Here is a 144,179-nt window from a genome sequence, read left to right as displayed (position 1 = left end):
GCATATTCAATTTTTAACATTACCAAGTCAATGCAAGTAAACCTATATTTAATACTCTATTTATTGTCTACAGGGTCACTTTTACAGAACTTGTCATCCTTTACTAAAATATATTGTTCACTGGCCATATATCTCTTCTTGTTTTTAGTAGCCATATATAAAGTCCAAAAATCCTTCTCCACATTTTGATTAGCAAAAACAGGATATAAGGAGAACAAATTATTTCTAGGAACTCCTGAGAATGATTTAACTAAGAAATTGTTACAAATTCCATCGGACAACAAAAGGAAAAACAATGGCTGCATATCTACCTAATTGTTGCAATGTCTGGGTTGGCAATTCCTAATGATTAAATCCTTATAAGAAAGATAGTTGAGCTGTCCATACCTAAGGTGTATATGATGTAATGAGTGAGCCTTAAAAAGCTGGTAAATAATTTAAAAGTAATTTTAAATGCTACAAGTTTTACAGCACTATTGAAAGATCTGCTATTTTATTACTAAAATGTCTGAATTTCTGTAGAAAGCAGACACAATGTCTTTATTAGTGGAGAAGACATGAAAACAAAACAATCCTTTCTCAGTAATTTAGAGAAAATATTAAAAGGTAATACATGAAATTACCACAGTTAAAAAGTATCACTATAGAAATGAATCACCAACATATTGTCTAGTATTTTCACCTTTAATACCTATCTACACTTCTTCCACGTACGGTGTTTGGAGCCATTCACCCTTCACAGTTGTTCTAATTATATCTATCAAATATGATGCATGTTTAATTGGATTTTAATAGGACTGTAGCTCCTTGTTTAGCAGCAAGTTTAACAGGAGAGTAATTTATTGCTGATAAGGTTTGGGGTCTTCCATTCCTCCTACTAAATAAGAACTAGAAAAGCATTTGAAAACCAGTGTCTTGGGGAAGTTCCTGTTCTGAAAGCAAATCCCTATAAATCAAAGTGGGTGATTATTCTGTTCGTGTTCTGAATCAGTTGAGAACAGATATTAAAATGTTTAATAGCCCTGCCTATGAAAAATGTTGCTTAAAAAAGTACTGCCTAAAATTTTCTTCCAGTTAATTAGATACTGGGTGCACAATTTTCAGGATAATATCACTTGCATAACAACAGGTATATTTCCTGCTTGTAGAAAGTATAAGCCAATAAAAATTAATTCTGTGAAAATACGAACAATCCAGCTGACCAAAAGTTGTAGTATTCGTTACAAGAAATAGCGATGACATGTAAAGAAAGTGTAGAATTTTTAAAGAGTGGTTACAAGGCAGTTGAGTCCATTACTATATGAAGACTTTTTCCTTTTTTTCTCATTATGTTCTGTTCTGGGGGTTCATAGATATTACTTTTGATAAGAACATATTAAAAGGCATGTAACTATATAAATGCTGCATGATGTTTTAATGTGGTTGAAATTTAATCATCATCTCTGCTCAGACATCTATCTCAAGTGATTTGGATAGGTCCATTTTGATAGTGAGGACAGAATAAGTAGGTGTTAATCATACATTGTCAAACAGTCCTCTGATTATGTGAATGATAATTTGAGGTATATTTGGAAAAGCAGAGACACTACAGGGAACAGTGGGTAACATGGGTTCAGTAATAATGTGCCTTTAACATTAGCAAATAAATATGGCTTCTTTATGATGTACTAATCAGGAATCATCCTTGTCATCCTTTTAAAATTCAGGATAATGGAAGGTACCCAACATTAAGGCATATTTATGTGAGTTGATGTAATGTTTGAAAATTTCACTTAAATAATATAAACATTATATTTGTGTATTTGTTCTGAACATCTTTTTGCTCAAACATTTATTTTAAAAATATTGAAAAGCCACTTAAAATCCTTAATCCTTACTTATTGACTTTCTATGCTTAATTGTGTGGAGGAGAGGAACAATAGCAAATTCAGTCATGAAAACAAAATTCATTATATGGGTGGTAAGTATAAGCAAACTAAAAAACAAATATTCTCTTAAAAAATTCAATTAAAATATTCAAGATTACATTTTCTAAAAGTCTAGATAATAAAAGATTAGTATCAGTACATCTTTGCCCAGTTAGATTTTAATTAAAGGCCTGAGAATGGACTTTCTATATATGTAATCTGCCTACACTATTGCTTCTTGACATTAGCCATGATTCTGAAGCCAGCAAAGCAGGAATATTTGACATTCATCTTTTCTTGTGGTTTCTACATCTAGGTAATGGCATGAACTAATTTGAGTGACCTTGTGTAGCAAGAGTGTAAAGCTAGTAGTTACATAGTAGGATGCAAAAGGGAATAAATGACCCCTGACCTTAATTAGGCCGGATACTTCTTGCAGAGGTAGATATATACATAAAACATAACTCTACGAAAGAGTATGAAAATGTCAGTTGAATTCAGATTTACTTTTAAGCCCTGCGGGAAACTGATTTCTAGCCAACTTCCATATTCTTAATATTTACACCGAAAAATTTTCACTGTGCTACCAGTCACTTTCAGGCATTCATAAAGTCTCTACCCTCCCAACACTTCTAATGGAAACTATCTTTCCCCATTGTTCACCAAGCTATCTGGAACTCACAAGTTCTGTGGAAGTGTGTGATGTGGTCGACATAAACATAACATTTTCAATAAGGAGCTCTGGATTTCTGTCTGTGGCACTGCCAATGACTAGATGTGTGTTTTTGACTAAATTACTCACTATTTATAAGACTCACTATCCATGTCTCTACTATGTGAATTATTATAATGGCACCTACCTCAATGTTGTCGTATTAAAGGAGGCAAAGCAACTAAGGCACTTCACACACTACGTAGTTCAGAGTAAGAGCCCAGATTTTGGCTTGTTGGTGGTGCTAATATAGTCACATATCTAAAAACCTTTGCCTTAAACTCAATTTGGGAAAAATAACACCCTTAAATCTGCATTTTAAATGTGGAATTTCTTAGACCTATTAATGCTCAAGTGTTGATTTCACCTGAAGCTGCCATGGCTTTATTAGAAAGCAATGGCAAGAATACACTGTTGAAGTGCTTTTTCTTCTTTGTGATTATGGTAAACATAGAGTGAAAGGACAATAGTACAAATGGGTTTATTTAGGATTACGGCTGTATACACCGTATTCCAGCACAGTAATATAATTTTAGTGTAATTTTTGTTAATTATTGATGAGAAACAAAGGACATTAGCTTTTTAAAAATTTTCAGATTGATATGAGGGGGTTATATTGTTTTCATTTCTAAAGTAAAGTTGAAGTTGTAGTTAAGCCCTTCATCCAGGGGGTGTGCTGAACACATTCACATTATGGCGACTAGGTGAGATTCCGCTAATCACTTTTCTTCTTTCCCCTCTCCCCCCTCGTTGCTCCTACCCTTCTTCTCCTCTTCCCCTTGCTAGACTAAACTTGTGTTTTTCTTTTGGTGTGGGCCTGTAGTTGTTTATTATTATTTTCATACTAATATTGAGTACACTGGATATTTTTCCCCCATTCTTATGATACTTTACTAAGAAGTATGTGTTTCAACTCCATCCAGGTAAACACAAAAGATGTAAAGTCTCCATCTTTTTTTACGGCTGAGTAGTACTCCATGGTACATATTCACCACAGTTTCTTAATCCATTCATTGGTTGATGGGCATTTAGGATAAACCCACATCTTGGTGATCTTGCAATCCCGGTACTAGCTTTTCATTTTTGATTTTCCTAATTCATGTATCAAATTTATATGAAAAACAGCAATATTTAACACAGCTCCAAAAGTAATACCACTTATTTTGTGGGGTGTTTTCTTGGGAATGATTTCTTAGATATGACCCCCCAAAGCACAAATAACAACAACAAAAAAAAATGAACAAGTAGTTGCATTTTTATATTATAACATGTAAATTTTTTTTCATTTACCCCATAAATATACTCACATAAAAATAACATAAACAATACTAAAATAAATATATAAAAGCTTCAGCATAGCTAAGGAAATAAGAGAATGAAAAGTCCATCTATAGTATAGGAGAAAAATATTTTCAAAACGTATATCTGATAAGGGGTTAATTTTCAAATTTTACAAGGAACACCTACAACTCAAAAACAAACACAGAACAAATAACCAGATTTAAAATTGGGCAAAAGGCCTAAATAGACATTTCTCCAAACAAGACATAAAAAATTGCCAATAGTTCTACAAAAAGATATTTAACACCTCCAATCAAGGAAATACATATCAAAACCACAATAAGATATCACCACATGCCTGTTACAAGGACTATTAATAAAAATAAACACATGTACAAAAGAAAACAGGTATTGCTAGGAAGTGGAGAAATTGGAAACTATTTACTTTTGGTGGGGATACAAAATGGTGTAGCAACTCGGAATACAGTCTGGAAGTTCCTTAAAAAAGTAAAATAGAACTACCATATAATCCAGCAATCCTACTTCTGACATATCCAAAATGGCTAAAATAAGAATCTCAAAGAGATATTCATACTTCAATGTTCATTGTAGCATTATTCACATAGCCACGATATGGAAACAACCTAAATGCCTATCAATGGATAAAAGGATACAGAAAATGTAGAATATACATCCACTGAATACTATTCAGCCTTAGAAAAAGAAGGAAATCCTACTATAAGTGACAACATGAGTGAATCTGGAGGACATTATGCTGAGTAGAAGCATTTAGTCACAGAAGGACAAGTACTGCATGATTCTACATCCACGAGATTTCTAAAATAGCCCAACTCCTGGAAGCACAGAGGAAAATGGTGATTGCTAGGGTTTGTAGGAAGGGAGAAATGGGAATTGTTGCTCACTGGTTATAAAGTTTCAGTTATGCAGATTAATACATTCTAGAGAGCAGCGGTACAATCCAGTGCCCACAGTTAACAACATTGTATTGTGCACCTAAAGTTTTTGTTAAGAGGGTAGATCTCAGGTAAAGTGTTCTTACCACAGAATAAAAACAAAAAAGGCCACAAAGGCATACAATGAAACTTTTGGAGGTGATGCCTATGGTTAGTATCTTAAACGTTGTGATGGTTTCATCAGTGCATGCTTATGACCAAGCTCATCAAATTGGACACATTACATATGCACAGTGTTATGCATAAATTATACATCAGTAAAGCTTTTAATTAAAAATTAAGTTAATTAAAATATATATAATTGGGTACTTAAACTTAGGGATTGTGAGGGTGTGCGCTGAAATCAAACATCTTGAGTTTAAAATTCATTCACCACCACTCACTCACCATATAATCTGGAGAAAGATGACAACCTTTCTGTACCTCAGTTCAACTGTTTTTAAAATAGTGATATTGATATTATATCATTCATTTTTGGCTTATAAAATAGTGGGTTTCTGAAGCATTTAGCATGGTGCTTAGCACATTCTAAATGCCATTTATATGTGTATATATACACATGTATATATACACGTATGTATATACGTGTGCATTATATATATATTAATCTAATGCTCAGATGGGAGGAGTTGCAGCACCTCTTATACATCCAAATGCAAATGGAGAGTGGACAGTCAGATTTGGGATCTGGAACTCAGAAAAAAACATCTGGAAGGGAAGTGTGAAATTAGGAAACATTATGTACAGATTGATAGTACCTGGAGTGAATATAGATTACCAAAGAGATTTACAGTAATAAGAATGTCTAAGATTAAGTCCTGAGGAATACTAACACTGAATATCTGGTTAGAGTAGAATAAGGAAAACTAAAAACACTAAAAAGGAATGTTGTATATTCAAAACCATAGGAATAAATTTCAGAAAAGGAGTCTGTGAACACATGTGTTGAGTTCTGCTAAGAGGAAACACTGAATGTGTTTACAATGTTCATCTGGAAAAATTCAGGTCTAGTGCCACTTCACCTTTACCTAGCACTTGTCTGTACTGAAAGAGAAAAGTGTCTGGAAGAAATTTAAAAACAAACAAGAATAAAGAAGAAGGAAAAGATGGAGAAGGATAAGGAAAAGCAGAAGGAGAAAATGTAATTCTACCAAATTTTGTTTAGAAATTTCATTTCTCATAGTTTCATATTTTCTTTGTGTTCTTTTCTTTATTAAATCATAACTGTGTACATTAATGCTTTTATGGGCCACGATGTGTGACATCTCCTCTTCATCTCTCAGTCTTCCAGCTGCTGTCTCCCACATGTTCTCAACTAATGTGCTGATTCTTTTTTACTAAGGAAACAGGAGCAAGCAGAAGATGAGCTGTTCAGCCTCCCAGTTCTTTCTCTCTTGCCTGTCTGCAGGACTACTCACAACTTTCTCTTTTCTGCTGGTTACCAAGGAGACATGTCCTTCTCTTGTCTGATGCCAACCCCTAAAGTTTTAAACTGAATCTTATTTCATCAAAGAACACTATTAAGACTAAGCACCCTCAGTCCCTCAACATCTCCCCTCTCTTTTGGGCTCTCTGATCCGTGTACCATGTCCTTTCGTGTACCAATGTGCAAATGAATCTTCCCTTTGAAAATCATTATCCCCCTTGGACCCCAACCTGCCTTTATTCACCTCACCATTTTGTTCTTCTCCTTAGTGCAAAACATGTTTAAAGATTCTTATTTCTGCTATGTCCACGTGCCCAAACTCCCATTTTATCTTTTTTTTGAATGTAAATGTAGAAGGTTGAATTCATCCTCTTCCCCAATTTGTGGCACACTGTCAGCCCTGATCTCTACAAAGATCCATTCATATTTCTTCTGTATCTCCCCTAGTCACCCATTACCCACCCCTTCCCTTAGCAACCACTTGTAATTGAAATTAATCTAACAACTTGCATGTACTTTTAGTCTATGTATGTGGTATGTTTATGGACCACATCATGTTTCTCACTGTTTTCATCTAAATTGCTTTTGCTTTATCCAGGCTTTATTTTAGTTGAAATTGTTATGTAGAATTCCACAGTGCTTTTTCTTTCTTTTTTTCTTTTTAAGGGGTCTTTCCTCCTCCTCCTCCTCCTCTTCTTCTTCTTTTTGTTTAACTTTTCTTTTAACATTTCTTTACTATTAACTTTTCCTTTATTTTTTCCTTCCCTTCCCTTCCCTTCCCTTCCCTTCCCTTTCCTTTCCTTTCTGTTTCCCTTTTTTTCTCCTCCCTTCCTTTCCCTTCCCTTCTCTTCCCTTTCCTTTTCTTTCTTTTCCTTTCCTTTCCTTTCCTCTTTCCTTTCCTTTCATTTTTTTTTTCTCTTCTTAAAATTACAGATAAAATGTCACCATGTTGCCAGGCTGGATTCAAATTCCTGGGCTCACGTTATCCTCCCCCCTTGGCCTCCCAAGCATTTTCTATCATATTAGTTATCCATGTGCCCCAGTGATGTACATCTACCTTCTCCTCAGCTTCCAGATTGTCTTCATATGTAAATGTGCTGAGAACTGTATATTCATATCCCTTCTTTTATGAACCCACGTGAGAATGTCCCTGTTCTGTGCCCAGGAGGTTTATTGGAAGAAAAGTCTTTATAAGTAACCAATCAAAAAAACCTGTGAACTCACTTACTACCACACACCTATTTGCACACACACACGTGCATACAAAATATAAGGACTGCAATCACTCGGGCAGCACATATGGAAATAGTGCATACTGACAGATTTCCCTTCAAAATGATTACTAGTCTATATTTCAAACACTAGTGCAGGAGAGCTTCTATGTTCCCACACTTGTGTTATTTTATGATTGTATTATTTAAAGTGTCTTGTGTCTGTGGATGTTCTCCTATTTTAATACTACAGTTTATTCACCTCATTTCTCTTAGACTTGACCAATATTTTATGAGTCTGAAATATATCTTTGCTATATTAAAATTTTCTCTGTCTTTGATTTTTTTTCTTTTTTATTTTGTCCCTTTTGCATTCTTCAACGGTGCTTTTATTCTCAACACTTCACTGACACTGTTGTGATGGGATCATTAGCAGCCACCTTCATATCAAATCCAAGAGCCAATATTTATACTTATAGCTGTGCATGGCATGATTTCCTATACTCACTTTTTTGAGGCACTTTCTTCACTTAATATTGAGTACATTTTCCTCACCCAGCTGTACGCAGATCCCACCATGCTCCTCAGTCTCTCCTTCTGTTCCTCTTCCTTTGCTTTGTATCTAAAGATCGGAATGTCCCTAATTCTTTCCCTTGGCCCAGGCATCTTTGTCATTTATACCCCCTCTCTTTATGATTTTATCCTGTCTCATGGCTTCACATTCCATCTACAGACTGACAATTTTCAAGTTTATATCACAGGGTCACACCTTTAACCTGAGCACTGGGTTAATACACCACAGTGACTTTCTGGTATTTTTACCTGGATAGCTAACATTTATTTTTAACTTAACAAGGCCACCCCAGGACAATTTATTCAACCCCACTCTTGCCAGACCAGCTTTGCTTAGTCTCCCATTTCTATTCCTAGTTTTATTATGAACATAGTTTCTTTGGCCAAAATTTTGAAAGATGTGCTTTGCTGTTGTCTTTCTTACAGACTGAGCTTGCTATTATTTCAGGGTCTTTATATATAATGTTTTTATTTCATTGTTCAAAACAAACTCCTTGAGCCTCATTGTTTTTCATCACATGAATCTCCATTTAAATACTACATTTTTAGAGAGCCCTTCCCTGAAAGGAGCATCTGAAAAAGCTCACCTCTCAATTATTCTCTGAATAGTTAAGCAATCTTATTTTTATTTATTTATTTATCTTTGCAGTTTTTGACCAGGGCCAGGTTTGAACCCACCACTTCCAGTATATGGATCTAACACCCTACTCTTTTGAGCCATAGGCACAGCCCAGTAACCTTATTTTTTTATAACATCTTTACCAGTAAAAGTTAAATTTCTTCACTTATTTATTTATTTTCTATATCCACCATTAAAATAAAATAAACATAATTATTATGAAGGCTTTTAGGGGGGTTGTAATGTGATGCTCTTGATTTATTACCTGTGGAAATACATGTACATCAGGGCGTATGTATATATTTGTTGAAGTGCTACTGTGTGAAGATAGGTGGAAAATGTCAAGGACCAAGGAGAGCTGAATATGTGCTAATGCAACGGAAATAAAGAGAGAATTTACATACTGAAGAGGGAGTGTTTTCTGTTGTGTGTGGAACTGCCTGCTGCAGCTGCAGGTTCAATGTCCCCAGGGGAGTGTGGACGGGACGACATAGGAAGGGCATGTAGGACATGAGCAAGCCTACTAGTTGTTTATGATTCAGTGCCTGATAATGAAAGGCAAAAATTTGAAGATCATAAAGAATGAAGGATATGGGTGGTGCCTGTGGCTCAAGGAGTAGGGCGCCGGTCCCATATGCCGGAGGTGGTGGGTTCAAACCCAGCCCTGGCCAAAAAAAAAAAAAAAAAAAGAATGAAGGATAATAATTTATATAATAAATATAAACATGTATGTGTGCATATACAAAGTCTGACAATTAAGTTCATGAGGTCATCCTAGAAAAAAATGCTACATACCTCATTGCCGAATATCACCACAGTTGCCTTCAAAGTACTCGCCTTGGGAGTACAATGCTAGTGCCTAGTTCACCCTTTAAAGCAATTTTGGAACTCTTTTTGAATTGCCTTCAGAGCTGCTGTCTTATTATCCCTTATGTTCCGAATGTCATTGAAATGTCTTCCTTTCAATACTTCTTTTATCTGTGGGTTAATACAAGTCATTGTGAGCCAAGTCATTACAACCCCCCTAAAAGCCTTCATAATAATTATGTTTATTTTATTTTAATGGTGGATATAGAAAATAAATAAATAAGTGAAGAAATTTAACTTTTACTGGTAAAGATGTTATAAAAAAATAAGCCATATCAGGTGAGTAGGGAGTGTGTTTCTGTGTTTATTTATTGGCTAAAACCTCCTTCACAGACAGTGCTGTGTGAGCTGGTGCATTGTCGTGATACAAGAGCTACATCTGTGTCAAGCTAAGAATTGCAGCCTGGATTTTACTAACGGTTGCTCTGTCCATGTTATTTGCTCTGCTATGCTCCTCACAGTCAGCTGAGATTTTGATGTGCAATCTAACATTTTTTTGCTGTTTTGTCAGCTCTACTTGTTACTGGCCTCCCTGACCTCTCTTCATCAGTGAAGCTTTCTCGTCCCTCAGAAAATCATTAAATCCATTTGTACACTGTGGTTTTCTTCATGGCATTACCCCCATAAACTTGGACTAGCATGTCCCTGATTTCACTAACACTTGCCAAGTTGAACAAGAAATTTAATGTTTCTTCATTGTTCTAATTTAAGCCCTGATGTTCTCATGATGGCATACAAAAATATACAACAAAAATGATGAATGCCGCTCAGCAAGACACCACTACAGGTCAACAGGGACATAGGTGTGAGACACTGATACCAAAGTTATGAAATGTTACTGAGTTGTTTATACAGGGCTGCCAAGCAATGTAAGGGCACAGTGGCAGGCTCACGAACTTAATTGTCACACCTTATATACTATATATTAGGTATTTGTTTAGATGTAAGATCTTTAAAATCTGCGTTATAGTGTGAAGACTTTTATGTTAAATTTTGTATTGTAAACAACTGCAAATGGTCTGTTTTATTTCAGCTTAGGAAGCAAAATAATATGAAAAAGTAATATATGGAGTTCAGAGTCATAGCTTTTTATGGATTCCGGCTGCCCTGACAACTGCTTTCTAACAATACTGTGGCTTATTTATTAACCTTTGCCATCCAGTGTTCCAAATCTGAGTAAGTGGGGATAAGGATGGCAACATTGGATCTGAGATTGATTGTAATGGTATGTATAAATGTTAATTCTTCCTTCCTTACCAATGCTTTACTCTGAATTCTTCTTTTTAAATTATGGAATATGGCTGCATATTCTAAATATAATATCACTGAAAAATAATTATCTAGATATACACTTGGTAGTGTTTTTAAAGGACTTAAAGGGTTTTAGGAATGCATGCCTCAGTTATTATTATTATTGTTATTATTATTATTTTGTTTTGCAGTTTTTGGCCGGGATATATGGGGCCGGCACCCTACTCCTTTGAGCCACAGGTACCACCCCATGCCTCAGGGATTTTTAAGAAATTTATTCAGTAACAAAGCCAGATGCTATTTTAAGATGGTACCTTCATTTCATGCAATAGTGATTATTGTTCTGTCAAGTATGCTTGCTGTCTTATTTGAATCTCCTTTTTTCTTAAAGGATTCTATATAAAGAAAATAAATTAAGCAAAGTATATTTGTTGTGTAGATAGAATTAGTAATATTAATGTCAATGACAAATACGAACATCTTTGTATTTTTTGATAATAGTTTGTTTAAAATATGCATCACACTGTTCAGATGCTACTTTAATAATTTATAAATAATGGTAAGTGGTGTCTTGGGGTAAATTACACACGTGTCTGATTCAAATTAAAGTCCTCAAAATGGAGGCTTTGGAACTTTCCATTTTAGTGTGTCTCAGCAAAGCAGTTAAGTATCTAGGTGACTTTAGGTTCAAATGCATGGTTTTCTATACCAGTTTCAATAATTAGTAACTTGATTTTGAACAGGCTATCAAACTTTCTGAATCTCCAATTTCCTCATCTTTAAAATATAATAATAAGCACACTTATTTCATGTGAGAACAAAGAACATTACTGTATATGAAGTCTGTAAACAGTGAGCACTTAATAATTATTCAATATCATCACTTTTTTTTTACTATATTATTTCATTAACAACTCAGACTTAACTCTCCCTGAAACATGGACAGAAAGCAACTCTTTTTAATGAGTCAGCTATGTAAAATTCCCTTGCAAATCAAAGTCTTTACACTTAGCAATTTGTTTTCATTCTGTTATATGGCTGTTTCCTCCATGGGCCTGGACTCCTTCAGCACTATGATTTGTTTCTTATTGGGGTTCTGAAGTGTCCAGGATATTGCTTGATATAGATCATCTTACATTCCATATTGACTAAATACATTTCATGACTCATTTTTTTTTTTTTTCTCTTTTTGAAACAGAGTCTCAAGCTGTTGCCCTGGGTGGAGTGCTGTGGTGTCATAGCTCACAGCAACCTCCAACTCTTGGGTTCAAGTGATCCTCTTGCTTCAGTTTTTCTATTTTTTGTAGAGACAGGGTATCGCTCTTGCTCAGGCTGGTCTCAAACCTGTGAGCTCAAGCAAACCACCCCAGAGTGCTAGGATTACAGGTGTGAGCCACCGTACTTGGATGACTCATTTTATATAACATGACATTATCAGAGAAAACTCATTAATATTATATGAAAAACTGCTTTTTAGGGCAGCAATTTAAATAATTTTCCTATTTAATAAGAATACAGTTTCATATAGATGTGTATAGTAAATTCATGCATGGTCTATAGCATATTAGGAAGCAAGTGAATACTTGGGTAATTTAAATACCCCATATCATATCGCATAACATGTACCTATTGACTCTTTGGAGTCAAGTCAATCAAAAAATGTATAAGAATAAATCTCAGTCACCCTTTAACACTTCATCAGAGTGATTGGATCATATAGAAACTTAATATCTCTCCCGCATTTTCTAAAACTGAGCTTATCTCCTTTGTAGCAGAGCCATAGTATATTATTCTTCAAGGATTTTTTTTTTCCCAGCATGATGCATGGTTAATTTCATTTTGAAAATTGATTAGACTACCTGATTGATTGCAGCAATTGCTTTTCTTGTCTTGAGCAAGGAGATAACATTTGTAATTCTTATTAAAAGTTGATTAGTATTTAATACTGTTTGTCTTGTTGAATGTTGCATAATAAATTTAAAGATCAAAACCTGCATGACCAATTACTAAATATAAATACAAAGTAAATCGTATCTTCAAGTGGTATTAAAAATTCAAAGGCATAATCTTCAATGTTAAAACAAACCTGAAAAAAAACTTCATTAAAGCAGGAAGTCTGTGGTGCTAAAGAAGGTGTATTGTCTTCATTGCTAGTGTGTTTATAATTTTAAACTAGGGTTGAATACAACCTGATTGGTCACTAATGCATTTAGAATTTGCATAACATGAAACTGTAAAGATATCTCACTTGTTTTATTTTCCTAAAAATTTAGATCCATGATGTAAGAACACCCTAAATTAAGATGTGTATGCCTTCTATACACAGGCTGAATCTATATACTCACACCCTTCTGATGCCTTGATGGAAATATTTAACAGCCTTTTGAAGTTGGTTCCTTAGTAAATGGAATCCAAACTGCTGAAACGGATTGTAGAAAATGCTATCTTCCTTGAAATAACAGGTACTTTTTCTACATGTTGAAAAGTTCTTAATAGAAATAAGATCTCGTTTGGCAGCTGAATGAAAGGGCTTCTGGATAGTGTGGCATGAAATATGGAGTGTTGTGGTAGTGTTATGTGACTCATGGCATTGCGATAGTATCTGTAAGCAGAGAGATGAGGGCATTATTTCCTCCTGCCAGGCTTAGTGGGTATTGCTTTATGACCACAGGGATCCCAAAACATTGCATACATTTAAATCTGATACAGAGGAAACAAAAAAAAACCCCAAATGACAGCAGACTACATTGGACTCTCCGTTCTGATTCAGTTTCATTCAGTGGCTGCCTAAACCACCCACCTTGAATCTCATGGCTCATGGTACATAAAGATTCTCACTCTGTTGACAGCAAACAATTGAGATTAGTGGAAGTGACACACACGTACGAAGGACTGCTGCGTAGGCAGGAAAAAAATGAACAAAAGGGAAGTGAAGTGACCTAGAGCAGATGAACATGACTTAATCAGCAATGGAAATCAATGAACTGAAAGGAAGTGGCAGGGAAATCAATGACGGAATAATGCACTGACCAATGAACTTTATCTCTTTTTGCATTTTTATCTGGCTGTAGCAACCTAAATATCTTAAGCATGTCTCTTTCAGATCATTTTAGCCTTTCTGTCTCAATTTCCATTCTCAGTCACCTCTGGCTCTCATTTTACAGTGCACCAGGCCCACTGCACAATCTAGAACATCCAAAAATGTTTCAAGTATGGGTCTGCTGCCCTTGTGGTAAAGCAACCTAGGATAAGACTTCATCGGAAAACCCAACTATCCACAACCCAGCAGAGTGCAGATTAATGTAAAAAGCTTAGACCTGGTCTTCAGGGGTGCAAGTCGGTCAGTTTCAACTTTGCCATTAAGTTGTTTTTCTATGTCAATTAAACTTTGAAACTTAATTATGATGAGGATTATATATAGATCTTGAAATAACCAGAACAGTCCAAGAATGTGCTTCCACTGTCTAATGTGGAGCAGTATACTGAAGTTTTTAAGTTATCCACCAGCAGTGGTGATATAAGCAAATGTCACCATTGAAGGAGGGGACGTCATTATTGTGCTGCTAGGACAGGTGAGGGGTGTGAAGTTAGTTGAGCATTTAATAGCAAGACCTGATTCTTAGCATGGGGAAATAATGAACAACTCATGGACAGGGAAGAGTGCACAGATTCCGCTAATGACCATGAGGTTAAATTCCGAAGGTCTGGAAGTTTTCTGCCTTCTACTCTGCGGCCTTCCACAATAACAATCACTCTGTGTTTTGCTTCTGAATACAAATCGCTTTTGCTCGCATTTCCCTGGATCCTTGTGAGACGACAGTAGGAAAAAATTCATAGTGAGTGTTTCAAAATGTTAAAATAAAATGCAAGATACTATTATGGGGAAAAAATAGCAACGATCTGCACAGAGTTAATAGGGAGAACAAACAGAGCTGTTACTTTTTGTCCCCAGCCTAAAAATAAAATAAAACAAATTAGTGGGCAGATCTAATACTATGTCTCATTTTGTGATTCTAGTTGAGTCGTTTTGTTTTATTAATAGTAGGAGTGATTTTCCTGACTGACAATGCTGAGACCATTGATTAAATATTTCAGCCTATGAGCATATCTGTTTGATCTCATTAAGCCTTCAGTCTGTTTTCTGGATTCTTTCTCCAATTATACTGACATAACTGGATGGTCTGGTGAGATACGTACCTCAAGCTTCTTTGTAACTCCCATGAAATCTAGCTAAATGGCTCATTTGAGAGTAAATGCTTAAAACGTTTTTTTTTTTTTTGTAATGTCATGAATGTAATACATAACTTATATTGTTTATCAACATAATGTATACAATTTAATATGTACATTAATATTTTAATCTCACTAAATCCTGTGAGTTGATTTTTTTACAGTTTTTTTTTTGTTGTTGTTGTTGTAGAGACAGAGTCTCACTATACTGCCCTTGGGTAGAGTGCCGTGGTGTCACACGGCTCACAGCAACCTCTAACTCTTGGGCTTACGCGATTCTCTTGCCTCAGCCTCCCAAGCAGCTGGGACTAGAGGGGCCCGCCACAACGCCTGGCTATTTTTGTTGCAGTTTGGCCGGGGCTGGGTTTGAACCCGCCACCCTCGGCATATGGGGCCGGCACCCTACTCACTGAGCCACAGGCGCTGCCCGATTTTTTTACAGTTTTATACTTAAGAAAGCCTGGATGCAGAGAAGTAAATTGTCCTGTTTTGAAAGGCTTCTAATTGGAAGAGCCCTGAGCCTTTTAGCTTCTCTCTAGATGTTTCTTGAGTTAGGGAAATCATAAATATAGAATTCCCCCAGGGAATAAATACTCCTTTTGGTGAGACTTTTCTGGGAGTCACTCCTTCTGAAGCTCAAGGAGCCTTTGTTCAGCCCGAGGGTGTTTCTTTAAAGAAGGGGACATCTCTTCTCACATTCTAGGTGGAGTTCATTTTCCCCCTATTTTCAGTTGTAGATGGGTTCTCTCAGAAGGAATTCTTGCAGAATTCAGTCTATTTTATTGATCTAATTTATTGGTTTTCAAACTTTTCAAACGGTTGTAGATTTTGCTCTTTCAATAGGAGAATATATATGTTTTTCCAAATACTATTTTACATGAATTTCCAAATTATAAAACTGTGGATACTCAATTTGAAGTGTTGGAGTGAAAGGTCAGGGATCCTAACTCTCCAAACCTTGGAACCTGGGACACTTTACCATTGCGTTCCAGCATTCTTCAAACTGCTCCCCTGTGACAATTAGAAGCTGATTAATTTGTATGTGAAATGTAATTACAGAAAAGTCAAAATTTTAACTTCCTTACGTAAACTGGAAAATGAAATGAGGACTGATTAGAAGTTCAAACTCAAGTCAGTTTTCTTTTAATAATACTTCTAATAATGGTTCTTATGTACTTTCATTAAATGCATTTTGCTTCTACTTATGGCATCATGTAGTATGTACACAGAGTAACAATTCTGGTTCCAGATATAGTTTAATTTAAACCTGCCACTTACTATATTTGTAACCTTGGAAAAGTCATTTAATCTGATTATCAAGGGTTTATTTATTTTTTAAATATGAAAGTGGTAAAACAATTCATTTGTAAAATACCCAGCATTGTTAGTGCCTACACATAGCCGGCACACATAGTAGTTGATCACATTTTTTCTCCTAATAAATGTGCAAGAAGATAGAATGATATTTAGAAAAATATAAATATTACTCTTAAAAAATAGTTCTCAGCTTTATTATAATAGCTTGGCAAAGTTGGCATTGATTTTTATTTTAATTCACAGAATCCTAATCATAGAACATGTAGCAGAAAAATAGTGTAAGCAAAAGCAGCGTGAAATTGTAGCCTTATGAAGATCTTAGGCAAGTGAGAAGAAAGAGCCATGAATCAAATAATTATACAAATAAAGGTAAAATTACAGTGGGACAGTACCGTAAGGACAATAGAGACTTCTTGAGGAAATGAGAGATCTAAAGAGTGAGTAGAAGTTAACTACTAAGATGAAAACCGATTGTAGGGGGAATGAGATGAATAAGACATGTTAAAGCAGGGGCAGAAGCAATAAAAATATACATTCCCAGATAACGAGCACCTGAGCAAGCATCTAGTCAGAACAAAATAACAAGCAACAAAATATCTCGGATGCCAGGAGATGGGAGCATCATAAAAGCAAGATGGTAGAAGCCGATAGGTTACGTGTAGGCTGTTGCCTTAGGAAAGCAAACAGTGAATTAGTTATTAGTGCCCTAGTATTTGAAAGATGTTTTCCTGTGGCTTAGTCTTAATGGGGACAAGTGTGTAAAAGATGGAAGGAAGCCTGTCGGATGGAACTAGAAGGCATATTTAATAAGGAGTCCCTGAGGGTAGAATGGTGATGATGCTAACCCAGGGCTGTTGACCAGAGTCAGAAAAGGTTACTGAAGAAAAGAACATCTCTGGGAGCAAGCACATCAGAGCCGGGAGCTGATAAATAGAAGGTCTTGGTTAATTGGAACTACATTTTTGGGAAATGAGATACGATTGGGCATAATTGCATGTATTCAATTTTGAATACTTTTCAAAACTGAGACAACTTACTACTTAGTTGATGATGTAATCCGGCTTGTAATAGGATTTGGCTATTCATTGGTTATGAGAATTAAAAAAAAAAAACAACATTATTTTTCTTACCTCTATTCTTCATAGCATATGAATATTATCACAAAGTGAAAATAATATTGGTTCATAGAAAACATTAAATAGGAGAAAGAAACAAGCAGATAGATAATGCTCTATGGTAGAAGACTGTCTTTAAAATATTAAAAGAATGAAGGACATTTATTTATATTGTAATCTTAGCTTTAAACAGTTGAGATTATTGATGCAAAATATGTATATATAAAAGAGACCAAAGAAAATATTAACAATAACTGTTTCTCATTGGTTGAAATACATACACAGAAATATTGATATATACACACAGAAATGTATATAATGTTTTTATCCATTTTATGACTTTCAACATTTTCTACAATTAAAAATAACAGGAAAGAATTAAGACTCTATATGGGGGCAAGACATGATTGCAAGAGGGACTTTATCTAACAATTGCCATCAGTGTAACCTGGCTTATTGTACCCTCAATGAATCCCCAACAATAAAAAAAAAAAAAAAAAGAAAATTGAGAAGTTTCAATTCCATCCTGGGCATGTGGTGGGATATCACCTAATTGCACATTGCAAGGGTGTATAACACACACCCACCATGAGGGGCTCTTTTACAACTGGAAATTTACCTGGAAGTGAAAACGACGTACTCTAAAAATTTGTACCCTTGTATTAATTTGAAATAAAAAAATAAAGTAATAAAAGAAAAAAAAAGAAAACATAATCTTTTAGGAGGATGGAACAAAGTTGATAAATCTGAAATTACTTTATTAAATTGATGCTTTTACTAAATATTAATTAGGTGACCAATAAAACCTAGACACACATTCATGAAAATTTCCAAATTTTCAAATTACTTCAAAGAAGCAAGGACTTTTATGGTGATGATAACAGAATTTTGCACTTTTAGCTCATTCACCCTGAAAATGTCTTTAAATATCTCTAAAATTGAATATCTGTTAAATTTAACAAAATCTAAAATGTGAACAAAGGAAATTGACTCTTCTGCATAGTGTTTTGTTGATCATCCCCTGTGTGAACACAACCCAGCATTTCCTAGGTCACCTTTTCACGTGGACATCTGCCATATAAAACATGAGAATCTCTCTGAGAATACCTGGGGCCCAGGTTTTTGCAAATAAGTTTAGTCCTGACATTTTGCTACCATACTTTTGCCAAAAACCTGTTTAAGATAACTACTACTACATAAAGCAATCTGAAAAATAAGCTATTATTTATTCTTTCCTCTATTTTATGTTCCTGGATAAATTAGATCCCAGGGTTTGGCTCAGTTTTCTACAGGCCTTCATTTATTGGGTTCATTGTAAGAACATGCTGACAGTGTTAGAGAATAACACTCCTGTTAGGCAGAATTTTGGTTTCCATGCTCTTCACTCTTTGATGTCATGCCTGGAGAAAGGTTAAGTTCCATGGCCAAAAGAACTTGCAAGTGGAATTAAAGTAAGTACCTGAATTAGAGGTGGGTGAGAGGTTTTCCCCACTGAGTCGCCTGCTGACAACATTGTGATATAGACAGTCCAGGGAGGGATGGGCACTACCCGCTCTGCAGTGAGGTGATGCAGAGTGTACACACCAGACCCTAGTACTGCCTGTGCATGTCCCAGCCACCAACAGAGGTGGAGGATAGCAACAAGCTGATGGGGACCTGGGTAAAGAAGCTGGGCAGGCTAGGGGCCAGGAAAGAAGAAGGTAAACAGGCAACTCACACCCTAACCAGGGAATTGGGATGTGGTGGGAGGGATACTGGGCAGGGGCTATGGCTCTGAGCTCCTAGTGCCTGTCACATTGCTCAATGGATCTTCACATATAAAACATGTACACAATTCAGATACAAAGTTAAATAAAATTACAACTATTTTAAAAATCGCACGTGATAGCCGGGCGTTGTGGCGGGTGCCTGTAGTCCCAGCTACTCGGGCGGCTGAGGCAAGAGAATCACATAAGCCCAAGAGCTGGAGGTTGCCGTGAGCCGTGTGACGCCATGGCACCCTACTGAGGGCAGTAAAGTGAGACTCTGTCTCTACAAAAAAAAAAAAAAAAATCGCACATGAACTTTATGGACACCCTGTATGAATTTATAGATGATGATTTTAGAGCATTAAATTCCAAGTTCAAGACCTTTCTTAGAGGGGGTGCCATGAAACTTCCCTGGTCACATGTTCAGGAAAATGACCCTGACAAAAAGAGCTTACTGGCCTTGGCACAATCACTTAACTCCTTTTCATTATTATAATATAAATGAAATAAACAGAAAATAAAATAATAATAAAAAATTGAAGGAGGGTTAAAAGCAGGTTGCAAACTGCATGTGTTCTAACAGCTAACTTTGTCTAGTGCTTAGTGTGTACCAAGATGTGGAAACAACCTAAATGCCCATCAAACCAGGAATGAATTAACAAACTGTGATATAGGTATGCCATGGAATACTCTTCTGCCATAAACCAGATTGTGACTTTACATCTTTTGTATTAACTTTGGATGGACCTGAAACACATTCTTCTCAGTAAAGTATCACAAGAATGAAAAAACAAACATCAAATGTACTCAATAATAATATGAACTCAGTAGATGATCTAATTCACATCCACATTGGAGAAAAACTCATTTCAATTCAAGTTGGGGAGAAACTTGAATGAGAGAGGGAAGGGGGAGGAGGGGACTTAGATGCTCCCACTTAATGGACACAATATAGTGTTGTACAGCACAACTTTTGGGTGCTGGACACAACCACAGAGGGACTCAAACTCAAATATTGTGACCTGGTTGTTTGTACCCTGAATTAAACTGAAAAAAAAATTTTTTTTTTTTTAAAGAATAAGGCAGCAATAAAAGATTGCACTCACATTTTCTTTTCACTTGGTTTAATGGATGCTCAGAAATAAATTTCAGTGATTCAAGTAGGTCTTTTATTTAATTTATTTGAAAAATTTGATGTAATTATCTGTTTCTATATAGAATTGAGTTGAAAATTTAAATGTCTCAAATCTTTTCTTTTTTTTTCTTCTTCCTTTTTTTATTGAAGGAAAAGAAGTTAGACAGCTAGTGCATTTTAAAAAATTTAAAAATGTACCCCTAATAAGATGTCACATTTTATTTTAAGGATCAATGATTACTTAGAGAATCCAGGCTGCATTTAAAAGAATGTAGATAGGCTCGGCGTCTGTTGCTCAGTGGTAAAGGTTCCAGACACATACACTGGGGCTGGCAGATTCGAACCTGGCCCAGGCCTGCTAAACTACAATGACAACTACAACCAAAAAATAGCCAGGCATTGTGGCAGGCACTTGTAGTCCAAGCTACTTGGGAGGTTGAAGCAAGAGAATTGCTTAAGCCCAAGAGTTTGAGGTTGCTGTGAGCTGTGATGCCATATCACTCTACCGAGGATGACATAATAAGACTCTGTCTCATAAAAAAAAAAAAAAAAAGAATATAGATAATGTGAAACCAAATAATCACCTTTTATAAAATGCTATTGGCCCCCTATTTCATGCTCTCTATGAATTTTCCATTTGACCTTGAATATAGATTCATGTTGCTTAAATTCTTTCATTTCAAGTTTACTATAAGGATTACATGAGAATAGCCTAAATTTGGAGATAGCCATCAACATAATGATGGCTTTCTCTTTTGGAATATAGGATTTGAAGGTCCTTCTAGACTATATGCATTGACAATACTTTCACAATCTACCATTCCATATCACAGGATCTGTAGGAATCTGTACCAGCTTTATGAAGACACTCATATATATGTATTCTCTAATTTAACATCAGCACTAGAAAAGAATGACTGGCATCTTATTGTGTTGCTGAAACTTTGCAATCAACATAGGCATGTATGAAATTTATTGTTTTTAAATGCCAGTTATCAAAGGAAATTATAATTAATTTTACAGATAGAAAATAAACTGTCTTTTTTGATTAAAAAGCTTTTATTTGATAATTAGTTTGTTGAGTACAAATATACCAACACACACACATAAACACACTCAAATTTATTTCAACTAAGTTTCAGTTACAAATTTAGAGAGAATGACAAGGCAAGATATAATATATTCATATACATCTTTGAGGATAGATACAGCCTATTCAATTTCTAATCTAAAGATATGTGAGTTGTCAATCCTATTCTATTTCCATGTAGTCATGAAACTTGGTCAAGTCACCGGAACTTTTATTTTGACTATATATTTTTTTCCTATAAAAAAGAGAGATTTGGACTAGATAAAGTGTAGAGTCCTTGGTAAATCTAAAAATTCTATAATGTATAAAATTCATTGTTTCAATCAACTCAGCCATTCTTCATTTCTTAATGCAAAGAATTGTTACTTGAAGCCAAAGTAAAAGAAATGTCCAGAGGATTTATTGCTCAACACCTTTGAAATAAATCTTAAATGAAGATTTATCATAATAATTTCTAAATAATCATTGTAGGGTTTATAAGGAAGGAAAATTAGGAAAGAAAATAACATATAGGGACACACGCTTTTACATTCCCAGTACCATCTGGCTATAGAAAAAGTCTAATCAGTGGGTGACACAGACAAACATGTATGTGTGAGCTCATGTGTGTGCATGTTGGGTGAATGAGAGAGACAAAGAAAGGAAATGAGAGAAGAAGCAATCTACTAAACATAACAATATAGTGTACATTTTTTATTGAGTTCTTACTATTTAGTTTTCAGATGCATAGTTGGTGTTAAGATTTAAATAACAGTTCACTCAGTTGAAAATGGAAATAAAATTATATGCATTCATATTACGGGCAAGTTGCTCCTCTTAGAGTAAAAGTCTTCTCATAACATGCATTCTGTCTATAAATTCTCATATTCATCTATGTATGATTTTTCTTTGCTATTGCTCCCTTTCTTTAATTTATATTTTACTTAGCAATAACCTGCTTGTTCATGTTTGATTATCTTCAACTACCTGACTAGTGTTCAAGTACCTGTTATATAGCCAGCAGAGCATAAAATTATTACAGGTTTTTGTCCTTTAATTGGCCAAAGCTGCAACACCTGTCATTTTTGCGGGAATCAAATTTCAGCTTCAAAACTAGTCTGGCACAGCCCCACTAGGACTTCTTCGGTTTAATCTACTTTCTCATCCTCCCTCTCTTTCACTCATCACCTTTCTTCCTTCAAATCTCCCTTTCTTCACAAAATTCCCTTTCACCTTATTGCACTCACTGCTGATTTCTTTCGGACTATTGATTCTGCAGAGTATGCTGGCTTACTACTGCAAGGTCATTCATAATTGCATCTAGAATTTTTTATCTCCTTCACCATCATTTTCCTTCTCCCTTAAAACTAAAATGCTCTGCCAAGGAGTCACATTGGCACCCCAGGAACTAGAATTTAACCATTGATAAGTGGTTCATTAAAAAGGGAGGTGACAATAGGAACCACATAGAACCAGTAAGGGAGTAACATATCTCGCATTGGCTGTGTGTGCTCATGTGTGTGGTGCTATGGGTTTTATTTGCTTATTAGCTTCTGAGGATTTTTTCTGGGTTACTCCTTCCGGAGTTAAATCTGCCCAGAGCTGAGATAGATAAAAAATAAAGGTAAGAAGGACATCACAGAGGCATCGATCTAAATTTTTTTTTCCATGCTTGATAAAACCCTTTTGGGGAATTATGATGTTAATATTATTTGTCTCCCCTTTTCTCCTATCAACCGGAAAGCCAGTTTCCCTTTCTGCTGTTATAGTACCATATCCTCTAGTCACGTTGACACTGAACTAACGAAAACAGCACTATGCCTTTTCTTTTGTCCCAATCTTTGATAAAATTCACCAATAAGCATACCTCTCGACAAGAAAATATCAGGAACAAGTTCTTTATTTCTGTTTTCTTTGAGAGTTCACAGCAGCAAGAGAAAAATTGTCTACACTATTGAGCAAAAGATATACAAAGTTTTAATGTACAAAGTTTTTTTAAACGTGTAGTGGATAAGGCTAAAGAAATACAAAGAAAGGTAATATGTAGTATCTCATTAATACAAATAGCTTCTCCACCCCAAATCTTGTTGGTATAACAGCTTCATTATTATTCACTTAATTAGATTTAATGTAATAGTCAAGGAAATTTATAATTCTGAGATACATTTACCGATTTATATATTATAAAATATTAATATAAAAGGAAAATAGAATATGTGAGATCCTTTTGGGAAAGGATGCTATACAATTTATTTGTAACAATGAAACTGGGGACACAGAAACCCATTCATAAAATTAACAAGTAAAAAAAACAAGAAGGAATTGATAGAGTAATGGTATATTAACTTCTTATGTATCAACGTCCCAAGTGAGAATAACTATAAAATAAAAAAAGCATCTGTTTTGAAGACATCAGAGGTACACCAAACATGGAACAGCTTGAGGCACAAGAATCATTAAGACAAGAGAAGAATATTGAAACAGATCCAAATTATTCAATGCTATTCCCTATAAAGCATTTACCATTTTGAAATACAAGCAGATAGTGGTGGCAAGAGCTGGTAAACAGATGTTAACTTCTCACAATTTCTTGGATCAGCAAGATACCATTTGGGGTTCTAGGTTACTAGGTCAGAGTTGATTAATATGTCAGCGTCAAGGAAAGAACTTATAAATGAGCTCAACAATTTGAAGATACTTTTTAAAGCCAAGGCATTTATTCATTTCTGAGTGGTACTGTAATGATAGACTTAACGCCAAAACAAAGTGATGACTAATAGGCTAGGAAGCAGATCAGGCTCAGAAATTTCACGGTACTGGGTAGAAAACGAACAAACAATAAAAGATGTGCTTCTGAGTCCACTGTGTATTGGTTGTCCCCATCAACATCACATGCATACATTATATACACACACATTGGCTCCTGTGATGCTGCAAAATAAGAGTAAAAACAAATTGGAATTCAACTAGCCTTCATGAAATGTCAAATACAATCTTGACCAATTCAATTCCAAAGTGAAATAAATTAATTTGTACCTATTAGAACAAGAAGGCATACCAGTAATATGTAAGAGACAAATAACTGTAGTTAAAGTCTCAACTTATTTATACTTTGTTTTCATTAAAAATGACCAGTATTTTTTTAATTATAGAAATGGCAAAAGATAAAAGAATCAAAAGGAAGATAACAAACAAGGAAACGATAAACTACAACTAGGAGGTAGTTACAGCTATCAGGGAAAAAAAGAGATGACAAAAGGGATATTTTCACTTTAAAAAGTTAAAAATGCAAAGTAACTATTAAATCGAAATTATAAAAATTAAGAATGTAATGACCCGTGTCCAGAAAACACTAGAAGACTTAACAGGGCATTAGGCACACAAAACAAGAGGATCGCTGAATCAGGAGAAGATATTGAGATAGAAAATATTCAACTATAGAGAATTATAAAATGGAAAATGGTGAAAGGTTTGATGAAAGTGTAAATTGGAGTCCCAGTGGAGCAAAGAAATTACAAGGCAGAAACACTTTTTAGAAGACACAATGGCCAAGAATTTTCTAAAGCTGAAGAGAGTTGAAAAACCCAAATTCAAGGGGCTCTTCAAACACTAGGTAGAAAAAGAAAGCCACTGCCAGGACCATCAGAGTAAAACTGAAACCAACGACAAAGAGAAAACCATAAAAACAGCATGAGAGGAGCAAAAAGACACATTACTTTCAAAAGAGCAAAAGTAATTCTTATATCAGAATTCACACCAAAAATGATGGAGGCCTGGAGATAAAATGACATTATCTTGGTGCTGACAGTCATTACCTAGCAGGCTAGAATTCTACATCAAATGAAATTAACCTTCAAGATTAAAGTGTATTAGAGAATTATTAGATGATATTTTAAGCAGATGGGAACTGAAAAGGATGTTTATTAAGATTTCTGGGAGAAAAATGTAAGCAAGAATATATACAAAAGATTTAAAAGAGAAGAAAATGATGATACATATATAAGGAAATGCAAATGAAGATTTGCTATATGATGATAGTGAAAATGAAGATATATGAAAATAGTGACTCGATATGAAAGGAGATAAAATAAAGTTGCTTCTTTCATCCTCAGATTGGTAAAGATGATTATTTTATGCAGGAACTAAATAAAGAAGAGGGAAAATTTATAATCTGTAGGATAAGAAATAAAAGTCAAAAGAAAAAATGTCAAAGTAGAGCTAGTAAAAAGAAAACCAGGAATGGTTTTTTAAAACCACACTTAAGCCAGAAATAGGAAAGTAAGGAGAGGGGAAAAGTACATAGAAATAGATAAGATATGCAGATTGGAGATTTTAAATAAAATCACTAATTATATCAAATACAAATTTTAAAGTAGTCTAGTTTAGGGGAAATTTTTATCAGTCTGTATTTGAAAAGAAAGTAAGTTTATGATGGTTAGAAATGAGATAACTTAAATATAAAAAAGAGCCCAGAGTGGTATTAAGTGCAGGCATAGTCCTAATTACTAGGCAGGCTAGAAAAGGAGGATTGCTTGAGCCCAGGAGTTCAAGTACAACCTGGGCAACATAGTGAAAGACTGTCATTAAATAATAAATGAAGAAGCTAGGCGCCTATAGCTCAGTGGCTAGGGTTCCAGCCACATACACCGGAGCTGGTGGGTTCAAATCCAGCCTGGGCCTGCCAAACAATGACAACTGCAACCCTAAAATAGCCTGGCGTTGTGGTGGACACATGTAGTCCTAGCTACTTGGGAGGAGGAGGCAAGAGAATCACTTAAGCCTAAGAGTTTGAAGTTGCTGTGAGCTGTGACGCCATGGCACTCTGCCCAGGTCAATAGCTTGAGACTCTATGTCAAAAAAAAAAAAAAATACACACACACACACACACACATACCACACACACACATATAAAAGAAGGAAATGATGGGAAAAAAACTGAAAGTAAAAAATGTGTAACAAATTGTATATTTCATAAACTAAAAACACCCTGTGAAAATATTATCAACATGAGATAAGTTAATTGTTAAGTCAAATCATTATAAGATATTATGCAGCGTATTTCATAAAGGCAAAATGACCATCTCACTGAGTATATAGAACAATGTTAAATTTGTGCACTTCTATAATCATAGCATGAAATATACAAAGCAAAGCTTTATACATTAGGGGCAAATAGAAATATCAATAACAATTATGAAATTTAACAAATTTTTCTTGGTAAAGGGAAAAGTATCAAAAAATCAATAAGAATACAGGATATTTGAAAAATAGAACTAAAAATTTTAATTGAATTTCTATTTAGGAACCACACACAAGCAAACAGAATGTGCTTTTTATGTTCATGTGGAGCATGTTTTCAAATGGACTGCGTTTGAGGGCCTAAAGTCAACCTCATCAAACTTCAAAGGATTAAAAGCATACAGAGAATTGTGTCTCTATATTCTTGAGATGACATGGAAAGTGGCAATTAAAAAAAATAAAAAAAATCCCTAATCATTAGAAAATTGAGCATAAACATAAATAATGCATGGGTCAAAAAATCAATCTGTCATTTATATATATTTTTAAATTTCAAATTAACACGAAGGTACAAAATTTAAGTTACATTATTTTCATTTCTATGGTAATGTTCAAGTTGTCATTGAGCCCTTCACCCAGGGGTCTGCTGAACCCCTCACATTGTGCACATCAGGTAAGATCTCACCAGTTGCCTTCCTCCTCTCCCTGACTCTCTCTCTCCTCCCCTGGCTATTTGTGTTTTATCATTCCTATAGGCATATGGTGGTTTATATATTGGTTTCATATTAGTATTGAGTACATTGAAATTTTTGTTTCCTTCTTGAGATACTTTATAAGAAGAAGATAATTCAACTTCATCCAGGTAAACATAAAAGACCTAAAGTGATTAATATTAGTAAAATAACACAATTTCAAATACATACAATACATCAAAACTATATTTTTACACAATTCTAAGACAAGGTAATTTTGTACTTGAAAATCAAGGTCTGTCACCTCATTAGATAATCAACTGATTTAAAAAAATCATCTGATCAGTTCACTAGAATCAAAACACTTGATTTATATAAACATTTATTAGAGATAGTGGTAGCAAACTGTGACTAGAATTCTGTACAAGGAATTCTACAAAATCATGAGAAAAAAATACATGGTGAACAAACCATTAAAGCTTCCTCCTTGAAATGGGAAAAAAAAAAAAAAGATGTTCTTATCACTCTCTAATACACACTGTACTAAAGTACTTGCAAGAAATTTAAAGCTACATCAATTACATATAATCACTCAACCTTTATGAACAGAAACAAAATGGGACCAGGTGAAAATTAATGATCTTTACTGAACTCATCAAAGAACTGGGGTCACAGGGCAAACAGCTAAACTCAAATTCAGATAAGACAGATACCTGAATAGAAACAAACTATTTATTTACCTGCACAAATACTACTGAATGCCGTGTAAACTAATAAAAATATTAATTCAGGATTTTATAAAACAAACCCATTCCAAATTTAAAAACATTGGTTAACAATTTTTTAAAAAGTAAAAAGATATATCACACAACACTAATCCAAAGAATAGGTGTAGTTATACTAATTTTAGGAAAAGTAAAATTTGGAAAAAAATATTATCAGAGATAAAGAGAGCCATTTCATTCTGAAAAAAAGGGGTCAGTTCCTCACAAAGACTTAACCGTCCTATGTAGCATGTAACAACAGAGCTTCAAAACATATGTGACAAAAAAATTGATAAATCTAAAAGAAGGAATAGATAAATCCACAGGTATAGTTGCAAACTGTAACATTTTTCTCAGTAATTGATAGAACAGGTGGGCAGAAAGTATCTCAGTAATTGATAGAATGAGTGGGTAGAAAGCTAATAAGAATGTACATGATCTGAATACCATTACCAATCCATTAGAGATAATTCACATTTTTAGAACACTCCACCCAAGGGCAGCTGAGATATGTATTTTTTAAGTGCTCAAAGAGCATTGCGCTAAAACTTTGATCTGTTCCCAGCAATATGCCCAATACTTTTTCAAGGATAGAATGTGTTATACAAAATAGTTTTCAACAAATTAATGTCCTCACTAGTCAGATAGGCAGAAAATCATTTAAAAGAATAGACATGGTAAAAGAGGTTATAAGAAATGAGTAATTTGCAATAATGGCTATTGAGAAATGTCATTATTTCTACTCACATATGATTTTTAAAAATGAAAGCTGTACTGGGCTCAGATTAACTTAGAAAGAAGATGCAATGGAGTTAAAGTTAGAGATGAGGGAGGTCAACTATTGGGAATCCAGAGAAGAAGTTATATTAATCAAAACTGTGTGTAGTCCTTGATTTTTTGCAACAAATTGGAAAATGAATAAAAAGCTCATACTTTGAGAAAATCAGACAAAAGTTTTTAATAAGAAAGTGGTGTGGGAAAGCAAGAATGAATAGAATCAGATGTAGCAGTTACAAGCTAGATGACTAGTAACCTAACAGAGGTATTAGGGGAGACAGAGGAGGCTTCAGGAAAAAATTTAAGGGTCAGATACTTGCATCAGCTATCCAGACAACATGAGTGTGTAGAGCTGTCTATAAATATTATAAGAACAGAGTCTTTTACTTCCATTTCAGGTCTAAAATGACATTTCAGAATGTGGGACTTCTGAAAAATGATTCACATACAATAATTATTCAGATTTAAGAGTTTTATTCAAATACTTTTAGTTTTCTCTTCCCCAGTCTTTTGTCATCTCAACAAACGTGTTTCGATAGTAGAATGATGTTTTCTCTGGTAGAAAACCTAAAGAGTAGAATTTTACAAAGAATAATAGCTATTTTTTTTTCATTTTATCAATAGAAATGATTGTATAAGTGAGTGGCTTGTTGTAATATTGAGCATAGCAAAAAAAGAGAAGTGACTTATTTATTCACTAAGGTTTTTTATCTTATAATTATTTGCTTTGATAAGCGATATCATTTATTTTTGGTGTTCAAGCAAACATTTTGAAATAAATTAGTAAGAAGAGTTCTTTATTTTCTCACAAAATCTTATGTTAGTATTAATTGTTACTTCAAAATCTCATTGTTAAATATTATAGAATTCTATGTCACAAAGGGGTTTAATTTAGGCATTAAAAAGAATGCTAAAATGTTTCTTCACTGCTAATTTCTATCAGTCTAGAATAAGGCTAAGCAATGAGGCATGATTCTATGCCCACTGGGTAATCTCTTGCTTCCCTTTTTGCTCCACAAAAAGATCTTTGGCTCCAAGGACATCAAACATTTACACATTTGCTCAATCCTGTAAGGCTTCACACAAAGTTTCAGAATTACTTTATGCACATGAGTACACAACCAGATCTCCTGGACTTCCATTTCTATTGAAGAGCTGTAAAAACTTTAAAGAACGCTGCTTTTATACTCCAACAAGAAAAGCCAGATGGATTAAAATACCGTTACCTTTCCTTGAAGCCATCAGAGAAGTGAGGGCACAAGTCAAATCCAAGGAGTGTCAGTCACACTGTATCACCTTTGGTAGAGCATTGGGGGAAGACAAAGTAGCCACCGTGTAAATGGATAAAAAAATTATCAAGTAAGTTTTCATTTACCTCAAAGGCCACCTATGGGATAGCATGTCATTCTGGAAGAGTTTGGCACTGCAGACCTAAGTGAGAATGATGCTCCCTTATTTGCTTTTTACAAACTTCCACTGGGTGATGAGAGAGAAAGGAGAGACATCAGAGGAGAAACCTCCCCGTGGAGCACATTCATAACATGACCCATGGTTAGGAGGCAGCACAGACACCACTCACTCACTCCTCAGGACCCTTCTTTGCAGTGAGCAGAAGCCCTAAGCCACAGAGGCAGAGACAGCACAAGTGCTCCCAATGCAACGGCAGAGACATTTTATGTTTAGGAGAAGGGCAGAATAAATAAAGCCGTATATTCCTGAAGGAGAAGTAGACAAAGCACGTTAGGCCCCAAATACCTTACTGCTGGTAAACGTAAGACTGACTTCACTATGCCGGGAGAAGGAAACACCTATCTTTGACCTAGGGCAAACAAAAGCAATGTCTGGCCATCCTCAGGAGGGGCACAAACACTGAGAAACATTGCATCATTTTGGCTGACATGCAATGGCCTTATCTGAGGCTGGACCAGAACAAGAAAAAACTCTAACCCTTATCATGAGACTAACAGAGAAATCTAAGGATGGGAAGGGACAAAAGTACAGGGTGAGGGTAGTCAGGACGCACAGAGGGAAAAAATGCTCAAAACTGATGGAAGAACTAACATAGAGAAAAACTCTCTGGCACCAGAATCCCTGTCCTCAGCATAAGGAAATAGTAGCCCATCTTCGAAGGAATTTGAAGATTGAGATCACTGACATGAACTATAATCAAAGTAAAAACAACACCCACACAAACCTCATCCCTTGCCCAGATGATTTCAATGCCCATTTAAACATCCTGAAAAGGGTATTCACTTAAAGATGTAAATACTATGTACCTCAGAATGTACTGTTTTATACCTGATGTCCAGAATGTAATAAAAAATTATGATAATATGGCAAGGCCCAGTGCCTCATGTCTGTAATCCTAACATTTTGCAAGGCCAAGGTGGGTGAGAGGATTGCTTGAACCCAGGAGCTTGAGAATAGTCTGTGCAGGAGCAGAAAATAGAAAAATAATCCAGGCATTGTGGTGTGTGCCTGTAATCCTGGCAACTGGGGAGGCTGAGGTAGAAGGATTGCTTGAACCCAGGAGTTTGAGGTTCCTGTGAGATAGGTTGACTCTTTTGGCTGGGGCAACAGAGTGAAACTGTTTCCAGAAAAAATTATGATAACATAATTTTTGAAAACCATGCAATAAAATTAGAGGGGAAAACCCTAACACATTGTCAAGAAACAAAGCAATTAAAAGAATCTGATTTAGAGATGAATCCTAACCAACTCCCTTAAAATATCTGTATTTAACATGATAAAGAAAACAAGCTAATATAAAGTAACAAACATAAAATAATGGGGATTTTTTTTTCTCCTTCTTATATATTTATTTATTTTTAGTGTTTTGAGACAGGGTCTCACTCTGTTACCCAGGCTGGAGTGCAGTAAGGACATGATCTCTTGCTGCAGCCTCAGACTCCTGAGCTCAGGGATCCTCCTGCCTCGGGCTCCCTGAGCAGCTGGGATTAGAGGTGTGCATCACAGAACAGGGCTAGTTTTTCTATTTTTTATTTTATTTTATTTCAGATTGATATGGGGGTACAAATGTTTAGGTTACATTGTTTTCATTTCTAAGGTAAAGTTCAAATTGTAGTTGAGCCCTTCACCCAGAGGGCGTGCTGAACAACCTCACGTGGTGCACATTAGTGAGATCCACCGATCATCCCCCTCCTCCCTCCTCTCTACCTCCTCTCCCCTCCTCCTTGCCAGACTGTGCGTGTGTTTTTCTTTCATGTGGACTTGTAGTTGTTTATATATTGGTTTCACATTAGTATTGAGTACATTTCAACTCCATACAGGTAGACACAAAGATGTAAAGTCTCCATCTTTTCTTTGCAGTTGAGTAGTACTCCACGGTGTACATATACCACCATTTGTTAGTCCATTCATGGCCTGATTGGTACTTGGGTTGATTCCATGACTTGGCAATCATGAATTGAGTGGCAATAAACATTCTAGTAGAAATGTGGAAAAATGATTTTTTTCTTTTTTTGGATAGATACTTAGTAATGAGATTGCAGAATCAAATGGAAGGTCCGCTTTTAGTTCTTTGAGAATTTTACTTTTTTTCATGGAGGTTGTATTAATTTGCACTCCCACCAGCAGTGCAAAAGTGTTTCCTTTGCTCCACATCCATGCCAGAATCTATAGATTTGGGACTTTGTGAAATGGGCTAATCTTACTAGAGTTAGGTGATATCTAAGAGTGTTTTTGATTTGCATTTCTCTGATGATTAGGGATGATGAGCATTTTTTCATCTGTTTGTGGACCATTCATCTGTCATCTTTAGAGAAGTTTCTGTTCAAGTCCCTTGCCCACTTACAAATGGGGTTGTTTGCTCTTTCTTGTTCATTAATTTGAGTTCTCTGTAGATTCCAGTTATCGACATATGGCATGCAAATACCTTCTCCCATTCTGAAGGCGGTCTATTTGCTTTAATAGTTGTACTTGTATAACTTGATGATGTCCCATTTATTTATTTTTGGTGTTGATGCAATTGACAGAGGGGTCTTCTTCATAAAGTCTTTCCCAGGACCATTTTATAAAGAGTTTTTCTACTTTCTTCTGGAATTTTTATTGTTTTGTGACTTAAATTTAAATCTTTTACCCAATGAGACTCTATATTTGTAAGTGGTCAGATGTGTGGGTCCAATTTCAACCTTCTACATGTGACTAACCTACTCTCCCAGCACCATTGTTAAATAGGAATTCTTTTCCCAAGTTTATGCTTTTGTTTGGTTTATCAAAGATAAGATGGTGATATGTGGCTGGGTTCAAAGAGATGAGGAATTTTAAGATAGGAATACAATAGAGTAAATATGATGACAGCTGAATGGTCAACAAATGAGAAAAAATGTTTCCTTGTCCCTAATTATCAGAGAAGTGTAAATCAAAACCACTCTTAGATATCACCTAACTCCAGTAAGATTAGCCCGCATCATAAAGACCCATATCTGTAAATGCTGGTATGGATGTGAAGAGAAAGGAACACTTTTGCACTGTTGGTGGGAGTGCAAGGATCAAGTAGAAGACTTGATATAGTCCTTTTCCCTTTACACAAAGGCCTCAAGGTTATTGGAGTTCTTTATGTTGGCGCAAGGGAGAGTCTTCGATGACCTAAAGGTTGAACCTATAGAACTTTCTATTACTTAGCTTTCACTGTATTCTAATAAACTAATTCACTCCAGATTTCAGGAGAGGGGACATAAATTCCCATTTACTACTCTGATGGGAGGAATAGGAAAGAACTTTCAGATATCTTTGATCTTCCATTATACTTTTCCCATTCTGTCTTCCACATGCGAACATTCATTGGTTAAAACTGACTAGGGCTTTGCTATTAATTTTAAATATTCAAGTGTAAGGTAACTTCAAAGGAGATATTAGTGTAAACTTTATTGGGATAAACAGAAAGATTAAGAAAGTAGCAGGAAATACCATTTTTATTGTCCTTTATCTATAATTTATACTTTAATGGAACAGAAAATAAACCGGGTTAAGAACCTATTGTACATATTACCTAGATAAAATTTTTAACTTATTTCCTGACATATAGCTTCAAGTTATTAAAGTCATACCATAATTTTTAATGTAGTTGTTATTTTTAGAATAAGAATTTATCTTAAAATGTATGCACTATGTTTTACTATTTTATTATTATTTTACTACTTTATAGCTAAGGGTTTTTACATTTAATCTTATGTTTTACCTTCTTTCATTATGTTAAAACAAATGGTAAAATTTAAATACAAATTCAAGCACAATTTCTTTCATTTCTTCTGTACAAAACTCCAGATACAACTGATTTTATTCTTCATTGGTTTAATTATCTAAATAGGCTTGTATTGTAGGGTGCCCTTATTGGAATGGAACATTATGAGGAATGTTTAAGTTATAAACAGTTGAAGCAGTTATATTAGATCTCCAAAAATAGGACTATCTATACTGTTTCATGCTTTTATATTTAAACTTTCTACCATTTATTGCCAATAAAGACAAAAAATGTTGAGAAGATAGAATGTGAGCCCATAAGCCAAATGTTGACAGGGATGTTATTTTTACTCTGATTCTATTTCTTTACTTAAATGTTTTCTCCCAAAAGTTAAGAAAAAGCATTGTGATTCATATTTATGACTGATTCTAAGTCTACAAAAATGAAATAACTTTGTCATTTTGTACAGATTTAGAAATTTAAAAAATTGAATAATTTTTCAAGCATGATATATAGAACATTTTGTTTGCTATTTTAAAATGTATTCTAACTTGACTAAGAATAGAAAAGAATTTGGAGAATTAACTTAATCACTTTAAATATTTTAATAAGAAATTCTGCATAATATTTCATTGCCATTTAAAGTTGTTGATTAATAATAGTATCCATTTATTAAACTTACACATGTATATGTTTTAATTTTGGCCTTTTTGATATAAGTTGCTCTGAAAACTCTATGTATAACTGGAATTATAATTGGTTCTACAAGTTCAATGTTATGCCTTTATAATCTCCCTTTTGGGTTCTTAGGAAAGTGATTATTTGTCTTTGGTCATTAAGTAAACTTGATCACTGCCATTTCAATAAATTGGTTCAGATGACATTACTGAAGTATTGGTTAGCAATTCACTGTTAAGCTAAGCTTAGAAACTCTCAGATGACATGTGTAGTGCTATTGAAACTGAGCAAAGATACAACTATTGAATAAAGAGGACTGCCAAAGAAGAAAAGAATGTTTTTGTTTGTTTGTTTGTGTTTTTGATTGATTTTTGTTTTGTTTTATTTTTAGTATGAAAGGTATCTTTCAGGAGAATGATGAATCAGACCTCAAAGCCATCTTCCAATTAGTGGAGATTTTGGACTTTTTAAGAAGGGGCTATGCACATTGGGCAGGTAATGGTTATTATTAATGGGAGGCTATGTACTTTGGGGCAGGTTGTGGGAATGATGAATCTTCACCTCAGGAAGTCTGCTTAGGGGCCTTCAGAATTTCAGCTCCTTCATTCCTTCCTTGCAGGCATTCTGCCATCTCTAGGAAACAACTCAGAAAGTGTAAGCAGTTAGTTTAAAGTTTTATTGTTCTGGTCATCATTCCCCATTAGCCTGAAAATCTAAAACATGAAGCAGAGAATTATAAGAAACCTAAAGAGGTTTTCAAATTTGTTCATAGAGCCAGTTACAGTATTACTTCAAGATCTTTACTAGTGATGGGATAGGATGCTAACCTGTAATTCATGTACTTTTACTATCTAAAATATGTCTGGGCACTTTGATGATAAACTATTTTCTAAAGTATGCATAATATGTGGGACGCTTACAGGTCATTGCACTGAAACATACTCTCAGCCTGTCCATAGCTATATTTGGGGGGGGCATTATTTTCACTTTTCAACTTCAGTTTATTTTAGAATCTTATGTAGCAATTTCTTGAACATATCTTGAAGGGTATTTTTGTCAGGAAAATCCTATCATCTTAAAAAAAATTCATAAGAAAGTATGGTCAAAAGGTTTAGGAAAGCGTTTAATATTAATAAATGAAAAGGTATATCCTGTGACTTCAGTTTAAATCATGAAGTGCAGTCTTTGTTAATTTCCTTTTATATTTGAATAAAATTATTAATTTTACATAGAAATTAGAAATTTTAATTACTAACACATTTAAGAGAAATAAAATGTAATTATTTTTTGCCCTACTGCACAAAGATTTGTTAAGCAAAAGACCTTGTTAATTTAAAAGCTATTACAAGTTATGATTAATCCTAATAGTCACAAACTTATTGAGAATAGATTGCTTAAACGTTTAATTAAAAGTTGAATAGTCATTAAGATTATATAACTTAGAAAGAAAAAGGTCTTGAGTTCATACTTTCTTTTCTAATTCAGTATTAAATTTAGTTAAACTATAATATCTTTTGGTGTACTGGTTTTGAACTAACAGTTTGAAAGATACTAATGTGATGTGCTTTTCTCTACTGTAATACTAAAACATAGCACATCAAAAATTAGCTTTATCTAAGTGGTAATATCATTGACATTTATGAACTCTGTTCTTAAAAAACAGCGATTGCCAAAGCATAACTCTATTCAAACTAGACACATTTCCTGATTCTTGATAGATTCTTAGGCATACTGTCCCTGGACAGATTAAAAGTGAAGAAGAAACAATTATATAGAGGGAAATTAGCCTACAATGAATACCAGAGTTTATGATACCATAGAATATTAAGAAATGATACAGTATCAGTAGAACTTTGACACAAACACAGGGAACTACGTCATTATATTATATTATTATTTTATGTTGTTTTTGATTATTTTACAGAGAAAAAAATAAATAGCTTTCTATTATGCTATGAAGTCTGAATTAAAAGTCAAACACAGAGGCAAGAATGGGACACACTTTTCACTTAATTCCTTTAATAAGGAGAATGGGTATGACAAGCTGTGTTGTCTTTCAGAAAATTTAAAATTAAGTTTGAAAGGTGGATTGCTTCTTTGACTACAGAAATGTATCAGAAATTTCTTTCTGAGATAGAAGTACAGTATACAAATTGTTCAAGAACCTTGAGATTATGAATAGTTTCCCGTTTAAAATACATAAACGTGGTCTACCAAAAGGAAAAGCAAACTTTATTTGTGACTTTGTAAACTTTCATTTATAAAATGAAAAATTACCTAATTATTCTTCTATTGTGCTATTAGGTATATACCTGCTGGATTTCCCCACTACTGACCTCAGACTCTTATTTTGATAAATTATATTAATTTTTAAAATCTCCACCTTCTTGAAACATTTAGACCTACGAAATCTGATGAAGTGAGTTAATGATAACATTTTTCCAAAATTAGGGTAGATATATTTATTTAACTATTTTCTCTATTATTTTTCCATATACCTAACAATATGGCATTTGTCAATTATTATTTTTTTAAGTAAAGCTCAACCCCCTTTTAAAAGGAAAATAATTCATGGTTATTTAATATTTCAGAGCTACAATATTCTTTTCTGGTGGAACAAATTATATTTTTTCCAATATTTTTCCAATATTTTCCAAATATTCCAAAATTATATTTTTTCCACCAGAAAAGAATATAATTATCAGAGGTGACTATCAAGATGAAATGAGATACAAATACATCACACAATGTTTGGATCCAAATCTTGGCTCAGTTTAGTCACCGGCTTATTGACTTAGAGCAGATTATATAACCTTTCTAACAGCCACCTTCTTCATCAGTAAAATGGTACCAAAATTCCTCTGCATTAATGAGATGATTACACGAGATGATATCTATAGGGCACTCAGGACCACTTCCTGTACTTATTCGATATGTATTTAATGTTTCTTGTTATTGCTTTTGTTGTGATTATATAAAGTGCCATGGAGTGGCTTCAGTAGGACATATCCCCAAATCCCCTGATTTCCGAATGCTAGGACCCTGCAAGTTAAAACATCACATACTCTTAGATATTCTTTTCCTCCTCACCATCATTAGCTTCACTATCATTTGCACCAGCATTTTCCTGAGCTGCTTTCATTTTTAAAAGCAGACAAATTAGATACAGGAGAGATTAAGGATTGAATACTTTCATGTGCATCTCAACTTTATATGTTCCTTATGACACATCCTGGAAAATGCAATCACTGATAATACTGAAAACATTCCCCAAACCTTAAGTTATATGCCACAATCTAATTTTAATTTTTGGTAGTCATACAAAGAAAGGCCCAATTCAAGATCTCTGAACTACTACAGTGCTTATTGGAGGTCTAATATTCCCATTTTATTCGGTATATCATACCAGCAAACCCATTTGCTTCCAAAAGGATTTTTCATTTTTAATTACGGGAATTTATTCCTAGAAGAAATTATCCTATGTCAAACAAAAAAAGATAAGATCTCCATTTCCTATCTTATACTCTGTTAAAAAAACAGAGAAGTTTATGAAATACATATTTGATAAATTGGAACTGAAACTTTACTTTTTTGACTTTCATTTCAGTGACCCTTATAACAAACTGCTTCGTTCATTATGATTATGTATATTGCTTTATCAAAAATTAGACTAGTATATTAGCAATGTTAGGGTAGAATTTGAAACTACCAGATAGTGTGAAATTTGAAGATAATATTTAGAAAACAAAATAATAAGCTATTTTGTATACATAAATAATACATGGAATGTGCGGCACCTGTGACTCAAGGAGTAGGGCGCTGGCCCCATATGCCAAGGGTAGCAGGTTTGAATCCAGCCCCAGCCAAAACATCAGAAAACAAAAAAAATAATAATACATGGAGTAAAGAAGGGTGATGCTCCTATGTTTTCCAAAATGTATTTGCAAAGAATTCTATAGAATGATGTAAATATCATTTACAGACACCTATCCACTTTGAAGAGAAACTATGAAATATTTCTCATTAGAAAATAGTGCTTAATATTTACTACAGATCCCTCACACACCTATACAAAGGCATACATGCTCTATAAACACTTATTCACTTAAAACATTTTGTTATTCTACATTCCATGAGAATTACAGGTATGTCTCATTTTATTACACTTTGCTATATTGCACTTTGAAAATACTGCATTTTTTTTAGAAATTGAAGTTTTGTCGAACTCCTTCCTCAAACAAGTTTGTTGGCACCATTTTCCTAACAGCACATGCTCACTTCATCTTTCTACATCACATTTTTGTAATTCTCAAAATATTTTAAACATGTTCATTGTTATTATATATATCATGGTGATCTGTGGTTAGCGATGTTATGTTACTATGATAATTTTGGAGAGCTCTGGGAACCAGGCTCATATAAGAGAGCAAACATAATCACTAAATATTATGTATTCTCACTGCTCTACCAGTGAGCCATTCCCCCATTCATTTTTTCCATTTCCTCAGGCCTCCCTATTTTCTGAAACACAGACTGATTAAAATAAGTCCAAATAATATTACATTGCCACTAAGTGTTGAAGTAAAACGAATCATCTCCTATCTCAATATGAATCTAAAGCTAGAAATGATTAAGTTTAGTAAGGACCAGGTATTGAAAACCAAGATGGGCTGAAAGCTAGGCCTCTTGAACTAAATGGACAACCTACAAATGTAAAGTAAAAATTTCTCAAAGGAAATTAAAAGCGCTATTTCACTGAATACAGGGATGATAAGAAGAAAACAACCTTGTTGCTAATATAAAGAAAGTTTTCGTTGTATGTATAGAAGATCAAATGAACCATAACATTCCCTTAAACCAAAGCCTAATCCAGGGCAATGCCCTGTCTTTAATTCTCTGAAGGCTGAGAGAAGTGAGGAAGCTGCAGTGTAAAATTTTGAAGCTAGCAGAGGTTAGTTTTTGAGGTTTAGGGAATGATGCCATCTCCATAACATAAAAACGCATCACTTCAGTGGCAATCACAACAACAAAATTAACAAATGGGACTTAATTAAACTGAAGTGGAAGCTACAGTATCTTACTCAGACAGCTAAGATAATTGATGAAGGAGGGTACACTCACCAACAGATTTTCAGTGTAGATGAAACAGGCTTATACTGTATTTGAAGAAGATAGCATCGGGAAATTTTATAGCTACAGAGAAATAGCCAATGATTTCCTTCAACCTTCAAAGGTCAGGCTATTTCATTAGGAGCCAGTGTAGCTACTAACTTTAAAGCCAATGTTCATTTACCATTCAAAAAATCCTTGAGCACAAAGAATTATGCTGGATCTAGTCTGCCTATGCTCTGCAAATGAAATAACAAAGCCTGATGACAGCACATCAGTTGACAAAATGATTTAGCAAATACTTTAAGCCCACTGTTGTTACCTCTTGTTTAGAATAAAGCTTCCTTTTGAAATATTACTGCTCATTGATGATGCTCCTCATCACCCAAGATCTCTGATGGGGATGTGCAAGGAGATTAATGTTGTTTTTATGCCTGCAAACATAATACACAATTTGCACCCCCATGCATTAAGGAATAATTTAGCCTTTTAAGTCCTGTTCAAAAAATACAGTTCATAACACTCTAGCTGACCCAAATACTGATTCCTCTGATGGATCTGGGGGAAGTAATATTCAAACCTTTCTGAAAAGGATTCACTTTTCTAGATGTCATGAAGAATATTCATTTAAGTTATCTGTAGATTCTAGTTATCAAGCCATTGTCATTTTCATAACATGTGACTATCTTTTCTCATTCTGAAAACTGTCTGTTTGATTTAATTATTTTGTCCTTAGCTATACAGAAACTTTTCAACTTAAGTCCCATTTATTTATTTTTGTTGTTGCAATTGCCACTGAAGTGATTTCACAAAATCTTTCCCCAGTCCAACATCATCAAGAGTTTTTCCCACAGTTTCTTCTAGTACTTTTATCATTTCATGTCTTAGATGTAAATCTTTTTATCCAGTTAAGTCAATTTTTGTGGTGAAATGGTGAAAGGTGTGGGTCCACTTTCAATCTGTTACATGTGGTTATCCAGTTCTCCCAGCACCATTTATTGAATGGGGATTCTTTCCAGAGTATGTCCTTTTCTTGGTTTCTTGGTTTATCCAAGATAAGATGGCGACTAAAGACTGTTTTCATCACTTGGCTTTCTGTTTGGTTCCAGATATCTGATATTTTTGTGCCAATATCATACTTGTAATTAACTCGAAGTCTGGTAGAGTGATACCTCTGGCTTTGTTTTTATTATTAAGAATTGTCTTGGCTGTACAGGCTTTTTTCTGGTTCCATGCAAAATGAAGAACTATTTTTTCTGGTTCTTTAAAGTATGATGTTGATATTTTAATGGGGATTGCATTGAATCTGCAGATGGCTTTGTATAAACATTTTGACAATGTTGATTCTTCCCAGCCAAGAGCACGGCATGTTTTTCCATTTGTTAATGTCTTCTGCTATTTCTTTTTTTAGAGTTCCATAACTCTCCTTTGTTCCTTCACTTCTTTTGTTAGGTATATTCCTTGGTATTTCATTTTCTTTGAAGCTACTGTGAAGGGTATTGTGTCCTTGATTTGCTTCTCTTCTTGGCTGTTATTGGCATTTACAAAGACCACTGATCTGTGAACATTGATTTTATACCCTGAGATGCTACTCTATTTATTTATTTATTTTTTTGTAGAGACAGAGTCTCACTTTATGGCCCTTGGTAGAGTGCCATGGCATCACACAGCTCACAGCAACCTCCAACTCCTGGGCTTAAGCAATTCTCTTGCCTCAGCCTCCCGAGTAGGCTACTCTATTTATTTATCACACCCAGAAATCTTATGATTTAGCCTCCGGAGTTTTCTAATTACAAGATCATATCATCAGCAAAGAACAAGAGTTTGACCTCCTTTGCCTTCATTTAGATGCCCTTAATATACTTCTCTTGTCTGATTATATTGGCTAGAATTTCCAGAACTATGTGGAATAGTAGTGGTGATAGAGGGCATCCTTGTCTGTTTTCAGTTTTAAGTTGAAAAGCTTTCAGTTTTACTCCATTAATTATGATATTAGCTGTGGGTTTCTCGTAGATGGCTTCAATCAGTTTAAGAAATGTGCCACCTATGCCTATGTCCATATTTTAGAAAAATATGCAGATGTGGACAGAAGGGAACACTTTTACACTGTTAGTGAGGCTGCAAAATAATATACCTTATTTGGAAAGAAGTATGGAGAATCTTCAGAGAACTCAAATTAGACCTCCTAATTGATCCTGCAATCCCATTACTAGGCATCTACTCAGGTGAAAAAAAAAATCATTTTTATCATAAGGACATTGCACTAGACTGTTTATCACAGCTCTATTTACAGTTACTAAGATGTGGAAACAACCTAAATGCCCATCAACTCAGGAATGGATTAACAAACTGTTGTATATGTATACCATGGAATACTATTTAGCCATAAAATGATGGAGACTTTACCTCTTTTGTATTCACCTGGATGGAGTTGAAACACATATTACTTAGTAAAGCATCACAAGAATGGAAAAACAAGTATCCAATGTACTCAATACTAATATAAAGCCAGCAGATGATCTGATACACACCCACATAAAAGAAAAACTCAAATCAATTCAAGTTGGGGGAGGGAAAAGGAGGCAGGAGATGAAAGGGAGAAGGATTAGAATGTTCCCAATTAATAGGTACAATGTAAGGGTATATGGCATGCTTCTTGGGTGTGGGACAGAACTGCAAGAGAGATTCGACCTAAAAAAGAAAACATTGTAATCTAGTTGTTTGTACCTTCACATTAACCTGAAATTATAAAAAAGGCTATTCATTATTAATGGAGAGAGTTAAAATATAAAGAATAATAGGAGTTTGGAAGAAGTTGATCACAAGCCTCCTGTATGACTTTGATGGATCTAAGACTTCAGTGAATGAAGTCACTACACATGTGGTAGAAGCACCAAGGGTACTAGACTTAGAAATGGAACCTGAAGATGTGACTGAACTGTAGCAATTTCATAATAAAACTTGAACAGATGAGGAGTTGCTTCTTATGGATAATCAAAGAAACTGGCTTCTTAGACGAAATCTACCTCTGTTGAAGATACTGTTGTAAACATTGTTTAAATGAGAACAAAGGATTTAAAATGCCACAAAAATTTCATTGATAAGAAGTGACAGAATAAGAGAGTATTGTTCACAGTTTTGAAAAATTTTACCAAGGCCAAAATGCTATCAAACAGCATTTTATGCTACAGAGAATCTCCTCTGAATGGGAGAGTTAGAGATATGTCAAACTTGGTTATTTTATTAATTAATTAATTAATTTTATTTATTTATTTTTATTGTTGGGGATTCACTGAGGGTACAAAGATCCAGGTTATACTTGCTGCATTTGTCAAGCAAAGTCCCTCTTATAAATTTGTTCTTCCCCCAAGAGGTGTGCCAAGCACCATGACCCCCCAACCCCCCTGCCACTTTCCCTCTCTCTTCTTCCCTATTCCCCTACCCCCCACCAGGTACTAGGTCATCAATTATCCTCATATCAAAATTGAGTACATTGGATTCTTTCTTCTCCATTCTTGTGTTGCTTTGCTAAGAAGAATGTGTTTCAATTCAATCCAAGTTAGTACAAAAGATGTAGAGTCACCATCTTTTTTAGTGGCTGAATAATATTCCATGGTATACTTATACAACAGCTTGTTAATGCATTCCTGGGTTGGTGAGCATTTAGGCTGTTTCCACATTTTGGCAATTGTAAATTGAGCTGTGATTAATAGTCTAGTGCAAGTGTCCTTATGGGAAAAGCATTTTTTTTTCTTCTGGGTAGATGCCCAGTAATGGGATTACAGGATCAAATGGGACATCCAGTTTGAGTTCTCTGAGGGTTCTTCATACTTCCTTCTGAAAAAGACTGTGTTAATTTGCAGTCCCACCAGCAGTGTAAAAGTGTTCCCTTCTCTCCACATCCATGCCAGCATCTGTAGATTTCAGATTTTGTGATGTGGGCCATTCTCACTGGAGTTAGGTAATATCTCAGGGTAGTTTTGATTTACATTTCTCTAATTATTAGGGATGATGAGCATTTTTTCATGTTAGTTAGCCATTAATCTGTCCTCTTTAGAGAAGATTCTATTCATGTCTCTTACCCAGTGATATATGGAATTGTTGGATCTTATTTTATTGTTTAATTTGAGTTCTGTATAGATCCTAATTAACAAGCTTTTGTCAGATTTATAAAATGCAAATATCTTTTCCCATTGTGTAGGTTGTCTATTTGCTTTGGTTTTTGTCTCCTTAGCTGTACAGAAGCTATTCAGTTTAATTAAGTTCCATTTGTTTATTTTTGTTGCTGTTTCAGTTGCCACTGAAGTCTTCTTCATGAAGTCTTTTACCAGGCCGTTACTTCAAGTGTTTTTACCCCACTTTCTTCAAGGATTTTTATTGTTTTGTGTCTTAGATTAAATCTTTTATCCATCTTGAATCAATTTTATTGAGTGGTGAAAGGTGTGGGTCAAGTTTCAGCCTTTTACATGTGGTTACCCAGGACTCCCAGCACCATTTACTGAACAGGTATTCTTTCCACCAGTGTATGTTCTAGTTTGGTTTATCAAGGATTAGGTGGCTATAAGATGTTACCTTCATCTCATGGTTTTCTATTTGGTTCCAGGTGTCTATGTCTATTTTTGGGCCAGTGCCATGCTTTTTTGATCACTATGGCCTTGTAGTACAGCCAAATGTCTGGTAAGCTGATGGCCCTAGCTTTGTTTTTATTACTAAAAATTGTCTTAGCTATATAGGTTTTTTTTCTGTTTCCATACAAAATGAAAAATTATTTTTTCAAAGTCTTGAAAGTATAACATTGGTATTTTTAATGGGGATTGCTTTGAGTCTCCAGCTTGCTTTGGGAAGTATAGATATTTTAACAATGTTGATTCTTCCCATCCATGAGCATGGTATGTTCTTCCATTTTTTAAAATCTTATGATATTTCTTTCCTTAGGGTTTGGTAATTTTCTTTATAGAGGTTCTTCATCCCTTTTGTTAGATGTTTTCCTAGGTATTTCATTTTCTTTGAAGGTACTATGAAGGGTATTGTGTCCTTGATTATTTTCTCATCTTGGCTGTTATTGGCATATACAAAGGCTACTGATTTGTGGACATTGATTTTATATCCTAAGCCATAACTGTATTTTTTTATTACTTCCAAGAGTCTTGTGTTTGAATATTTGGGGTTCTCTACATATAAGATCATATCATCCTCTAAGACAAAGAGTTTGACCTCCTCTACCCCCATTTGGATGCCCTTAATTTCCTTCTCTTGCCTGATTGTATTGGCTAGAACTTTCAGCACAATGTGGAATAGTAGTGGTGATAGAGGACATACTTGTGTGATTCTAGTTCTAAGTGGAAAAGCTTTCAGTTTTACTCTGAGTATAATATTAGCTGTGGGTTTGTTGTGGATGGCTTTGATCAGTTTAAGAAATGTGCCATCTATACCTATATTCTTCAATGTTCTAATTAGAAAATTTATCTGAATTTTATCTGAATTTAGCTGAATTTTATCAAATGCTTTTTCTACGTCTATTGAGAGGATCATATGAGCTTTATTTTTGCTTCTGTTGATATGGTGTATTACATTTATAGACTTGTGTATGTTAAACTAGCCATCCATCCCTGGAATGAAACATACGTGATCATGATGTATGAATTTTTTAATGGGAAGCTATGATCTATTGGCTAGGATTTTGTTGAGAATTTTTGCATCTATATTCATTAATGAAATTGGTCTGAAGTTCCCCTTTTTAGTTGGATCTTTTTCTGTTTTTGGTATCAGTGTAATGTTTGTTTCATACAACATGTTGGATGGGGGAGAATTCCTTCCTACTCACGTTTTTGGAATAGATTCTGAAGTATAGGTATAAGCTCTTTGAAGGTTTTATAGAACAAGAGAGTAAAATCTCTAGTAACCTCAATCAGAAATGATAAAGTGGAAATAACAACACATGCCACAGAGGTATAAGAGATCATCTCTGGTGATCTCTGGTAATTCTCTAGAATTCTAATGTGAAGCCATGTGGACCAGGGCATTTTTGGGGGGAAGATTTATTATATTTTGTTTGATCTCAGTGTTTGAAATTGGTCTATTCAGGTAATCTATGTGTTCACGGTTAAGTCTAGGGAGAGGGTGTGATTCCAAGTATTGATCCATTTCCTCCACATTGTCAAATTTCTGGGCATAAAGTTCCTTGTAGTATTCAGAGATGATCTCTTGTATCTCTGTGGCATGTGTTGTTAATTCCCTTTTATCATTTCTGATTGAAGTTACTAGAGATTTTACTTTCTTGTTTCTAGTTAGTCTGTCCAAAGGTTTGTCGATTTTGTTTATTTTTTCAAAGAATCAACTTTTTGTTTCATTAATTTTCTGAATGATTTTTTTAATTTTCAATTCTATTAATCTCTAGTTTAATTTTGGATATTACCTTTCTTCTGCTGGGTTTAGTATTAGATTGTTCTTATTTTTCCAATTCCATAAGATGGTTTGTGAGATTGTTGATGCTCTCTCTTTCAGTTTTTCAGATGTAGGCAGGAAATTTATTGCAATAAATTTTCCTCTCAGGACTACTTTAGCTGTATCCCACAAATTTTGGTAACTGTGTCTTCATTATTGTTATTGTTAAGGAATTTAACTATTTCCTCTTTTTGTTAAATAATAGCTGTGTACAATAATACATTTATGGGGTACAATGTGCTGGTTTTATATACAATTTGAAACACTTATAACAAACTGGTTAACATTGCCTTCACCGTACTTTCTTAATTAATGTATTAAGACATTTATACTCTACAATTAGTAGATTTGACATGTACCCTTGTAAAATGCACTATTATCTCTTCCTAAACCCAACTATCATTCAGCATAAGGTTATTTAATTTCCATGCCTTTGTGTGGTGGTGAATGTTTTTGTTGGATTTGAGTTCCATCTTTACAGCCTTTTGATATGAGAAGAGACAAGGTATAATTTCTATTCCTTTAATTTTGCTCAAGTTTGATTTATATCCTAGGATGTGATCTATTTTGGAGTATATGCCATGGGCTGAGAGAAAAAAATGATATTCTTTTGCCTTGGGAAGGTATTTTCTATAAATGTCTATTAATCACATTTGTTCTAGGGTTACATTTAATTCCTTTTTATCTTCGTTTAGTTTCTGGGTAGAGGATCTGTACAGTTCTGTCAGAGGGGTGTTAAAGTCTCCAGCTATTATGGTGTTACAGGCTAACATATTGCTCAGACCCTCAAGGTTTGTTTTGTAAATCTGGGAGCATTTGAGTTAGGTGCACAAACATTTAAGATTGAAACATCTTCTTGCTGTATGGTTCCTTTTTCCAGTATGAAGTGCCCATCTTTGTCTGTCTTAACTTTAGTTTCTTTGAATCTACTTGTATCTGAGAATAAGATTGCACTCCTTTCTTCTGATTCCTGTTTGCTTAAAATACTATTTTCTATCCCTTGACATGAGTCTTGATTTGTCCTTCAAGGCTAGGTGTGTCTCCTATAGACAACATATAGACGACTTGTGTTTTTTTTTTTTTTTTAATCCAATCAGCCAGCCAATGCCTCTTCAGTGGAGAATTCAATCCATTGACATTAATTGAGACAACTGATAGGTGTGGTAGAATTGTATTCATCTTGTTATGAGAAAATTTATTGTGTAGTTTTAACTTTTACACCATTGTAGAAACTAAGTTCTGGCCTTTAGCTGCTTGGTGTTTGCTTTGGTGGTGAGCCATTGTGGTGTTCAGTGTTAAGAATATAGATCTAAATATTTTCTGTAAAGCTGGTCTTGTTAAGGCTAATTGCTTCATGGAGTCTTATAGTTCTCTAAGCTCTTCTTTTGCTTCCCTTCTCTTTTTCACTAACTCTGTAACTCCCAGAATGTTATGCTAAAAATTGTTTTGTTTAAGAATGTTGAAGGTAGATGACCAGGCTCTTCTTGCTTGGAAAGTTTCAGTTGAGAAGCCTGCTGTTATCCTAATGGCTCTGCCCTTATAATTCAGTTGGCACTTACTTCTAGTTGCTTGCACAATTCCCCCCTTTGTCTTGACTTTGGACAGGTTCATTACAATGTGTCTTGGAAATGCTCTGTTAGGTTTGAGATGACATGGGGTTTGATGTCTGTCTGAAAGGAGTGTGTCAGAATCTTTAGTAAACTTGGGAAGTTTTCATTTATAATAATCTCCAGTAAGGCTTCCATACTGTTGGGACCATCTTCTTCCCCTTCAGGGATTTCTATTATTCATAAATTGATTGCTTCATAGAGTCTCATAGTTCTCTAAGCACCTGTTCTGCTTTCCTTCTCTTTTTATCTGTCTTCATAACTACCTGGGTTAACTCAAAAACTTGATCCTCTAGCTCTGATGTTCTTTCTTCTCCTTGTTGTAATCTATTTATTATACTCTCTACTGCATCACCCATTCCCTTTATCTTCTTAATAATCCATAGTTTAAATTCCTTTTTGTCAAATCCATTAATTCTTTATAGGAGGAGTACTTCTATAAAAACTGCCTTGCGGTCCCTTGGAGCAATTGCTCTATTTTGATTCTTTGTGGTACTTTAATTTTTCTTTTGGTTCTTCCTCATGGGTGCTCTCTTCTTGTTCACTTTCTTGTGCTCTGTTTTCCTTCTCACATCCTCCATTGCTTCAAATTACCCTGTCTCAGCATTTAGGTGATCAAGAGGCCTCTTGGTATGGGGCCTGAAGGTGGAGAAGGGTTAGAGTGAGCAAGGACAAGGAAGAGGAAAGGAAAAAAATAACATGGAAAAAAAGGAAAGAGTAAGAGACAAGAAAAAGAAAGAAAATGAATGGAAACAAGGGGAGAAGGGGAAACAACAGGAAAAGATAGAAGAATAGAAAAGAAAGAGGACAGAAAGAGAGGATGAGAGTCATAGAAGAAATGGATTCATTCAGCATGGTGCTAAAGCCATTCCTATAGCTCAAGGGTTTTGAGGAGCTGGGTTGGGTGAGTTCCTTTAAATCAGGCACTCTTTACCATCCTGAACACAGCCAGCCTCTTCTTCTACCAAGATTAGGAAAAGAAGTAAAAGAACAAAAACAAAAAATAAGAAGGAAAATCGGAGTAAAGATGAAAAGAAGAAACAATAGAAAAGTTCTGTAGAGTGATCTTCCTAATATTTACTTCCTGCGGCCAATGATTGAAAATCTCTGCTTGATTTGAACCAGACTACTGCTTTGGTCTACCAGCCAGACTATAGTCATGTCACACCAGTCCTCAGCAAAGAAAGGGGGAAAAAAGAAGTAGGGGGAAAAAGAGAAAACAATGGGAAAAATAACTAATATTACAAGAATAGATAAAAGAAATTAAATGTACCACTGAATCAAATAAAGGAGAGGAAGGGAAGATAAATAAATAAATAAAGAAGACAATAAACCAAGAAGAAAGAAATAAAAAGAAAAAAGGGGGATGGGTATCTTAGCTGATGCAGAGGCACATTATGTGGGAGAGATGAGAAAAGTAAAAGAGTTCTCTATGAATGAAGAGAATGCAGAGGAATGAAATAGGGAGAGAGAATAAATGAAACTAAAATTCTGTAACCCAAAAATATAGGTGCCCTGGCTCTTTTTGAATGTAAAAATGGATGTTAGGAAAAGAACCAACCAAACAACTTAGCAAAAAAACAGAATATATGGAAACAAAATTTAAAAAGCTCAACTAGAATGATGTAAGCAACCACAGCAAGCAATAGAGGAAGGAAAGAAAACAATGACAATTACAGGAAAGAAAGAAAAACAACAACAAATCTATATAAAAAAACATATACATGGGCAGTGCCTGTGACTCAAAGGAGTAGGGCTCTAGCCCCATATGCCAGAGGTGGCGGGTTCATACCCAGCCCTGGCCAAAAACTGCAACAAAACAAAACAAACAAACAAAAAAAACCACATATACATATATGTGACATAGGGATCCGACATTAGTAGGAATATATTTATGTTGCAATATACTGCTGGATAACAGGTGGCACTGTGAATTTAGGAGGACGGACCACACAGCTTTTAACCTCCCTCTGGTTCCCAGGCTCATACCTTTTTTCCCAGCTTAATTGTTTCTGGTGATCACCCTACTACCTGCTCAGTACTCAGACCTGACTGATCTGGGAATCTCACAGTTGTCCGAAGTTCTTCAGAGGCAGGTCTCACAGTTTCCCCCACAACAGTTCCCATGGAGTGCAGAAGTCCCTGGGCCTGTCAGTAGTGGAGGTCTGCTCCCAGCAGATGGAACTCAGACCAGATGGTACCTTAGGCCACCAGCAAGAGGCCTGCTCTCACAACCTTCTGGCAACCTTTACAACAATCACCCCCTGTCCGTAGTAATCTTCTCTGTATGGTTGTCTCACCCACCACAACTGAACTGTGTGCAGAACTACTCCAGACAGCACTCCAGTCTGGCCACCAAATTCTATTTGGGAGTGTACGCACCTCCAGTCTTTCCACTCAATGCCTAGTTCCCCCAAGAGCTGAAAACTCTGAAAGGCTTCCTGTTCCCCACCGCCACTGCGTAGGCCGCCACCTGGCCATTGGCAGAAACTTGCCTAGTTTGCCTGAACTCTGCAGCTCTGGCTTATACCTTGATTCCAGCAGTCCACTGCCTTGCTGTATACCCCAAGCCACAACTCCATGCAAAATCACCATCCGGTATGATCCAGCCCGCTCCTTCTTCCCAGCTGCTCCAGGAGAGCTCCACTAACCATCCTTCCCATACGCCAATATGCCATTATTTTCTTATTTTAAGAAATTTCTACAGTCACCTTAGGTTTCTGTGACCACCACACTGATCAGTCAGCAGACAGCGACACTGAGGCAAGACCTTCCCCCAGCAAAAATATTGACTCGGTGAAGGCTCAGATGATTGTTATCATTTTTTAACAATAAAATATTTTAAAATATGCGCCTTGCTCTTTATACATAAATGCTATTCACACACTTAATAAACCACAATATATCATATTCATAACTTGTATTTGCAATAGTAAGCCAAAAAATGTGTGACTTACTTTATTGTAATATCTGCTTTTTTGTAAAGTCTAGAACCAAACCTGTAATACTTCTGGGATATGCCTATAATTATCATGTTTGGCTTTCAGGGAATAAACTTGAAAGTTATTTATATTCAGGCTTTCTACTCTGCCTGAGAAAGTATTTTATTGGGATGTCTTGCACAATATGCACTATTTGAGAAATGGTGTAGGATTGTCATTGAAATTTTTAGGTTTAAATGCTTATCAACAACCACTCAAGTGTTCATTAATGACTGTCTTTTCTACTTAACCATGTTTAAATAATTAAGAATGCTTAAATGATCCAGTAACTTCACTCTTAGACCTAGAAAACTAAAAGCAAAGTTCAAATCATTACTAAAAACTTTGGTACAACTGACTATCCACCCTGTATGTTCACAAACCTTTAGAAGGCTGTTTTTTCATATGCAACTGAAATAATTTTTATAATTTATTATTATAATTTAATTTTATTCTTCTGAAAATTCTTACTTTTTTTTATTGTTGAAGATTCATTGAGGGTACAAAGAACTAAGCCTCACTGATTGCATTTGTTAGGTTAAGTTCCTCTTGTAATTGTGTCCTCAAGAGATGTGTCACACCCCATGACCTGGTCCTTTCTTTCCTCTTCCATCACCTCCCTTCCTCCACCTCCCCAACATGAGGTCATCAATTGTCCTCATATCAGAATTGAGTACGTAGGATTCTTGCTTGTCCATTCTTGTGATACTTTACTGAGAAGAATGTGTTCCATTTCCATCCAGTTTAATACAAAAGATATAAAGTCTCCATCTTTTTTAGTGGCTGAATTGTATTCCATGGTATACATATACCACAGCTTGTTAATCCATTCCTGGGTTAGTGGGCATTTAGGCTGTTTCCACATTTTGGCGATTGTAAATTGAGCTGCGATAAATAGTCTAGTGCAAATGTCCTCATGATAAAAGTTTTTTTTTTTTTTTTTTATCTTCTGGGTACTCAGTAATGGGATTGCAGAATTGGATGGGAGGTCTAGTTTGAGTTCTTTGAGGATTCTCCATACTTCTTCCAAAAAAAAAATTGTATTAATTTGCAGTCCCACCAGCAGTGTAAAACTTCTCTCTACATCCGTACCAGTATCTGCATTTTTGAGATTTTGTAAAATGGAACATTCTTAGTGGGTTTAAGTGATATCTCAGGGTGGTTTTGCTTTGCATTTTACTAATAATTCTTATTTAAAAAATATTTTATATATTGTAGAAATGGAATATTGATATGTTGCCCAAACTGATCTTGAACTCCTGGCTATATGCCATCCTCTTGCTTTAGCCTCCCAAAGTATTGAAATTACAGGTGTGAGCCACCACATCCAGACTAGCAAGGTTTTAAGGCTAACATGGAATCAAGTAAATATGTTGATTGTTTAGAAATGTTAGAAAATTCCAAACTTAAAAATTGTGCTCAAATGTTACTTGTAACTAATTTTATTATAATTTGGAATGAAGATATCCAGTGGTGCAATTTATAAATAACAATTGGATTATAAAATTAAACCACTAGGGCCATTTTTACCCCCAATACAATGGAAATAGTTATACATATCTCAAATGGCTTTTAGTCCTTAATTTCAGCTCACCTTGGCTTTGAATCCTCTGATTTCTGAGAAAGGCAAGTAGTAAAAAAAGTGACAAAATGACAATAACATTAAAAAGAAAAACAAACAACCTGGTACAGTGGGGTGTGCACAGGGAGAGGTTCTGAGTGCTTCTTTGAGGAAGAATGATGTGGAAGCAAAGGAATGGTGGATGAGAAAATAGATATTCTGGAAAGATCTTGACTGCAGGGGAGTCATTCATGAACACATGGCTTCCAGATAGTCCATAAACTTTGAATGTGAGCATGCTCTCCCTTAAAGTTCCTTTAAATTAACCCTTTGTTAATGTAAACCAATTAATAGAGTATGTTATGCCAGAGGCCCTCGGACATGACCTTTGTTTTTTGTTTGTGTGTGTGTTTGTTTTATTTGTTTGTTTGTTTTTCAGACAGTCACCTTTGTTAGAATGCTGTGGCTTTATAGTTCACAGAAACCTCAAATTTTTGGTCTCAAGTGATCCTCTTGCCCCAGCCTCTTGAGTAGTTGGAACTACAGGTGCCTGCCACTATGCCCGTTTATTTTATTTTATTTATTATTATTCTTATTTTTTTACAGATGAGCTCTCACTCTTGCTTGGACTGGTCTCAAACCTGTGAGCTCAGGAAATCCACCCACCTTGGCTTCCCAGAGTGCTAGGATTACAGGTATGGGACAGCGTGCCCAGCCTTGGACATGAACTTTCAAAGACATCATTTTGTAGGAACAGGTTCTGCTTGTGACTTAACAATGAGTGTTAGGAAAAGGAAATGTATCATAAATAAACAATGATTTGTACAGAAAGTTTTATTCCACAGATGTATTTATAATTGGCTAACACTTGTTAATTTGATAAGGGTTGATGATACAGACACTCTGTATAGCAGTATGGTGGAATCGTTGTGCTTAATTATTTAGATACAAACTTTTTGCCTAATTTCTTAGGTATTTTTCCCAGAAAACTGTTATTCCCTTTTGTATCTTTTAAATTCAGCATGCTACATATAAACTTTATCATATAGCTTCTGTCTAGGTTTTAGCCTAATTTCCTAAGCTATCTATTATATACCCTTTAGCTATCCTGACCTTTCCTAATGTTTTTTTCAAAAAACAGCATAATCTCATACCCCTCAGTGCCTTTGTGAAGTCCTTATCTCCCCTTCCCAGAAATACATTTTTCTTTAATTTCCACTCTTTTCATTAGTTTTTCATATGTTTCCACCACCTGTAAAACTTTTGGTCAAGTTGGTCCAGCGATTTATTTCATACAACTCTATTTTTTTCGTGGCTAGGTAGTGATGCTCCTTTAAATGTCCATGATAATTGCTAGGCATCTTTATTTTAGCTCTTATAACACGAGATTATTTACTTTATTGCTCCAAAGATCCATAGTCTTCTTCTATGCCTGGACAAAACAAAGAGTCAATAATTGTTTTCTAAATGAGCAAATCAACTAAATCCCCAGATAAGTGATATCAATAGATGCTTTCTCCTTTGCAACTGTGTTCAACCTCTCTCCCTATATCTTCACAATCATTACTGAAATGTCAAATTCTACACTTCATAGAAAAGAAAAATGAGATGTAGGAAAACTTTTCTCTCCATTTCTATATGCTTCCTAAATATTTAATCAGACATCTTTATAGAGTGTATATGCATATTGGGAATAGACTCTTTCTCTCTTTTCTTTTAAGGGGGGTAGTTTTTTTTGGATGGGAAGAATGTTAGATTCTTTGCAGATAATATTATCTAAAAAGAGAGAAAAATGAGGCTTCTTCATTCCCATTTAAATGATAATTATGTCACCAACTCAATCACTTATGAAAAAGAAACAATTTTAAAGATTTTAAATAATTTAAACACAGGTTTTTTTGTGGGCAAATAACCAGAACACTTAATATTACGTTAAAATTGGAAATAATTTTTTTTATGGGTAAGTTACCAGAGAAATACCAAAGGGACCTACAAGTCTTGGGAGAGTATGGGTACTTTCTCATACTTTCTTATGAAGTCATTATTACTGCCAAGAACTCGGAAAGACTTGAGAGGAGTAAGTTAATTGCATCTTATCTCAGATGTATCTTCTCAATCCATGGACAAGTAATAAGAGCATAGCTTCTAGAAATGACAGAAAATATAAATGTAGTCAACAAAAAATGATGTTATAGCCAAAATTGTTTTCTCCCAAACTAAGTTGATTTTCTAAAATAATTGAATAAAACCCCTAGTTTAAAGGAAGAAATAATAATTGCCCCAGTAAAAATAATTCCAAATACCCTGTCTTTCATGCCTTTGCAGGCTTTACCATGTCAAAATGCTTCATTTGTAATTCTTCCTTCCTTATCCTTGTCAGAGATATTTTTCTTTCCTTCTTCAAAATGGAAGAATCCCATCCCTTTAAATTTCACACTTACTTCTCAACCACTTTCTGTTTCTCCCAAGTTATCTAAAGTCTTACATCATTTTCATGGAAACAGAAACAATAACAAACAATAAAATAGAAAACTGCAACTCCTTCCTTTTAAATCATTCTTTGCTGTGTATTGAAAATATATGATTTTTGTCTCAGTTTTCTCAATAGTCATGGATTTCCAATCCCTACATATTCTGACCACAATCTCTCACAGGCCCCAAACCTTAAATATCATGAAACTTACTGTTCCAATGTAGAGATACACTAATTTTTTATTATAAGCAAATATTTTAAAATAAGCAAATATTTTAACAGTAAACAAATATTTCAGAATAAGGAATACTTACTTAGTCTGTTTTCTTTCTTCCCATTGACCTTCCATATTCCTATATCTATTTTGTCATCATAGACCCTCATCTCATCACTTAGGCCTATGACATAGTATGTATGCATAGTGTTTATGACAATAGTTCTGAAAGATCATTTGGCCATACTTTATTATAGAATTTTAAGAATAGATTTGCAAATTGATAGCAAATTTTACTATCGGTCACCCAGTTTTGTCCTTCCTTTCCACTTGCATGTAGGGAAACTTTACTTGCCAGCACTCATGAGTATAACCATATGTCTAATTTATGTAAACAAAAATGTGAGCACAGGTCATGTGATTCATCTTGTTAAGGCAAAGAAATGCATCTTTTAATATTTCAGTCTCTTCTCTTTTCAAAATGATTGTGAACAAGACCTGTGTCACAGGTGACAGAAATATAAGAGAATCTGTTAGTTTAAATGGTCTTACAGTAGAGGCTCCCACTTATCCATATGGGACAAGGAGCCTAAATGAAAAGTCGACTTTTGTGGTATACAATCACTGACTTTGGGCCTCAAATTTTACCAGATAACTTAAATGGCCATGCCTAATAGTTCTCTCCACACACAAAAATACATAAACACTTAGGTACAAAATTTGACACCACATATCTGAGTTCATGGGTGTCATCTTGCTTAGAAACTCAAATTTCTTTGATTGTAAATTTCCTTATTTATCATCTAATTCTGATTACCAGGGTTTGGAACCACGGGCTTACACAACAGAGTTAAACATTTTCTCTAGCACCTATGGAGTTCACTAATATAATCTATATCTACATTTCTGACCTGGCTTCCATTAATTAATCATTAGGCCCACTTGCTGCATGTATGTTATTATTGCTATGCTTTTCTTGTTAGCAATTGACACCCTTATTTCTCTCTGTCTAAAGCTTAATTCTAGTCTCTCACAGGAGCTAAGCCATTAACACTCCCTTTTGAGTGATCATGCCATGTGTTGTTAGTTTTAGCTTATTGACATAATATTCTGATTTAACTGTGTGGGTTAGAGTTGAGGCATCATATATTTAAACATTCTACAGATGTCTACAACATGCAATTAGGAGTACATTGTTTTCTCAAATTCATTTGGCATTTAGCTCTTACCCCCAAAAAGTATAAATTGGATGTAATAGTAACTAAGATGTTTGTGATATTTGTGCCGTAGTCATTGTTGATGAAATAACGCATATGCATATTTTGACCTTGTTGTATCTCATTATATGCGTGTGTAAGAGTAAAATGAATTCCATCAATGGAGACAACAAAAACACCAACAAATCCAAATTATTATCCCTTCAAAGGTAAAGAAATAATTCTGACAAATAGAAGAATGTTGGTTTCTATGGTTTCTATGTACTTTTCAATATTACAATTATCTTCCACTTGGTAATATTTATCTAGGTAGAGAGCAAGCTTATTTTTATGTACCTAGTACATTGTTCATTATGAATACTCAATTTATATATGTTACTGTTTTCTTATCTAAATAAAAGATATTCATAAAGAATACTTCCTTCACACCAGGCAGAATAGGATTTTTTTTTTTACAGGGAAGAATTCATGCATTAAGGATTCAAATTAATTCACTTTGTACATTGAACTTCAAATTGACTTTCATATGCAATTTTCAAGTGTCTACCTTGTGCTTAGTGTCCAAGTATTGTTATCATATTGTAGTCTCTTCTTTATGTGAACATTGATGATTAATTTATTGTATATAAATTGCTATTCTTGTATATAAATTGCTATTGCTATTGCTATTCTTAGCAATCAGAATATTTGATTAAGCAACACAGTATTTCTTAACAAAGGAATACAAGAAAAATTTCATTGCAAAAATTTTTACATAATAGCATGATTTATTAATCTGTAAGAAAGAAGTAGACTCAAACTTATAATTGGAAATATTCAAAAAATCTCTTTCTGCTGCATTACTAATGTACATTGTATAAAGTTATTCTAGTTTCATATTTTTTGAATTTGACATTACTGTACTCTTTTCCATGACTCCAAAAATTGTGTAAGACTCTAAGATGTATATCTAACTATAAACTGAAAAGCAACATTAATCTTTTGATCATTGGCCTGATTGTAGTGAAAGTCTAGTGCATTGTTTCAAAAAATTTAGTACATTTTTATTAATTTCCTAGAATAAATTAGAAGGGAAATTAAAATATTTTGAAAATAGTTCCTATTTTTTATAATTTCCCTCTATTCCAAATATAAATATGTGCATATTATACAGCTGTGCTAGCCAGAAGAGAGAAATGATTACTCTTAATGTAAACGTATTAGTATGTTGTTAATGACACGAGCTCTTCTACATTCCTCTTATTAATTAAAACACTGCTGATGGGGGACCTCAGTTTGACTACTGTTATATAATAAGTGAGCAACCTCACTTTGTGTGCCTAAAATGTTTGTTGTTAAGCGACTCTGTCACCTACATTTCCCTCTCTTTCTCTCTTTTTCTTAATGAAGTGGAAATGTAGAATGCCTTCCAACGTGGATTACTTGTCACTACCGTGGTCCTCTATCACATAGCTATTTAGAAGGCAATTTAGGCTTAAGCAAGATTTAGAGGCCTTTCTTAATCCATCTATCCACATTTACCAGAACTCTGAATGGGGTTATCAGAAACTGCATTAGTTTATAACAAAGTGATAATTTGAGTCTCATTCTATTATTGCCCCTTGTGTTCATGGCTCACTCACTTATCTGATATCTCCTATGTGTAGAATAAGGAATCAGAAGCAGCGCATTGTACAGTTTCATGAAACCTGGTATTATCAGTCCATGTAACAAACTGTGAATACTGCCTTCTACAAACATGCAAAACAGAGGTTTGCTGACAGATGGTATCGTTCAAGAAAATAACTTGGACATTTGCATATGCCTAGTTACAATATAATCACTTTTAAATTCAAATATATACATTAGTATAATGGAAACACATGAGAGAACTTGCAGATTCACAGTAAACAGATGAACACATTAATTAGATGAATTATTTTTCTTTATTTGTAAAAGCTCCTAAATAGCTTGGTACAAGTATCCTTCTAGGTATATGCATTGTAAATATTTTCTCTGAGAATGTAAATTTTTTAACAATGTCTTCTGTGAATCACACATTTTTAATTTTGATAAACTCTACTCAATTTTTATTTTACTATTAGAACGTTTTATGGCTAGCTTCATCAAGTTTTACCTAACTCAAGAACATTGATATTCTACTACATATTTTTTCTTAACTTGAACAATTAGAAATATGATTTATCTTAAATTAATTGTTATATTTGGAATGAGGAACATTTTTACAGTTTACTTTTTCTTCTATACAGATATCTACTGTTGGAATAGAATTTGTTGGAATAAATTTTTCTTATAAAAATTTTTCAGAAATTATATTCCAACAATATATATTGTTGGAATATAATTTCTGAAAAAGGTTTTTCTTATAAAATTTTTTTAAAAAGAAAAAAACAAAAAAAGGTTTTTATTTTCCTCTTCAGTTCACTTGATATATTATTAAAATAATTAACAGTTAAATATATCTAGATTCTGTCTTTAATTCCATTCATTAATTTGCCCATTCTTATTCCAATATTACACTGGAGGCTATGCCATCTCTCTTTGTTCTTAATTTCCAATATTGGTTTTAGGTTTTCTAAGCCTTTTTATTTACAAATAAAAGTCAGATTGTCAATATCTAAAACAAATTCTACTAGAAATTTAATTTTAAGTACATTGAATCTATTTCAATGTGCTGCTTCTGACCCCTTTTCCTACACACAGGAATCAAGTTGGGTACAACTAACATCTTAAAAATATTGAGTCTTCCTATACACAAATATGGTATATTTCTTAATGCAGGTTACTTTGTTCAAATTATTTTAGCAGTGTGTATGGGTGTGATGTAATTGTTACATTACATTTATCCTTAATCATATACATATTTTTATGAAATAAGAGTCTCACTTTGCTGCTCTTTGTAGAGTGTTGTGGTGTCATAGCCCAGAGCAACCTCAAATTATTGGGCTCAAGTGATTCTCTTGCTTCAGCCTCTCAAGTAGCTGATAATTCAAGTGCCCATCAAAATGCCTGGCTATTTTTTGGAGACAGGATCTCATTCCTGCTCAGGCTGATGGGAACTTGTGAGTTCAAGCAATTCACCAGTCCCAGGATCTGTGAGTGTCAGGATTACAGGTGTGAGCCACTCAGCCTGTTCTAATCATAAGTATTTTATAATTAAATTATACTGTAAACATTTTTAAAAATTTGTGTTCTTCTTTATCTTTACTAGTGTAAATTAATTTTTATACTGATTTTGTATTTGGAAGCCATACTAGTTCACTTATTAATTCTCAAGAGGAATGATTTGAAGGTTAAATAGGGTTATACAAGACTATAATCGTGCCATCTATAAGGAATGACAATTAAATTATTTTCCAACAGGCTTTTTATTTATTTTTCTTGTCCTATTGGCCTGGCTAGATCATTTATAGAAGAATGTCAAATAGAAGTTCTTGCTAACTAGTGCCCGTAGCTCAACTGGCTAAGAAGGCACCAGCCACATACACCAGAGCTGGAGGGTCCGAATCCATCCCGGGCCTGACAAACAACAATAGCAACTACAACCATAAAAAAAAAAAAAAAAAAAAAAATCTGGTCATTGTGGTTGCCTGTAGTCCCAGCTACTTGGGAGGCTGGAGGCGAGAGAATTGCTTAAGCCCAAGAATTTAAGGTTGCTGTGAGCTGTGATACCAAGGCATTCTAACAAGGGTGACAGCTTGAGGTTTTGTCTCAAAAGAAAAAAAAAAAAAGAAGAAGACATTCTTGGTAGTTTTTCAGAACTTCAGTATTTTACTATTAAATATGATGCTAAGAATAAGGGTCTTTTGTTTTGTTTTATGTTATTTTGTCCTTATCTGGAGCCACTCAATTAGATTGATTGCTTGCATCTATTCTTCAGAATCACCTCTTTCAGCTTTTGTATATGTCAGGCCACATGAGAGTCGAGTTTCAGAGGTTGTCCATGGTATCAAAGTTGGAAGATTGGAGTTAGGGAGTAGCCAGCGTGGGGTCTGGTGAGAGTCAGATGCAGGTTTAAGCTCTATCCTCTTGTTTCTACCTGTTCCTGCTTTTCTCCTCTTTATGACCATTTTTCAGTACACACTGCCTATCCTCTTCCTCCATGCTTATGCTCAGCACCAGACAAACACAGATTCTGTGTGTTTCAGTGGATATTGTTATAATAATGCAGGATTTATTCAATATATGCAAATACAGTAATGTGTATTAACTCTTTAACTGATTAAAAAAAACACAAACATTTCAAGAGATGCAGGAAAATTGAAAATGTATAATTAAAGGACACAAATTTCCACATCAAAATACAAAACAAGTGCATAAGACAATGGGGAAAAATCAGACTCATCCTAAGACACATTGTGGTGAAGTGTCAGATCACTGGCTTTTGGCAGAAATTTTAGAGAAAATGCAATGTTTCAGACTTCAGAGCAACTTAGGGCTTTTTGAACAGGATAATGAAAGCAAAGATAGTGGAGTAATGGTTCTAAATTCAGAAAGAAAAAAAATTTTTTTTTCTGTCTATAAGACAGAAACTCTATGTTGACTGAGTTGAGAATAGAAATGCTGAAGATGCGGGACTTAAAGCCTGCAGAAGAGGGCATTGCCAAATTTATATGTGAAATCCAGGGCATGTGTGAAAGGGCGTAAAGGAGTATAGACAACAGCCCTGTTTTCTTTGAATTCAGTTTTTTGAATTGTTCAGCAGGGGACAAAATGGACCTAATTGGAATTCTTGAAGGAAAATTATTTTTAGAATTCTATCCTAATCATGCTAATGATTGATAAGGTTTCAAGTAGAATAAAAACATCTGCAGATATGCAAGAGCTTAAAATATTTAACTAACTATAATCTAACTTAACCATAAACTCCAGTTCTTAATGATGGGAAATCAAAACACAAACCAAAACCTGACTGCAGATGAGTGAAGGAGAAGCCTTGAGATATAAGAGTCAGGAAAATTCATCAGAGCAGCAAATGAGCATTAATATATCTCCACATTTCCGTATAACATACTGCATACTTTCCATTAGTAATTTTGGTGGTTATTATTCAAATGGATGTAATTATAAAAGGCTTGCTGTACAAAATATCATGGTGGACCCTATTTTCTTAATTCTTTCCAAAAGTGATCAATTTCTATTATAGTAGCTGCCAAAATTATTTTTAATATGATTTGAGTTTTAATATAGTGGACATGGTTAATTTGATAAAAATACATATTTATTTAAAAAAATTTGAGATCTATCAAGTTGTGTGTTTGAAAGATTTGAAAGTTGAATTTCAAGGTAAGGAAACTTCCTGTACGCATATTCTTGACTAAGGAAACTTCAGGATACCCGTTTCTCCTTTGATTAAGAAGACTTGATAAAATATTGCTACATCTGAAGTAACTCATTCAGAAATTTAGCATTAACATTAACATTCCCTTCTGTTTGGAATCATACTATTTTTATGAGTATTGTCCAATAATATTTCATAATCAGTGTTGTTCCGTATATAGTACTGGAGGAATATGTGTAGTCCTACTGAAAAATAGGTCAGTTCCAAATATTAATCCCACTTTTTCCAGGATTTTTTATTCTTGATATAAAGGAAATATACAATTACCTTTTCCCTCTGCTTTCTCTTTTTCATCTTTCTTTTTATTCCTCAGCACCCCTTCCTCCAATCATAAGGTCGAACAATTAAGTTCATGAATTTGTCACCATGCGCCTATGTTGGCAGCATTGATAGACAACTTGGTGAGATTTCATAACCTTGACAGAACGGTGTTTTACAGCTGTGTTCATGTCGACATATGGTGTGTCTTGTGAATGGTGGTGTTCATTATTGTTGTGTGTTTTTGTGCACCATCACAAGACATTGAAGCTTGAATAAGAACAATGAACAAACATTCATAATGTTTTGTTAAACTTGGCAAAGTGGAAGTGAAACCAGGGACATATTAGTCGAAGCTTATGGGGGTAATACAGTGAAGAAAGCAGCAGTGTACAAATGGATTAAATGTTTTCCTGAGGGAAGAGAAAGTATCCCTGATAAAGAGAGATCAGCGCAGCCAGTAAGGAGCAGAACTGAGGAAAGCACTTCAAAAAAAATTAGTCAAATTGTGTTTCTAAATCATGAGTTGATTTTGAGAAGCATAGAAGACCAAGTACACACCTATAGAGAAACAGGGAAGTGTGGTTTTTGCATCCTGATGATGCCCCAGCTCACAGGACACTGTGAGAGTTTTTACCCATCAAACAAATAACTGTATTAGAACACCCTTCCTACTTGCCTGATCTGGCTCTCAATGACTTTTCTTTTTCTTTTTTTTTTTTTACCCAAAGTTATTGAAAGAAGACATTTTTATAACATCCGGAACATAAAAGAAATTAGAATAGCTTTGATGGCCATTCCACAAACAGTTCCAAAATTGTTTTGAAGAGTGGGCTAAACTCTGGCTTGGGTACAAGGATTCTCAAGAGGAGTACTGTGAAGGTGACAGTAGTGATGACCAGCAGCAAGATATGTTGCACTTTTTCTGAGATGAGTTCCTGAACAAAACTGTTAGACTTCAGTACATATTTATTTTCAGCTAATTTGTTTTACGCTCACCCAGAATGTTTTCTTCTGCTGCTTTTCTCTCTTTATAATCTCTCATGTCATCTTCTTCTTGCCCTTTCTTTCTTTTCTTTTTCTTTCTTTTTATTTTTTCCAGTTTTTGGCCGGAGCTGGGTTTGAACCCTCCACCTCTGGCATACGGGGCCAGCGCCCTACTCCTTTGAGCCACAGGCGCCGCCCTTCTTGCCCTTTCTTCCCCTACTGTGGTGGTTTGTAACATGATGTCTATGGACTTGTGAGTATAGCTGGGAAGTATTCTCCCACATTTCAGGAGAACTGGAAATACTGAGAAAATGAGCAGAAATTGAATGTGTTGAATGTGGATTTTTTTTTTTGTTGTTGTTGATATTAAGTAAAAGAAAATCACTGAAGTCTCAAAGAAGAAAATGAAATGTGTACAGAAAACGTCTATAATCTTTCTCTCATCTTTCCCTTTATTTCCATTAGTTTCTCTACACACTGGTACAAAACAATGAGTGAAGTATTGTTATCTCGCCTCTCATTTTCATTTCCAGATTTTCTATTTCTACTTATAAGAAAGATAAAATGTTTCCCTATAAAATGCTTCATTGTACTGGCAGGAAAAGGTAGGTTTCCTGACAGTGCCATATTGGAGGGAAAAACTATCTACCAGCCCAAAGCTGGAGAATGTAGCACTTGGTGATTCTCAGGAGCAGGAATGCAGCATTTCTTACTGCATTTGTGTATCGAAGATGAAACATCTCCTGCTGTTTTCCAGTTGATTCAGAAGAAAGAAAAAACACACTTACGTACAACTTTTAACCCACTGCTATAACTACAGATGTCAAAACTTCCAAAAGAAGGGCAGCCATCTTTCACCATAAGATCTCTGAAATAGACTATGATTATAAAAGTGTTCTCCCTTCTCATTCTTCACTCATGACATTTTTCTCTGCCTTGTGAGATTTTTCCCTCAGCACATTGAAAATCTAGTAAACTTCTATTTACTCACTGAAATACAACTTAAAGTATTTGATCTGAAATATTTCCTTATTTAAAGGTACTCTTCTGTCTTCTTTTTCTAGTCACATAAACGTTATCACAGTCAAGTCTGCCTTTTGTCTGAAATGATGTCTCAGTCATTGTAGACATCCCACTGCCTGCACGAGCAGATAGCTTGTAGGTACATCAAGTACAAAGAATGACTGCATAGATGAGTAAATTAATCAAGGAGTTTTAAGTTTGAAGGAAGATTTATTTTGATTGCAATAGTCAACATCAAAGCCAACTAATTCCTTTTATAAAATGCATTATATAAATTGCCTGACATAGTTCCTAGATCAATCTTAAAATAGTTGTTTCTGAAATTGTATGCCAGATCATAGTAAGAGGTGTTCCTAGAAGACGCACACAAACACACCTGCATGCATACATGCACACACACAAATACACACACAGAGAGACTATTGAATAAAACTCTGATAGTCCCTCAATAAAGGAAAGTCACTTAACTTAATTTAGCATTTCCCATAAGCATTAATTTCCAGAACATCTACTATGTTTTAACTTCCTCAGAAGGGAAGCATTCTGTAGAAACTATTAAACCTTTTTAGGTAATTAATAACTAGATAACAAATATTCTATATTGTTTGATTTATAGAGACAATATAACATATGTATGTGAATATAGATAGAGATGTCATGTTGAATATCACTTTGTTCCAACACCTGCATTTTATTTAACAGTGCAAAACACTAACTAGCTCACTCTATTAAAGGAAAACTACAAAACTATAAATGTCTACAACTATGATTTGCAAACAGATTAAGGTATTATAAATTTTATTGTAATCATTTAAACTTAAAATGATTAGAGAAATATCTGACTCTTCTTTCACTCAAAGATTCATCTGAAGTCTGAGAAGTTAAGTTAGAATGGTCAACCTGTAAAGAGTAAAAGTAATTTAGAATAAAAGTGATATTTTTTCCATGATATTTGGGGAAAATTAAATGTCCTTGAAAATAGTATTGAACTGAATTTAATAACCTATATACTAAATAGAAAAGAGGAAAGCAAAAGAGGTCTGTATTAATATTGCCAAACAGTTACAGAGTAATTCCGTTGAAATTCACACTTGGCTGGGAAAGAATTAGAGAACTTTATCATAATATTTGATTTGGTTCTCTTACTTCAAAAAAGCAAAATGCAAAGGTGAATTTTATTAGTGAGGATGCTGTGGAATGTAGCCAACCTAGAGAAATATGTCACAACATCACCGAGAGTGGAAAGGAGAAGCTCTAACACTGGGCATGAGACTTTTCCCATCGATGTTAAACACTGGTTTGGGCGTTTGACTTTATGAGACTATATCTGCTTTCTGCTGTGAGCTAGGGGCAAACTGCTGGCAAAACACTGTCAATGTTCCTTCTGAAAAATCAACAATGACAGTCTCTCCCTAGTCTTTCCTATGTTCATTATCCTTGTCCCCCCAAATAAGCTACTTAATACAAATAAAATGTCTTTTCATGTTTAGACCCTTAGAAAGTATATATTAACTACAGACAAACATCATCCCTAGGGCAGATGTTTTTGCAAGCTGTATAGATGTCATGCGTCAAACGTTTAATAGCCAGTTGGCTGGTTCTAAATTCTGCAGGTTTTGAAAATGGATGTTGGTTGCACTTTAGTTGAAAATAACAAAGGCTCTAGAGTCAAACTTTGTTCAACTCTAACAACTAATACTTATAAGCTTTGCACTTTAGAGCATTTTAAACAGCTCTAAAATGCAGCTGCCTCATTGCAAATGTCAAACTCATAATAGCTTTCTTATAGTAGAACTGCTGTAAAGACTATCCATGTAAATATATATACAGTACATACCATGGGATTGAGACTTTGGATATGGTCAAAAATGTGTTTATCTTCTCTTCCTTTTAAAAATTATTATTAGCACAATATCTTTTTTTTGGTCAAAGTTATTTTCTTTCTGATCCCAATAAACCAAGTATTCTATAGCAACAATTACTCTGAACATATTACATAGAAATATACTTATGCACATACACAAATACATGGACTTACAGATGTGTATTTACATATTAACATAGAGAATATGAAGTTAGTCTCATCTTCAGCAGCATTAGATGTGGTTGGCAATGTGGACATTATAGGCAGGAAAAATAGTACATATCTTCTCACAGACCCTTAGCCAAGGTTTTTAAAAGTGTACTGTTACCATTGCAATCACAATACTCATCCATCAGTCAAATGAAAGGATGGTGTCTAGCCTAAAAAATCTCTAGCGTAGATCAGAGCGATCAGGAGGTAAGCAGTTCCTAGAAATTCGACACATCGAACCATCTAATTCAATGAAAACAAAGTAGGATTTGTTTAATAAGTGCTTGGCTTACTCTACTGTCAGATGCTTCTAGAAGAATAAATGCCCTTGAATTAAATCTAAAGAGGTGAGTATATTTTGTGACGTTTTTCTTTGCCTTAAGTAAAGAGACCTATATAGAATAAGAAATCAGAAATCAAAAATATAGTGCTATGACAGAGCATACAAGTTTTTACTGTGTATGTTCACAGTAAATATGTATTTTCATATTAATCCTCTTGATAGACATAGTGGCCTGAGTAAAATTAAAAGGTCTGTTAGTAATAAAGAATGCAGAGAATAGTTAGGATTCTTTATTCATGTTAGTGTTTCTTTTTTTTTTTATTTATTTTTATTAAACCATAGCTGTGTACATTAGTATGATCGTGGGGTACCATACACTTGGTTCATAGATCGTTTGACACATTTTCATCACATTATTAACATAGCTTTTGTAGCATTTTCTTAGTTATTTTGCTAAGACCTTTACATTCCACATTTACTAGGATTCACATATACCCTTGTAAGATGCACCGCAGGTGTAATCCCATTAATTCCCCTCCTTCCCCCTCCCTCTATGTTAGTGTTTCTTATGAAACAGAAAGCTACACAACCATGAGGTCTCATTTATTTATATATTGCTTATAAAGTACATAAGTGGAAGAAAGACAACGACATGTATAGCACATTTACTGTGGCAAAATACCATGTACACATGGCATGGAAATACTGTCTTGTAGTTGTAGAATGGAAATAATATTGTGTTCACTGCTTATATTGTTTATACATGTAAAATATTACAGGAAATATTGATTATAAAATGTCAAAATTTTATTATCATTAAAAGTTATTGCTCACCTATGGAGCATATGACAAGGATACAAGTCAAATCTGTCAAGTGTAGAACATAGATGTTTTGGCACAATAATCAAGTAAATGAGATGAAAGCTATGGTGATTGGTTTGATCTAAACATGTCAGATTGTATAAAAAAACCCCAGCACATTGTACCCCACATATGCATGAATGTACTCATGATCTATGTGTATTTGACTTAATAAAAATAAATAAATAGTTATTGCTTCTCACAAATCCAGAAAAGTATCAGGATTAATGGTAGGGGAAATAATACTTGAATGCTATTAATATTGTTTTGTTTCTCATATGTGGTGATAACTTTAGGGGAAATACAATACGGACTTTTAAAAAATTATAGATATGAAGACCTGTGGCAAATTGATTAGAAAGTTAATTTACCTTTTCAGAAAAAAAGTCTTTTTTTCCCCCTAAAATTGTGCTTCTAAGGCCAATATTATGGTGACTTGTTTGAAGATATCTACAGTATAGTAAGCAATACAATGTTCATTTGATGGCACAGCCATCAAATGACACATTAGAATGGATAATAACATATGCAATAGTACTTTTACCAGTGGTAACATTTTTCATAATTATATAAATTAATTATATTCTATGCAAAACTGAATCAGCATTATTGATCTAAAGAGAAAAATGGAAGCTTGCCTCATTTAAATTTTTTTATCACAACGTAATTTGATTTTTAATTTTTAAGCACAAATTTATCTTAAACACAAAATGTTTTAAAGTCACTGAAATTCTTAATGTACGTTCCATTAATGGATTTTCATCAGTTCAATTGTAGAACTTTGTATTTTGTATTCTTTGTTGTCGTTGCTAGTGGTGTTGAAGGAGTAAGAAATGCATTGGAGCTATGAAGTAATACCTTTGTAACTTTATATACATTAATATTATATATATAAAACATTTATCAAATTACTTTTACTAGTGTTTATTCCGAGTAAAAAGAGTAAGTAGTGATAAAGCTGATTTTTACTTTTAAAAGAATAGAATGGCGAGGAAAACTGTGCGTGTATGTCTGTTTAGAAATCTTTGATGGAAAGCAACATGAGGTCATTGTGATTTATCTGAGGAAAAAAATGAATGATTTAAAATATTAAAAAAAAACAAAGAAAGAAACTGGTTTCTCAAAAACTAAATTCAATGTTATGGCTCACCAGTTGCTCCAATGATTCAGGATGCTGTTGCTAATGGTTTGCCAATTCAGAACACCATTTGTTGAGAGTCTTGTATCATTTTTACTTTTTCAGTGGTATCAAGCATCTACTGCTTGCACAACTCCAAAAGAATTTTTGGAAAAATTTTTCAAGGTTATTAAATTTCACAATGAATTCCAAGTTTAGAGGGGCAGGATACAATTTTCAACATACTATAAATACAGGCTTTTTGACTGCTACATTGTTCTTTTAAATGTCATCAATACACTCTACTATTCAATGCCCACAATCCGCAGTCATGAAGAAGGTATATTCCCAAAGCAGAGTTATTTGTAAACTTTTTCCTGTCATCTCCACCTTTAAAATGTGTTTAAAATCTTAGCATGTTCATTGCCATAATCCTGACATGTCCTAGCATCATCTCTTGGCTAAATTATTCCATTATTCTGACCTGTATTATTCCACTATTCTGACCTGTATTACACCTGTATTAAGTTTGGTGTGACAACGAACAAGCCTCCCAAAGTGAGGGATTTGTACCGACAAACATTTGCTCTTGCTTACATTCCTCCACTGCTTAGGAATCCCTGTAACTGTTTCGGGCTCGGGGTCTGCTTAGGCTTGTTGGGCTATACCTGGGCATGGGCTCCACATTGTTTATTCCAGTTTCAAGGAGCAAGAAATAATTACTATCCACGGCATGCTGGCCTCATGGGGAAGTTGAGAGTAGACAAAATCAGACTCCACGGGGTGCATTGAAACTTCTGCTTAGGGCGGCGCTTGTGGCTCAAGGAGTAGGGCGCCGGTCCCATATGCCTGAGGTGGTGGGTTCAAACCCAGCCCCGGCCAAAAAAAAAAAGAAACTTCTGCTTAAATGTCAGCTAAACTCGTGTGTGTCTCATTTAGACCGAAGCTTTAAGCATACCCTGTGCAGTTGCACTTTGTCTAGCACCAGCTTCCATACTGCTCTGGGGCAGGGGCACTCACATTTCAACTCATTCTTCTATACACAAGTGATTTTTGACATATGACCCAAAAAGTACTTTAAAGAATCAAAAAAAATTATAAGTTGAGCTAAAATAGTCTTTGAGAATACCTTAGTCATATCTGCTTATGTTCTACCTACCAAAGCAGGTCCAATGACAATAGGTCAAAGTCAATGTGATGGAGATGTACGCATTTCACCTACAGCAAGAAATGGTAAGACCAGGAAGTGGTCAACTACATGTGAACAAATAATACAGGGTAGCCATAAAGTTCATGTGCAATTTGAAATAGTGTGCAACTTAAAACTGCACACAAAGTTTAAGGACACCCTGCATAATCTACTGTTACACCACAACATTATCTTTGTTTTTCCCTGCATTATATTTGAGGGTTTCCCTTCCCCCAATAGTGTCCAAAAGTTCCTATTAAATAGAACTCAGATTATATTACTTTTATTTTTATATTTTTTATTATTAAATCATAGCTATGAACATTAATGCAATCATGGGATACCATGGTTTTATATACCGTTTGACATATTTTCATCACACTGGTTAACATAGACTTCCTGGCATTTCCTTCCACTATTGTGTTATTGTGTTAAGACATTGATATTTTACATTTAGTAAGTTTCACATGTACCCTTGTAAGATGCAAGTCTCCAGTGGCCTCTCATCTAATTACAAGTAAAATCTAAAGTCATTATACTGTCTGTCCTATGGGGCCTAATGGAATTATACCTTCTATCTGTTTTACCTTTGCTGTCTTCATAAAAGTCCTCCTTAGTAGTTTGTAATATCCACAGCATTATCTCTCAGCTCCATTGCAATTACGCACATATTTTCAAGGCACTTCTCTCACTTACTCATGTTTTCATTTAAATATATACTTCTGAAGCAGGTCTTGATTCACCATTTTATATAAAATGTTAATCTTCTCCCAGAATATCTTAGCCCAACTAAAAATTCAACTTTCACTTTTTTTCCGTTTTGAGTCTTTAATGTACTTTTTGTGTCATATGTCAAAAAATCAGTTGTATAGAGAATGAGTTCAAGTGGGAGCCCCCCTTTCCTAAGGGCAGAGGGAAGCCAGGGCTATAGACAAAGGGACACTCCACATGATGCATTAAAGTTTCTGCTTAAAAGTGACTGGCATGAGTTTATCTGAAACTTGAGTCGATTCTGGACTTTGCATTAGAGCTATTTTAGAAAGGGAGGGGGTGAGGGAATAAGAGAACTACCTGTGAGGGGCAATGGGTAATGGATACCATGAAAACAATTTATCTGTGTAAACAAAGACCACTTGCACTCCTAAACCTATCAAAAAAAAAATATATATATATATAAATTTAAAAGTTAAAAGAAAGGTTATCAAGAACAACAAAAACGTTTTTTATTGCCCAAATAGTGTCAGCTCCTCATATACTTCAATACCACTTGTACAAATAAATATCTTCTGAAAATTAGAAATATAACAAAATAGAAATTTAAGTAACTTTTAAGCATTTAAAAATGTATATAATTTGAGAGTTCATAACTAATAGGATGGCCTAAGTGGCTTGAATTATGTAATGTCTCCAAGCACAGAGGATCAACAGAACAAAAGTCCTGCTCAGGTCCCTCTTACATCAGAACATGACAGTGCTCGGCTGGGTGATCCGCCCACTAAGCTTCCTGCCTCATTCTGCAGAGAGCCGTCAAGCTTGAAGTTAGCAGGTCTGTCGGTAACACGGTGAGGAAGGAGATAAAGAAGATACAGGGAGAGTTTCTTTATCCCCGTGAAGGGGCAGTAAGTAAAGAAAGTACTCCAAGTTAGACGCAAGCCCGTTGCTGGGAGAGCAAATGTGTTAGAATGCACATGAAACTCTTTTAAACAATTGAGCTGGTTTACGTGATTCAGGCAGTCAACAATCTTTGTGTTAAATACTAATAACTAGGTATAATGGAGGAACACCGAAGCTGGACAACCCTGAAGATTGACATACCAAGCTCATCGTCACACCTAGCAGTGCTGATGACTTTGTATACTCCCGGCTTTGTCCTTGCTTCCACGTCTCTCGTTGTAGCTTCAAGTTAAGTAGTCAGAACTTGCAGCTTTCCACTGATTATTCATAGCTTGTCTCTCAGATGGTGTCTCTTGAAATCATTTCAGGATGGAGATTCTCTTTGCATTCTCAGCTAAATTTTAATCATCATGAACGCAAATATTAAGTCTATATTACATCACGATTATATTCCTAGCATCTAACAGAGGACATCTGATAACTATATAATAAAAGAATAAATTTAAAAAAGAAAGTCTAGATAAGGAAGGAAACAAGGAAACCACCATATGGGACCAGCTGGTGAATAGCTAATCCTAGTGCTCAAAGTATAGCTTTGCCAACAACTCAAAGATTCTAATTCAGATATGTCACCCATCAAAGTGATATACTACAGCGCGGCGTTTACTCAAAGTGTGAATTAAAGAGCAAGTATAACAAAGAAGGGTTTTGCAATTAAGGACTTTGGGAGATGTTGGATATAATTTAACAAACAAAAAATGAATTAACGAATGATGGAATAAGTAAAGATAATTGACCTAGCCCTATTTTGTTCCTAGGAACCTGCTAACTAAAATGATTTTTTTTTTTTTTTTTTTTTGTTTAAGACTGTGTCTCATTCTGTGCTCTGGGTAAGTGTTCTGGTGTCATAGCTCACAGCAACTGCAAATTATTGGGCTCAGGTTATGCCATTGCTTTAGCTTCTTGAGCAGCTGGGACTACAGGCACCTGCCACAACACCTGGCTAGTATTTTCATTTTTAGTAGAGACGGGGTCTCACTCTTGCTCAAGCTGGTTTCAAACTCCTGAGCTCAAGCAATCCAACTGTGTCAGCCTTCCAGAGTGCGAAGATTACAGGTGTGAGCCACTGTGCCCAGCAACTAAAATGATTAAAATAATTCCAGATAAATTGTTATTGCCTGTTATATTTTTATGTTATCTATAACCCAAGATAATAATCACCTTCCAAGTGTCCCCTTTATTGAATTTAACCCAAAAATGAATAAAGGGGGAATTATAATCATTATAGCAACTCTGTGGGGGAGAGAGGATATTTGTATTTTTATAGTGTGTACAACAAACCTTATCCATTTGGGGTTGTCAATGTGTCAGTAATATCCTTAGTGGGTCTCACCAACAAAACTACAAATAGTAATGCAAAACTCTACATATCCTCTCAAAAAGAATCCTTAGGGTAAAACAATAGTGATGATGAGAAGGCCGCTTGGAAAGACGGTATGGTCAGCGTGTATGTCAGTGGGTGTTGTGCTCGTGTGCCCAATTAAAACACAGGAATCTTGTCGAGTTTAAAATTAAAATTATTCATGAGAAAAGAACAATATGATAAAAATAAACTCTTCTTTGTACTCTGATCAAGGTCTCTCTAGCAGAAGGCAAGGATTCTAACAAGATTGAATGTAAAAGGATAATTCACTTCAACTTTATTTTGCAATCTCTAGGCTTGCTCAAAAGCTAAGTTTTGTTAACACTGTCTATTGAGCTCTGATGACTCTCAGTAACTGGAATATGTGGCTATCTGAACTGCTGGAAATACTAGTGTTTGCAGCTAATGCATTCTCTGAGCTACACAGTATGAACACAGCAGTGTAAAGTAAAAGCAATAAAAAAAATTGAACAGATCTTAAGTGCTATGATTATTACTGTAGGCTAGTTTTTATCATCCCTTCTGAAAGTCTACTTCTTAAATTTCCTGTGTCTAAAAGTGTTGATAGCAATATTACCCTCATATTTTCTGTTTTAGTGATGAGAATTACATGCCATATTAAATAAAAAAGCAAGCAATATTTGAAAAGTCTTGTCCATTGAGGATGGGCTTTTAAATCTATGAATAAAATTATCAGAAGATTCTATGAAGATATCCTTAAATAATCTAATAAATGAATAGTAAGTTCAGTACAAGACTAGCTGAGATTTTTAACATCAGCTTTCCTCCAGAGCAGTGGTTCTCTACCTTCCTAATGCCGCAACCCTTTAATAAAGTTCCCGTGGGTCGTGACACACAGGCTGAGAACCACTGCTCTAGAGAGTTTGTACCCATTGATAGATTTTGCGTTCTTTTAAAATCAAAAGAGGAAAAAGAGACAGAAATTCTGAGTAGAAGGAAGGTTTTTCACTGATGGAGAATAGAATGTTGATAATCAAGCTTAAATTTCAGCAATCCATTAGCTATGCAAGATTCTGTTTGGAAATTACGGTAAATATATCTCTGTCTCCACCTACATAGAAAGAGACATACCACCTAGAAACAGGACACAAATGTGGGTTTATTCGAATCTACCATCAGATTATTTCAAGTAAATAATACACCTTACAGCAAAACATGTTATTTTCAAAGATTAATGTTAAAATCTTTATCACTTTTAGCAATGTATAAGAGACTAAATGTTAAAAAAAAAATAGGAAAAATACAAATCCAATAAGTACCTGAAGTGTTCTGTAGACTTATGGCCACATAGATGCATTATACATTCATATTATCTATACTTTCATTTGTACTAGACGCTGATCCATCAGCACATTTTCTTTCTGCTGCAACTTTAAAATATATTTAAAACTAAATCACTTGTCACTCCTCTGTTACTACCACTGTGGTCCAGGTGACCAGGCAACAGCCTCCTCCCATGATCTTGTCTGAAATACTGCCACAGCCTCCTAATTGATCACTCTTCCTGCACCATCCTGGTCTATTTTAACAGAGCATCTGCAGTGATACCATTCGATCAAGTCAGTTCTGTCCTCAAAACTTTTCACAGGTCTCCATCTGCCTCACAGTAAAGTCTTTATCATGATCTACAAGGCATTGCAATGTCTTTCCTAGGCCCCATTACCTATCTAAGATAATCTCTAAATACATATATCTTTTTTTGTTGTTGTTGTTTTTTTTTGTTTTTTTTTTTTGGCCGGGGCTGGGTTTGAACCCGCCACCTCCGGCATATGGGACCGGCGCCCTACCCCTTGAGCCACAGGCGCTGCCCAATACATATATCTTTTAATCACCATGGTTTGGGCACTTCCACCTTTGCACTGTCCAAACTTGCTAGTCACACTCCATCTTGAGACTTCCATTTATTTTGCCTGGGGTGTTCTTTCTCTTGACCATAGTTGTTTTTTATGCATGTTTCTGTGGAGGGCCCTTATACAATGTATCGATCAGGCACAAAAACAGGATGGCGGAGGCGTACTTTAGGAAACCTGCTTGCAGGCTGCGCCCTGGCAACAACCTTGCCGCCCATGCCCTTTGCGCTCATTGGAGAGATACCTAGGTCAAGAAACCGCAATAACAGGATGTGTCCTAGAGTATATATACAGAGTGCTGTAAACAAGGTTAGAGAGGGCTTTTCCATCCTGCTCTCCCCGGACAAGGTTAGAGCTTTTCCATCCTGCTCTCCCCGGACAAGGTTAGAGGGCTTTTCCATCCTGCTCTCCCCGGACAAGGTTAGAGCTTTGCCATCCTGCTCTCCCCGGACAAGGTTAGGGAGCTTTTCCATCCTGCTCTCCCCGGACAAGCTGCTTGCCCCCGATAATAAACCTGCTGAAAGCTGACTGTGTTGGTGTGTTCGTCCCTGCTGGCCGGCGGCAGAGCGACACCGACATGTTTCTTTTTTTCTTTCTTCAGGTTGTTTCTCCCATATCTTTTTCTAAGTATAGTCTCTCCCGATAATTCTATTTAAAAATCCACCCCTCTACTATTTTCTAATTCTTTTATATACTTTTTATCTTTGTGGGACTTATTTATATTGTTTATTATTTGTTTCCCCAAATAGAATGCACATTTCATGAGAAAAATTATTTGTGTGTGTTTTGTTCACTGCTTTATCCCAGTGTCTGGTACAGTGTATGACACAGAGAGAATAGATGCTCAATAATTATAAGTTTAATATTTATCCTAGATATGAGAAGTATATTTTTGTAAATCTTCAACTTTGAGTAATATAAAAATCTCAGATGTCACTTCTTTCAGCAATCTTATTTCACAGAGAGTGCTGAACAACAAAAAAATATTGTCTTTCCAATGTCAACTAATTAGACTCAGAACGTGGGGAAGTTAGAAATTTTTAAATTATACTTTGAGTGATTATTTCCTTTAGATATCCTTAATATAAAAATATAAATTATAAATTATTAAAGAATAGAAAAAAATTTTAAAAAGCATATAAAAGTGATAGTCTTAAGAAATTATGAAACCTAAGTATTGATACTTAAAATTATTTGTAATTAAGATAGAAAATGATGTAGAGGTCATAAGCTATTGCATGTCAATTATGAATTTTAAGCATAATGTGAGTGAAAAATGTATAGTAGAAGTGCACATTATACTGGGAAATATTATAATTGAAAATGATCATCTAATTATACTCAACATTAGTCAGACCCTTATCAAAATCATATCTTCAGGTCTAAGCTGAGAAGAAAAATGGGGTTGTGGTCAAATTGAAGTGTACTCAATTAGGAGCCACAGAGATAATTAAAGAGCTGGGAAATTTGGCCTTGGAGGAAAAGTTGCAGAAACTTGTATTACTGAGAATGAATCAAGGATGGATGAAGAGAGATTAAATAATAGTCACTAAGTGTTAAAATAGTCCTCTATTAAAGAAAAGGAGCCCGTTGTAAGTTTCTTCCTTGGCAATTAAGAAGGGGGTCAATGATATTTCTCTGCAGCATGTTGAAATTAGGTCAACTGTAATGAAACTTTTCCTTATGTGGGAGAATTACTAAATGAGAAGATGATACTGAGCAAACTATTTTTATGTGGAAGTCTATAATTCTCCATCACTTGTCCATGTTTCAGATTGATTAAATCTACTCTTTGATGAGGGTACAGATATGGTAGCAAAGTAAATACTCTCCAGGTCATTACTCATTGGGCTCCATTAATTGTTCCAATTCTTTTTGAAATAATGTTTGATTATAATTTAATTGAAATCTCATTCTGCACAGATATCCTGGTCACTTTTGCACTTATTAAATTTAACATCACTGAATAAAGTTTCAGACAAAAAAATTATGAGCTTCTTAAAATCACTAATATAAGAAGACCATTTGTTAATAGACTCTTGAAATATCTTCCTATATTTCATAACCCCTTCTTGTGACTTCAGTTCTTCCTGTTATATTACATTTTACATTCTTGGGGAAGAATTAATATTTCCTACCATAGATCTGGTCATGATAATTTTAGTTCAGTGTACATTAACTATTTCTCTGTGGTCAGGAGAATAAAAGCTCTACTTATCACTTGCACTTTAATCCTAGTGTAATTCATCATTTTATGCAGGGCACTTTTTTTTTTTTTGATAATCTGCTGTCCCATAGGTTTTAATAGCCTGTTTTCACTTAATGAAATTTTAAACGCTGCATTTGAAAAGGGCATAACTCAATGCACCTTACCATTGCTCATGTTTTATCCCTTGTCTTCCCAGTTACCTGTTCTACCGTTAACAATGCTGTCTTAGCCCATTTGTGCTTGTGTTACAAAACACCTGAGACTGGGCAGTTTTGTCTTTTTTTTTTTTTTTTTTTGTGGTTTTTGGCCAGGGCTGGATTTGAACCTGCCACCTCTGGCATATGGGACCAGCACCCTACTCCTTGAGCCACAGTCACCACCCGAGACTGGGCAGTTTTAAGGAACAGAAATCTATTTCTCACAGTTCTGGAGGCCGGCAAGTCCAAGATAAGGTACCAGCATTTGGTCTGGTGAGGACCTTTTTTCTAAGTCCTCCCATGGCAGAAAGCATAAGGGCAAACTAGCCACGCTTTGTGTGAAAGAACCTTAATTCCATTAGCTAGGGAAGATCCTCATGCCCAATACACGTTATCACATTGGCAATACCTGAATTTTAGAGACGACACATCGAAACCATAGCAAATGACGTGCAGATGCATTTATTCTCAGAAGGAAAACTCTGATTCCTCGGTTTGAGTGATTCTCAGTTTTCTTGGAAAAAGTATGATTAAGAACATCATTTACATTTTTGCCATCAGTCTGCTTTACGGCGCTAATTGCATAGATTCTTTCCTTTACAATGAGAATGAAATAGACCATCAACAACTTAAAGGAATGTTATTTTTTTCAGGAGCAACAGACTGCTTTTTAAAAAGACTTCCTTAATTTTCCCTTTCTGAAATCTGTTTCATTTTGTTTTATGGCACCCTAATAAAGATCAATAAATAAATAGAATGTTCTTCCCAAGCAAAAATTACCTTTTAATTTTAATGTTAATCTTTACACCAAAATAATATATATTATTAATATATAATTAATATATTTTCTCTATTAAAGTAGGAAAATAGATATTGGCATAAAAATTATTCATAAGAGACAACCCACCATAAAAAATGTGAGACTTATTAAGAGAGAGAAAAGAGAGAATGGTTATATAATATTAATGCACTTTAAAATAAATTAATAATTTTTACAAGTTTGTTTTGACCAAAATGAGATGCCAGAAAGTTGTATGGTGGCCATCTTTCCACAGCAAGTCCAAATGAATTTTAATAGCTGCATAGTGTTTCACTGTTTTGTTGCAGAAGTGCCACGGATGTTGTGCAAGTTTTCCATTGATCAAGAGTTCCCAACTGAGGTATAAAGGCAAAATCTAGCTAACGTTGATTACTCAGCTGCGTAAACCTTTTTGCCCCCCGACCCCCAGAAAAATCATCCTTTTCAAGTTAATACAAATTATCTATATGGGTGGTGGTGGCCTACAGTTTTGAATGAAAATTTTTATGCATTCATATGTCAAAATATAAAATAACTCAATAAAGCTGGAGCCAAATGCCCCAGCATCATTGCTCCAGACCTTTGTATTTCTAATTTCTTTTTTTCTTTTCTTGCTCTTCATCTTTTGTTTTGAAGCTTGTCTAGGGTCACATTTTATTTTTTAAAAATTTCCTAGCTTTAAGGCTGCATAATATTCCATGGTGTACATATACCACAATTTATTAATCCATTCGTGGATCGATGGGCACTTGGGCTTTTTCCATGACTTAGCAATTATGAATTGGGCTGCAATAAACATTCTGGTACAAATATCTTTGTTATGATGTGATTTTGGGGATTATGCAGCCTTAAAGAAAGATGGAGACTTTACCTCTTTCATGTTTACATGGATGGAGCTGGAACATATTCTTCTTAGTAAAGTATCTCAAGAATGGAAGAAAAAGTACCTAATGTACTCAGCCCTACTATGAAACTAATTTAGGGTTTTCACATGAAAGCTAACCCAGTTACAACCTAAGAATAAGGGGAAGGGGGAAAGGGAGGGGAGGAAGGGGGGAGGTGAGTAGAGGGAAGGGGATTGGTGGGATTACACCAGCGGTGCATCTTACAAGGGTATATGTGAATCTTAGTAAATGTGTAATGTAAAGGTCTTAGCAAAATAACTAAGAAAATGCCAGGAAAGCTATGTTAACTAGTGTGATGAAAATGTGTCAAACGGTCTATGAACCAAGTGTATAGTGCCCCATGATCATACTAATGTACACAGCTATGATTTAATAAAAAAATTATAAATAAATTGGAAAAAAAAATTTCCTGGCTTTATGGAGGTATAATTAACAAATAAAAACTGTGTACATCCAAGCTGTACAATATGATGGCTTGAGGGATCTGTATACACACACACAATGTAAAATGTTTATCATAATTCACTTCATTAACACATCCATCACTACACAGTTACCATTTCTGTGTGTGTGTATTGAAGACGCTTAACACCTACTTGCTTAGCAAATTTCAAGTAAGCAATACAGAAATATTAAAATAGTTAGCATGTTGTACATTTGGTCCCCAGGACTTACTTGCCTTATTACTACAAAATTCATCTTTGATTTCTGACACCTATTCTCAACATCTTCAATTATTGTAGCCATTTATTCTAAAATTTACATCCACATTTATTAATAAGGTATTATAATTCATGTCTTAGATTTTTAGTTTCAGATAATAAACACTGAATTCTTACTATGAAAAATATTCCTACTATGAGTATCTTTTTCTTATGGCCAATCATACCATGGAGGTTTGATAATTAAGTTTGCAAACTCATCCTAGTAAAAATGCTACATACCTCAATGCTGATTATCTCTACAATCACCCTTGAAGTACTTCCTTTAGGAAGCTATGCACCAATACCAGCACCCACTCTGCCTTTCAAAGCAATTTTGGAACTCTTCTGTGAAATGGCTATCAGAGCTGTTGTTGTATTACCCTTGAAGTCCTGAATGTCATGAAAATATCTTTCTTAAAATATTTTATTTATCTTTAGATAAAGAAAAAAGTCATTGGGGGCCAGATCAGGTGAGCAGGGAGGGTGTTCCAACACAGTTATCACCAGTGATAATATGGCCCAAAACATTGTCTTGCCTCCCTAGAAGGTCTTGGCAAACTTCAGTGCTCCTCTGTTTTTGTTCACTGGTGAGCTACTTCACAACCATTCTTAGATTTTCAGTTAAGAGCTTCCTGTTTCTCTGTTGATGTTTATCCAGTGTGTGATGCTTCTCACAGTCAGCCAACAATTATAATGCGTATTTTGACAAATTTTTGCAATGTTTTCATCAGTTCTGCTTATTAATGACCTTTCTTCATTGCTGATGCTTTTCTCTCTCCTCAGAAAAATCTTTAATGTACTTGTACATTGCTGTTTTCTTCGTGGCATTGTCCCCATAAACTTGGATTAACATGTCCCTGATGTCGCTTCCACACTTGCCAAGTTTAACAAGAAATTTAATGTTTGTTCATTGCTCTAATTCAAGCTTGGACAGTCTCACAACCCTCAAAACACACAACAATCATAATGAATGCCACTCAACAAGACATCACCACAGTCAAAATTAACACAGCTTTAAGGAACTAATATAGCAAGGTTTTGAAACCTTACTAAGCTGTTTTTACAGTGCTGTTAATGTACATGCATGGTGGCAAGTTTGGAAACTTAACTGTCAGACCTTCATATACATACAGTGCTCTCCCCAAAATTACTTGAATATTCTGACTAGATCGGTATTTAATGACCTATGTGATTATTACTGCATACATTGTATTCATTATAAAATTGATATATTTTAAATCTATTTTTGTGCAAATTTTTGTTTTAACTTCACTAATAATTTTTTTGTTTCCCTATTTGCTTATATGGGGTTACATGTTACTTCTCAATAATTCATCCTACACTTCTGCTCCAGAATGCATGACTATACTTTCTTTACACTTCTTGAGTCTCTCTACTTTTCTTCTCTAATCTGGAGTCTGTCATCTACTCCCGTGGGATAGCTGATATCCTGTCCACTTGGGATCTCATTGTGGGGATTCCCATCAACTTCTTCCAGATTAGCTCCTTCTTTTCTGATCTTCGTTTTTTTCTTATACTTGATTGTTTGCTTTCATGTTTATGGATCCTACCTTATAGTAGTTCATTAGAAATCATTTGAAGAAAAGTAAATTTCTTGAGGGTTTTATGTCTATAAATAAAATAATGGTAGCTAACACTTCTTGAAAATGCCTTAGATGCCAGACACTGCATTTCACATTTTATTTTTGTTTACTTATCTATACTTCAAAATAGCCCTGAAAGATAATTAATCATTATTTCTCAGGAATAAGAACAATATCAGATATTTAAATTTAATCCCTAAGCCATGTAGGAAGTTGCTATACCAGCATTTTAAACCCCTGAAAGCCAACTCTAAAGTTCATATTTAAGCCTCTACATCTGAGGTCCCCAAACCCTGGGCCTCCAACCATACAAGTCCGTGGCCTGTTAGGAGCCCTGATGCACAGAATTGCCACTTGAGCTTCACCTCCTGTTTCTTCCCTCCAACTCTCTCCCGTCAAGTCTGTGGAAAAATTGTCCAGTTACTGGTCTATGAGACCTTCCCTGGTGCCAAAGTGATTCTGGTCTGTGGCCTGTTAGGAACTAGCCGCATAGCAGGTGAGCAGCCAGGAAGTAAGGGAGGCTTCATCTGCTTATAGCTGCTCCCTATCTCTCCCATAACTACTTGAGCACCAGCACCTGTGCAATCCCCCAGCCTTGGGCCCCTGTCCCAGGAAATACTGTCTTCCATGAAACCAGTCACTAGTGCCAAAAAGGTTGAGGACCACTGCCCTACACTATACAACCACTCAATAGCATTATTCTATGTGTAATGAACAATTATACTTGATACAGTCTAGCTTCTGTTTTCACCGAGATATTTCTTTTTACTTTTTAACTTTCATTATTTCTGGAATTCCTATTGTTGCATTTCAGATATCTTATGTGGGTCATCTAATTTGTCATTTTTTTCTCAGATGTTTTCTATTTTTCTTCTGAGAGGTCTTGTTAACTTTAGTTTCCAACCATTCTATTGAGAGTTTAATTTTTTCTAATATGTCCTAGATTTCAAGTATACTTTTCTCTTGTTTTGAAACCTTTTTTTTCTTGACACATAAACACAGTATCTTTCTTATTTTTATGTATGTTAGTTAACTCCTGGACTTCTCTGTCTGACAATCAGGCTGAGCTGTTTCTTGGGGAACAACTGTCTAAGTCTACATCTCTCAGCTTCCCTAGAGAAGAATAATTTATTTTCTTTCCTGGAGGCTCCAAGCCCAGTAGCTGGTGTTCTCAGATTTGAATGGAAGAGGTGGTATTACTATTCTCCATACCAAACTCTACAGATGCCCACCTTTCCCCATAGTCCCTGCATCCTTATCTAGGCTTGTGCACCCTCTGCACCCATTTCTAGAGCAGTATCTGACTTAACCTCTTCAAACAACTAAGCTCAATTCAATGCAGGTGATTATTTCTTACACAGATTTACAAACAATTCTGCGTTTCATCTGTGTCACACACATCCACCAGGAATAGCTCTAAATCCTGCAGTTCGGTGAATCAAATGTGTGTCTTTCTGGACTCTCGCCAAGGTTGCATTAGAATGCATTTCTTTCTAGTGTTAATCAGTTACCATGTGTTCCATTTGCTTTCAATTTTCTATGACTTATTCCTACTCCTCCTTTTCTACATTTCAGTTTTGATGGTGAACAAACTTTTATCCCTTTTATGACATTTTAGTGCAATTTCAGAAGCACACAGAGGTAGTACATGTTTGATTCTCCAAGTTTACCAGAAGCTGGTCTTCATTCATAAAATAGAACCAAAGGCCTCTAAGTTCTCACTGGAAAAGGCAATAGCCTCATAAAGAGAGGATAGGGGCCATGCAGACCTAATACTGTCTATTGAATTTATTTTTCTGTTTTATTGTTATGCCCCTGATAACATAATTCTGATTTCTTCCATCCATCCTACTACCCTTTTAGTGTTTACCAAAATGTGGACAATTTCTTTCCCTTTTTTCCTATATGTAGAAAAAATGATTCTTTCATAAATATATTAACTAGGCTGTAAATCAGGAAGAAAATAAAATAAAAACTGAAAGTAGTATATACATAAGATTCTGGCTAACCAGGCCGTGTCTTTCCATGTGGGCCCAGGATATACAGAAAAAAAAATGGCCATGCAGAAACTATTTGACTTCTATTTTTATGACCACCCTCCCCTCATTCCAAAGATAGACATCAATTTTGAGGATGCCATCACCCGCAGACAGAGGTGATTTATAGAATCACATACTTCTATAAGACACAGAGGTATTTGTAATTGTTTCCATGAACTACCTCACTTTAAATACTTAATTATCTTCATACATTGCCTTCACATTTTTTTGCATTGCTTTTTCTTTATATAATTGAGGTAAGTCTGCATCATTTTCCTGATCATAAAGTAGATTTACTTCCAGAGGTATCTATGAGTTCCTGATATCTAGGTAACTCTAACTTCTGTAAAGTTCTAACAGTAAAGACAATTCTTTCTTCCTTCAGTAGCAGATTTTATATAGTATGCATAATGCATAATGTATATTGCATATATATAACAGACATGGGGATACATTATACCAGTTAAATAATTTTTTTCATACTTCACCAAAAATGCATTGAGATGAAAAGCTTATAATGCAGATAATGTTAAGACTACCAATATTGGGCTGCACCTGTGGCTCAGTGAGTAGGGTGCTGGCCCCGTATACTGAGGGTAGCAGGTTCAAACCTGGCCCCAGCCAAACCACAACAAAAAAATAGCTGGGCATTGAGGCGGGTGCTGTAGTTGCAGCTACTCCAGAGGCTGAGGCAAGAGATTCACCTAAGCCCCAGAGGTGGAGATTCCTGTAATGCTACAGCACTCCACTGAGGGTGACAAAGTGAGACTCCATCTCAAAAAAAAAAGAAAAGAAAAGAAAAAAAAAACCTACCAATATTTTCCTTATCTACAACTTCAATGGTGGGTGGCTATTTTGACACTATGTTATTTTCCTTTGTACCCAATAAAATATATCATAACTTTAAGTATTTACAAATGTTGTTTATATTAGAAAATCTGAGACTAGGGAATAATTCTGAAAGCATACATATTAATTTCAAAAAGGGCAATAACTCAGAGGTTGTGGAAAAAATTTAAAATGTGAGAAGGGAAAAAAACAGAAAGAAATATTCATCCCACTGGTAGAATCAACCAGTAGAAGACAGAAAGTCAAGATATGCTGTTTGGGAGATTGTCAAGAAGAATGAATTGTTAATAGAAAACTTACATGTGCATATGATTTGGCAGGAGAATACTTACGTTATGCATAAAGAAGTGATTGTGCCAGTAATTTAAACCTATTAAAATGGGTTTTGAATATAAATAGTCATATTACACAAAGCATCATTGTTAATCCTTTTTGTTTTTTAATAGGGCAAAGGCAGTGTTAATACCAACCAATTTTTAAATATTTTTTAGAAATGAAATTTGAGATTATAATATTTCACTATCAGAGGAGACAGGCATAATAAGGAGCTCATTGCTTTGGCAACTTATAATAACCAGACCTGATCTCTTGAAAAGTTAGACATCAATGAGGACCTACCTACTGCAAAGGATAAACAAGCTTTCTAATGTTACTGATTAGGAACATGTATTTTGCAATCACTAAAAATAATAGCATTTGACAATTTAACCTTAGGTATATTGTGTACGTTAGTGTTATAGGTAAAATTTAAAAATGTTACAACAGTAATTCTTAATTTGGAGAATGTGGTAGGTATGTGCAAGGTGAAACACTTTACAACTTCCTTAACACTAGGCTACTTCTCACATGCAAGGAGTAAATATATTCCTCTCACGCACTCCTGTTCCTGGGGAATAACAAAGATGTAGAGAAAGTTACTTTTTTAAATACTAGGACATCATAAACATGAATTACTAATTATAGGTTCTTTTTCTATGTGATACTTAGGATGAAAACTTACTTTCTGAGTTTCTTTCAAGTTTTTTTTTCCCCCCAGTAGGAATGCCCTAGATCGCTGAGAGAGATTCTATGCTTAAGGGTAGGAAGTATATCCTGCTTCTTCATTTCTACACTTCTCTGTCTTAATTTGATACCTATTTGTGTTATTCACCAAGTATTTATTATTTGATTGCTTGAAAGAGCAAATAAATAAATAAATGCTCCATATATATCCTGCCACAGCAAAAGATAGTTGCACCAAAATATAAATATTACTTCATGCATTACATCATGTATACCTCTACTCTTAGTATACACAGATTAGCTCTCCTTTATAGCTTGACAGCACAGGATATTTAACATTTGAAGATACTTAAGAATTTCAAATACACTGTGTTGTTTTAAAGTCTATAAGCAAAGTACAAGGGCTGTCCAGCCACGTATGGGTCAATTTTTGTACACAGTTTGATAGTACATAGTTGGACACTTTCTGGACAATGCTCACACATATTTTCCTTTTTATTTTTACCTTAAAGATACATATTTTAATCCATCAAATATGAAATATTTGGCAAACCAATGTATTGCATCTTTATTACTCAATATCTTTTATTTTTTATTTTTTATTTTTTTAATTTATTTTTTTTATTGTTAAGTCATAGCTGTGTACATTAGTGCAATCAAGGGGTACAATGTGCGGGTTTCATATACAATCTGAAATATTCTCATCAAACTGTTCAACGTAGCCTTCATGGCATTTTCTTAGTTACTGTATGTAGGCATTTGTATTCTGCATTTAGTAAGTTTCGCCTGTACCCATTCTAAGATGCACCGTAGATGGGGCCCCACCCACTACCCTCCCTCCACCCTAACCTCCCCTCTCCCTTCCCCTTCCTTGGCCCTTTCCCCATAGTCTTGTGTCAAATCAAAGACAAGACACATACAAAATGCAATGACAGCTACTGGGCCAATAATTCTTCAGACTTGAAGGAGCCCAGAAATCAGCTATGGAGAAAGTTCAAAGTCCAAATTACAGTTCCTCCACCAGAGATTTTGGTTCGGAATATCTAGCGTCCTGGGCTTTCCCAAGCATTACACTTGATTTCTGAGGCAGGAGGTGCGGGATCTTGTTCTGAAGTGGGCTGGAGCACAGTGCCATTTCCATAATAGCAAGTACTGTGCTATTATGGTTTAGTTTTTCCAAGAGCTGGCCTGAGATTAGTATTCTAGTGAGGGAATTTTATCTGGGAACTGTACTTTACATTAATAAAGACTAGGAGACAGGATGCAATACAGGAAAGAGGCAAAAACTAATAACTCATGTACTATTAAGGTGCACGATTTACTACAGTGGCCAACCAAAGCTGAAATCCTGAGGAGATTCTGAGAAATGCCAGCACGTAAAAGCCTCAATATTATCCTAATAACAGGAAAAAGAAACTAGGGTATTTACATTCCACTCCTGAGAGTTAGTGGTAAAAGCAAAACCCAAGATAAAGGTAAAATTCATGGGATGTTATTTCTCATCATTTCCATCTCTCTTGGGTGGGTAAGCTGGTCTGTTTGTAATTTGGACACAATGGGTCTTCAGCAGAAGTGCAGACGGCAGGTGCACAGCACACAGAGAATGTAATAGTGATGTCCATAATCTCCAAGCATCATCAGCTAGGCACTGACAGTCTACACCACTGACTGACTCTGTGTATTTGTACCTCACTCCTTTATGTGAATAATATAGTAGACACTAAATATTTTTAATAAATAAACAACAAATACATGATAAATGCTGCTGTTAAGTAAAGGATTTGCATTCTGTTCAAATAAAATGAGGTGATTAAGGCAAAATGGTAAGTTTAGATAGGCAGAGAGCTTGATCTCAGAGTAGAGAAATTTAAAGTTAGAATATTTTTTTCTTCTCTTAGATGATTTGTCTTCATCTCAGTGGGCACAATAGGATCACCTCTTCTGTGTTGTCACCTCCTGCTCTCTACTAACCACTTTGGAAAACCCCTTTAGGAATATTTTTTATATAACGAAACTGAATGGGAAGATGAAAAAGACTTTAATGGATACTGCATGTTATGACACAAATGCTGGCTCCTAGTGAATATTCATCCTAATTAAAGATTAATCCATTTTTTGTTTTATCTAATCTTTATTTTTATATTATCATTAAGTTATCAAGAGGGCAAAAAGGAAAGTAGACCTAAACAATTGAATCTTAGAAGACAGGGGAAATAAACTTCTTTCTAATGTATCACATTCACATATGAATTTCTACACACACACACACACACATACACGCACGACATGCCTCTATCCCTGTGTCATATGCATGCCATCAATTCCTTTGAGATTGTTGATCCAGATAGAAGGTCCTTTCAGATTCTCTGTCTTATCACTGTGTCTCAGATTCCCCATACATATCTATGTGAATCAAGGTCACAGCCTTGGAAGTTGAAAAAAATTCAGTAGCCCAAATAGCTGACTCACAGACTGCTTGGAAATGGACCAGGAGGAGATGTAAAAGTAAGTAGTTAAATAGTGTCAGATTAGAGTTGTCCCTTAAGAATATAGTAAATATTCAGTTCCACATTCATACAAATTACTAGATTAGGTGCAAAAATCACAACTACATGACTTAAAAAATGTTAAGGAGAAGGTCAACTGCAGTGGCTGATGCCTGATCCTAGCACTCTGGGAGGTCGGGGTGAATTGCCTGAAAACATGAGTTCGAGACCATCCTGAGCCAGAGCAAGACCTTGTCTCTAAAAAATAGCTGGGCGTTGTGTTGGGCTCAGTGTAGTCCAAGCTACCTGGGAGGCTGAGGCAAAAAGAATTGCTTAAGCCCAAGAGTTTGAGGTTACTGTGAGTTGTGATGCCACGGCACTCTACCAAGGGCGACAAAGTGAGACTCTGTCTCAAACAAACAAACAAACAAAATGTTAAGGAGGTAACACAGAGACAATTGGCCTATTGCATATTGGAGCATGGCAGATGAAAAAGGGAGAAGAGAGAAATAAACTGTATGAAATAGAGAGCATAGTACACATCTAGCCTAAAGTTACTCAAATTAAAGAAATATAAGGGGTGTGCACACACACACATATATGCACACACATTTTCTGTAGGCCAAATAAAACTTTTGATAACCAACTCGCAATATCTAATTTAGGGGAAAGTGTTTTCTATCTTAAACAAAGCAATTACGCAGTTTTAATTTCAGATGATGTCCTTAAATTGTAGCAATTCATAGCCATTATGAATTTTCTGTTAATTTTTTATTCTACCGTGTAGTTAATATATAGTTATCTATCATATCTTCTTCCTTCCATTTAACATAACATTTCAAGTTAATGTCGTGTATTTGACAAAATTCAGAGCTGTAAAGTTGCCTACATGAATTACTCGTAGTCCAAATATTAAACAGTGAAACAGAAATGGAATAACAGGATGTTATGGTCCAGTGAGCAGGGTAAGCAGAGGTCATAATGGATTCTCCAGGGTTTGTGGTCAGGCTTTTTTGGAATGTAGCATCTGTGAGAACTGATGCCCAAAGGGCGTTACTTGGATTTCTTCTGGAATAAGTATTATGCATGAATCTAATCAAATTTTAGCACCTTTTTCTTAGCTAAATAAGAGGACATTTAGTAAAAGATAGAAGTAATAATAATAATAGCTGATATATTTCCCAAGAATGATACAAAGTGCATAAGCTCATTTAATTCTTTGGTCAAACCTATTCCATTGTCAATTGTATGAACTGAGTCTCTGAGAGAGGAAGCATCTAGCTCGGGGTCACACAGGCAGGAAAGACAGGCTGGCATTTAAACCCAAGGAGTTTAGCATTAGAGTTAGGCTCTTAACTAGCATCCTGTACTGTCTCTTGGTAACAAGAAAACAACCATCCCAGATAGAAACCACATGAGTAATGTCTTGGCTGTTAAAGGTTTTTTCTGGTTCCATATAAGATGAAGTACTATTTTTGCTTTGATAGGGATTGCTTTACTCAGAAATAAAAACAAATCAGGAGGAATTATGCTACCAGACTTTATACAACAAATCTATAGTGATCAAAACAGCATGATACTGGCACAAAAATAGAGAGGTAGATATATGGAACAGAATTGAGAACCGAGAGATGAACCCAGGCACTTATTGTCATTTGATCTTTGATAAGCCTATCAAAAATTTAAATTGGGGGAACTATTTCCTATTTAACAAAAGGTGCTGGGAAAACTGGCTGGTGACTTGTAGAAGACTGAAAATGGACTCACATCTTTCACCATTAACAAAAATTGACTCTCACTGGATAAAACATTTAAACTTAAGACATGAAACTATAAAGATTCTTGGAGAAAGTGCAGGAAAAACACTTGAAGAAACTGGCTTGGGAGAATAATTTATGAGGGAGACCACCCATGTAATTGAAGCAACACCAAAAATACATTACTGAGATCTGATCAAACTAAAAAGCTTCTTCACAGCCAAGAACACAGTAAGTAAAGCAAGCAGACAGCCCTCAGAATGGGAGACGATATTTGCAGGTTATGTTTCTGACAAAGGTTTGATAATGAGAATCTACAGAGAACTCAGACTTATTTATAAGAGAAGAACAAGTAATACCATTTCATTATAGCAAGGGACTTGAACTAAAGGTTCTCAGTAGAAGATAGGCACATGGCCTACAGACACATGAAAAAATGCTCATCATCTTTAATCATCAGAAAAATGCAAATCAAAGCCATTTTGAGATATCATCTAACTCCAGTGAGAGTGACCCTCATCACAAAATCCCAAAATACAGGTGTTGGAGTGGATGTGCACTGCTGGTGGGAATGCAAGCTAATATATCCCTTTTGGAAAGAAGTGTGGAGAAAACTCAGGGATCTAAAAGTAGACCTGCTCTTTGATCCTGCATTTCTTCTACTAGGAATATATCTAAATGACCAAAAATCACTTTATAACAAAGATATTTACATCAGATTGTTTATTGCAGCTCAATTCATAATAGCCAAGTCATGGAAGAAGCCCAAGTGCCCATCGATCTATGAATGGATTAGTAAATCATGGTATATGTACACCATGGAATATTATGAAGCCTTAAAAAAGATGGAGACTTGGGCGGCGCCTGTGGCTCAGTCGGTGAGGCGCCGGCCCCATATACCGAGGGTGGCGGGTTCAAACCCGGCCCCGGCCAAACTGCAACCAAAAAATAGCCGGGCGTTGTGGCGGGTGCCTGTAGTCCCAGCTACTCGGGAGGCTGAGGCAAGAGAATCGCTTAAGCCCAGGAGTTGGAGGTTGCTGTGAGCTGTGTGAGGCCATGGCACTCTACTGAGGGCCATAAAGTGAGACTCTGTCTCTACAAAAAAAAAAAAAAAAAAAAAAAGATGGAGACTTTACCTCTTTTATGTTTATATGGGTGGAGATGGAACATATCCTACTTAGTAAAGTATCTCAAGAATGGAGGAAAAAGTATCCAATGTACTCAGTACTATTATGAAACCAATTTACAATCACTCACACTTTCATATGAAGAATAGATCACAACTATGGCTCAAGATGAAGTGGGGGAAGGGAGGGTAATGAGGTCATATGGAGGGAGGGTGAATGGTGGGATTACACCTATGGTGCATATTGCAAGGGTACATTTCTAATCTATTAAGTATAGAGTATAAATGTTTTAACGCAATAATTTAGTAAAAGAGGTGAGGGATATACTAATCAGTAGGATGTAAACATTCCAAATTGTATACAAAATCAGCACACTGTACCCTATAAATGCATTAATGTGTACATGATCTACCTCTTTATGATTTAAAAAAAGAAAGAAAGAAAGAAAGAAAGAAAGAAAGAAAGAAAGAAAGAAAGAAAGAAAGAAAGAAAGAAACCACATGAGTTAAAAATGCAATGACGGGCACATAGAAAAAGAATGGCAAAATATAGATGATAAAAGAATGGAACAGATTTATATTCCTCACCTATATCTAGTTTATAGATTACACCTAAAAGCATGAAAGAAATACAAATTAGATAATACAACTGCGCTGTATCAGAGGTAGAAGTGCTATGTTAAGAAGAGTGCAATTTGTTTATGGCTAACTGGCCCATGTAGTCAGCTACATAAAGGTTTCAGGTTTTGAGGTGTGTTCTGCCACTACTGGTTTACCTTTTTTTTTTAATTTTGTCTTCCTAAATTTTTATAATATCCTAAGTTAAAATTCTCTTTTCAGATATTGATTGAGTAATCTACTATTTTAAACAGTACCTGACGATTATAGTCATTATTCTGACATCCTACGGGAGGCATAATACGTTATATTTATCAAATGAAGTCTAGTGTCAACCACTAGAGGATTTACTTGTGTTCCTGTATGTATAATCTTCCATGGTTGTTCTGTCCTTCCTTTCCCTATAGAATTCTCTTTTAAGAAAGAAAATAATTTCCTATGTGTGCTTATGTGCATGTGCACAATGAACAAGCACACATAAAATCCACCCCAAAACAAAACACAACCTATATAATGAATATTTTGTTTATTTTATTCAATTGCATTTTGTATCCACAAAGTTAATCATTTGCCTAATATTGTGGAGATTTTATATAAAACCACAGAAAAACTTGCATTATATAAATGATATTTAACCATTTTTTATATTTATTAATGAACATGTTGAATAGATTGTCGAGAAATATATGTCCTTCAAAGACGGAAACTCAGACACATGTATTTAGTGATCTTACTAAGGCACTAAGGAAATCTGAGACTGCAACAGGATGCGATGCAAGTCCTTAGACACCTGACCTACTTCTTATCTTCTCAAGGCAACAGGCACAAATGCCACAATGGCATGTGTCACCAGACCAGTCCATGCATGCTTGCCGTGAAATGTTCTCTTGTGGTGCCACAAGGCTTTATAAAGCAGTTTGATACATACTAAAATGAACAACAAAAGGAATATGGGCTCCAGTCTCATGGGAGCCATGTTTTCTAATGTTTCTATTAGAAATAAACTCTACATTCAACTCCCTGTAGCAACATGATCATGAACGTGATTTTATGTGGATAAATTACTACTATATTTCAGCTACATTGTGGGTTAAATAGGCTTTTGTGAGCTGCACTGTAGATATCATTACTTCATACTGTTGCTACTATAGAAAAATGAATTCTGAACCTAATTTTTTTTTAAAGTGATTAACATTGAAAATATATTCAAGTAAAATCTTAAAAAGTAAATCTTCCATAAGGCTGAAAATTTAGAATCATTAGCTATCACTGGTTTGGGGCAGAAATGATATTTTATTCTCATAAGTGTTTTTTCCCATCATTTATCTATTAAAATATCTCCAAGATATGTTAAAACGTAAGAAAATGCCAAAATTTGACCATTTTGAGCTTTAAAAATGTCAATTTCATGTAGTGCAATTTAATACATAAGCATGCACTAGCTGGGCCCAAATCTCTATCCCTGTCATTACAAGTCTTTCTTTGATTTCCCTTTATTCAATAGAAAATTTCTAACTATATGCAGTCATATGATCCTATCTTGAACATGTTTATTATCTTCACTTTTATTCCACTAGTATTTATTTGTCATTTCCTGTAAGTCAGACACATTGTCTTCGTTGTCTCTCATAAAAGTAACGTATATTTATGGCAAACTCTACACAAAATACTGTTGTAAATAATAAAAGTTACAAGTAATAGCAGAAATGCTACTAACAATTTTTAATTTGCTTCTGATTTTAGAGGTATGTATGCTTAAAAAACATCTGGCCAAATATGTAGTTATAATTGTTAGATATTTATATTGTTTGTGTTTAACTAAGACAATCTCTTTCCTATTCCGCTAACTACTCTTAGCTCACAGACATTTCAGTGGCTGATAGCATTCCATGGTATGGATATAATAACACCACCTTATTCTACTCCAGATTTTGGATAGTTAGGCTCACTCTAATTTTGCACTTTCTGAAACATTATAGAACAATATGCCTGTTTATAAAATTAGCATACATAACCATAAGGAAATATTGTCTTAGAAATAGACTTTCTGTAGGCCCATATTATTCTTTTCTCAAATTAGAAATGTCTTGTGTTTTATTTCAAAGGACACATTTTATGAAACCAAGAAAGAAAAAAACAGGCATTACTGAAGCCAACAGTGCCAAAATGAACATCCTCTTCCCGGGACAAACCACTGTTGCTACTTTTGCAGGTTTTATCTTATGCCTACACACATCCTTAAGTAGTTATATATATATTTTTTACATTTTGTTATTGCATTTGTTTTTATTTTAAAATCAAACACAGCTTTTTTTGGGGAAAGATGTACATAAATAAGATAACAATTATAGGACTTTAAATGAGTTTTGAAAATGTGCACATCTGTGTTTTAATCACCATGTTCAAGATCTAGAATATGTTGGATACTAAAACTGGTTTCTAACCCCTGCTAGGAACCAGGCCACACACCAGATCAGCGGCTGGTGAGCAAAGTTTCATCCATACTTACAGGTGCTCCATATTGCTCATTCAGCTTTAAATTCTCGTAGGAGTGGAAACCCTAATGAAAATTATGCATGAGAAGGATCTGGGTGGGTGTTCCTTATGAGAACCTGATGCCTGATGATCTGAGGTGAAGATGTAATGTACCTGAAACATGCTGAAACCATTCCCTACCACTCTGTCCATGGAAAAATTGTCTTCAATGAAACCAGTACCTGGTGCCAAAAAAGGTCGGCTCTAAAAGATTTCCTTCTGTCCATTCCTAATCAGTCCCAACTCTAATTTTGGGCCCCAGACAACTCACATATCAACTTTCTATAACTGTGTACTAGATTTGTCTCTTTTTCTTCTTAGATAAATGGATCCATATGATTGCTACTATGTTTGCGTTTGTGTCTGCCTGTTTTTACTTAGCATAATGCTCTTAAGAATCCATCTTGATAATGTATTTAAAGTTCATTACTTCTGTACTGGGAGTGGTAGCTCACGCTTGTAATCCCAGCACTCTGGGAGGTCAAGGTGGGAGGATTGCTTGAGCTCACGAGTTCGAGATCAGCCTGAGCAAGAAAGAGAGACCCTGTCTCTACTAAAGATAGAAAAACTGAACCAAGAGGATCGCTTGAGCCTCAGTTGGAGGTTGCTGTGAGCTATGACACCACAGAACTCTACCCAGGGCAACAGCTTGAGACTCTGTCTCAAAAAAAAAAAAAAAAAGTTTATTAGTTCTTTATTGTTACATACTACATCATTAAATATAAAAGAGAGAATAATGCCTCTCCCCACATATGTCCATGTCCTAATTTCTAGAATATGTTAAATATACTGTGTATGGCTATGGGGACTTTGCAATTAAATTAAGGACTTTGACATGGAAAGATTATCCTAGATTAAAGGAGTGGACTCGATATGACCACTTGTTGTCCTAGTTAACTTTATGTTTCAATTTGGCTAGGTTATGGTGCCTGGTTTATTTAGTTAAATACTAGTCTAAATGTTGCTGTGAAGTTATTTTAGATATATAACTAGCATTTGCAATTGGATAATTTTAAGTAAAGTAGATTATCTTTCATAATGAAGGTGGACTTCATCCAATCAATTGAACATTGCTTCAAGAGCAAAGACAGATTTCCTAAAGAAGAAATTTTGCTAGTTGGGCATTGTGGCAGGCACCTGTAATCCCAGCTACTTGGGAGGTGGAGGCAGGAGAATCGCTTGAGCCCAGGTTGGAGGTTGCTGTGAGCTGTGATGCTATAGCACTCCACCAAGGATGACAGCTTGAGGCTCTGCCTCAAAAAAAAAAAAAAAAAAAAGAAAGAAATTTTGCTTCAAGATTATAACATATAAATTATGCCTGATTTTTCAAGCTATCGTTCGGTCCTTGGATTTCAGAATTGCCAACAGGCTCTAAGATCTTATAAACCAATGCCTTAAACTAAATATTTTTCTCTTTGTGTACACACACATTTGTTGTACAATTAAGTTCATGAACTCATTTTAGACAAAGGGCTACATTCCTCATAGCTGCCTATCACTACAGTCACCTTTGAAATACTCTACTTGAGAAGCCATGAGCTGACAGAGTCCCTAATCCACTCTTTGAAGTAATTTTGGAACTTGTTTTCTGAAATGACCATCAGAGCTGTTGTTATATGAGATCTGACAATTAAGTGCGAGAACTAGTCCCAGAACAAGTCCTATGGAAGGTGAATGAGGACTGGCATTGGTGCATAGCTTCCTAAGGGAGAACTTTAATGGTGACCACAGATGAGATAACAAACTTAATTGTCCAGCCTCCTGTTTTGTACATCTGACCTCAGAACCTTAAGATAATAAAGTTCTGTTAAGTTGTTACATTTGTGGTGGTTAGTTATAGCACAATAATTTGTGAATAACACATTTTTTTACTTGTAATCTAGTAATTCATTATTTTTGATGGGAATTTGTATTTTTTTCTAATTCTTGTGTTTAATGAAGTTGCCATAAGCAGTAGGGGATAACTCTTTGTATGAACGTGTATTTATATTTCTCTTGAGTGAATTTATGGAAAACGGGAATCACCAGTTTCTAACGTGAGTGTTCAACACTATAGGAAAATATTAAAAAATCCACAAATGTGGTGGTAGCATTTTACAATGCTCCCAAAATATATGACAGTTCAATTGTCTCACATGCTTAGAAACAGTCTTATTAGATATCAGACTTTTAAAATTTTAGGCATTTTAATAAGTATATCAATCATCAATAGTTTTATTGAGATGTAATTCACATTCTACAAAACTTGCTCATTTGAAATGAAATTTTTTTGTATATTCACAAAGATGTACAACCACCACCACAATCAATTTTAGAACATTTGCATCACACCAAAAAGAAAGTCTGTACCTACCAACAGCCATTCCCAATTTTGCCCCAAATCCTCTCTACTACCACTGTCTAGTCATAGACTATGATTAATATATTTTTTTGTTTTTATAGATACATTTATTCTGGATATTTCACAAAAATGGAATCAGGTATTATGTTTCTGTGATTTGAACATGTCCCTCAAAATCTCAGGTGTTCGAAATGTAATTTTCTTTTTTTTTTTTTAAGAAAACCTTTTATTTCCTTAAATTTTTATTTTTTAATTTATTTATTCTTTTTTGCAGTTTTTAGCCGGGGCCAGGTTTGAACCCACCACCTCTGGTACATGGGGCCGGCGCCCTACTTCTTGAGCCACAAGCACCACCCCAAAATGTAATTTTCAACGGGATTATGTCTACAGAGGGTTTTTAGGAGGTAATCAAGATTAAATGAGGTCATAAGGATGAAATCCTAATCAAATAGGACTATAGTTTATTAAAAAAAGAGAAAGAAAATACTTTAGGAGATGCTTGATCTGTCCTGACATGTGGTGCACCCGGCTTCATTACTAATAGTACAGTAAGAAAGTCCTTGACTGATGAGGTCCCTCCAGTTTGGATTTCTCAGTCTCCAGAATTGTAAAAAAATAAATTTATTTTCTTTGCAAATTACACAGTCTCAGGTATTCTGTTAAAACAACAGAAAACTGATTTGTTTCTTTTACTCAGAATAACAGTTTCAATTTTTATCCGTATCGTAATAGAATTACTAATTTATTCATTTTTTTATTTTTGAATCACATTCTATTAATAAACATGCCATATTTTTTGTCCATATTTTTTTGTCCATTCATTAGTTGGTAGACATTTGGATTATTTCCAATTTTTATTATTACAAAAAATTCAGCTACAAATATTTGTTAAAAAATTTTTTGCACAGAGGCATGTTTTCATGACTCTTGTATGTGTACTAGCAGTGGAATTTCTATTAATAGGATGTATGGTAACTCTATCTTTGCCTTTTTTTTTTTTTTTTTTTGTAGAGACATAGAGTCTCGCTGTACCGCCCTCGGGTAGAGTGCCGTGGCATCACACAGCTCACAGCAACCTCTAACTCTTGGGCTTACGCGATTCTCTTGCCTCAGCCTCCCGAGCAGCTGGGACTACAGGGGCCCGCCACAACGCCCGGCTATTTTTTTGTTGCGGTTTGGCCGGGGCCGGGTTTGAACCCACCACCCTCAGCATATGGGGCCGGCGCCCTACTCACTGAGCCACAGGCACCGCCCTATCTTTGCCTTTTTAAGTGAGTGCCAAACTGTTTTGAAAAGTGATTGCATCTCTTCACATTTCTACTGGCAATGAATAAATGTTCAAATTATCCATATCTTCGCCAATATTTGTAATTACATATATTTTGTAGGATAGCTATCCTACTGGGTGTGAAACTATATTGTTGTAATGTTGGTTTACATTTCCCTAGTCACTAATTATGTGAAGTTATCTTTTGGATACTATTTACCATTTATATAACTTTTTTTAGAAAATTTGTTCCAACCCTTTGCTCCATTTTTCAGTGGTGTTATTTGTATTATTGTTGAGTCATAAAAGTTATTTATTTGTTCTGGCTACAAGTTCCTCACCACATATATTATTGCCAATGTTTTCTACCACTCACCAGGTTATGTTCTCACTTGCTCCACTGTGTTCTTTGAAGCACATAATTTTTTAAGTATTTTGATGGTTAATTATTAAAAATATTTTTATTATTCTCCTTATAATTGTTCTTAAGAGACAGTATCTTTCTGTGTCACCAAGATTGGAGGGCAGGGGTGGTTTGCTCATAACTCTCTGAAGCCTTGACCAGAGCCTGTGCCTCTGTCTCCTGAGTAACTAACTAGAAATAGAGGTGCATACCACTATGCCTGGCTAACTCTTTTTCTTTCTCTCTCTCTCTCTTTCTCTCTCTCTTCCCCTCTCCCACTCCTTCTCCCTCTCTCACTCCCTCCCTCCTTCTTCCTTCCTTCTTTTTCCTTTCTTTCTTAATTGTAGAGTCTCACTGTGTTGCTAAGGCTGGCCTCAAACTCTGGCCTCATTCAATCTTCTTCCAAAGAACTGGGATATACACGCCTGAGCCACAGGATCCAGCCTGCACATGACTTTTGGTGGTTAATTTTGTGTAAGGTGGACTAGGTTAGAGGATGCCCAGATATTTGGTTATAGGTTATTTCTGGGTATATTTCTGACCAAATTTCCACAAAGATTGGCAGTTCAGTTGGCAAACTGAGTAAAGCAAATGACACTTCTCAATGTGGGTGGACATCATCCAGTCTGCTAAAAGAGTCTGAATGGAATGAAAGGGCTGCGGCAGACTGGAAGCTCCCTCTAGGCCTGTTGACTTCAGTTGGGACATGGATCTTCTCCTTCCCTTACTGCTCCTGGTTCTCAGGCTTCAGATGTAGATGGAAATCTGCACCAACAGACGTTTGAACTATAAGTATATACAACCAGCTTCCCTGGGTTGCCAGCTTGACAAGGGCAGATTGATCATGGAACTTCTTTACCTCCACAATTGCATGAAAAATAACATAATTAATAATAAATCTCCCTCTCTCTTTCTCTGTCTCTGTCTCTCTGTCTCTCTCTCACTCACACTCCCCACCCCACATACTCACACACACACATTCTGTTTCTCTGAAGAATTCTGACTACCACATTACAATAAGGTCAAATTTTTATATTTTTTGTGTAACTCGTGCTTTTTATATAATATCTAGTGTCATGAAGATTTCTGCTATGTAATTTTTATGAGTTTTATAATTTTAGCTCTTACATTTAGGTCTATGATACATTTTCAGTTAAAAGGAAGGAGTCCAATTTCATTCTTTTGTAGGTGGAAAACCAGTTGTTTCAGTAGCTTTTGTTGAAAAGTTTATTCTTACAAAATTGAATTTCTTTGGCATCCTTTCCGAAAAGCAGTTGACTAAATGTTATGGTTTGCATCTAGAGTCTCAATTCTTTTCCATTTATCTATATGGTTATCTATCTGTATTTATCTATCATCTATCTATCTATCTATCTATCTATCTATCTATCTATCTATCTATCTATCTATCTATCTATATGTTGTTACCAGACTGTCTTGATTACTGTAGTTTGGTAGCAAATTTTGAAGGTGGAACCTGTGAGTTTTCCAACTTTATTCTTTGTTTTAAGGATTGTTTTGATGACTTTGGTCCTTGGAATCTCATCATGAATTTCATTATCACACTTAAAATTTATTTAAAAGAAATGGAATGCGATAGGAATTGTCTTGAATCTGTAGATTAATTTGGGAGGAATTAACACTTAAAATATTTTGAAAACTGGGGCTGCGCCTGTGGCTCAGTCGGTAGGGCGCCGGCCCCATATACCGAGGGTGGTGGGTTCAAACCCGGCCCCAGCCAAACTGCAACCAAAAAATAGCCGGGCGTTGTGGTGGGCGCCTGTAGTCCCAGCTACTCGGGAGGCTGAGGCAAGAGAATTGCTTAAGCCCAGGAGTTGGAGGTTGCTGTGAGCTGTGTGAGGCCACGGCACTCTACCGAGGGCCATAAAGTGACACTCTGTCTCTACAAAAAAAAAAAAATATTTTGAAAACTGTACATGGACTATCTTTCCATATATTTATTTATGTAGGTCTTCTTTAATATCCTTCAACAATGTGTTGTTTTCAGTGTATAATTATTGGACTCCTTGGCTTTCTTTCTTTCTTTCTATTTATTTCTATGTGTTATTCTAAATGAAATTGATTGCAGATTTGTAGAGACACAAATAGTTTCCATGTACTCATCTTGTCCTCTAAAAGCCTGTTGAACTTGTTTATTAGTTTTAATAGTTTTTATTGGTTTTCTTAGGATTTTCTATATATGAGATCATTTCACCTACAAATAGAAATAATTTTACTCCTTCCTTCCTAATAAGGATGATATTTATTTCTTTTTCTTGTATAATCATTCTGACTAGAATTGCTAGTAAAATTATAAATAAATGTATGAGTGGGCATTATTCTCTTGCTCCTGAACATAAGGGAATTATCATCTTTACCATTAAGTATGATGTTAGATATGGGTTTTTTGTAGAAGCACTGTGGCAGATTGAGGAAGCTCCCTTAAATTTCTAGTGTTTAAATATTTTTTATAATGAAAGAATGTTGGATTTTTTTAAAATTCAATTTCTGAATATAATATAACACATGAATATGTGTTTTGTCTCATTTGTTCTATTAATATGGTATTTTACATTGTTTCACTGCCAGATATTAAACAAAACTTTCATTCGAAGGATAAAATCTACTAGGTCATGTTATATAACAATCCTTTCTATAAGATTGTATGCATAGTCTTTTGTTCTTTATGGAAAAGTTTATGATTGATTAGTGCTAGTTATTTTTTAAATGTTTGGTAGAATTCATTAGTGAAGCTGTTTTAACCTGGTTTTTGTTTGTATGAAGTTCCTTGATTATCAATCTATATTTTTACTCCTTCAAGAATGGAAGAAAAAATATCCAATGTACTCAACCCTACTATGAAGCTAATTTATGGCTTTCATATGAAAGCTATAACCCACTTATAACCTAAGTATATGGGGAAGGGGGAGAGGGACGGGAGGGAGGGGAGGAACAAGGGAAGATGAGTGGAGGGAGGTGATTGGTGGGATTCACCTACGGTGCATCTTACAAGGATACATGTGAAACTTAGTAAATGTAGAATATAAATGTCTTAACACAATAACTAAGAAAATGCCAGGAAGGCTATGTTAACCAGTGTGATGAAAATGTGTCAAACGGTCTATAAAACCAGTGTATGGTGCCCCATGATCACATTAATGTACACAGCTATGATTTAATAAAAAAAAAAAAAAAAGAAGATTTTCTATTTTTTCTTCACTCAGTTTCAATAGTCTGTGTCCTTCTAGGAATTTTTCCTTTTCATCAAAGTTATCTATTTTTTTTTGTACAATTGTTCATAATCTTCCCTTATAATCTCTTTTATTTCTATAAAGTAGTAGCAATGTCCTTTCATACCCAACTTTAGTAATTTGAGTCTATTCTCCTTTATTTCAGTATAGCTCACAGTTTGTCAATTTTGTTTATATTTTCAGAGAACTAACTTTTGGTCTTGCTCATTTTCTCCACTGTTTTTCTAATCTTTATTTCATTTGAGTTTGTGCCATTTTAAAATTTCCTATATTTTCAATTTTCTTCTTCTTCTGATTGTAATTTCACTTTCTTTTCAAATTTGTTAGGATGAAAGGGTAGGTTGTTGATGTGAGGTATTCATTATTTTTAAATATAAGTGTATAATACTATGATTTGCCTTTCAGCATTTCCCTGTGTCTTACAGTTCTGGCATGTTGCGTGTTAGTTTTCATTCATCTGAAAGTATTAGCTAATTTCCCTTTTGTGATGCATTTGTTATTTAGGAGTGTATTGTTGAATTTCTACTTATGTGTGAATTTCTCCATGTTTCTTCTGGTACTGATTTCAGATTTAATTTTGTTGTTGTTTAGAAAACATACTTTGTCAGATTTCAGCCATTTAAAATGCTTTGAGACTCATTTTATGGCCTAGCATAGGGTCTTGCCCAGGAACATTTTCAAGTGCTCTTGAAAAGAATGTGTAGATAAAAGTTCTGTGTAATGTGTACATATGTGTTCTGTAAATACCTCTAGTAATGTATGCCCGTAATATTTTACTGATAATTTTAGTTGATTTGTTCACTATTGAAAGTAAGGTATTAAAGATTAAGCATTGTTATTGAATTGTGTATTTCGCCCTACTATCAGTTTTGCTTCATGTATTTTGATTCAGTCAGTTCTGTTTATAGATTCATGTACGTTTATAATTGTCTCACATTTCTAGTGGATTGACTCTTTACTGATGTAAACTATCTCTCATTACGTTTACTTTTTAACAGTCTCGTTTTTATTATTTTAATATAGCTATTCCAACTTTGATATGATTGTTTTTCCATGAATATTTTCCATTGTTTTGCTCTCAATTTATTTGTGTTTTTAAACCTAAAATGTGTCTCCAGCAAACAAAATGTAGTTGGACCTTATTTTTTGCAATCTAGTCTGTCAGTCTCTGTACTTGATTAGATTACTTTATTCACATTTCATGTTATTATTGATATCATTGGATTTATCTTCACCATTTTACTTTTCATTTTATATATATCTCATGAACTATTTATTCCTATTTCTCCTTTATTATTTTCTTTTGCATACAAGACTGTGTTATAGTGTAACATTTTAATGATTTTCTGTAATAAAGTTATGTTAATTTTAATGATTTCCCTAGAGCATATAATATTTATCTTAACTTATCAGGATCCATTTCAAATGTATACTAGAGCAATTCCAGTGAGCTATAGAACTGTTTCTGCCATATAACTTTATTTCCTTTTTTTCTCTTTTTGTGCTAGATTTACTATACCTCGTGTATCTCTACATGTTGTAACCCAAATAATATACCTCTACAATTATTATCTTAGTAATTTCGCATCTTTAAAAGAAGATGAGAGAGAAAACAAGAATATATTGCATATATGTTTATACTAATGTTTTCATTTACAATCCCAAGTTCTCTTTATATATTTCTGTGGATTCAAGTTAACCATCTGTTTTCATTTCCTTATTCTAATACAGTTCTGTTCCCACCCACATCCTTCGTCCTATTATATAATGTAATTATATACACATTGTTTTATACAATTGCTTTTTAATTACTTGAGAAGAAAAGAAAAGTAATACACAATTATAATGTCTCTTTAAATGACTTACTAATTACCTTCACTGGTGCTTTTGTTTTTTCATGTGGATTCAACTTACTTTCTTGTATCTTTGCTTTCAGCTTTAAAAAGTTTCTTAAATATATCTCATGAAGCAGTCTACTAGAAACCAAGTTACTCTCTCTCTTTCTCTCCCCTGCACCCCACACATGCACAATCTAAGCATGCTTTGTTTTGCTTATTATTTTGCTTTTCATTAGACATTTTATTGTGAATTTATTGCAGATCCAAATGTCTTTGTAAGAAATAAAACAGAGTTTTGTGTTTCTTTACCCAGTTTATTCTAATGGTAGCATCCTTCAAAACTGTCGTAGAGCATCAATGTAGTCAAAATACAGAATAGTTCTTTCACCATAGGATTCTCTCAGCTGTCCTCTTATAGCCACTCACCCCTACGTCTTCCTTCACTCCTTACAAAGATGGATCTGTTAATCAGTTCCATCTTTGTCTTTTTAAGTATGCTATGTTAAATGTAATCACATAGTCTGTAATACCTATTAGGAATAATTTTGACATTGACCTTTTCCCCTCTGCAAAGTTCTCTGGGGTTTATTTCAGATTGTTGTCTATGTAAATAGTCATTTATTTTATATTTTGGGTAGTATTCCGTGGTATGAATGTACCATAGTTTGTTTAACCATTTATGGTTGAAGGACATCTTAATGGTCTTCAGTTTTGGACTACTACAAATAAAGATACAGGTTTGTTTATGGGTATGTCAGCATTTCTTTGGCATAAATGCTCAGACATCTAATGTCTGGGTTTTTGAAAGTTTTATGTATAGTACATTAGTATATTTTCAGAGGGATGGTGCCAATTTATATTCAGCATAATATGCGTGATCTAATCTTGCCCCCATTCTTACTAGCATTTGATGGTGTTATTATGTTTGCTTTGGTGATTCTGATAGGGGGCAGTGACATCTCGTTGTAGTTTTAATTTCCCTTTCGCTAATGGCTGTGATGTTGAACATATTTTTATATGTTTATTTGATGTATAGCTAGTCTAGTCAATAAAATATATCTTTATCTCATTTGCCCAGTTTTGAATTGGATTTTTTATGCTTTAATTTGAGGATTGTTTATAAATTCTAAATACCAGTCCTTTGTTACATACTTGGTTTTCAATATTCTTTCCTCCCATGTGGTATGTTTATTCATGCTCTTAACAAAACAAACATTCTTAATTTTGCTGCAGTCCAATATATCATTTTTCCTCCATGGATCATGTATTTTTAGTCAAATCTAAAATTCTTTCTATATTGGTGCATCCCCCAAGTTTTCCACATTAAAAAAAAATGTCCTATAGTTTTACATTTTACATTAAAACATGAGATGCATTTTTAGTTCATTTTTGTATATGGTCTGAACTGTAATGCAAGTTTTTGTGTTTGTTTTCATATGGTTCTCTAATTGCTTTAGAACCATTTCTTGAACAGGCTATATTCAATGCACTCCAAGCTATATTTGTTTTTGAAAAAATTTGAGCATATTTGTGTGGATTTTTCTAGAAGCTCCCTATTCTCCATTGGTAAGAGTGCATATTCTTCTCTCACATCCACTCTGTGTTAATATAGGCATAAATATGTGTATAATACACCTTGAAGTATTCCCACTTTATTCTCCTCAAAATTGCTTCACCTTTTCCATTCATTTGTTTTTCCACATATATTTCCAATAATATTATCTGTATCTAAAAAATCCTTCAACTTCTATTATTTTAATAAAAATGCAGATTTTTTTAAAAACCTGTATTTCAATTTGAGGAGAATTAATGTTTTACTGTATTAGTATTTATAGACTTAGTATTTCAATCCATGTGCCAAATTATTTCTCATACTATTTTTTCCTTCATATCCTTTTTAAACTTCAAAATACTAAGGGGGTACATATAATTTTGTTATTTGGATATATTTTATAATGCTTAGCTCAGGGGTTTTAGGGTTGTCATCACTATATTATGTTCATTTTACACAATAAACAAGTTTTCACCGTTAATACTCTCTTTCCCCTTTCTTGGATTCCAATGGCCTTTACATCTCTTCATGCTCCTGTGAGCCCATTGTTTAGCTCCCATTTATTAGAGAGTACTCGTGATATTTGATTTTTCCATTATTGAAATATTTTGCTTAGTATAATGCTGTCCAGTTTCACATAAGTTGCTGCAAATGACATTGTTTTATTTCTTTTTATGGCTACATAGTACTTTGTGATATATATGTACCACATTTTCCTAATCCACTAAGGAATAGATTGACACTTAGGTGGATTCCACATCTTTGCAATTGTGAATTGTGCTGCAATAAACATTCAAGTGCAGGTGTCTTTTTGATAAAATGACTTCTTTTCTTTAGTTATTTACCCACTTATAGGATTGCCAAATTGAATGGTAGGTTCACTTTTACTTTTTTAAGGAATATCCAGACTGTTTTCCATAGAGGTTGTACCAATTTGCAGTCCCACCAACAATGTATAAGTATTCTTTTTCTCTGTATCCATGCAAGCATCTATTGTTTTTTGACATTTTAGCATTGGACATTCTAAAGGGGTAATGTCGTATCTCACTATAATTATCATTTGCATTTACCTTATGATTAGTGATCATTTTTCCTGTGTTTGTAGGCCACTTATCTATCTTCTTTTGACAAACTTCTGTTTATGTCTTTATATTATTAAGTAAAAATCTAAATTTTATATAAAGTATTTTATTTTAACTTTGTGTTTATTCTGTGTCTGCCATTCTAGAATGTAAGAATTATGAAGACAAGGTTTTATTTGTTTTATTATCTGCTCTATCCCCAAAGACCTATAGAACTTATGCTCTTTACTGTGTAGAGATTTTCATAGTATTTACGGATGACTTTTATTTTTTATTTCTGTGGTATTAGTTGTGATACATGCTTTTTCATTTCTGATTGAGCTTATTTGGTCCTGGTTAATCAGCAAGACATCTATCAATTTTGTTTATCTTTTTGAAGAAGCATCTTTTCGTTTCATTGATTGTTTATTTTGTTTGTTGTTTTCTATTGTATTTAGTTCTGCTCTGACCTTAGCATTTCTCTTCTTCTGTTGGCTCTGAGTTTGGTTTGCACTTCCTTTTCTAATTCCTTAAGATGTGTTATTAGATTGTTAAATTGTAAACATTCTGTCTTTTTGTTGTTGGAATTTAAGGCCAAGAATTTTCCCCTTAGCACTGCTATTGCAAAATCACATGATTTCGATACCTGGTGTCCTCTTTTTTTCAGATCAAGGAATCTTTAGATTTCCATCTTGATTCCCTTAATAACCCTATAATCATTCAGCATCAGGTTGTTTAATTTCCATGACTTTGTATATCATCAAGTGTTTCATTTGGAGTTGCTTTCTAGTTTAATTCTACTATGGTCTGAGAAGATACAAATCAATGTGTACCATTTCTGTATTTTTGAATTTGTTGAGACATGTTTTGTGGTCTAAGATATGATTAGTCTTGGAGAATATTCCAAGTGCTGATGAAAAGAATGCATATTCTATAGTTTTGGAGTGAAATGTTCTGTAAATGATTATCAGTCTCACTTGTCGTAGAGTCCTGTTCAAATCCAGTTTTTCTTCATTTATTTTCTGCTTGGATGATTGGTTCAGTTTTCTCAGTGGGATGAAGTCCCCACCTATGATAATGTTTCTGTTTATCTGTTTGTTTAGATCTGGTATAACTTGCTTTAGAATCTTGGCACTCCTATGTTAGATGCATAAATATTACCATTGTTATGTCTTCTTGTTGAATTATGTCTTTTATCTTTATACAATGGACATCTTAGCCTTTTTTATCACTGTTGATTTAAGACTTTTTTTCTGATATAAAATAGCTATATTTGTTCTCATTGCATGGAATATTTCTAACCACCCCTTCACCTTGAGTGTGTATTAGTCCGTGTGGGTTAGTTGTGTTTTCTGGAGATAGCAGATACTTGGTTTATATTTTTTCATCCATCCAGCCAGCCTGTGTCTCTTGACTGAAAGATTCAGACAATTCACTTTGATTAATAGAATTGATATGCTGTTCTGGTCATCCTGTTGGGTAGTACCTTCTTGCTTTGTTTTACCTCCTGACTTACTGTTTTATACGAACTCTGAGCTTTAGCTGTAGGGTAGTTTTATATTGGTGGCATCTATTGCATTGATTCATGTATAATGCAGTTCTGAGCATTTCCTGGAGTGGAGATCTGGTCGTGACAAATTCTCTCAGTGTTTTCTTATCTGGAAAAGTCTCTATTTCTTTTACATATGTGTAACTTACTTTTGCACAATCAAAAATTCTAGGCTGGCAGATCTGCTTAAGGACACTAAAGATGGGGCCTCAACCCCTTCTTGCTTTATGTCCACTGAGAGGAGTTCAGTTAGCATGATGGGTTTTACCTTGTCTTTTACTTGATGTTTTCATCTCACAGATTAAAGATTCCTCTTTTGTGTTGCCTTTGGCCAGTTTGATGACTCTGAGTCTTCGTAATTGCCTTTTTGTGATGAATCTCCAGATAGATATTCAGTTTCTTGTACCTGGATGTCTACATCTTAAGCAAGACCAGAGAAGTGTTCCTCAATTATTCCTCAAAAAGGTCCTCTAGCTCTTGTGCATTTTCTTCTTCACCCCTCACCCTCAGACGTGCCTATGAGTCTTATATTTGGCATTTTAAATAACCTCATATTTCTTGTAGGCTTTGTTCATTCCTCCTAGTTCTTCTTTGTTTTTGGCTGAGTCAATTCAAAAGCATTGTCTTCAAACTCTGAAGTTTCCTCCTCCTCCTCCTCTTCCTCTTCTTCTTCTTTCTAGTCTAGTACATTCTTGAAACTTTCTACTGTGTTTGTATTTACTTAAATGAGTTTTTATTTCTAAAATAATATATATTTTTTATTTTAATACATTGATCTAATTGTTGGATTTTCATTCATTTCCTGAACTGTGTTTCTGGTTTCTTTAAGTTGGTTTTGCATTTTCTTTTGCATTTTGTTTAACTTCCTTACAATCCATATTTGGAATACTTTATCTGTCACTTCAATATTTTAATTTTGTCTTCTTTTTATTGTGTTAAGACATTTATATTCTACATTTAGTAAGTTTCACATGTACCCTTGTAAGATGCATCATAGGTGTGGTCCCACCAATTACCCTCCCTCTGCCCATCCTTCCCTCTCCCCTCCCCTCCCTTTCCTCTTTCCCCATATTCTTAGATTGTAATTGGGTTATAGCAATTATGAATTGTGCTGCAATAAACATTCTGGTACAAATATCTTTGTTCAGAAAGATGTTTGGAGAACACTTAGACATATAAAAATAGACCTGCCATTCAATCCTACAATTCCTCTACTAGGTATATACCCAGAAAACCAAAAATATTTTAATTTTGATTAGTATTGAGTGACAGAATCTTGATGTTCCCCTTTTGGGGTGTGTGTTCTTTCACTTTGATTTTTTATATTTCCAGAATCCTTACATACACTGATTTCTTCTCATCTGAAACAGCTGTAACTCATTATTTTTCAATTTTCTTTTGTTCAGATTTGGCTACACCCAATTATAAGAGTATGTCTAGAGCATATGTTGGGTTAGAATTTTGGATTTGCTTGGATGTGCTTTGATGATAGTCTAGGTTCTGGATGGTGAACTAAGTCCTGGTCATAATATAAATATTCCCAGAGTGATGGCTTTGTCAATTGCTAGTTGTTTGTAGACTGCATAAGTGATGAGCTATGTCTATGCTCTTTTTGTTCAATGAAAAAATCATAGTCTTTCCTTGATATTAAAGTTTGATTATTGGTGCATAATTAGAATAATGGAATCAGGTATTGCTATTTGTATTTGTTTCTCACTGAGATTAGCTTATCAGAATCTTCTATTTAAAAATTTACATGAAGTCATAATGTATAGCACATAATTTAACTTTTATTCACTCGGCAATAAAAACTTCATTACACATTACACAATCACATCTATGTGAATCTATTGTTTTAACAACATAACAAGAAAAAATTCATTTACTTTTATGTTAGAGTTATTGAATTTTGAAGGAATCATTTTTCTATTTTATAAATTTAATAGTACGATATCAATATGTTATTTCGTGCAGTGAGATTTTGTTGCATCCCATGGTGATTTATTTAAAACAACATTACATGTATATTACTACAACTTTTTGTCTTGGTATAGATTTAGGCACAAAACCTTTATTATAACTTACAATGTTTTATTACCATTATGTTCTAGCTGCTTTATGGGAGATATTTGAAAAAAATTCTCAAGTATTCTTTAAAAGATAGGTCTTAAATTCCCAAGTAATTAGGTTTAGCTTATTTGTTTTCAACTGTTCATTCCTAGTTTTAAGTTGTTAAATTCAAAGAATGTGAGCTGAAGTATGTCAATATTAACTGATTTAATCTTTTATAAACTTTTAGTATAAAATGTAGAGGTTTTTAAAAAGTCCTACATATTTAAAATTAAAATTCTGTTTTTGAAATTATAATTTTACTACATATCTGCTAATGTAATCATTTGAATTATAAAGCTCAGACTACTATTAAATAGACTAATACAAATAGTTCTAAATATTTAATATATGTTTATGCTATAAGTATCCTAATTTGTTTTTGTGTATGTGCTACCATTTTAAAATTGTGTATTCATTTCTATATAGTAAAAATAAAAGGTTTTTATTGTATCTTTTTCTTGATTGTAAAACATTGTTGTGACATATTACTTATTACCCAAATGGTGTTTTTCTTTGAATTGAACTTTGTTCAACGCTAATATTGTGACATCCTACATTTTCTTTAATTTATGTGATATGTTTTACCTATCTTTTTCTTATAACATTTAAATAGTTTTATTATAGAAACATCTATTGTATACAGAACTTATTTTGATTTTTCTTTTGAATCAGAATATGATGATATATTATTAGGTAAGCGAAGATTTTTTTAATATCTTTAATTCTACTCAGATATGTATAATTTATTCTTTGTTTTACTTTTATTTAGTTTTCATTGTTTCATTGTTTTATATATTTTTGGAAGGCAGCTATGCTAACCACTATGCCACCAATGACTGCTTGTTTCATATATTTTTGACTAGAAACTTTTGTCCTTCCTTAGTTCCACATGAGTTGATTAGATTTACAAACACTACTTCACAATGTTTTTCTAGTTTAAATACTATCTATTTTTCAGTGTATTTACTTAAATGAATAATGTTGTTTAGGACTTGCATCTCTTAATTACAATTGTATTAGCTTATTCAAATTATTTTCTTTCTGACACCTTCACTACTTCTAAATATTAACATTGACACTCATTTTTTTCTTTTTTTTTTTTTGTAGAGACAGAGTCTCACTTTATGGCCCTCGGTAGAGTGCCGTGGCCTCACACAGCTCACAGTAACCTCCAACTCATGGGATTAAGCGATTCTCTTGCCTCAGCCTCCCAAGTAGCTGGGACTACAGGCACCCGCCACAACGCCCGGCTATTTTCTGGTTGTTTTGCATTTGGGCCGGGGCCGGGTTTGAACCTGCCACCCTCAGTATATGGAGCCGGCGCCTTACCGACTGAGCTACAGGCGCCGCCCAGACACTCATTTTTTTCTGATTGATATAGGTTTATTACTTCAATTAGTCATTTAATTTTTCATTTTTATATGATAGTTTTCTAATTTCAATAAAATAAATACCCTCTTTTTCCTAATCCTAATAGTCATAGTGATTAAATTTGTGTTTGAATTAATTTAGTGCTCATCATTATTCTTTCCAATCATGTATTTTCATGTTTGGTTTTATTATTGAATTTATTTTTATTTTTATTGAAGCTACCCCTCCTAGTAGGTTCAATAAAAAAAATTTCATATTGAGAAGATATTTTTACATTAACACTAAATGGTTATTTCTTTAAAGAACTTTGACAACATAAGTTTTACTCAGAATTTTATAGAAATTATATTTTGCTTTTAGTATCTAGAATGGCCAAAATAAAATTGAAGAAAAATGATTATTTATTTATTCTTTTAGTGATTTTCTTTATTAATCTTGAATTTATAACCTGGTAATTAATAACAAAAATATAATGAAAATTAAATTCCCCCAATACAGAATGAAATTTTCTTCATCACAAAATTTAATAAAAAGAGACTGATTTTTCTTTTCTATAGTAACCTAGGCATTACATTGTAAATACTGTGTGTTGATTTTAAACTTTGCCAGTTAATCAGTGACAGCTTCACATTAACGTTCCAAATACTTCAAAATCAACCTGTTAATGCAGTGGTTCTCAACCTTCCTAATGTTGTGACCCTTTAATACAGTTCCTCATGTTGTGGTGACCCCCAACCATAAAATTGTTTAGGTCACCACAACATGAGATACTGTATTAAAGGGTCACAGCATTAGGAAGTTTGAGAACCACTGAGTTAATGACTTTCTTATGCTTCCAAATGTCATCTAATCACTAGTAGCCTCAGACTAGTAACCACATTTCCCTGGCTCAAATTCAGACAACCTCTAAACACCTCATGATCTAAGAACATCAATTTTTTTCCCATTCTATGATACATCACATGCTCATTTGGAGAACTGGACTTTGTGTTGTAATACTCCCTTAATTAACAAGCAATAACTACATCTATTTTTATTTTATTTCTTGGTGAAGGTGGAAGATTCTGAAACATATTTCTAGTACTAGAGTTTCATTAATAAACAGTAGGCTATATAGGGCTGGAAAGAGAAAAGAAAGGCATGAGAGGGAACCAGGGATGTGGAAAGAAAGCATGGATGGAGCACAATCATCAAAGTGACTATCTTACTCCATTTGAGCTGCAATTACATCATACCTGAAACTAGGTAATTTATCAAGAACCAACATTTATTTCTGCGAAGTCCAATATAAAAATACTAGCATCTGATATTTGGTGAAGGTCTTTTCATTGCATCCTTAGATGGCAGAAGGTAAAAGGGCAAGCTAGCTAGATGTTGTGTAAATACTTTTATAGATGGTCTTTAGTCACGTTAACAAGGGAGGAGCCCTCATGACTTCGACTCTTCTAGGCTTTGCTTCTTCATATTATGACTTAACTACACCCAAATTTTGGAGAAAGTATATTCAAACCACAGCAGTGAGAGTGGTATTAAAGACATTTTGTTCAAGAGGACAGAAAACAGACGTCAAGAGATGAAAAACACAAAACACTGAGCTCTTCTGGAGAATAGGTAATCTTGGTGACAATTGCCTGTGAAAACTTACCAGGTCAGCAGTCCAAGGCCCTTTTATGGGAACAAAAGCATAAAGATAATACTTCCAACCCTAATGAAATGGAAAACAGGTGGGAATTTTCCTGTGTACCTAGGAATGTTAGATCCTTAATTACCAGTACTTCTTACCCATTGGAAGGTGAATATAAATAAGACAGTATGCCTTTGAATCTCAAAAAGCAACCCCCACTTTAGTAGCTGAACTTCAGAGAAAAGATATAATTAGCTTTGAAGCTAGTGTTCAGAAATTTTTCAATTTTTGTCTACAGGATTATGAGGATTTTGCTCTGACTCTCTGAGGTCAGAAGGCTAAAGTAATCTGGCAAAAAGAGGAGCTACAAGATTTTTATATACAGAGAGCAGCCATTATGGAAGCCTCCTGCCTTAAAAGAGTAGTTTTGAATTTTTTACTATCCAGTGATGATAATAAACAGGACTAACTCTACTGACACAGGGATATAAATGTCCTATACCCAGGCTTGAGATAATGCATGCTTCGAAAACATGAGCAAAAGCTGTTGTCCTCAACCATAAGATTTTTACTCTGGGTCATCGTCCTATGCAGCTTAATGATAACAGGTCAAGAACATCAGAAGAAAAGGAGCAAACAATTATTCTGTGATACTCTTTAGGTAGTAAGGTATTGCTTCGAAAATGAATAAAAAGTTATATGATATTTATTCATAAAACTCTCATGCCTACATTTTTCACATTTTCCCATTAAATGTGAAAGTTATATAAAATATGGGTGTAGGTGTTTATTAATCAGAACTATTTTATATGAAAGTGATACATTTAAAATAAACTTAACAAAATATAACCCAATATATGAATAAAGTGAAAGGTAGAAATTTTGGCTCAAATAACTTAAAAGTTCTATTAAAGCCCAATTTGAGACTTATCTGACTAGGTACAGGAGCACAGTATCATCATGTTTCAGTCTTTCTCTTTTTAACTTTGGTCATGTGTTTATGTTTGCACTGTTTTTAGATAAGCATTCTATTATTGGGACAACGTGTCCCATTGTAGCTCCAGACCAAATATAATCCTTCTAGAAATTGTCAATAAAAAAAAGAAAATAATGCAAATAATCTCAAATAATGTAAACCTAAATATACACAGCTTTACATATGTGCTCATGTGTATATACACACACATAAAGACACACATGCTCCCTAACAATAACAAAAGAACTGAATTTCAACAGACTATATTGCATGCTCACCTCTGGAGTTACAAGGATAGAGGAAATTTGAATAGAACAGTATTCATTGTAATTTCTACCTGGAGGATACCTAAGAAATATTAAGATCAAAATAACAAAAGAAGAGGCTCGGCTCCCGTAGCTCAGTGATTAGAGCACCAGCTACATACACTGAAGCTGGCGAGTTCAAGCCCGGCCTGGGCCTGCTAAAAGACAATGACAACTACAACAAAAAAATAGCCAGGCATTGTGCAGGCACCCTGTAGTCCCAGCTACTTGGGAGGCTGAGGCAAGAGAATCGCTTAAGCCCAAGAGTTTGAGTTTGATGCCTTGGCACTCTACCAAGGATGACATAGTGAGACTCTATTTCAAAATCAATCAATCAATCAATAAATAAATAAATAAAATAACAAAAGAAGGTAAAAGACGTGAAAATAATATAATTTTTTCACAACTCATGGGTGTATACTGCTCATAAATTCTTCTTAAACTATAAACTTAGATATTAGGCATTAATTTTTTTTCTTAAATGTGTCACGTTCTGTTCCTCTCATCCAGGCTAGAATGCAGAAGTGTTATAGTTCACTGCAGCCTCAAACTCCTGGACTCAAGCAATCCTCCTGCCTCAATCTACAGGTGTGCACCATGACATCTGGTTGATGTGTTGAAAAAAAGTTTTTTAAAAATGGGGTCTCACTATGTTGCCCAGGCCACTCTCAAACTCCAGATTTCTAGTGATCCTCCCACCTTGGCTTCTAAGGTGCTGAGATTACAAGACTCATATTCTCTTTTATCTCTGGAATATTGAACATTTTTTTTGCATCTAAAATTCCATCTCCCTCTCTTTTTATTTTTCTTGCTAAATCTTTAGTTTCTTTTGCATGTTTGTTTATTAGTTTGGATATAGTTTTCTTGACTCCATTAGACTCTAGGAACTATGAGTTCAAAAGCAAAATATTGCTTAAAAATATAAATAGTTCTTACCACACTGCCTGTCCATAGAAATACCCAATAAATATTTGTTGAATTGTGAATAAGCATTTATTATATGAAATGAAGCCAAGTATTTCTCACGTGCAAACTTAAAGGTGGAAACAAATAACATTAGAGAGGACCTAAAGAGTAAAGGAAAAAGGAATGCTATTTTTAAGCTCATTACTTTGACAATAAAAATTTGTTTTTGTGTGGAGAGGAGAGAAGGTTTAGAGCAGTTTGATATTCACAGCAAAATTGAGAAGAAAGTCAGAAATTTCTCATGTATGGTGCTGCATCCACACACACTTTGTGTCCCAATAATCTCCATCCTACATTAAGTGGTGCTTTCATTACAGCTGATGAACTTACACTGGCACACCATAATCACTCAGAGCCCATAGCTTACATTAAAGTTCAGTTTCAATGTTGTGCTTTCCATAGATCTTGACAAATGTACTATGACGTAAATTCACCATTATAGTATCATGCAGAATAGTTTCACTGTCCTAAAAACCTTCTGTGCTCTGCCTATTCATCTCTCTTCCCCCTTTCTTGTGGTATCCACTGATTTTTTTTTTACTGTTGCCAAAGATTTGCCTGCTCCAGAATGTCATGTAGTTGGAATTGTAGGATATGTTGCCTTTTCAGATTAGTTTCTTTCATTTAGTAACATTCATTTAAATTTCCTCCATTTCTTGATAGCTCATTCTTTTTTATTGCTGAATAATATTCTATTATTTGTATGTGTCATAGCTTATCCATTCAGCACTGAAGGGTTATCTTGGTTGCTTCTAAGATCTATTAATTATTAATAAAACTGATAAAAACATCAATTTGCAGTTCTTATTTGTGTGTGTGTGTATAAGTTTTATAATCTTTGGTAATACAAAAATGTATTATTCCTGGTTTATGCATGTTTAATCTTTAGGAAATCACTGAACTTTCTTCCAAGTGGCTGTACCATTTTACCTTCCCACCAGTGATGAATGGGATCTGAAGAGTAAAGAAAAAAGGAAGGCTACTTTTAAGCTCATTACCATGATAACAAAGATTTATTTATGTGTATAGGGTAGAGAAGGTTTATTGGGAGTGTCCTATCACTCCAATTCCTTGCCACCATTTGGTGGTGTCAGTTTTTTTGATTTTGCCTATTCTAAAATAGTGTGGAATCTCATTATATTTTACTATGTTTATTCTCCTAACATATGTTGTGGAATATCTTTTCATATGTCTATTTTCCATCTCCATATCTTCTTTGGTGAGAATTTGTGTGTTTTTCATACACAAATTATTCTCAATTTTTTTTTAATCTCTCAGTTGTCTAGAATAGTAGAACCCGTATAACTTGAACACCCAAGGGACTGTAACAAACTTGTCACCATGTGGAGGTGGTCAACCTAAGGAACTAGTCCTCCTGTAAGGATACATACTTGTACGTTATTGTACAGCTTTTATTAGAGAATATCACATGAAATAATACATATTCAAAACAAAGTAAAATCATACATACAGTAAAAAATCAAAACATCTCTTTTCTCATGTTTTAAAAATTCTTTCTGGAAAAAGAATCAGTCCTGGCCTGTTTTTTATTATTATTACAAGCATAACTGGAGAAATCACTCTCCAAGCTGGTTATAACATTCAGTATGCCTGGGCATTTTTCCATAGTAAATGACTTCAAGTACATTTTTAGAGGCTGTCATCCTCTTCTTTAAGAGTTTCTGCAATAGGGTGGTGCTTGTGGCTCAAGGGAGTTGGGTGCCGGCCCCATAAGCTGGAGGTGGTGGGTTCAAGCGCAGCCCTGGCCAAAAACTGCAAAAAAAAAAAAAAAGAGTTTCAGCAATATCTGTGCCATCCTCACTTATTTGCTATACCTCATCAGCTGCTTTATTCACTTTTATGATGGTCTGTATCACTTGGAAAATTGCTTGGTCAATATCACTTGGAAAATTGCTTCTGAGTCAGGTTCAGTACAGGTTGCCACCTCATCATCTACTGCAACAAAACCTTGAAAATGTACTCCTTCTAATTCTGCCAGGAGAGATGGACTGTCTAATCGGGCCAATACATTGTGCTATTGGGTTATCTCTCTTTGAAACACTTCTGTATCATTTCTGGCTGAACTTTATTCTAAAGAGAACTAAACCAAAAGACAGCATTCAGGGCATGAATTGATTTAGTGGATAAAGTCACTTCTATAGGTTTGTGTTTTAGTAATGACCCACTGCAGGGCGGCACCTGTGGCTCAAAGGAGTAGGGCACCAGCCCCATATGCCAGAGGTGGGGGGTTCAAACCCAGCCGCAGCCAAAAACTGCAAAATAAATAAATAAATAAATAAATAAATAAAATAAAACATGATGACCCACTGCAGGAACTGGTCTTGGTAGTGAATTTTAAATGTTTTTATGATGTTTTACTCAAGAGGTTGAATTTTTGAGGTTGGGTTTAGAGGCAGAAATTTCAGTTTCATGTTTGTGAAATTATTCACTTGAAGTGTCCAGAACAGTTGTGTCCTGTCATTAGAATAAACAATTTTGTCTTCTTCATTTCTCAGTCGATACCCTTTCCCTACTCTTCAAACAGGGCACCAGTTATATATGCACAATGGTTTGATCTCCACGTGGCAGTGAGGTCTGCAGGCTTCAGGTTCTTGAAGCAGCTGTGCCAGTTTGTCAATCACCAAGGGCTTTAGTTTCTCACTGGCTAAGTGGGCAAAAGCAGAACTGTGAAATGTTCCTTGGAAAGTTTTATTCTTACATTCATCACTCTTCATAAAAAGGCTTTTGTCAGGCACCACCTTGAAAAAGAGTCTGCAATTATCAGTGTTAAAGATGTCAACATCTTTGAGGACTCTGATGAAGTCTGGGAGCTTCGTGATGATCTCTTCCGCAACTTCTACTGAAAGTTCATTAGATTCATCACACAAGACTATCTGAGAGATTTCATGTTGTGGTTTAATTTTTTTTCTTTTCTTTTCTTTCTTTTTTTTTGAGACAGAGCCTCAAGCTGTCACCCTGGGTATGCCCGACTATTTTTTGGTTGAGCCGTCATTGTTGTTTGGCAGACCCAGGCTGGATTCGAACCTGCCAGCTCAGGTATACATGGCTGGCGCCTTAGCCGCTTGAGCCAACCACTAGATTCTTGGAAATGTGCCACCCCAAATTCCTATGTGAAATTTTAACAACTTCTTGGATGACTGGCCCAGAAATTGGGCATTAACCTCCCTCATTTGTTTGAACCAACTTAATGTGGCTTCATTGGCTTCATTGAGGAAATTTTTTTTTTTTTTTTTTTTTTGCACTCAAAACAGAGTTTATTCTTTAAGTGTAGGGGTGTGCAACTTAACCCTTGCCTGGCATGGCCCTGGGTCCTGTTTATAATTTGGCATCTTATTGCCACAAAGAACCTGTTCTATCACTCTTTTTTTCCTTTTTATTTATTTTTTTAATTTTTTTTTTATTATTAAATCATAGCTGTGTACATTAATGCGATCATGGGGCACCATACACTGGTTTTATAGACCGTTTGACACATTTTCATAACACTGGTTAACATAGCCTTCCTGGCATTTTCTTAGTTATTGTGTTAAGACATTTATATTTTATATTTACTAAGCTTCACATGTATCCTGAATTTTTTTTTTTTCTTCTGTAGGTGTCTGATATCCTTGCCATATCTCTTCAAGTACACATGTTTATGTGTTTGGATGTTGCTAACTGTGGTCTTGCTAACCCCAGAATGTTCCACTGTCTTTTTTTGACTGCTGCTTTTCAGAAAATGTAGATCAACCATTTTTTCACTGTCAGATTTTTTTAGTTCTTTCCTTTTGGACCTTCACGCCTAGATTAACTGTAAAATTTTTCAGTAATTACTGGATGTACCTACAATTCAGACCAGTCTTTCAGACTGAAAGAATCTTCCACAACAAGTGATAAACAATATTAGATTTAATCCAACATGTGCTATTGGGTTATCTCTCTTGAAACACTGGTGATGATTAAACACAAAAAAAAAACTTATACTAAAGAAAAAAATAAAAGGGGCAAAGCCCACATCTTCTACATTTTCACATACAGTGGGCACAGCTCATCAAGTTATAGAGAGCAAATTAATATTGTGTGTCACAGTCAAAGTGGTCAAGATACAATAAACAGAGGTAATCCATATACAGAGGTCAGCCTTCCATTGAGTACATGTGGTACATGTCCAATCTATGAAAATCATGTCAACTTAAGGAGGAAGTCAATGTAGGGAGGTAGTCAACAATAGTGGTTCTACTGTATATGTTTTTTGTTAATTCCCTTTTATAAATGTATTATATTTATTGCTATATCCAACACCAAAAGTCAGTGCTCGACACAATAGGAAATATTAAACATTAAAATAAATTAATGAATACATTATCCAAGAAACTGGTAAGCTACCAGAAAAAAATGGTCTTCCTCCTTATGACTGTAAACAAAGAGGCGTCTTAAGTCAATGGACCAATCAATAACTATGGAAGTCATTCTTATGTTGCAAGTAAAGCCATTTTCTTAGGATAAAAGTCTTTCTTAGGTGAAAGATAAAAACACAACTGTCTCAACCTAGTGTCAATAATAAGCACTGATGCATAGGGTAATCTTGCAATAATTTAGATCTCTATAATAAAAATATTTTTCAACAATGGAACAAATATCACTTCTTATAAGCTGCAACAGAACACTCAATCCCCATCCACTCTCCTGCATCATGTCTTTCCCCATCCTCAATGAATTTATCTGAGAAACAAAAGTAAATGTAGTTGACCCTTGAACAACATAAGGTTTTAGGTATTGATTCCCCTGCATAGTCAAAAATTTGTGTAGAACTTTATACCCTCCAAAACTTAACTACTAATAGCCTATTGTTGACCAAGAGACTTAGCAATAATAAAATTAGTCAACACATATTTTGTATGGTATATGTATTATATTACTATATTATATTCTTAAAATGAAGTAAACTAGAGGAAAGAAAATGTTATCAAGAAAATCTTAAAGAAGAGAAAATATATTTACTGTCAATTAAGTGGAAACGGATCATTATAAGTGTCTTCATTCTCCTAGTTTTCACAGTGAGTAGGCAGAAGAGGGAAAGAAAGAGGTGCTGAACTTGCTGCTTCGGAGGTATCAGATGCAGAACAAGGGGAGAGGCAGGTATATTTGTTGTAACCTTTATGGAAAAAATCCACATTAAAGTGGACCCATATTGTTCAAGGATCAAATGTACATTTTCCTCAGAATCTGTGGGAGATTGATTAGGGGCCATTCATGGATATCAAATCCTCAAGTTCCTTATATAGAACAAAATTGAATTTTATTTGCATATAACCTATGCATGTCTTCCCATAAACTTTAAATCACCTCTAGGTTACTTAAACCTAATTCAAAATAAACAGTATGTAAATAGTTATGATAATGTATTATTCTTTATTATTATTATGATGATGATTTGAGACAGAGTCTCACCATGTTGCCCTTATTAGAGTACTGTGTTGTCACAGCTCACAGCAACCTCCAACTCTTGGGCTTAAGTGATTGATTCCCTTGCCTCAGCTTCCCAAGTAGCTGGGACTACAGGTGCCTTCCACAATGCTGGGCTATTTTTTTTGTTGCAGTTGTCATTGTTGTTTTAGCTGGCCCAGGCTGGGTTCAAACCTGCCAGCCTTGGTATATGTGGCTGATGCCCTTCCCACTGAGCTATGGGCACTGCCTCTTTGTATTATTTTTAATTGTTGATTTCTTATTTTTATTCTGAATAGTTTTCAACGGCTATTGGTTTTCCACAGAGGAAGGGAGACCTGACTGCATATGGACTTCACTATTGAAATTGATTTCAGTGCAATTATCCCATAAGTGACGAAGTAAGAAAAAATAAACAAAAAATCCCATGAAAACCTAAGTTGCAGTACCACCTAACAAAGAATTTGTTATATTATCTTGTTGATTTTGTTTTTTCCAAATACTAGCTATTTTCTATAAGTCTTATGAAACATTCTGAAAATCATACACGTGCTACATCAGATGCATGATGTGTGATGACTGGGAAATTTGATGGCTTTAGATACTCTTTAAAATGGACTCAAAGCCACACTTATTCTTAGATTATGACCTATCTTATCCAAAAATAATATTCAAGCTACTACCATGACATATGTTTTCTCTCTTACTTTGCTTTTCTTGCAATTTTTCTAAGGAAATTATTTATACACATTTCAAATACATTTTTGTTTCTCTTCTAAATGTCAACAAGTTATCACACATTATAAAAATGTTAATTTTGGTCAACCCTTCACCATATATATGTATATGAACCTTGGAGCTTGGCATTTCACTCTTTTCTATTGATCTCTACTTACCATAAGTTCTTGAACACTATCTGATATTAGGTTATAAAAAAAATAAATAAAAAGAAAAAGGGGTGGTGCCTGTGGCTCAAGGAGTAGGGCGCCAGCCACATACACCAGAGGTGGTGGGTTCAAACCTGGCCCCAGCAAAAAACTGCAACAAAAAAAGAGAAAAATTAATTTATCCTTGCAAGATTTTTCTGTGTCTCAGCCCCATTGCTGATATGTCAATTACTTGAATTCTAAAAATTTTGTGGGATGTCAGCTTCCTGCATTCTCAGGTATTTGGATCTTCATAAACTATACTCAACATAAAGTAATCAAAAAAGATAGCTTGGTGATTAGCTACTATTAGTGTAGGAATATTTTTAGTGGCTATAGAATTTTTCCTTATGTCTGACTCTGCTAAACAGGGTCTCAGAATGACCTCAGAGCCATTAAGAGAATATTCTCTGGGGCAGTGCCTGTGGCTGAAGGAGTAGGGTGCCAGCCGCAGATACTGGAGGTGGTGGGTTCAAACATGGCCCTGGCCAAAATTTGCAAAAAAAAAAAAAAAAAAAAAAGAGAGAGAGAGAGAGAATATTCTGTTTCCATACAAAATGAAGTACTAGTTTTTCCAGATCTTTAAGTATGACAGAGGTGCTTTAATGGGGATTGCATTAACACTGTAGATTGCTTTGGATAGTACAGACATTTTATCAATGTTGATTCTTCGCAGTCATGAACATGGTATCTTTTTTCATTTGTTGACATCTTCAGCTATTTCTTTTCTTAAAGTTTCATACTTCTCTTTATAGAGATCTTTTGGGTCCTTTGTTAGATACACTCCCAGATATTTCATTTTCTTTGGCAATACTATAAAGGGAATAGAGTCCATGATTGTTTTTTTCCAGCTTGACTATTGTTGGTCTATATGATTGCTACTGATTTGTGAGTATTGATTTTGTAGCCTGAGATGTTGCTGTATTCCTTGATCACTTCTAAGAGTTTTGTGGTTGAGTCCCTGGGGTTTTCCAGGTATACGATTATATCATCTGCGAAAAGTGAAAGTTTGATCTCCTCTGACCCTATATGGATCCCCTTGATTGCCTTCTCTTGCCTAATTGCAATGGCTAAAACTTCCATTACAATGTTAAATAGCAGTGGAGGTAGTGGGCATTATCCAGGAACCTTGCCTGGTTCCTGATCTGAGTGGAAATGTTTTCAATTTTACTCCATTCAATATAATATTGGCTGTAGGTTTGTTGTAGATGGCCTCTATCAGTTTAAGAAATTTCCTTTCTATACCTATTTTCTTAAATGTTCTGATCATAAAAGACCAAAAATCACTTTTCAAAAAAGATATTTGCACCAGATTATTCATTGCAGCTCAATTCGTAATAGCCAAGTCATGGAAGAAGCCCAAGTGCCCATTGACCCATGAATGGATTTATAAATTGTGGTATGTGTACACCATGGAATACCATGCAGCCTTAAAAAGAGATGGAGGCTTTACCTCTTTTATGTTTACATGGAGGGACCTGGAACATATTCTCCTGAGTAAAGTATCTCAAGAATGGAGGAAAAAGTATCCAATGTACTCAGTACTTCTATGAAACCGACTTATATTTACTCACACTTTCTGATGAAAGGTAGAACACAACTATAGCCCAGCATGAAGGAGAGAAATGGAGTGGGAATGGAGGGGAAAGGGGAGGTTGGATAGAGGGAGAGTAAAATGTGGGACCATAGCTATGGAGCATATTGCAAGGGTACAAGTCAAATCTGTCAAGTGTAGAACACAAATGTCTTAACAATAATCAAGTAAATGAGGTAAAAGCTATGTTGATTGGTTTGATGTATGCATAAATTTATTCATGATCTATGTGTATTTGACTTAATAAAAAAAAAAAGAGAGAGAGTATTCTCTCTGGTGTGTGGAGTGTGTTGTGAGTATAACTCTCCTTTCAATTGAGCTATAGCTTCTTCTCCTTTTAATCCTAAGGTACATTTCTTTTCCAAAACTGCATCTAATAAAAAATCACAATTCCAGTTTATGTTGGGCATAGGAGACAGCATCAGTAAAGTCCTGTGGTTGGTTACTGATTTCAGTGCACAGCCATGCTAAACACATTTTCAGGAAATGTGTACCTTTCCCATTTAGCTTGTGTTACTTTTACTGGATTGTCTGACATTAAAAACTTTCATAGTTATTGCTATATGCTTTAGAAGTGTTACATTATACTAAAATAAGTAATGGGGAAGTAAGTCTAAAGTGTATTTAAAATACCGTATCTTTACCTTCCAGCAATCTGCTCCATTTGACATGTTACTTAATAAGTTTCTATTTTGGACATTTTAATTTTGTTTACCACCACTTATTTTAGAAATTCCCACATAATATGTTCATTTCTTTCACAAATATTTTAGCTTCCTTCCCCTAAGTGTCATGTGTTTTCTCACTTAACATAAAATCTTTATGAGGACAATATAAAGGTTGTTTTGGTTTTAAAAGTCTAGCATATGATACCTGGAATTCTATTAAAACATAACTGGTAGGGTATGCCTCTGACAAAGGTTTGATAACCAGAATCCACGGAGAACTCAAACGTATTAGCAAGAACAAGTGATCACGTCTCATTGTGGGCAAGAGATTTGAATAGAAACTTCTCTGAAGAAGATAAGCACATAATCTATACACACATGAAAAAATGCTCATCATGCTTAACCATCAGAGAAATGCAAACCAATCACTTTGAGATATCATCTAACTCCAGTAAGATTAGCCCACATCAAAAAATCCCAAAATTATAGATGTTGGCGTGGATGTGGAGAAAAGGGAACACTTCTGCACTGCTCATGGGATTGCAAGCTTTACATTCCTTTAAGAAAGAAGTTTGGAGATCATTTAGGGATCTAAAAATAGACCTGCCATTCGATCGTGCAATTCCTCTATTAGGTATATATCCAGAGGACCAAAAATCACTATATAACAAAGATATTTGTACCAGAATGTTTATTGCAGCCCAATTCATAATTGCTAAGTCATGGAAGAATTCAAGGTGCCCATTGACCCATGAATGGATTAATAAATTGTGGTATATGTACACCATGGAATATAATGCAGCCTTAAAAAAGATGGAGACTTTACCTCCTTTATGTTTACACGGATGGACCTGGAACATATTCTTCTTGGTAAAGTATTTCAAGAATGGAAGAAAAGGTATCCAAGTACGCAGCTCTACTATGAAACCAATATATGAGCAAACACACTTTCATATGAAAGCTATAACCCAACTACAGCCCAAGAAGAAGGGGAAAAAGGAGAGGGAGGAAAGGGGAGGGGGGAGGATAGGTGGAGGGAAGATAATTGGTGGTACCACACCTATGGTACATTTTACAAGGGTACATGTCAAATCTACTAAGTGTAGAGTATAAATGCCTAAACACAATAATTAAGAAAGTGAGGTGAAGGCTATGTTAACCAGCTTGATGAAAGTATTTCAAATTGTATATAGAACCAGCACATTGTACTACATAAATGCATCAATGTACCCAGCTATGATTTAATAAAAAAAAAAAAAAAACTGGTAATAATATATTATCCTTTTAAAATCACGGTAAGCTCTAGGTATTAATTTGTGAAGTCCTGCATTATATGTTTACATGATCTTTTAAAAGTAATGTTTTTCTTCTTAGAGTAATTTACTGATTTTAGTTTTTACATCTCTTTAACTATATAAGAATTACTGTTGACTAGCTATTATAATATTGTGCTTTGTAATATTATACTTCAGCATTTATTGATGTCTTTTTAAAATTTCATATGTTGGAGCCATATATATTCTTTCAGATCTAAATATCATTTTTGGTTCTAACAAATCTCACAGGCCCTGATAAGCAACCTAACATACCCAAAGAATGCAATAACACTATTATTTAGAAGGATTTTGGTGACTCATTTCAGTAATTCAGGTTTTAATAAATAATATTGGATTAAAATTTTAGAAGATTTGATAAATAAGGAGAAGTTTAGATTATTTGAAATAATTAAATGGAAGAGATACCTTGTCTTTAGTATTGAGGTGTCCAATATATATTTGGTGAAAAATGAAATAAATTAGAAAACTACATTTTTGCTACTTCTAAATCTTTGCCTTTTGCTAATGTATTTTGCCAGAGGTACATCTTTTTTTTCTTAGTATGATTCATCAACATTCCTAAGTGGGATGGCTATATAAAAACATTTTTCTGACTTATTTACTGACATTTGACCTATGATTATGCCAGCATGCTCACTATATTCTACAGGATATTTAGTTTAATAAACTAGTGACAGACAAGTTTTAATGTAATTAATAAAAACTATCTCTTTACAAATATGAAAACCTTTTCCCTCAGAATTCAATTATTATGCTTTCCATGTTAACAGGTGATTTCCAATACTACAATAATTTTTTTATTAAAAATAAATGTATTTCCTAGTACAAAAGAGTCATTCAGTTTTTCCACTTCTAAAAGCAATATGACATCATATAAGCAATGTTCTTATGTGTTTTAGGGCCACCTTCACCTCATTTGCTAAACTAATTTATTTGTTTGGGTGTTAAAACAGCAATAATGCAGCTTCATATAGAGTACTAACTATATTGCCCAGAATAATCAGTACCCTTGGAGTGAAATGTTTAAGACATACATATTAAATATTTCAATACCAATTGATGTAAGAAAACTGACTGCAATCTATGTCTTTTAACTCTTAAACAATTTGTTTTCAGAATCATTTTTTAGAAGCTTCTACACAAGGACAAAAATAACCACATCTAAACCTACTTGTGCTTTTCTTATTAAATTTTAAAGAACATATTTTAGAAGTACATTTTTATGTTTTCAAAACCTTAAATATCAATAAAATAAAAATGAGCATGCCAGTCCAACTCCAGTGGGAACTTGTTTTATGAAATAGATCAATGAAGATTCCAGCTAAGCTCCTAAAAAGAGAAAAATCTTCCATGTGGTAAGGGATCTACATTTCAACAGGCTGTTTATATATGTACTCACATTAAAAAGGAGCCTAAAGCTGCTGTTTTTGCATTTTAGGTTTTCCAAAAGGGAAATTTCTTTCCTTAACAAAGGTGCACTTTGACAGTGAATTAAGCACCATACATTATTCTTACCTTTTCATATTTAAGGAAAGAGTTGATGCATTTGAAATGAGAAGCAAACATATGACCCTAATGAGAAATTTAAATTGGAATTAAAGATGCGTTCCATTTAACATTTGACTTTCATGAATGTGTCGAAATATATATATATCAATAAAAAAGGGAAAGTAGGTCAGTTGAGGTTTCTCAAAGCATGAGTGCTAACAGAAAGATTCAAAATACATTGAAAAAAAATTCTTCCCTCAACTGCTATCACGCAGAGCATCAAAAAATCGGTGGTGAACCGATGGTTGCAAAATACTTTTCCAGGGCACTCAATGATTCAGTGACTTGAAGGAAATCAATAAGATAGAAAGACGAGAGAGTAAAATGTATTCTGGTTATGGAGTAAAACTTCTTAATCTTCCTTAAAAGTCTCTTGTGGTCACCTCCTATAACTACAAAACTTGGAAACCTTTACTGAGATGCCATGAGGGAAAGATGCATGAATGTGCAAACTAATTCTGAAGCAAATTCTTGACAAGTTACATGAATAGAACCTTCTCTAAAGATGACAGACGAATGGCTAACAAACATATGAAAAGATGTTCATCATCTCTATATATTAGAGAAATGCAAATCAAAACAACCCTGAGACATCATCTAACTCCAGTGAAAATGGCCCACATCACAAAATCTCAAAACTGCAGATGCTGGCGTGGATGTGGAGAGAAGGTACACTTTTACACTGCTGGTGGGACTGCAAACAAGTACAACCTTTCTGGCAGGAAGTATGGAGAAACCTCAAAGCACTCAAGGCAGACCTCCCATTTGATCCTGCAATCCCATTACTGGGCATCTACCCAAAAGGAAAAAAATCCTTTTATCATAAGGACACTTGTACTAGACTGTTTATTGCAGCTCAATTTACAATCACCAAAATGTGGAAACAGCATAAATGCCCACCAACCCAGGAATGGATTAACAAGCTGTGGTATATGTATACCATGGAATACTATTCAGCCATTAAAAAAATGGAGACTTTACATCCTTCGTATTAACCTGGATGGAAGTGGAAGACATTATTCTTCGTAAAGCATCACAAGAATGGAGAAGCATGAATCCTATGTACTCAATTTTGATATGAGGACAATTAATGACAAGGTTATGGTGGGGAGGAAAAGTAGAAAGAGGGACGGGGGGGGGATGGGGCCTTGGTGTGTGTCACACTTTATGGGGGCAAGACATGATTGCAAGAGGGACTTTGCCTAACAATTGCAATCAGTGTAATCTGGCTTATTGTACCCTCAATGAATCCCCAACAATAAAAAAAAAAAAAAAGTACCGTTTAAAGAGAGAGGCTATTGGAGTCATGGAAATCTTAATTGGAATCCTGCTATTTTCAAAAACTTATTTGTATATTTTTTCATAAATTGCATGTTTTGAGATTCAGTGTTTGCATCTGTCAAATAGAGCTGATGATATGTATGTAATAAGTCTTTCTTAAGAAGTGCATAATACAATGTTTTAAAACTTCCATATAATTCAATGCATAGGAGTGCTTATAATTTTTTAAAAAACAATTTCAAATTATTTCATTGTTAATGGTTTTCAATTAATAATTTTATAGATACATTTTTCAACAAGTTCCTCCATTAGCATCATATACATGGTACTTAGGAGATACACTAGCAAGTCTTAAACTTCATAAAATATAAAACTATCCAATATCATTTGGACATTTTTTTTGAACAGAATGGTAATAGAGTAACTTTACTCCTTAGCAGAATTAGCCAATTTCTTGAATATTATATAGTAAACCATGATGACTTAAGGAATATTATTATAGGTCTGATCACATCACAAGTACACGGTCGGTAGCATGTGAACTTGTAAAGATGTTCTTACTTCTGAATTCTTATAGACATTGAAATTAATCATGTTTTTCAGTATTTTTAATCTGCCCATGGGCTTTAGTATTTTTCTTTTCTATAAGCAACATCTTTCCAACTAATATATCAAGATGATATGACCGGAGAATACAGTTATGGAACACAAATGTGCATCTATTAGTGGCTAAAATGCTTTCCGCGTAAACACATATCCCCACACCTGACTATTCAATATCCTCCTATTTCTCATTTTCCATTGTATTTTTCTTCCATCTGTTCTCAAAACATCAGCCATATTAATAACCACTTTAAAATCCTATACTCACATGTCACTGTTTTCTCAAATTTGACAATATCATCCCATTTTATGAATGATCACAGGAAACATGTTTGTAAACGATCACATATTATTATATAGATAATTTAGTTGGGGGCTGGTTATGGTAAGTGATCATAAATACTGTAAGCATGAAAATATTATACTAATATGGAATTTAGCAACTGGAGTATTAAAGAAAATTTAGAAGAGCCAAGATGTTAAACAAAAGCTTGGGCAGAATATTACAAAGGCATTTAGTTGCCACTGGATAAAATTAAATGAGTGATATGACATTTTATTTTAAAATATGAAAATTTAGGATACACAAGATATGATATATTTTTAATATTAGAAATCACTAATTGAATAAATAAATAAAATGTTAAATTTCAACTTCTAATATGTAAGAGAAAGTTCTTTTATAGTGTGAAATTCATTTATACTGTGCTCAAATAAAAATGCTTGCTGATCATTGGCTACAGAGCACCTTCTAATTTCTTAGAATTGACAGGACCATTTGAAGACATCAAACTCACATTTATAAATACCCGCTCAGCTTAGGCAGTTTTAACAAATCAATTATAGAAAACACTTTCAATTAAAATCAAATATAAGTCAGGCAATGGACTAGGATGTATAAATAAGGTACAACTTTGAAACTTGGCTGTCTTTGATTTAATTTCAAGAAAACATGTTTCTGAAGCTGTGTTTTGAGAATTTAGGTCTCATATACCCTCATTTAACTAATCCACTTATTCATTAATACTCTGTTCAATAAATTATCATTCTTAGCATAGAATGATATATTAAGTGTGTTCCTGTTATGTAAGACAGTAGATCTCAGTGTGAAGTTTCCTTGAAGGGAGAATTTATATTAAACACTTAGATCAAAAGAAACCACTTTAAATAAAATGATAGTTTGATGCTGAAAAGAACCTCCACAGTTAATCATGGCAAACAATAATATTTTAGAACTACAATGTAGAGGTTATGTAAATTTTAAAACATAATGCTTTCTTTAAATGGGGGGTGGTGGTGGCTAGAGATCATTTGCAGAATGAAGATACGGAACCAATGTTGAAGCATGAATATAAAGTTTCCAGTAAAGCAGAACAGTCTAAGGATAGGATAGGAAGCACTGTGTGCAACAGTGCCGAGCAAAATGAAATTTCGCTCTGAAGAGAAAACCACCTCTCATCTGTTACCAGCAGGTGCAAAATCCAAGTTATTCTGTATTTTATGTCTATTAATAAAATAAAAAATTCATCCAGATGAATGACTGCCAAGCAAATTTAAGATGCCACCAAGAGACATGAAAGTGAAAGAGACTCAAATGCAATTCACTTTATAAAATACACTTTTATTAGAGGGTCATTTTCAAGTTTCTAAAAGATTGAAAAAGTAAGGCACAGTTTTCCTATACCCATTATCTTTTTCAACAAGCTAAAAATAATAACATTTTCAATGTAACATCTTCCAAAGTTAACACTACATTCTCAATACAGTTTTTATACCACTATGAAACATTTGTCACAAATTAAAATGTTAACATTGATACAATAAACTAGCTTCAGATTTTATTCAACTTTCCCCACTATTTCCACTTTTTCTGCTCAGGTCCAGCTCCAGGATATCATACTGAATAGATCAGTTTGTTCCCAAATGTCATATGCTTTATTGATATATATTTAAAGTAAAAGGCTGAATCTGAACAAGTTTCTTAATAAAGCAATGATCAAAGTATATATAAATATAGTACCTGATAGAGTAAATATTATAAAGCTACACTAGAACCCCTGAATAATAGATGTGTCAGTGATAAGTATTGCCAATAAACAAGTTTAAAAACTATGTATCCATTTATATGCATGAAACAAATTAAGACCATATTGAATTTTTATAATAGATTTATAGCCTATTGTTGTCATTCTGCTGTATCCCCTGGTATCAGAGTAGATATGATAAACTGTGCAGATGTTAACAAAACTAGTAAGATCTCTGATATTTAGTAAACTGTTTTCATTATTTATAATGTTTTATTTTATTTCAGTATATTAAGGGGTAGAAATGATTTTTTGTTTTATGTATTAATTCTGTAGAGGCAATATCTGGGGGTTTTGTGCACCTGTCACCTAAAAGTATATATTGCACGTGAGAAGTAGTTATTCTTCCCTCTCCCACATCTAAGTCTCTGATGTACATTGTATCATTCTGTATGCCCTTGCATACTCATAGCTTATCTCCCACTTACAAGTGGTAATATGTGATATTTGTCTTTCTATTCTTCTGTTACTTCACTTACCATAATGGCTTCCGTTTCCACTCAGATTGCTACAAACAACATTATTTCATCCTTTCTTATGGCTGAGTACTAAATTCCCCTTGGTAATATACACCACACTTCCTTTATCCACTCCTTGGTTGATGGGCACTTATACTGATTCAATATCATTGCGATTGTTATTCGAACTATGATAAATATGTTATTTCAGGTGTCTTTTTGATGCTTCTTTTTAGGCGGGTAGTAGATACCCATTAGTGGGCTTGCTAGAGAGAATGATGAATTAATTTAAGTTCTATGAGAAATATCCATACTGCTCTATTCCTATTCAATAAATGGTTCTGGGAGAACTTGATAACCACATGTAAAAGACAGAAACTGGACCCACTTCCAAAATAGACTCAAGATGGATAAAAGATTTAAATCTAAGGCATGAAATGTTAAAAATTGTAGAAGAAAGAGTGGTGCAAACTTTTGAAGATATCAGCTTGGGGAAAGATTTTATGAACAAGGCTTCCATGCAATCGCAACAACAACAACAACAGTAAACAAATTGAACTTAATTAACCTGAAAAGTTTCTGCACAGCTAAGGGCACAGAAACCAAAGCAAATAGTGTTCAGAATGAGAAAATATATTTGCATATTACAAATCTGACATAGGCTTGTTAACTAGGATCTATAGAGAACTCAAATTAATCAACAAAGAAGAGCTAACATCTCATCTATCACTGGGCAGGAGACATGAACAGAATCTTCTCTGAGGAATAAGATGAATGGCTAACAAACATTTGAAAAAGTGCTCATCATACCTAATCATCGGAGAAATGCAAATCAAAACCATCCTGAAATATCCCCTAACCTCAGTAAAGTTAGCCCACATCACAAAGTCGCAAGTGCTGGCAGGATGTGGAGAGAGGGAAACACTTTTACACTGTTGGTGAGACTGCAAACTAATAAAAGGTCTTTGGAAAGAAGTACGGAGAATCTTCAAAGAGCTAAAATTAGACCTCCCTTTTGACCTTGCAATCCCACTACTAGGCATCTACCCAAAAGAAAAAGTGGAGAAAAGGGAACACTTTTGCACTGCTGGTGGGAATGCAAATTAATACATTCCTTTTGGAAAGAGATATGGAGAACACTTAGAGATCTAAAAATAGACCTGCCATTCAATCCTGTAATCCCTCTACTGGGCATATACCCAGAAGACCAAAAATTACATCATAACAAAGATATTTGTACCAGAATGTTTATTGCATCCCAATTCATAATTGCTAAGTCATGGAAGAAGCCCAAGTGCCCATCAACCCACGAATGGATTAATAAATTGTGGTATATGTACACCATGGAATATTATGTAGCCTTAAAGAAAGATGGAGAATTTACCTCTTTCATGTTTACATGGATGGAGCTGGAACATATTCTTCTTAGTAAAGTATCTCAAGAATGGAAGAAAAAGTACCCAATGTGCTCAGCCCTACTATGAAACTAATTTAGGGTTTTCACATGAAAGTTATAACCCAGTTACAACCTTATAATAGGGGGAAGGGGGAAAGGTAGGGGAGGGAGGGGGGAGGTGGTAGAGGGAAGGGAATTGGTGGGATTACACCAGCGGTGCATCTTACAAGGGTCTATGTGAAACTTGGTAAACGGTCTGTGAAGCTAGTGAATGATGCCCCATGATCATATCAATGTACAGAGCTATGATTTAATAAAAAAAGAAAAAATATTCCTTTTATGTTAAAGTCATTTGTGCTAGATTGTTTATCACAGATTAATTTAGAATTTCCAAGACATGGAAACAACCTAAATCATCGGAGGAATGGTTTAACAAATTATGGTACATGCATACCATGGAGTACTATTCAGCCATCAGAAAAGCTGGTGACTTTACATCTTTTATATTAACCCAAGTGGAGATGAAACACATTCTTCTCAGTGAAGTACCACAAGAATGGAGAGGCAAATATCCAATGACTCTACATTAATATGAAACCAGTAGATGATCTAACTCACACCCACATAGGAGGAAAACATTTCAATTCATGTTGGGGGGAGGAAAAATGAACGAGGAGGGAGAAGGTAGGGGATTTGCGGGTCTCCCATTTAATGGGCACAATGCAGGCGTGTATAGCACACCTCTTTGGCACAGGACATAATACAAGAAGGATTCCACCTAACAAATTCAAATATTGTTATTTGGTTGTTTGTAAATAAATAAAGACTAAAAAGTAAATAAATAAGAGCTAAAAACAAATGTTTTGTAGCTTACTTTAGTGTAAGAATACAGTATATAATATATATAATATACATTTGTGTTAATTGACTGTTTATTTTCTTGGCAAGCTTTCCAATAAATAGTAGGCTATTAGTACTTAACTTTTTTGGAAGTCAAAGTTAAATGTAAATTTTTGACTGTGATATTCCTAACCCTTGTATTGGTCAAGGACCTATTGTACTTCTTTCTGTTTCCATTGGTTTTAATTTGCTCTTTTTTCTATTTTCTTAAAGTAAAAGCTTATATCATTGATTTAATCCCGTTTTCTTTCCTAATATCAACAGTTAATAAGTTGCTATGTAAAGAACTTTAGATGACAAACTTTTGTTTTTTATTTTTATTCTGTGCCTAACATTTTCTGATTTTCCTTGTAATGTCTTCCTTGATTCATACATTATTTAGAGTTGTATGTGTTGAGAAGTCTCTTGTTTTCTTTTGGCATCTGTTTTTATAAATGAAAATGTTTCTGCTCATTCTAATCATTATTTTAGTAATGATCTGTATTGGCTTAAAAGATTTTCTACATGTAAAAATGCTTCAGTTGCAACATATTAAACCTATGGATTTATTTTTATTTGTGCTACTTTGTTTTATAATGTTATTTCAGTTTAAACAAGCATATCTTCCTCCACAGTAGAAGGTATCCTGGTTATTATATTTTCCAAGATTGCTTCTCAGTCATACTTTATTCTGTATGGGTGTCTCTTAAGTGTGTATTGAGGTAACTCAATCATTTTAGCAGTCCCAGTAACTGCTTATATAGAAAACTATATGTGTTTTCTAGTTTTATTAATTGGTGTTAGGTTTTGAAATTCCTCTGTTAATCCAAATTATTAGTTTGGCTTTATTACTCTAGAGATAGAATATCATAGCTATTGCATGGATTTTCAATGATGATATTTTTATTAAAAATTTAGAGTTTTATCAACATTAGTATTTTTTGTTTTACTTTGACCTATATTTCATATTTCACATTTTTCATGAGTATAATTTTTTTTAAAAATTGTCACACATTCAAAATCTTTTCAGTTTTGTGACATTTTTGTAACTTGTCCCTAGCTTTTATTTCGACTGCTGTCTTTGTTAGCTTCAGAATTTATATGTGTGTTTATATGTTTGGAGAATTTTATGTGTCTTCATTTGCCAGTTCTTTGAGAGGGGTTGCTTTTAGTTTTCTTTCTCTCTTTTCTCAGTATTTTTTATTTAAAATTTTCTGTAATTTATATCTCGGAGTCCCCCATTAAAATGACATTTTTTTTTTTTTTTTATTGTTGGGGATTCGTTGAGAGTACAATAAGCCAGGTTACACTGATTGCAATTGTTATTTTTTAAACATTGCTTTGAGTTCTTTTCTTCTTTGAAACTACACATATAGTTATCTATTTAAAGGATAGACACTAACACGTTCACATCCTTGGGCTAAAGTTGCTTCCAGGTCTTCTTCACTTCTGAAACACAGAGCTTCCTATAAACGATAACTATAGCCTGTTATTGGACTAAGTTTTATCCATTCTCCATTTCTGAGCAGGAGTCCAGGCCCACCTACATTCAGATTTTAAGCTTTGAACTTACCTCTAATCTTTTACTTCTAGTGGAAAATCATTTTTCTGTTCTCAGAAAATCAACATCCTGACCACCATTGACTGTTTTTTATACTTTTCCATTGTTTCTAGTTTGCTTAGTTGTTGATCTTGGTTTTTGTTTGGTCGGAGTTTCTTTTTCTTTTCTTTCTTTTGTTATTTATAGCCCAAATAATTCTTCTTGGTTTTAGCCATTTTAAAGTTTATCTGTCATCACTATGTATTTTAAGCAATGTGTGTGCATTAAAACATGAACTTCTTGCACTTTGCTGACTATAAATCCCACTACATAAAATTTTAAAATTTCTATATCAGATAATTATAGACTATCATCTCTTGGGTTTTAAAATTTCTGCTTCATAAAAAGACATTCAAAATAAAATTAACTTTGCTTCTGAGATATAATGATTATTTGAAAACCTAGCTATAAGGAATCTTACTGTTATTATTCCATTTCTTTACGGGTACAAGTGGAGCTTAGATAAACAATATAAGTTTTTTTTCCTTTTTTTAAAGATCATACATCTCTTGTTTCACAGAGGAAAGATTAATGGTATTTGGGGGGTTTTCTAGGTTGTTGGGTCCAAATTGACCTATATCTGTTCACATTCAGTAAAAAATTGAGCCTATTTTAGGACAAAGGAATATAATATTTGGCAATTAATTTCTCTATAATTCTTGGGCATAGCAAGGAGACCTATATTTTCCTAATCTAATATCTTTCATAATAATGAGAAAATTATAAAACATTGAATATTACAAAATAGTTTGATTCTTATAGTTTTTTTAATCAGATAAACGAAGAATTAGTGTTTTCTAGTTATGTGTGGAATTTAAAAGAGAAAAAAATCAAACAAAATGTTATTTAGTTCATAGAACAACTTAAATTACTGTTTATCCATGCATTGATTAAATTTACATTTCTTTTTTTTCATTGCAAAGTTATAGTTGGAGTTTTAAAACCATTTGAGTTTGCTTTCTTGTTCCATAACAAAAAATAAGACTTCTTAGTATGATGCCTTCAGATACATCTTAAATTGTAATACTTCTTTGAAAATTCTTTAATTCTGCATTTATAGAAATAAATATATCCTAAAAGAAAGGTAAAATTTCAGAAATAAGCTTAAAAAGTTAACATAGTTTTGAAATTCTAATGAATTAAATAAAAATAATTATATTTAAAACGGATGCCAGGATTTCCTGGAAAGCATTATAATACAATTATTTGGGTTCCTTTTCCCCATGAAAAAGAAGTGTCATGTGTTAAAAATAAAATAAACAAATTACCAAAAATAACTTAGTTGCCATGTCTACATAATGCATAAAGATTGGCAATTTTTGGTGAAATGCGGGTGGTCTCTACAGGCCAATAAGAAGAGTTTTCTAGCTAACACTTAATTTTTTTCTCAATATTCTATCATTTGTTTGTATAAAAATGGAAACAGAGGGGCAGACTTAGAGATAGTGATAATGAGAATTTAATTAAGATATTTACTTATTATTGATACCTTTTTAGTACAGGTCCAGATATTTTTGCTAAAATTGAAAGCACAAAACTACCTATTCTCCTTGAATTTACTAGAGATGTCTATCATCAGTATAAGAAAATTTCAATAGAAAAATAAAAAAATTATTAATACAGATGTTGGGGAGTGCTTTATATACCTTTGCTATTATCCAGAAGGCATTGCATTAACCTGAAGCATGAGTAGGTCCTTAATAGACAGGAGGAGTTGGATCTGGATCTATGTTTTCACTTACATTGCTCCCTATGCTTAAATCCCTCTCTCATTCTAGTTAGCCTAGAACATATCGAATTAACTTTTGATACCTAGAGACTATTATTAATCCTTCCTCAGACAAAACTGACTACTTTTTGTGCCCAGTTAATCATGAATGTTTCTATTGGAGAAAATATTTTTTGAAGACAAAGACATTTCTTCCACTGTTTTATCTGCTCATAGTTTTTGGCACAATAGACTATTATTAATAGGGAGATAAGTCATATGAAACCCTTTCTCTTGACCCTATCTTTATGATCAATAGGCAGACACATTTTGGTTGAACATTATCTGTATATTTGAGTTGATTAAATGGTAATTTTAAAACGATGTACTGCAGATTGATGTCAAAGCAAATATGGATTTCAGCCCTACTATGAAGCTAATTTATAGCTTTCATATGAAGACTATAACCCAACTATAGCACAATACTATGGGGAAAGGGCCAAGGGAGGAAAAGGGAGGGAGGAGGTTAAGGTGGAAGGAAGGTAACCAGAGGGGCCACACCTATGGTGCATCTTAGAATGGGTACAGGCAAAACTTACTAAATGCAGAATACAAATGTCTACATACAATAACTAAGAAAATGCCATGAAGGCTACGTTGAACAGTTTGATGAGAACATTTCAGATTGTATATGAAACCAGCACATTGTACCCCTTTATTGCACTAATGTACACAGCTATGATTTAACAATAAAAAAAAAACTTAAGTGATTGGTACTTAAAATATATGTAAAATACATGTATGTTATATATGCATATAACCATAACTTACATAATTAAGAGATTAACTACCAGATAAGTTAATATGCAGAAGAATGAAAATAGAAAATAAGATATACTTAATTCCTAATTACCTTATACATATACATACACACAAAAAATGGTAAAAGAAATATTTTACAAATATTTTATATAGTGTGTCATGCAAATGCAGGATATTTCTATTTTTAATTTTTGAGATTATTTTATTTTATTTTATTATTGTATTTTATTTATTTTTGAGACAGAGTTTCAACCTGTTATCCAGGGCAGGGTAGCCTGGCATTAGCCTATCTCACAGCAACCTCAGACTCCTGGGTTCAAGAGCTCCTCCTGCTTAAGCCTTCTGAGTTACTGGGATTACAAGCATCTGCCATAACACCCAACTAATTATTTTATTTTAATAGAGACAAGGTCTCACTCTTGCTCAAGCCAATCTCAAACTCGAGCTCAACCTATCTTCCCAACTGGGCCAACCATAGTGCTAGGATTACAGGAGTGAGCCACCACGCCCAGCCCAACGTTTTTAAATTTTGGAAAATCATAGTTTAAGAAATCATATTAGATGCTTCAGTTATTAATATTTAGTAATTATACATTTTTGGAGAAGTCACATAACTCTCTGGGTTTCTCTTTACCATCCTTTTGCTTCTGGAACATTTTTCGGATTAAATGAATGTAGTCATTATTTGTAAACTGTTATAACCTTATTATTTTTCTTTTTTGCTCGTAACATGAGTAATCATGAATGAACAAATGAGATATTTTAATGTAAGCATATTTTTGTTGTTTTTTTTATAAAAATGATAGTTGTGTTGGAAATGTCACTAAAGTTCTGTGCTTTAGCCAAGTAAACACTTATAATAATTTGTCTTTTACTATGTTATTGAATTTCTTCTTTAGAATGAAAATACTTCACATCACCTATATCCAAGAAATATGACATCTAAAATAATTTTTGTTGCCATTTTCTTTATTCTTCAAATTGCATTTCACAATTATATACTTTATACTAGACATCAACAATCAAATTATAAATCTTAATTCTTTGAAAGAGGGATGTAAATTAATAAGTGAATTTATATTGTATGTAATTTTAAGAAAAATTGTTCTTGGATCCTTTTTGGTGCTTTAAAGTTTTATACTTGAACCAGGAGAAAGATGGTCGACTGGAACCAGCTTTTCATAGAGGGTCCCATCCAGGAGGAGAATAAAAGGACAGAAGGTTGTCGAGAAAGGTCAGGAGCTGAGCTAAGAAGATTGAGTAGTACACATCATCCCTTCTGAGACAAGATGCGACTCCAAGAAAACAAATTACAGGTACAAAACCCATCACCAAGAGGAAGAGAGACCCCTTCCCAAGAGAGTGGCTCACTCTGTGCTTCAAGTGAGCAGAGTTCAGAGACAGCTGCTAATCACTAGACCTCTTTCTCCAAGGAGACCCCACTTGTGAGTTGTGAGCCTAGGCACTCTCCTGCCTGGAATAAAATTGAACAAATATTCTACTGGCAATTCTGAACTTCCAGTCCACACACCCTCCCCTCTTCCCGCCATGGTATGGAAGCTTGTCCTCCCCAGAGTCCAGAGTGTTTGGCTATTCTGAAAGAGGTCTGACATGGTGTGGGTCACTGCATGACTGTGCTGAAAACAGCAACAGAGGTCATGGGAACAGGGAGTCAAGTGAGTGAGGGAGTAACATGACCCACACAGAGTACAGAGGCTGTGGCTGTGGCAGGGCTCTCATCCTGGGTTAGATTTTGGAGAAAAACTTCCCCTTTCTCTTGAACACTGGAGGGAGCTGGACTTCAACCTTGGGACTGCCAGCAGAGCACATTTAGGTCAAAGACATAGACTCAGTAAGAGTACACCCGTGGCAGTACCTGCCCATGGTGGAGTGGGGCTGGGGCAGAGACACAGACTCCGTCAGCATGAAATAAGCATGACAGTGGTACTTGCCCAGGGCTAGGACACAGGCATAGACTAGCTGAGCACACTATATGCATTGAGGATTGCCTGTGGATGGCAGTAAATACACCCTGGGACTGACACTGGTGGTGCACTCCCCAGATGCCATTGAGCACTGGAAGGAGCTGGGCTTCCATGGGGTTGTCCTGGTGGCACAGTGCAGCACAGGAGGAGGCAATTTCTCTCCTTTGTCTCTGGCCAGCCCATATACCTGCCACTTTTGCCCACTGAAGGGAGATGGAACACAGCCCCATGGAGCCACCTGTTCCTGCTGTAGCATAAGATGGGGAAGGAGGCATCAATCCTGCTGGCCTGACTCTTTGGCTGGGTGGGCCTTCCTGACCCCATGAACCAACAGAGGGAGTCAAACCCAAATGTCATGGGTTTTTTGGGTCTGAGCTGCCTATCGTTCCCTGCCATTAGGTTGCTGGACAACTTTTGAACTCTTGCAGTTGAGCAGTGATAGTGCTGCCTGGGATAAATTGGTTGGCAACTCTCGATCTGGGCTGTCTGCATTGGGGACCTTCCAAGGTTGAGCTGTGGTTGAGTTGAAGTGGGATATACTGGTTTTCCTCCTGTAATTGTTGCTGGAGGGGAGTGAGGGTCTTAGTGGCTTGTATCTCCCCCCCCCACCAAGCTGATATTTCAGCCTAATTCCATGACTCAGTAGGATTGGATAGAGTCTAGTTAACTACAAGATAGAGCCAGTTAGCCCTATCATACCAATTAGGTGCTTAGAGTCTTTGGCTGTAGCTCTGAAAGGGACCTTTGTAACACTGTAGGGGACAAGCCACAATCACTAGTCTCAGTTCTTTAGTAAAGGGCTGGTTAACAACAATTCCTGGAACCCCTAATCTAAATCTCACTCTACCACTTTTAATACCCAAACTGCATAATATAACCATGGCGCAGAAACAGAGGAAGAACTCTGGCAGAATGAATAAGCAGAGTAGATCAACTTCCCCAGGAATGACAAAGATGATAAGTCAGAAGATACCATTCATGAACAAATGGCTGAAATGTCAGAAATAAAATTCAGAATATGGATGGCAAATAAGATGAATAAATCGGAGGAAAAGTTGGAAATAGAAATCCAAAGAGTTGTGCAAAATTTGTCTCAACAAATTAATGAATTCAAAGACAAAATTACCAAGGATATGGACATAGTGAGAAAGGAGATAGCAGAGCTCAAGGAAATGAAACATTTATTTAAGAGCTCCAAAATACAGTAGAATCACTCAGTAATAGAGTTGAGCAGTCAGAAGAAAGGATCTCTGAAATCCAAAACAAAGCTTTTGAATATTCCCAAATGCTCAAAGAGGTGGACAAATAGAGAGCAAAAACTGACCATTCCCTGATAGAGTTGTGGGATTACAAACATTTGTCTTATAGGAATTCCTGAAGGAGAAGAGGCTAGTCCTAAGGCTACAGATGTTCTACCCCTAGATATGGAGGAGAATTTTCCAAGCATTGTAAGGGATACTGAAATTCAGATAGTAGACAGCTTCAGAAACCTAGCACGACTCAATCCAAATAAAGAATCTCCTACACACATTGTAATTAACTTTGCCAAAGTTAGTATGAAAGAGAAAATTCTGCAAGCAGTCAGACATAATAAAAGCATCACCTACAAAGGGAGAAATATTAGAATGACTCCAGATCTCTCAGATGAAACTCTTCAAGCCAAAACAGGATGGTCATTGACCTTCAATCTCCTAAAATAAAATAACTTCCAGCTCAGGATCCTGTATAAGCTAAACTGAGTTTCATTTCTGATGGAGAAATCAAATACTTCACGGGCATACACATGGTTGAAGAAATTTTGCATAACTAAACCTGCTCTCTAAGTTTTTCTCAGACCCATCCTCCATAATAATCAGCACAATGGTCCGCCATCAAAGTAAACTCACCCATAAATTTTTGAACAAAACCTAACTTCCACACTAAGGAAAGGATTAAAAATATCCACTAGAAATTTGAAAACATGACACCCCAAACACAACTGTGCTTATCAATTCTCTCAATTAATGTGAATGGTTTAAATTACCCTCTAAAGAGGCACAGGTTGGCTGACTAGATACATAAACTCAGACCTGATATCTGTTGCATACAAGAGTATCATTTTACCTTAAAGGATAAAAATACTCAGGGTGAAGGGATGGACATCTATAATTTAGGCAAATGGAAATCAGAAGAAAGCCAGGTTTGCAATTTTATTTGCATATATAATAGGCTTTAAATCAACAAAAGTAAGAAAAGATAAAGATGGTCACTTCATATTTGTCAGGAGAAACACTCAACATGAAGAGATTTCAATTATTAACATTTATGTGCCCTACCAGAATGCTCCTCAACTTATAATGGAAACCCTAACAGATATAAACAATTTGCTATCTTCTTGCATGATAATAGTTGGAGATTTTAACACCTCATTTTGGATAGATCCTCCAAGAAAAAACTAAACATAGAAGTAGTGGTCTTAAACTTGACCCTACAGCAAATAGACTTAACAGACATTTACAGAACATCACCCTAATAAAATGGAATACACATTCTTCACATCAGCCCATGGATCATATTCCAAAATTGATCATATCTGAGGACACAAGTCTAATCTCAGCAAATTGAAAAAAATAGAAATTATTCTTTTGGACCATCATGGAATAAAAGTTGAATTCAACAACAACAAGAATCTCTATAGTCAAATAAAGTCATGGAAACTAAATAACCTTATGCTGAATGACATTTGGGTCAAACATGAGATTAAGAAGGAAAACACCAAATTTTTGGAAGAAAATGATAATGCAGACACAAATTATCAAAACCTGGGGGATACTTCAAAGGCAGTCCTGAGAGGGACATTTATAGTGTTAGAAGCCTTCACCAAGAAAACAGAAAGAGAAGAAGTCAATAACTGAATGGGAAATCTGAAGCCACCGGAAAAAGAAGAACATTCCAACCTCAAATCCAGCAGAAGAAAAGAAATAACAAAAATTAGAGCATAATTAAATGAAATTGAAAACAAAAGAACCATTCAGAAGATCAATGAAACAAAAGGTGTTTTTTTTTTAAAGATCAATAAAATTAATAAACCTTTGGCTAAACTAACCAGAAACAGTAAAGTCTCCAATATCATCAATCAGAAATGACAAAGGAGAATAACAACAGACACCTCAGAAATCCAAAAGATTCTCAATAATTACTACAAAAAACTCTATTCTCAGAAATATGGAAATCTGGTGGAAATGGATCAATACCTGGAAGCACCTCACCTTACTAGACTCAGCCAGAAAGAAATAGAAACTCTGAATAAATGTGTATCAAGCACTGAAATAGCATCAGCAATACAAAATCTCCCAAAAAGAGAAAAGTCCAGGACCAGATGGCTTCACAACAGAATTCTACCAGACCTTCAAAGAGAAACTAGTACCTATATTACATAACCTTTTTCAAAACATAAAGAAGGAATCCTCCCAACATATTCTATGAAACAAGTATCACCCTGATTCCCAAACAAGGAAAAGACTCAACAAAGAATGAAAACTATACACCAATATCATTAATGAATATTGATGCAAAAATATTCAATAATATTCTAGCAAACAGAATTCAACAATATTAAAAAAATTATATGCCATGATCAAGTTGGTTTCATCCCAGGATTACAAGTTTGGTTCAACATACGTAAATCTAAAATATAATACATCACATTAAAAAAACATAAAAAACAAAGACCATATGATTTACTCAATTGATGCAGAAAAAGCTTTTGATAATATCTAGCACCAATTCCTGATGAGAACACTTAAGAAAATAGGCTTTGAAAGTCCTTTCTGAAACTGATAGAGGCCATATACAGCAAACTCACAGCCAATATCATACTGAAAGGAATAAAATTGAAAACATTTCCACTCAGATCTGGAACTAGGCAAGGATGCCCATTGTCTCCACTGCTATTTAACATAGTAATGGAAGTCCTAGTCATTGCAATGAGGCAAGAGAAGGGAATCAAGTCTTTTCAAATGGGGTCAGAGGAGATCAAACTCTCACTCTTTGTAATGATCTGATCGTATATCTAGAAAAACCCAGGGATTGAACTATAAAACTTTTAGAAGTGACCAAGGAATACAGCAGTGACTCAGGAAAAAATCAATACTTACAAATCAGTAGTGTTTTTATTTGGAACAATAGTCAATCTGAAAATATAGTCAAGGACTCTATTATTTGTACAGTAGTGCCAAAGAAGATGAAATATTTGGGAATTTATCTATCACAAGATGCGAAATATCTCTATAAAGAGAATTATGAAACTTTGAGAAAAGAAATAGCTGAAGATTGTAAGAAATGGAAAAACATACTATGCTCATGGCTGGGAAGAATCAACAATGTTTAAAATGTCCATACTACCCAAGGCAATTTACAGATTTAATGCAATCACCATTAAAATACCATAGTCATACTTCAAAGAGCTTAAAAAAAATAGTACTTTGATTTATATGGAATCAGAAAAAAACTTCAAATAGCCAATACATTACTCAGAAATAAAAACAAATCAGGAAATACCACATTACTAGACTTCAGGCTATAGTATAAATCTATAGGGATCAAAACAGCATGGTACTGGCACAAAAATAGAGAGGTAGATTTATGGAACACAATAGAGAACCAAGAGATGAACCCAGCTACTTATCATCATTTGACTTTTGACAAGCCTATCAAAAACATTCAGTGGGGGAAATATTCCCTATTTAACAAATGGTGCTGAGTGAACTGGTTGGTGACCTCCAGAAGACTGAAATTGGACCAGTATCTTTTACCATTAACAAAAATTGATTCTCACTGGATAAAAGATTTAAACTTAAGACACAAAACTGTAAAAATACTAGCATAGAGGGCAAGGAAAACACTTGAAGAAATTGGTCTGGGACAATATTTTATAAGAAGAACCCCCCAGGCATGGAAAGCAACACCAAAAATCCATTACTATGATCTGATCAAACTTAAAAACTTCTGAACAGCCAAGAACACAGTAAGTAAAGCCAGACTATAGGCAGAAAGCCTATATATGCCTTTACTTGAGCCATATTGGAAAGGCAATCAGGAAATCTTTCTAATGACTTTCAGTGAGAGACTTGGATAGAATCCCATAAAATGGCCTCTGAGGCTATAAATGCCTGAGAGTCAAAGGCCACAGGGGGCAGCTGCTTGTAAGCAAAACAGCTGCATATCTCAGTTATCTCCTGTTTGTTTTTAAAGATGGATTGCTGCCTCCTGATTGTCATGTGAAAGGAGTGGTATTTAAGCAACCACCTCCCTTGAAGTTCTTATCTTTTGTTTAAGGAAAGTATTTTAAGGCATGGTTTTAATTAAAAAGTTAAAAAAGTAATCTTGTAGTGAGGACATGGAATGTGTATCAGTTAATCCGTAGATTGATTAGGCGCTTGGTTGAACCTGGTCATGAGACTGATTTTGTAAGATAAAGTCAATGATTATTGGTTGATGGTGTATAGGTGCAGTAGTGGGTATAAAAGGTGGTGAAGAATAAAGCAAGGTTGCCACTTCCCATGAGAGTGAAAGTAGTCCTCCTTATTACTCAGACTATTTCATTGCAGGACCCATTTCTCTGCATCACCTATCCATTGGGAGACTTTGATGCAACACCAGACAACCCTCAGATGGGAGATTCTTGCAGGTTATGTTTCTGACAAAGGTCTGATAACTAGAATCCACAGAGAACTCAAACTAATTAATAAGAAAAGAGCAAATAACCTCATTTCTATGTGGACAAGAGACTTGAACCAAAGTGTCTTCTGAAGAAGACAGGCACATGGCCTACAAACACATGAAAAAAAATGCTCATTGTCTTTAATCATAAGAGGAATGCAAATCAAAACATCATCTGATGTCAGTAAGATTAGCCCACATCACAAAATCCCCAAACCACAGATTTTGGTGTGGATGTGGAGAGAAGGGAACATTTCTATACTGCTAGTGGGAATGCAAACTAATATGGCCTTTTTGGAAAGAAGTTGAATACTCAAGGAAGTAAAAGTGGACCTATCCTTTGATCCTGCAATTTCTCTATTGGGTATATACCCAAATAATAAAAAATCATTTTACAGCAAAGGCATTTGCATCACAATGTTTATTGCAGCCCAATTCATAACTGCAAAGTCATGTAACCAGCCCAAATATACTTGTTGAACCA

This window comes from Nycticebus coucang, chromosome 2 (assembly GCF_027406575.1).
Source record: "Nycticebus coucang isolate mNycCou1 chromosome 2, mNycCou1.pri, whole genome shotgun sequence".
In the NCBI taxonomy this organism is placed as follows: domain Eukaryota; kingdom Metazoa; phylum Chordata; class Mammalia; order Primates; family Lorisidae; genus Nycticebus; species Nycticebus coucang.
This window is presented reverse-complemented; position numbering follows the sequence as displayed.